The sequence below is a fragment of the Ciconia boyciana genome, chromosome 3 (genome assembly GCF_034638445.1).
Source record: "Ciconia boyciana chromosome 3, ASM3463844v1, whole genome shotgun sequence".
Taxonomy (NCBI): domain Eukaryota; kingdom Metazoa; phylum Chordata; class Aves; order Ciconiiformes; family Ciconiidae; genus Ciconia; species Ciconia boyciana.
This window is the reverse complement of record NC_132936.1, coordinates 107,910,566-108,036,678: the sequence shown is the minus strand read 5'-3', so window position 1 is coordinate 108,036,678 and position 126,113 is coordinate 107,910,566. Positions and strand designations below refer to the sequence as shown.

At 38.8% G+C, this 126,113-nt stretch overlaps 1 protein-coding gene and 1 long non-coding RNA gene across 12 annotated transcripts; both read right to left on the bottom strand.

The window, feature by feature from the left end:
* Positions 1–20,120: 20,120 nt before the first annotated feature.
* Positions 20,121–112,747, bottom strand: DISP1 (dispatched RND transporter family member 1). Of its 11 annotated transcripts, none has more exons than XM_072857007.1 (12): positions 112,609–112,747; positions 104,476–104,518; positions 101,558–101,657; positions 55,337–55,873; positions 44,918–44,983; positions 37,048–37,077; positions 32,895–33,018; positions 31,539–31,666; positions 31,002–31,099; positions 28,819–28,916; positions 27,464–27,529; positions 20,121–23,792 (listed from the first exon to the last, which is right to left on the bottom strand). In XM_072857007.1, the coding sequence occupies exons 4-12, from the start codon at positions 55,840–55,842 to the stop codon at positions 20,148–20,150; spliced, it is 4,761 nt and encodes a 1,586-aa protein (XP_072713108.1). In that variant the 5' UTR covers positions 55,843–55,873; positions 101,558–101,657; positions 104,476–104,518; positions 112,609–112,747; the 3' UTR covers positions 20,121–20,147. The 11 variants fall into 11 exon arrangements, with proteins under 11 accessions (XP_072713108.1, XP_072713102.1, XP_072713103.1 ...); XM_072857001.1 differs by lacking the exon at positions 101,558–101,657 and adding an exon at positions 80,208–80,266; XM_072857002.1 differs by lacking the exons at positions 101,558–101,657; positions 112,609–112,747 and adding exons at positions 80,208–80,266; positions 112,267–112,400.
* Positions 112,748–116,301: 3,554 nt separating this feature from the next.
* Positions 116,302–122,147, bottom strand: LOC140650281 (uncharacterized). Its single transcript, XR_012041911.1, has 3 exons — positions 121,932–122,147; positions 120,952–121,030; positions 116,302–119,009 (listed from the first exon to the last, which is right to left on the bottom strand). It is a non-coding gene; the product is annotated as an uncharacterized lncRNA (long non-coding RNA).
* Between the last annotated feature and the right edge of the window lie 3,966 nt (positions 122,148–126,113).

Here is a 126,113-nt window from a genome sequence, read left to right as displayed (position 1 = left end):
CGAAAAGGAGCGTGCAGGTACCCTTGTTAGCTCCAGAGGCATGAGACAGGAATGGCACTTTAATGACCCACTTAGAAGTAATGAAACAGCCATTTATCCTAATTGGAGGAACACTAATTATATCAGAAAGTGGCGCACTCTTAGATGGCAGAGAGCAAATGCTATCTAATCAAACTTAATGAATAGGTAAAGTATCCCAACAGAGCATCTGTGCATCACTCACCCATTCCTGCAAACAGAAAAATTAGCCTGTAGGGAGCTGATCTGAAAATGGAGGGTTTAAAATGGAAGGTTAATTATGGTGGTTGAATACATGCGCTTTATCTAAAAACAAGTTCGCATCATGAGCTTCAAGGGACATTCTCCTTTTGAAAGAAATGAGGGTGGTTGAAGGGTGGCTGGAACATGGGGAAACACCCAGTGTGGAGTGTTTGGTGGTTACCGGGAACATGTGAGGGACTCCCAGTCTTCATTCATGGGATGGAAGGAGGACGTTCAAGACAGCCTTTGAGTAAAGCCTCCCTCCACTGATGCTCACCACTGCTGCTAAGCCACAGGGGTAAACCTTATGCTGAAATGTCTTTGTTTTCACTCTAATTGTCTCCCAGTGAGCAGAAGAGAGAGGCCTTCAGCACTGCTGCTGGGAGGGAAAGGTCAATTCCAGTATCTTCCCAGCCAGACAGTCCGGAGCGCAGCAGAAGCAAAGTGTACAGCCCTGGGCTGGCACGAAGCACCTCACGGCCTTCAGCATCAGTCCTTAAGGACGACAACAGGGCCGCTGATGCCAGGCTCTGACTGAGACCCCGATTGCTCTGCATCAGCCAGGAGACCGGTGTCTGGGATGCGAGGGCTGGGAAGGGACGTGAAACAAGGATCAGTGAACAGGTCCTGGAGAGCGCATCAGAGCCCAGCACTCCTGGAAGAGCAGAATATGATTACAGCAGGAGTGTAGGGGTCTTGTCTTCAGCAATCACATGGATATACTAATGCATTTGTATGAAAGTGAGCCGGGCTTTCTGTGAGCTGTTCATTGACGGGATCCCAGCACCTATGAAAAAAGAATTAAAACTTTGCTACCTCTTTAAAAAAAAGTCTAATGAGGAATAGCAGTGAATTGACAAAATTGAAACCTCTGCCAATGAAAAAAAGCCATCAAAACTTGCTCCTGTGAGCAAGGTACAATGTTAAAGTCAGAAAACATTTACCCTCAAGCCGCATTAGTCAGTGCCTTAAAATATTAGAATTGGCTGCATGGAAGCCATGTGAACAGCAGTCGTTTTATATCCTGAAGATGCCAAGTAAACACACAAGTCTTGACCAAACAAGTACTGCACTGACAGCTCAGCTAAAAAAAAAAAAAAATGAAATGCCTTGAGGGATGTAATAAAACTCCAAGCAAAATGTGTTCCCAGCCAAAAAAACAAAACAAACCCCAACAACTCAGGATAAAAAGACATTCACAGCCTCTGAATGCTTACTGAGATTAGACATAAAAGCTTCTTCAACTTATCTTGAGTTGTACTTTCCTCTTAATGTCAAAGGGTACCCTGCCGCATAGGGAGATGTTTATACCCTCTCATGGGAAGCCAGAGGCTTCAGATAAGGGAGTGTCTTTGGAAGAAGAGAGCTTTAAAGGCTTGGGAAGATAGCCTTTATTATCAGCCAACCCTCTATTAGGTTGGTGAGATTCCTGTTTGATTTGGCTGCAGTCTCTAGCCTCAAGTTCCTGCCCTAGCTTTTAAAATAGAACAAGATCTCCCTGCAGCTGAAAAAGGGCAAAGGGTGGAACGTGTAAATAGCAATTAAAACAAAAATCTTGTTTTTAAAAAACCCTCCCCTAAAAGATACTCTGCTCTTCCCTAGTGGCCAAGGTTGGCAGGCTGACAAAGCCAAACATGCCACACAGACCAGTTCAAGTTAAATGTAACTTGCCCAGCTATTTCAAACTGTGGACAATAACACAATCCTGACATCACCCTTCCTTGCTCTCATGATTAGAGGCAATTCAGCCAAAAGGACAGACTTCTGGACTGGGGTTCATGAGTGCTGGGGGCTGTCCTGGCTCCCCCACCAACCTGCTAGGTAATTACCTTTGGACGTCTCTGTTGCTTCACCTTTCTGAAGTATTTCTAAGACCTATAAATAAGAAGTTCTGGATTAGACATTGCTATATATTCTTACTATCAGTAGTTTTTGTTCCCTATAGGTTGGTAAAACTACATAGAAAAATAAAACAGCTAAGCAAACCGAACTTGATTTGGGGAACAAGAACCCCTCATATCCTTCCTTAACATCACAGAGCAGCCTTGTCAGGCTTGTGCTTCGCAGGAGCCGAGTGTGCTCAGATCCCATTTACCATTCATGTTTTGTGACCTTACCTCATCTGTTTCTCAGTTTTTCACTGTGCTGTTATAACTCATGACTTTCTTGTCTCTCAGCGTTTCAATCAATATATAAAATGTCGGATCAGATAACTGGTACTCTCTCAATGCACACTAATGTAATTTCATAATGTGATTTCATTTTTCAGAGAAAGAATCAGAGAAGCTATTATTGGAACAGGAAGAACTGGGTAATTGATCAAGGACACTTTAAAGGCAAAATTCTTTGAGTTTTGAGTACCGTATTTGCCTTTGGATTATACAGGAGTGGCTTCTGTGACTTCCACTACATTTGCACATGCTACAAACCAAAACTATTTCCAAAAGCTAAGTACATATACAACTGACCTAGGACAAAGTGGATTCACAGGATGGTTAAGTGCCAGCACCTTGGGAGATCAGTTAAGTCATGGAAGTTTTTCAGCATCTGTAATTTCTTTTTATATAGCATTAGTATCATGTGGAAGAAGTCACACTCCAGCCCAGTGGCTTCTATGTCATTTCCAAGCAATATCTGACATATGGGATGAATCTAAGCTAACATGTATCTCCAGGTATGACAACACTGCATTGAGATCTTGAAGAGCTGCAAGGTGCAAGGTGTGAAATGGAATCAACTACAGAATTTTGGGGAATAATTAAAGAATTCATCCAGGAAAAAACCACACTCCAAAGCTCATGATATTGGTTTGAATCTGGGCTCCAACAGAAGACAAATCCAAAGATGCAGTCAAGACCAGTCTCAGTCCTGCTGGCTCTGGAACCAGAACTGTGCAATGACAAGATGAAGTCCTGCTCACATCTCTGCACATTTCCTCTCCATTTGTTCCTGGCCATATCATCCCGTCTGTGTTAGGAGAGGAAGAGATTTTTCAGTTTGGGATTTTTGGTAGGTTGCCTTCAGTAACTAGGTAGTTCCTTTCAAGAGCAGATTCAGAATGTCTGGCTGAACTGTTGATAATTTGTGCTATACAACAGCAGTCTGCAGTTTCAGAGTACTTTGTAAACTTTCCTCAGTTCTCTGAATTATCAGCATTATCCTCCCCACTGCTCAGACTTGAGAGCATAGAGAAACTAAATAGTACAAGTCATTGGAAAAGCCAGGGTGTGGGCCAGAATCACAGTCCTTATGTTTCTTGCTTTAACTACCTTTGGACCATCCAAAATCTTTTGAAAGAATAATGAAATAGTTTCATTTTTGCTCAACTTAGTCACTGAACTCAGTTTTTGCCCAAGGACTGGGTGGACACACCGAACACCTCAGTGGGGAATACAAGCAATTTTCTGTGATAGCAGTTTCACTGTACGGTCTTGATGACCTGCCTCTTTTCAACTTGTAAAAGCTTTTGCTTCATAGGGAGGGAGGTTTGGTTGAGATTAAAAAAAGTCATTGCATTGCACAGTTATTCTTATAATGCCCCTTATTTCCAAGTACCTTTGCTAAGCAAAATAGCATAAACCGTTTTTGTGTGAAACATGGAAATAAGCAAAGAAGCAGAACTAAGTATTACTGGGACAGACTAATTTGAGATTAGAAGAGAAGGAAATCGCAAACAGAAATTAAGCTGTACAGCAAGGGAAATTGGCACAACACTGTATGAACATCTTGATGAGAATTAAAACTGCCCAAATAACCTTACTGAAACCACAGAGTGATCTCTGATTTTTAAAAACACTGATAGGCTGTGGTGATGCCACTTGAAAGAAGATGTAACTTTTTAAGACAAAAGAAGGAAAGAAGGTGAAGGGTTCTGAAGATCCAGGCATGTCTACATAGAAAGTTCATCAATACGGGAGAAAGAAAGGCATTTTTCTTCAAATCCTATGGTGCTAAAATTAACAGGAATTCAGACTTCACTGGAGCTGGCTTTCAGCTGTGGTCTCTGTTTGCAGGGACTCGTGTTGCCATGCCGTAAGGCACACATGGCAGAGCTGAGAAGTCTGGGCAGATACTGATTTTAAACGAGTTAGTTACCTGAAAACGTCAGTGTAGAAGGTGACTTTACCTTGGGGTGACAGAGATAAACCAGATCCCTTGGACACTGTTACACAGAGACAACTTAATGTCAGTGTGTGCCTTAAAGCGGTGAAGGTTATGTGGGCAATTTGACACAGGCATACCTGACATTCTTCCCAAATTGGAGTGAAAAGACCAGCCTGTGATTTATACAAAGGGGAGACAAAGCTGCACAAAGGCCAGGGGCAGGAAAGAGATCAAAGTTCTTAAACAGAACAAGCTATCCTTATCAGATTGAGGCTTTTTTTTCATTTCAGGAAACATTTAAAATATTAATTTCCAGCAAAAATCCTCCTGTCAGAATCATCTTCCTAAAAAATGAAGCCCCGGAGTAAAGAAGCTTCAGGTTTCTTGTCTTCTCTGTTTGGTTGATTTCCTTTATCATTTTTCCTCTTCTTTCACTTTTTCAGTGGCAAAATAGAAAGATTCAGAGAGAGGGAGAAGAGAAAATGTCGAGCAGCCACAAAGAAACCTGGACATTTTCTGTACAAATGCTGGTGAAATATTTTGAATTAATAAGGTGCTTATGCTATATACAAAGGCCTTCAAAATTAAAACATTTTTAAAGATCATTTTTCTACCATCATTACTTCACAAGCCCTAAAACAACACTCTGAGTTTTACAAAGCATTTCTGACATGTCAAGATTTTCCAAACTGCACTTGAATAAAATTCTAGTAATAACAGTTTAAACAAACAATAATCCTGGGGTTTGAGTCTCTGGATTCAGGTATCACTCAGCATCAGTTTGAAAATGAAGTGTGTAACATGCCTGTTTATTTCTTATTCTCTCTCCAGCTTCTCTTTTTAAAGACAACGTTTACAGGAGTACAGGGCTCACTGTTTCTTATTCCTGCCTGGTGTCCTATGCTGAATGGCAAGCAGAACAAAACTAGCACGTGCTACTGCCAATCCATGGCCAGACACAGCTAAAGATGGTAATTTCCAGGGCTGATAAACAGGGTTTATTTCTTTAAATGGCTAAATTTCTTGTATTTGTGCTTTCCTTAAGAGTGTTCTAGTTCAGCCATGTTCTGAGGTTTTCACTTAAAGCTCGGGCCTTCCAAATATTGAGATTTCTGACAACTCCACGCTCATTCCAGGACTGTGATTCTGTTAATTCTCTCCAGGCTGCTGGAAAGACAAGGTAGAGCAGCAATCAGTCAGAACGACACACTTATTTTCATCTCTCATGCAGCTGATATCTGAGAAGAGCATCTCAGTGAGGCCCTAAGGGCAACAAGGACTTTGATTTACTCCAGAAACTGCTTTCTTAGACAAGTTGCTCTCTTGGCAAAATTTAGAACAAATTCTTGAACTATAGAGGCTCGGGGAAGGTTTTGACTTCCTGCCTCACTTGAACAAATATTGTTTGCGCTGTATTTTGTGTGACCCACCACCACCCACAGCAACAACACTTAAAATTTCCTGATGGCATGTCAGTATGTTGCGTGTTTAAAGCCTTCATTGTTCATATCAATAATTATTATACAAACACAATATTGAAGAATTATTTCAAATCCTCATTAACTTCAGTGCCAACAGGAAGAGGAAACTAGGGCAGGAAAAACCTGCAATTACTGTTACGCATTCCCAGTAACATCAGTCACACCGCATCAGTACACTGTCTTCCTTGTTCTTCATCTCTCTTCAGCTCGGATATCCTCTGGCAGAGCCAGCTCAGAGAACAAAAGCTGGATTAGACATTTGTACAAATAAGAATAGTATCTAATATTACCCTAGCTAATGAAAAATGTCCAAAGATATCAACTGTCATGCTTCAAGGGGATAAACTGATCACCAGCTGAGGTAAAGAAAAAATAGCTGCCCCACCCTCACCCACACAGCACTTCAATGTAATTACAATGGGAACACAATGAGCATTTAAACCTTTTTTGAAACAGCCGCAGCTGGAAGCACTGGAAAGAAAACAGAATCACAGAATCACAGAATCGTATAGGTTGGAAAAGCCCTTTAAGATCATTGAGTCTAACCGTAAACCTAGCACTGCCAAGTCCACCACTACACCATGTCCCTAAGCACCACATCTACACGTCTTTTAAATACCTCCAGGGATGGTGACTCCACCACTTCCCCGGGCAGCCTGTTCCAGTGCTGGACAACCCTTTCAGTGAAGAAATTTTTCCTAATATCCAATCTAAACGGCCTCTGCCACAACTTGAGGCCATTTCCTCTTGTCCTATCACTTGTTACCTGGGAGAAGAGACCGACCCCCACCTGGCTACAACCTCCTTCCAGGTAGTTGTAGAGAGCGATAAGGTCTCCCCTCAGCCTCCTTTTCTGCAGGCTAAACAACCCCAGTTCCCTCAGCCGCTCCTCATCAGACTTCTGCTCTAGACCCTTCACCAGCTTCGTTGCCCTTCTCTGGACACGCAACACTTGACCAGACAACTCACTTGCCTCAAAAATTCCTATAGCAGTACAAAAAACAGACAGGGTAGCAATCCAGACCAAGGTAATAAAGGAATTTTGGCTTTCCTCTTGAAATGCTGGCAGATGAGCCACATATGGCTGTTTGCTGCAATTTGTGCCAACACATTAATGAGTGTCTGTTAAGGTACTACAGTTACTTCACAGCATATTGTCTGCATATCCACCAAGGACCCATATTACAGTGCTGCACACACTGTTTAATTCTAGTTGTTCTAATCACTGGTCCTGCAAGGTCACACTGCCTTCGTTAATTCTGGCAGTTCTTCCTAACTCAACTCTAACGCACCGAAGTCCACTACTCAACAAGATAGTAATACACACTCTCAGAGGCACATGTACAACTCAGGCTCAGCTAGTCTGTCTCTACATATGTCCCTTTTATTCCTTGTTCAGTCAGTATTAAATACACCTCTGAGTAGCTAGTTCTGTCTCTGCTTTATTTACCAGGCAGAAGAAGGATTTATCTGTCTGCCAGTGCTGTAGATTTAAACTATCATCTGAGAATTAGGCTTGTCTTTTTATTTCATACATCATTTTTAATAAGAATAATCATGCAATCACAGTGGAGATGTAATTTATGAGATGGTGCCTTCTCCTGGAGCTGTGCAAATTCTGAATCAGGAGTAGGTAGTATGTATATTAATTACCTGGCTCTCCCTAGCTCTTGTATCTATTCCTCTCTGGTAATCTCCTTGCCTTCCAGAGCTGACCTTATATTTATCTGTAAATCCTGGAACACCCACAAAAGGCTGCAGAAGCAATACAGAACTAAAAATGCTGGACAACCAAACCATCTGCCCTATTTTGGCATTCTTTTCACTGTTGCCCTATCTGTAATATTGCAGAAATGAAGCTGATACCAGGTAGTGTCTGGCAGTCTTCCCTCTTGAAGGTCAACATTCATTGGGGTAAATATCTTAGTAGAAAAAGGGCAGGTGGGAGAAGATTTAGAGTTATACGAATGAAGTTCAGAATTTAAGTACCCAAGTATAAAAAGGCTTTTTAAGGAAGCTCTGAAATGTATCCTCAGGGAGTTCTGATTCTAGATTCATCTAATGGCTTCTGAGAGGTTTTTCCTTGTCAGTCGTCGAGAGAATAGGTATGTCTGGGCTGTGTGTCTGGTGTGGTCCTACAAGAATGCAGCAGCCACAGTCATACATAGCTTAATATTCAGCTTCTAATGTGGCTGAAGCTTGATCCATTTATTGATTTGAAAACTAGATCAGTGCCTTAAATTGGTTTTGGAACTAAATGGGAAGCAGCAGAGAGCAGGCTTTAGATGCCCACCATGGCCTGAAGCATGGAGAAGGCAGGCAGGCAGGCAATCACATGCTGTCCCCACTGAAATCTGGGCGTCATCTTCAAACCCAGCTTTAGATACAACAAATCACAGTAACACATCTGGAGGTGATGACTGAATTGGCATAATGTGGCCAGATGCTGTGTAAGGGAAGAAAGGCCAAACTTTCTTAGAAAGCTGGAAGTGAAAGATTACATTTTTAGAAACTAATGTAAACCTGAGCTTCCTCAAGTAAAGTATGCTGATGTGTCTCAAAGCTTCAGCTGGCCTAAATGCCATAAGTAAACACTGTAATAAGTAAACAAGATTGGTTTTTTTGGTTTTTTGGTGTTTTTTTTTTTTAACAGCGTCAGCCTTTATGACCAGATCTAACCTTTAAAGAAATCTGGGGTTATGCCTGCTTATTTATTTTATATTTTTATACACACTCTTACATATATGTATATGATGCTAGAACTTTACCAGAAAAACTGTTTCCCACTGGAAATGACTCACTTCATTTCTTCTTACAAGAAAGGATGACTGTAAATTCCAGGGTCAGAGAGGGTTTGTTCAAAACCTAAATCAAATGATGGCTCCTACGTGTAAGTACAGGGGTGGGCAAGAAAACTGCTTATCTGTAAGACCAAGAGTAGATCACCTGTATTTCCTGGCCTCTATGTTTACATACTGGAAGACTCTGAACTGGAAATCCAGTATTTTAGTTTACAAAAAGCACACAAGATTTATAACTTTTTAATTAATATGCATGTTGCACACAAAGAAGTATTACCAGGTGTCCTGGGTGAATGCTGTCTGCTGCCATAGACTAAAACCCACGCCTTTTCCTGTTAAAACCTACACAAACAAACAAATGAGGACAATAGGTTAGTCAACTGAATTAAGCTTTCCCAAGCCAGCACACAGCTGATGACTGACTGTTAGCAAGATGAACTGGATTTAAAGCATCAGCATGGGGAAGACAAGAAACAAGAGATGGGCTCGGAGCACTGGGCCCAGGGACTACTGTAACCACTGATTCTACCCTATCATGAAATAGGTAACCAGTTACCCAGAAAAGGAGGTGCTCTGTTCCTAAAGGGCAACTACTGAAGACTATTGTATAGGGGGACTTCCAACAGAAGTCAACATTGGCTTATGGCTTAATTTCCTATTGCAGACCACAGCACAGCACAGAGACACATGTGGTAGCTTGAGTACGGAAGGCAGGATAAATCAGCCAGGCCAGAGCTTGTGCTGTCCCAGCTCAATTCTTTTGGTGGCTAAGGGGAGCAGGGCAAGTATCTCAGGTAAGGCTGTCAACCCTTTCCTTTGCCTGGTCAAATAAAAAGATTCATGAAAGTGAAGTAGACCCTTTGCCAAGCTTGCTACCTCGAAGAGGAAAGAAATATTTCACCTGTTCCTGTGCTTGTCCAACTTTTCCATGTTATTCCAGTTTCAGGTTTCAGTCTGCTTCTACATTAGTTAACAGGAAAGAAAGAGACTATACTGCATTGTTAGCCAAAAAGACATTGCAACCTCTGGAAACCTTCAGAGGGCGATGTTCCAAGTTAGGTACAATTCACTGCTCCTAAATTAGGAACTCGGGCTCTCCGGACAGTTACTGGGAAGAGACACAGGTGCTTCCAGCAGGCTGCACCTGGGTTGGATGTCTGAAGAAGACAGTGGGAGTACGTCTCAGATTGCTATTACGCAGTCAGTAGCTTCCTGTCCCACATTTAATTTGGAGGTTTTCTGCAGTGAGAACAGAGGGATTTCAGGCAGGACACCCCAGCCCAGGACGCACGTGCTTTTTCTTAGCGGCAGCAGTCAGCTCTAGGTGCTGGCATACTTACTGTCTGCTGCATCCATACCCAGGCAGGCTGGAGCTCTCAGATCTCACTTTATTGAACTAATTCAGTATGTGGCAAAACTTGGTAGCTGGGAGCCAAGTTCTCAGTTCAGATCATCAGTTACAGATCAGCCACTGTCCTGAGTGTGTCCTGAGTGTCCTGAGTGTCTGGAGTATAGAGAAGGGATGGAAGAGATTGAGTCTTTTGACACAGTTCCAGTTTGTCTTCCCCATTTCCCCTCCCGCTGTAGGAGAGGTTACAAACAAGAGTTGCGTCTAGTTTGATACACTGAGGTACGACTTCAGATCCTCTGAAGTAAAAACAAACCAATCTGAGAACTGCGATAGCTTTGAGGAAATCTACATTCAGTCAGGCACACCTAAATGTAAAAACATGAAGCAGCTGTGGCTTCCTTGCTGTCTGGGTTTCCTAAGGAAGGGTGGACCCATTTCCAGATAGCATGGACTTGGATGGAGGGAAGGGGAAAGACACTAGCAGCAACAACATCTGACATGAATCTTTGCTTTCCTAATCTTAAAATACAACAACGTGAAACCAGAGCAAGTGGGAAAGCTGAAGACTCCAGCAGAGTTTCACATCAATCAGGCATTTCAGGCTAAAGTGTATCAAAAAACAGGAGTGAGACAGCAAATGTTAGATGTCAGGATGATTTCTGAGCTCTTGCATAGTCAGAAGACAAAACAGGTTTAAATCCACAGCCCTTAGATTTACAGTCCACCTCAGAAGCTCACACCGCCCCTGCCCCGTTCCCAGTCCCCAGGTGGCAGAGGAGGTTACAATACAAACAATAGCTATCTTTGGGGCAAGGCCACTTAAATAAATGAATCGCGCCAGCTCTCCTCCACTGGCAACGGGCTCCAACAGGGCTGTACACAAGCAGCAGGGGCTCCTTCCTCAGCAGGGCCTCTTGGCACGCAGCAGCGACTGCAAGGATTTGAGGCATGCAAGCACCAGGAGGGAGCCGCTCTCGGTTGCCCAAAGGAGGGGGAATAACTTGCAGAGTAGCACAATGACAATGGACAAAAGGCAAATTTAGACCTAATATCAGAAAGATAAATTGCTGAGAGTTCTTATGAGTGGAGACTAATCCTTAGGGATTGCATGGCCCAGTGCCCCCCTGCTGCATAGGCCATCACACCTGCTCTGCTGCTTGAGATCAATCACTCCCTCGTGGTCGGAGAAGTAGGCGAGATATAATAGTGGGTCTTATTCAAGCTCTGTGTCTGGGAACATACGCTTAAAAAGCAGGCGCACAATGGCATAATTGCAGCCCCTCTGAACTGGTTGGCCCCTTGAAGCATGATAACCAGCTCTCGTCCTTAGGATGCACGTTCAGACACTGCAAGGAAACCAGAGCTGAGCTGGAAGGGAGAACTTGAAGACAGAACAAAGGTGGAGGTAGTCTTGAAGGGAGGGTTGTGAAAAAGGCAAGCTGGATGTGAGGCATGTGTATACAGACTTCCTAGCAATGAAGTATATTGGGCTTCTGTTTTACTATTATAGGTCAAGCGTTTGTCTTTTTTCCCCCAGTTGTTTCAAGCAGTTTCAAAGCTAGCTGTAGGTACTTTGAATCATCTATGCATCCAGGCCTAGCATTTCAAATTCATTAATTTAGAGGCATCATGGAATACAATCATGAAGTACTAAAAATGGTAAATGAAAAGAGAGTTTATAGGTCCCTACTGTGCCGGACCATTTATAAAAATACTGAAGTAATGATAACATTAAACATCAGTTTATAATAATAGGAGTTTAAGACTGAAGCATATTATTCTAGATTTTATATATTTAAAATAATTATTAATTTAAACATAAGAGCATAGTGTTTCTTTGAGAGCACCAAAACAGAAACAGATCAGGCCACTTTTTACACTTACCCAGGGTGAAGTGAAAAATTAAACAATCAGTTTGAATGTCAGTAACTTCTGAGCTACAAAAATCCAAGTATGTATTTGGAACGCTGAAGAATCCAAGCACATACACAGTTTCAGCTACATGTACGCAGCATCACAAGGACTTCATTCGCCCTTTGAATTTTGAAACTTCTATGCTGGTCAAAGTTATCAGCCTCTGTATTCAGGGGAAAAACAGAAGTACAGACTTCAACCTCCCTCCTCCATTGCCCATAACAAACCAGTATCTGGCAAAAGCCAAACAGGCATACTCACATTCTGCTTTTACAGATGGTCTCAGTTTTGAGCTGCTCATTCAGGAGGCAGTTCATTCTCCATCCAAAGTCCTGACTGGTGACAGCCAAATTTGCTGCACTGAGGTACCTGTGAGCCTGTATAATAGATGCCAGGTAGTGTATATCAAAGTTATAGCACTAAAAACTATCTGGATGTACTAAGTTACCGGTCATGTTGAACAAGAACCAACATTTATTGCAGGTTCATGGAATGCGTCCTTTTCAAATACCACTGATTATAAATGCATAGAAGTTTACAATTCCCTAATTAAACTTCAATCACCTTTTACATGCTATTGTATGCAACTCTGTTTCATGCTTATTACTCTGAGATCATAAAAGCTATTGTAGTCTCAAATACTGTGGTTTACACACATTTTCAAGACATTTACTCCCTCTGTATCGTGTAAAAGAATATTTCAATGCAAATAAGGATTTGGGGTACGTCTCTCTCTCTCTCCTGCTCTGTCTTAATTAGGCTAATTGGAGGTTATATATCTAAGTTATCCAGTGCAGCTATTGAGCTATCTCAAATTCTTGTGTACGGGCTTGAGTATCAGTTAAGTATCAGTATATCAGTTAAGATATATTAGTTCAAGTCCCATATTGCTTCTCAGCCACGAATGATGAAAATGCCAGATTGAGCAACACTTGAATGATAGTCTTCATTATGACACTTTATTTTGGTAAGGTATTGTGCTGGTTTGGGCTGGGATAGAGTTAATTTTCTTCATAGTAGCTAGTATAGGGCTATGTTTTGGATTTGTGCTGGAAACTGTTGATAACACAGGGATGTTTTAGTTATTGCTGAGCAGTGCTTACACAGAGTCAAGGCCTTTTCTGCTTCTCACCCCACCCCACCAGCGAGTGGGCTGGGGGTGCACAAGACGCTGGGAGGGGACACGGCTGGGACAGCTGACCCCGACTGACCAAAGGGATGTCCCACACCATACGACGTCATGCTCAGCATATACAGCTGGGGGAAGAAGAAGGAAGGGGGGGACATTCAGAGTGATGGCATTTGTCTTCCCAAGTAACCGTTACGCACGATGGAGCCCTGCTTTCCTGGAGATGGCTGAACACCTGCCTGCCCATGGGAAGGAGTGAAGGAATTCCTTGCTTTGCTTTGGTTGTGCGTGGGGCTTTTGCTTTACTTATTCAACTGTCTTTATCTCAACCTACGAGTTTTCTCACTTTTAGTCTTCCGATTCTCTCCCCCATCCCGCTGCAGGGGGAGTGAGCGAGCGGCTGGGTGGGGGTTAGTTGCTGGCTGGGGTTAAACCACTACAGATATCTTTCCCCAGTGCTGTTATTTCACATATTCAAACTTCTCTGGAATGTGATACCGTCTAGAGATATCAGAGGACAGTTTCTTGAATTCTCGTTCAACAACAGCATATTGTTCACCTGGGACATATTAAGCTAGGTGGTTTAAAAAGTCCTTATAGAACTGAGAAAGTAGCAGAGCTTACCTCCTGGCAAGCCCCTGTAATCCTAGCATTTTTCAATTTTATGTTGTTTTGCTTAATACATCCTGAATTACTTCTTTTAAGTTTCTTTGTGTGAAGATAATGCTACACAAAAGAAGATAAGAGTAAGTCATTATCTGTCATTTATGTTACAAAATTCATAATGCTCGTCTTTGTGAAGATTATACTCTTTCAGTGTTATGCCAAATAAAACACCTCCAAATCATGTAACTGCTTACTGCTAGAAGTATTCAAACTAGCGTCAGTGTAACACAGTACTCTCTTTCTGCCCTATTTAGCAGTGTGATACTGCTGTGAAGTGTTAAAAAGCTGACATATAATACTCCTCAAATGTAAACAAAGCTTCTCTAATAAGAGGGGATCAAAGAGATTATGTTACACAACTACACAAGTTGTATTTCAAAAACTCAAGAAAAATGGGAATCAACAAAAGGAGAGGAAGGCCTACTACATGCAGTTTTATGAATACATGAAATACAGGGAAAATTGGTTACCTTTAGTGTATATTAATGTCAAAATGAGCTACATTTGGCACTTGACAGATTCAGTACTATGCCTGGAAAGAAATCAAGCTGTTAGGGCATCTAAGAAAAGCCCAAAATTTTAGGGTCAGATGAGACAGAACCCTAACTAAGAACACAGAATAGAAGAAAGGGTGAATAAGGGTCTTGGACAGCTTTGCTGCTATGAGAGCCACGAGTTCAAGTTCTGTGAGATTGAAAAGAGCATATATTAGGAAAAAGGTTTGATGTTCAGCCATGCCATATCAGATCACTTGGAAAATACTGGGGACAATACTATCAGATATTATAAAATAGATATTTAAAACAGAAATTTTAAAAACATAGATTAAAAAAAAATATTTAAACAGACTATTTTTGTAAGAAAAAGTGGAGGAGGGTATGTAGCCTTGTACTGCAGGATGGCACCAACAGAACTCTCCACTCAAAGCACTGCTAAACCCATCTGTCTGTGCTGTCAGTCTTTTCAGTACTGAGTTCACATGCCTTCAGTTGCCTACTTCTGTTCATTTTTACCTGGACTGCAAGGACATCCATGGGTTCTGCTTTTGCATATAAACATCTCTCTTCGAAAATGGATTTAGGGCCAAACACTAAAGTGTACCAGGAATTTTTATGAGAGCCAAGAACTCAGCAGTTGTGATACCTCTCTTTCTGACACCAACACAGCTTCAATAACTCCAATTAACTTACTTTTGGTTTATACTACTGCTGCCTTGGCAGGCTTGTGCGCACCTTGAAACACCGGCAGGACTATTAAATATGTTAATTCAGGATAGTCTGAAAGACCAGCTCTGCACGGTAGCCTGTTTTGGGAATATTTTTAACTATTTATACTAACAAAATCTAAAGAAAAGCTCTTGGAGGTCAACAGCACATGCACCGCTATTGTTGCCTATCTGTGTATATAGTGCAGTAAAACATTTTAAACTGCCCTTTCTGGCAGTTACTGTATAGACTTTGCCATTAAATAGCAGAGAATACAGGTGGAAACAATAGTAAGTGAACATTATTTACTTCTCAGTGATGACAAGAAAAGTATAATTCATGTGTATGATGTATGTATGTATATAAAATCAGGAGTTATAAAATTGGGCAGGAAGTGCCATGCAATACTGAACTTTTCCCCACCAAGTATGGAAATTAGAAGTAAATCTACTGTGGAGAAGGGCATAGTTAATGTGCATGTTCTAGACTTACTGTCAGTAGTATCAGATTAAGTAAATTCAAAAGGCTCAAATATATGAATTAAAATATTGTGCTCTGAGTTTTCTTACCCAGAGAAGTTCCAAGATGTAGTTACAAATACTGAACTAAAGCATGTAACCAAGACATTGGATTTCAGACATTATTTGTGTAAGTACAGGGCTTAGTCAAATGACAGCATGGGAATACTTGCTGGTCTCATCCTTCAGGGAGAGTGGATTTGAGAGCTGGAACTGTGTATTATGTCATAATTGCTATGCACCTTAATGACAAATCTCTCTTCATATAATCGTTTGGTTATGCTGATTATGTTGATTTACTATACACAGATAACAGAAGATAGATTTCATGGGCTGATGTGACATCATGTACTTGGTGTGTTATGAACCACTGGAGGAAAAGCCTGACTTTTTCTGTTCTAATGTTCGTGTTGAAGGGACGTAGAAGATTAGTATCGTACAACAAACCACTCTGGTTTGTCTGGGAGTAGTGATGTTAGTGCTTATATATTCCAGTGGAACAGAGTAAGAGGTTGAAATCTACAGAAAAAGCTAAAACAGTTTTGCATGATTTAAGAAGAGTAGTGTTCTTTCTTAGATATTAATTAAAACTCACTTTTAGTTCTTTTAAAACTCATAACTCAATTTAGAGCCAGATTCTTTCTAAATGTTTGTCATGAGAGCAATTTAGGGATTTTCTGTGCACCATAGAGGCCATTAATTATAAAGAGCTGAGACTTGCAGTCCTAGCAATCTAAAGAAATTAAAAGGGATAAGAAATAAACTAGGCTGTTGCTATTGTCCAACTTTCTTCCTGATCACTGCACCTGCTTGAGTGCAGTTTCTGTGAGGGGTGTATGTAACATGCTAAGCAATAAATCGTCCTGAAATAAAAACAATGTTATGATAGTTTAATTGACCTGCAGTCAGACCTTGCCAAAGCAGTGTGTAATGCTTATGTTGTGCCTGTCACATCAGCTGTCATTCACAGCTGTGCCTTTAAGACATGGGCCTTAGGGGAAGTCCCCCGCTAACAAATCTACAGAACGTAGGACATTTTGAGCTGATGAGCTCAAAAGTGAGTTTTTTTCTAAGGCAGTTTTCCCCAGCTGCATTCTGTATAAGGAAACCCCTTTCGACTGCTTATATTAATAACTGCTTTTATAATGGTGAGGTAAGCGATAGAGATTAATGTTGTATTTTCATTACGATTTACATGTTCTTAAAGGCTGATACAGTGAGAAAAATGGGACAGATAAGGAGTTGTGATGTAATGTACTCTTAGAAAAGATTAAAATGAGCTAATGTACTTGGCTAGCAAACAGTATCGCTGTTGTATTTGCCTTTTGTGAGATGGCCATTCCCTCCTTGCTAACTGCTTTATTCTTTCCAAATCACTTAGCTGGACAAGGAGCAATCATTGAAATACATAAGTTTAATATTTATGTATGTAGCACCGTGTGTCTGTGTGTGTGCCGCATCTATGTCAATTCATGTATAGACTCTAAAACCCAAGCCCATACAACTCCTGGAGAGTGGAAGAGAATAGAAATTGGTTCCAGTGATAGTTGAAGGCTGATGAGGCTTTATACATTATTACTCTATCCCCAGAAAACTCATGAGAGAAAAAAATAAATATTAAGTTTTTACAGGCTACTAGGAGCAAGTGAGGAGAGGTGGGATCCTGTTCTACTCCAGGAAATCTTGACAAGGACCATTACATCCTACTGAGACACGTCTCTCAGACTTGCCAGTGATTGCCAAGTCCTAAGGGAAGCTGATGAGCCCAGAATACTCTCATTTCCATTAACTGATTTGCTGTCACTGAGGTCCTCCCTTGCACTGGGATCGCATAGTGAATCTGGATGTGTGCACACCACGCTGGCCAAGTGTGGTGCGTCTCTTGTAGGCTGCCCACTTGGGGTAAGGGCCCTACTGCTGGCTCTGGCTAGCGCTTCCTCCGTGAAGTGACATGGTCCTGGCTTTAGAAGACGTAGAGCTTTATTTCTACGGATAATCCATGCTGGGGTATTTACCAAATTGGGCAGGGTATTTGGTAATTGTTCTGGCAGTGATGACATGTGTAGCTTGGGACATGACGGACGAGCTTTCGGCCTTTTCAAAGTCTAGGAAAGACTTTACTATAACTTGTACGTGCAGTGAGTCATTGAAGTGACATCTCTTTGATTATCCAAGGGAAGAAAGAGAGACTTTATGTAGTAAGACGGTGATCTGTTTGCGGCTCTGAAGTTGCTAGTACACTTTCTTCAGGAATAAAGATTACAAACCAGAATCTTCCTGAGAGTGGGATTTGGATCTGAGACCAACTCTCTCAAATTCACCTCACCCAGGGAAAAAAAATTGTATTTAACATATTAGATATCTTAGTTGTCCTTATTATCCTTAGGGTCTGTGTTTTTCAGATTACAATCGCGTTTATAGTGTGGGTAATACAGTGATTAGTTTAACAAAAAACGATACAATAATTTACAATAAGTCCTTTAAAATATGACACAATATATAATCACTCTGAATACAGCTACCTCATACAAAGTATTGGTAGATGGGTAGGCAGCTGGTATAGTAACGTAAAGGGTTTTTTTAAGTTACTATTTCATTGTTTGTGTTTTTAAAGAAAATTAAAATCCATCTTTTTACAATCACCTGCAATCACTTTAATTTCATCTTTTTTAACGAATGTGGGAGAATTGCTTTGAAATGCTTTGGATTAGGAACACCTCCAGTTTTGCCAGATGGAGCCCTGGCAGTCAGTCCAAGAGAGCTCTAAAAATACAGGTTGACAAATGACAAAAATTTTAGCACTGTAAGAAATGTCAAACATGATCAAAACTGAACATATTTTATTTATATAGAGATTGTTATACTACTTAATATAGGTAGCAGATGGGTGATTCAGGCCAAAATCACACTGACTTCATTGAATCAGACCTTAAATTTTTTCCACATGCTGGCAAGCTATATTAAATTTTACTTCTGCCAATAACATCTGAAGTGCCTACACATCCAGCATTTGATTTACGATGGTGAGTTGGGACACCATCCTACTAAGTATTGCGTATTCCCCCAGTGTGAAACACCACTTGCCTTTGCAAAAAAAGCTCAGTCTATGTAAGTAAGAGAGGCTAGAAGAAAGGCAATAGCTTCTGCGCATTCATAACAGATCTCTGCAGACTCCTGAATTTGGATCCAGTGTCACTATCGCAGAACTACCCTCACTTTAATGTTGTTATCCTTTGACTGTTTATTCTGTATGTAGTATGGGCCTGGCATCAGCCATTCTGCCTCTGTATATCTCACTGGTTCACTCACTTTATCCAAGTAAGGCCTCTGAGGTCTGGAGAGCCTGTAAAATAGATCACGCACAGCTTAGAGAGGCTGCAGTTTTTAGGTACTACTGTGCTACAACTTCTGCATACTAAGCAGTCTTACACACCAAGGACTCCTGACTTTGCTGTTTCCCTTTACTTGGCAGCTTGTATTCTGAGTGTTTTTCCTAAGGTCTCCACTTTAGAAAGTTGCATAGACTCAGGTGCTTCCTGGAGACTTGTAATTTTCGGTCGATTCCTGAAATGTAGTAAAGGTAGTATGTCCAACTTGGGTTTGGATTCCATTTTTTAGGTTTTGATAAACATCACTTTACCTGCAAATGGATAGACATATTCCAGAGCAGCAGCTGGTTGTTCTTTTATTTAAATTCTGTTAGTTAAAAATGTATGTTGAGTCTAGTTCCCAAACCGTTCATTAAAACTGGTGCTGATTTGTCTTCTTAAAAGCAGCAGGGATAACACTCGCTCTCTTGCTGGGGGCTGGCTACAATGATGGTAGCGTTAGAAGTTGAATTATTCTAGCAATGAGTGTTTAGACCAGATGGATGACTTTGCTTTGAGACCTAAACAAACTTTCTTAGACCCTTGTAAAGCCTTAACCAAAACTGTCTGTAGATTTATCTTAATAACAATTCTAGCACATTTCTCCGTGGCTTAAGAAAGGAGCACATTATTCATAACTGACTCTTTAGTAATGCTGGCTATATTACAGTGCCCTAATCCTTGGAAAACATTATACTAAAATATAAACTGAGTAATGTCAGACCCTTAAAAATTTGACCTAAGCCATGTCTTCTGCATACGATAATATTTTTTAAATATTATTCAATAATAGGAAATGTCATAGTTTAAATTTTAAGATGGATGATGTACTGAGATTATTACTGAGTTCACGTATATTTGAAGTCATTTTCAGGACAATGAAGGACACGCGAGGACAGCCTGCCTTGGGATGCCTGAGGAGGCGGCACCTCTGGTTGTCTGCCCTCACCCAACCCTAGCAGCAGGTCACCTGAAATCACCTTGCTGTAACAGCAGTGTTCAGAGGGGCAATAACTGCATCAGCCGCCTCTTCTCCCCTTCCCTCACCGGTGAAGTTCTTCCATCTTGTAATAAAAATAAACCTTCTGTGTGTTGTGTGCTGGGACAATAATTCAAAAACTAAATTAAGCATAATCCAGCTTATGACTTACAGCAAAAAAACAATCTGGACAACATTAGGTTTTACTACATGTAATGGCTTTATGAAATGTATAAATGTTACTGTTCTATAAAATACATTTTTCATTCCAAAATGCAAATTATAATTCATATTTATTCAGGACTTTCCTTTTTAGTGTTTTAAACTTACTTTAAAAAGAAAGACACAGGATTGCCAAATTAAAGATTTATTATAATGTTTTTATTAACAAACTTTCATTGGAAAGTTCTGGGCGCATTAACATAGGAGGCACATTGGCTTCGATGTTTGGCATTTGACAGTCAACAGAATTGCACTTCACTGTGATAGCCTTGCTACAACAGTGTGAATTTTCACGGCAACCCTCGTAGCGAGCCTCTCTCACTGACCTATTCGGCAGATGTTTTTTATCATTTTGCTCAGCCTTCAAAACCCGGTCATTCTGCAAAGAACGCTGATCTATCTTGCTCTCAGCTTTCTTTTTCTGCTTTGACAGAGAGGCTTTCTTGCTTTCAACCCCGTTCACTTCTGTACCACCCTTTTCATCACACTTGTCTGTCTGCTGACAGAATCCCTTTTGGTTATTTGATACACTGTTCTCGCATTCAGAGCAATGCACTATTAGAGGTCCTGCATTTCGGCAGAGAAACTGTGAGGAGCTCATCACCTTTGGAACAGTCCTAACGTTTTCCTCTGGGTTTTGATGAGCATGTGAATCTGTCCTATTTATTCTTTGATGTGCCTGAAACTGTTGCACAGACTGGAGGAAAAAATTTTTAGGCAGAGAGCTCTGCATCATTGTTCTTTTGAGCCTTCCTTGAAGGCAACTGCAGTGGAGGACATGCTGGACTGGATGCACGTAGCTTTCAGCAGCTTGCTGTAAAGCATTTATAGGCGCTACAGAGCTTTGGATCTGTACGGTTCCTGGCGAAGGAGAACACTGGTAACAAAAGGTGTCACTTAACTGTTGACATGAGTGTGGACTCCACTTCACTGCCACTTGCTTATATGCATCAGAACAGCTACACTGCCTGTTTTGAGAGAAAATTGGGCATATGGGGTGTTGGTCAATAGATGTCTGTAGCACAGCTGAAGTCGCAACATTTTTTATGCTTTTACTCACTTCACTATTATAGGCTGAATGCATAGGCATACATGTGTTTTGGGGCCTGCTGCTGAAGAGCTCTGAGCAGATATGAGTTTCTTCGTAAGTCACTTTCTCTGCAGGGTTACAGATACTGGTTTGTGATGCCAGAGGCTCGAGCTCATAGTGCTCATGCTCCATTTCTGGTTTTTGACTTCTGGAGTCCAGCTGATATTTGCTAACAGGATGTGATTTATTTTGACCTCTGCCTCCTTGGGCTCCTGAAAAGGTCTGAGAAAAGGCATTACACCGCAGTTTTTTTGGTAGTGGGATCTGGCCACAAGTGCCCTGGGGTCCAAGGCATCGGCACATGCACTGGAAGAAGAACGTTGCAAAAGCCCAACTAATGCACATTATAAGCATCATAAAAGTGCCGAGCTGCGTGTACGCCAACACTGTAGAGGGCATCATCATTGCTCCAGCTACAAATGTAGTCAATGCAGCCATTGCAATAGCAGATCCCATACGGCTTAAAGAAAAAATGACTTTTCCCTCTCGGTCAGGGTCAGGGGCTAAGCGATAAGCCACTCCATAATGAACAGCAAAGTCTACAGATAAGCCAACAGCCACTGAAATAGTGACAGATTCTAACACATTTAGCTCCCATCCAAGAAGAACCAGAGAACCTACAGTGACAAAAATAGTCCCAGCTATTGAAACTATTGCATAAAGGCTTATAATTATATTCCAAGTTGTAAGAAGCATTACACTAAATGCAACAGCAACTGAAAGACCCATGGCAATCAGAGTACCATCAGAAAGACTGTCCTGAAGATCATAAAATTCGAGGTTACTCACAAACCAACCATTGCTAAGACCTTCAGGAGCAGAACTAAGCTCACTTGAAATCCATGAGTCCACCTCTTTGTAGAACTGATGCATTTTCTCATAAGCCAGTGTGAAGAGGTAGGTACTTTGGAACTCCAACACCACTGCCCTGATGGTGTCATTTAGGTCAAAGCGAGGCCCTGGGGTTTTACTATCTAAATGGTACCCTGTGCTTCTTTCTAGCTCCATTATAGCTCTCTTGATACATAATTCAAAAACTTCTTGTTTGTATGGAAAGCTCCAGTGGCTGCAACAGGGGTAAAGAGATGGCTCATCGCAGTCTTGATTTTCCATCCACTGCTTAAATGTTTCAATGAAGCAGCTTGTGAAGTCTTGTTCTTCAGTCTGATAATAAAATGTTTGATTTCTCAACTTCTGACAGAAACGTAAAATCCAAACCTGTGAAGCTGGGCTAGCAATACTAAAACTGCTATCTAGCTGCAGCTTTCCTTTACTTTTCGGGTTTAAAGGGTCACCATTATCTTCAGGTGTGACACCCCAGATTACTGTAATTGGCATGTGGAGTTCTTCTCCATGGTGGACACGTTCAAACATAAAAAGCTTTTTGTATTCTGCATCATAGCGTTCAAATGGGTGAGAAGACCTAAATACCTGAAACTCAGAGAGCTCCAATGACGGCAATTTCATCTTTGGATTTACACACACGATATATGCTCCACCAATTGTTAAGGCAAGGAACCAGAAAAGCCAAATATATCGAAATTTGATAACAATGCATGGCAAAACTTTTTCAAAAAATATCCTGGATGCTTCTGAGACTGCAAAAATAATCTTGTGGAACATTTGGCACAACACTGTCCAGCAGTTTTTGTTGTTGTATACCCTCTGCTGAGGTTTCTTAAAGCAACTGAAAATATTGAGAAGATATCGTTCATGTAATACAACTACAGCAGGTAGCCATGTAACCATCAAAACATAATTCACCAAAATGGCAGTGCCAGCATAAACACCAAAACACCTGATTGCTGTGATATTGCTGACATAATTAGCATAGAAGGCAGCAGCGGTAGTAAAACTTGTGACAAACATGGAAAGAGCAGCATGCTGCAACGTGATGCTCACTGTCTCAGAGGTTCCAGCATGAGGTTTATCAAATTTTGTGTAGTTCCAAACATCACATAAGACAAAAGCATCATCTGCTCCAATCCCAACAAGAATAATCAATGCCGTGAGATTCATGAATGGAAAGAACTCAAAATTAAATACTACCCGATAGAGAAAATAAGAAATAATCAAGGAACTAATTATTGCAAACATAGTCATCAGCGTGATAAACATGGACTTCGTGTATACACACATAACTAATAAAACAATTACAATGGCTATGGCAGGATACACAGTATCCATCAACAGGTAATCTTGAAACAACCTATGTTTTATTCCAAACTCAATCCCTGTAACGGTTGTTACACCATCAGAAGCGTTCCAGTTCTCAAAGTTATCTAGGTAAATACTCATCATGCTTTCCCCTTTCTCAGTCGGAGAAAAGAGCATGCTGTATTTTAAAGCTGGTAAGACGTAGTCAGCTGTCTTTGGGCTTAGAAAATCCTTGTCCACTAGATAGTGAAGGATCTGGTAAACAGCGTTGTACTTGGTACATTTGCGAGGCACATTTGTACACTTGAGTTGGTCCTTCCTTTTGGCATTCATATCCCAGCAGTCCGGCCCCAGGGTTCCATTGTAGTAGTATTTGGCACATGTGCGAAGCAGCTTTAGGGTGTGAGAGACATCCCGTTCTACAATTTTTTGACACGATGACCTGTTGTTTAGAATAGCAATATAGTTGCCCAGTGTCCAGCTGGGACAGCACGAAGCAGCAGTGGCTCTCTGGCAAAGATCACCAAACTGGGAATGGGATCTGATCTGTATAAAGACAGGCAGGGCAAAAAAATCAAGTTTAAAGTAATAGTCTGAATTACTAGAAACATTCACCCACAAAAAAAATCCCAAAGTGATGAAAATTCAGCTTACGGTCCTTTTGTGTTAGCATTTTAAATTCTTATTTCCACACACATTGTTTTTGATCAGTATCCTCTTACATGCAGCAGACTAAACCAGCAGTAACTGCATACCAACTTGTCACAGTGGCATAAAATTGGCAGAAGCATCAAGAATATTGTAATTCTATTGTTTGAAGATGTACTGAGGTGGTTGGTTTTTTTTCCCCAGCCTGAGGACTGTTAACTCTCTTCTATTATCTCATGCTATACTCCTGAAAATAAACAATCAGCCATACATCAGTGAAGTTTAATTCTGCTTGGAATCACATACCGCAGTTCCTAGGAGAGGCAGGGACTTAACATCCAGAAAGAAAGGATATGACAGCTTTACAAAGACTTCCATCATCTGACCTCTCTTCTAGATCCCTCACTTTATGAGTCTTTTTCAGCTCTTGCAAGCTGACAGGCGTTTCCCCCAACCAGGTCAGCCTGCCACCCAGGCACTGTGTGTCCCTAAGTCATGCAGGATTTCCAAGGCACAAGCACAAGATATTTCCACTGTGGCACGAAGCACCTCAAAATAAGCCCTGCTGCACAGAAACAACAGTCATGCCTCTGAATGCTGCACCCACCGTGGGACGAAGTCCCAAGAGTTGACTCAGGAGTAGAGTGGAGGAAGGTGCAGCATCAGCAAGGCCAGAGAAGTCATGGGGACAAGCAGGCACCAGTGGCAAGTACAGACAGGGCACAGAGCTGGGTCGTGGGGGAGGACTGCTGTTGTCCGCTCAAGTGACTGTCCAAAGCCTAGGAACTCCTACCAGAGCTTTACAAAAATGATAGCAATTTTAACATTTTGGTTAGGGACCGTCTTTAGCTAAATGAGTGTTAATCCCTTATGTGGATACTCTTCTTTCACTTCAAGAATATTCCAGATTTAGTTGAAGCCAGTAAGAGCACAACTTAGCTGAATCACCATAACACACTTCTAGACAAAATTGAAAGTATCTATAAAAATTGAACTGCAACTCGTAACTAACAAGGTTAGATCAGGGAAATTTTCTCAAGCTGGGAAAACTCAATCTTGATAGGGCACAGGGAATTTAAGTCTTAAAAGCCAGAACTTCTGGCTTGTTATACATGACAAATTAGAATCAATCCTTCAAATAGTTAGATATATGTAAAATTTCAGTCTAATCAAGTTACACAAAATGAACACATACTAATACAGTCACATTAATAAAACCATGTGCTTAAGAGTTTACAGGATTGGGCACTGAAACCATTATCCATGTATGTTTTAAATTTAGGTGATCTGAAATATACCCCTTCGCTTTTTTTTTTTTAAGCAAAATTGCACAGGTTTATTATTAGCAATCCTTTATAATGCAGACAAAAAACTGCACTTGGGGATTCTCGTGGCAGTTATAAAAGCTTTAATATGGACTTAATTTTGTCAACCAGTTTCTGAACAATAACAAACTAGCATTCCAAAAAACCAGGATAATTCACATTTGATTGTTTCCAGATAAAAACACTCACACATGCAAACTCAGGAAGAACTGAACAACCTACTAAATAAAAGGAAGCACTGGAATAGCATATCTGTATTTTTCATGGCACATCTCCAGGTTAATCCTATGAGGATATAATAGGCAAATTGGGAGGAAAGGATTGTATTGTCTTCTCTATGTATTCAAGTTCAAGATGGGACAATGAGGTCTACCTGCTGTTCTTCAACACTTGCTGCAGGCCATAAACATTCACTGGTAAAGTAACTGTTGCCAAAGATAAAGTAACATGAGCTGGCAGATGGAAATTAGAAATTAAAATACAAAATTTAGCTCCGGATAGCTCATTAAAATACTATGTAAAATGTTAATATATTGTAGCATTGGGCTTTGTTGGTGATCCAAAGGAACTGAAAAAGCCATTTTGCTGTTGCCAGACTTCGTCTGCCACTGGCAATATTTTCATTTATTTTGGAAAAAGTAAGGGAACTAAGCTGTGCAACGTGCACACATGCTGTATCTGTGGGCAGATCTGCCCAAATGGATCCACACAGTGACAGAGAATCACAAATACACGGTTTTGGGGAAGCAGTCTGAGGAGATCATTTACAGTCTTTGAAGTTTATAAAATAACTGTTTACAGTTGATAGGGAAAACATTCTGCAATTAACAGGTGAAAAAAGGGCTCCTCTTATCCAAGTAGTAAAAAATTAGAACACCTCCTATAGTTATTTTGTATATAAAGTTTCCATGAAAATTATAGGACTACCATATGCTGAGCAGCTGCAGGATGGAGCCCTGAAGTGTCAGTAAAACATATAGTTAAAGTAGTTACAAGCAGATGGGAGTACAATTAACACATAGGGCATATATTGTTAGTTCATACTGAAACAATAGTAGTTGGTGCTGAAATCCTGCTTATCATCAGAAAAATACATAAATTCTAAGCTTTGCATTTCCAGAAAATAGTGTCTGATTTTCCTGTCTTTGAATACAGAAAGCTTTGCTACTTATTTCAACACAACTGTGGTCCTAAACAAGCATGAATTCAACAAAAAAAATACATCCAGAAGAGTCTGTAACCAGAAGGTCACTGAAGTCATCAGTTTCTTCTGATAGCTGCAGTGCAAGTCAGCATCCTCTCTAGGGACTAGCTGCTAGCAGAACTTAGCATTCAGAAGTGGGGCATATCGCAGCACTTCATGAGTTCTAAAAAGTGTGAGATGTGCTTAGAAATTGTTAGCAAGTGTTCACATCATTTCAACGTGTTATTTGTAAGTAACAAGCATTTTTTAAAAAAATTAATGAAAAGAGCTCAGCCCTTTCTGAGCTCCGAGTATCTAATTTTTATTATAAATTTATAGATAGACCAGCAATAATTGCAAAACCTAACCATATCCATTTGTTTTGTCTACTAACTAGCTAAAAATCAATGCTGCTACCATGATGCACTGTTGTTCTGCTCAGCTGAGATGTTCCGATTACTATAGTCTTAAGTAAATACCTAAATTACAAAAAGGATCCATAGAAACATTATCTGCAACAATATTCTCTATAAATATCTACACAACTGCGGGTGTAGCTGAAGTAGCCAACATTTAATTTTCTGAAGTGTTCTTATTTCAAAGGAAGAGCTATTTTCATGGATACAAGATGTGTGGTGCTTGTTTTTTGAAGTAGTTTCATCTTTCCCTCAGAAAGTAAAGCTGTATTTCAAATAATATATTATTATCAAAGTGTCCATATAGGGAGGAAAGAAAAATTCCTCAGGAGTAATGCAATCATTACAAGGATTATTCTTCAGAGGTAATTAACTGTCTTTATTCTGTTATATGGAATTTTTTTTTTTTTATTATTCAGACTGCATTGCTTTGCAATGATCGATACTACCTGGGATTACCTGCATCAGCTGTCTATGTGACTAAACTTCTACAGTTAAATGCACAGATTAGCATCTCCTCTCTAACTCTCAATTTTTACCCTTGTAAAAGATTATTCTCCACTGTATCTCCTGATTGAACTGGTGATATGACGTACTCCCTAGCTCAACTGAGCTGGGTTAGTTTGAATACTGTACTTTGCTCACCTGACTCATTCTGATTGAAAGAGATAAAGGGTAATCACATGAGCCATCCTGTCCGTGCAATAATCTCTGATGGGAAGATAAGGAACATTTCATGAGCATGTGAGGACAAAAACCACTTACACTAACCGAGGCCAACCAGGGCAAAATGCCTCTCAGCAGACTGCCAAGGGAGATTCATTGTACAATGTTTCACCACAGCTCAACATTTTAAGCAAGAAAATGCCAGCTGTTAGGGAAAACAGTTTGGGAATTTGCTAAATTAATACAGTTGTCTAAAAGGCAATGATAAACAAATGCAATAATGAAAATATTCCTCATGAAATAAATGTGGTACCACATGAAGGTAATTGTTTATGATTATTTTTGCTTTGGAGGAAAAAATTGGAAACGAACGGATCGTTATTAATAGAAGAAAAACATTGCTTTATTTCCATACAAAGTTACTAGTACACAAAAATTTATGGTTACTCAGCAGTTTAAAGGAGTTCACTCCAGCAATTGACAAGCTTATATTTTACAAACGTACCATCTGAATGCTTATTTTATTTTAGCCTTTGTCAGTTCACTTCCATCAGTTGAAACCAGACATCGATTTCAATCAGAGTGCTAGATTATCTTTTAGCACGCATAAAAGAAGCTATGGTAGCCTCTGAAGCTGGCTATTACAATGGTTACTTTGACTGTGCAAGGTACTGAGTACAAGGAAAGCCAAGAAAAATTACGAGGCCAGACAGACAAGGCCAAAATGTCTTCTTTCATTTTCTCAGTTTTAAAGAGAAAATTAATATTACTCTGAAAGTATCACTATCCACATCTAATTAATTGGGCTATATTTCTAGCTACTGTATCTATGTTCCTTTGATGTCCATCTGCCAACCTATTCTCTTTTAACCTAAAAAAAAAAAAAAAAAAAATCTGAGTGACCCACTGTGTGTCAGAGAAAACTGCATATGCTATGAGGACGCAGCTAGTTCAGCTGAAGGTGAAAAAGTAAGAAAAATTAATTATTTGCTGGGAAACAAGAACAAAAATCCATGGAATAATATTCTAAGAGGAGACACACAGAAAAAGTTAAGATAGTCCTTTCTGCAAAGAAACTTCTGAAGCAACCCTTCTCCACCTCGTTCTGGATGGTATTAGTAGCAAACCCAAATAAATTCCCCGATATAATCCAATTTACAAATTGAAAGTTTATTTTTAACTTTGTCTGCATGTGCTGACTGACCATTCGAAAAGGATGTGAACAATGTGAAGTCCTCTCATATGCTACTGGATGGCAATGGGCAGCAAAACAAAGTTTCAAATACATGCTTCATATCTACAAGTTAAACAAATTAAATGCCATCTTTACTTACCCTCAAGTTATCTACATTGCACATTGACTTAATTGCATTCAAATTCCATAAATTCTCTCCTTCTGTTGATGTAAACACCACTCGTGAATAGCGATCACCTGAAATTACAGGAGGGGGTTTTATAGATTGTTTGGGTATGTCTGGTATCAAAGACTGAGGCAAAATCCCACCATTCAAATGACACAGATGAAATCTTTGTCAGGTCATGGGAATCCACCTCCTTTTCAAGATGAGCTATTTATCTGTAAGACTCAGTCCACATGAAAGTTTCAGTTTTCTTAAAGTGCTTATAGTAAATATGGCATCTTCAATACTATATACCACTTAGAAGCTCTACAGACTTCTATTCAAGCAAACTATCTTCTGAAATATGACAAATAAAAAATCAAAAGATCTAATCAGCAAACTATTAAATTCTTGGCAAAGCATAATGACAGTACACAGATAATAGTAATCAAAGGCTGATTTAGTAAGTCAGTTGGGAATATAAATAATAATTATAAAGCTGTTTCTACAAGAATGTTTTTGCTTTAGAAGCAAATGACTGCAGTGGAAATTGTTGTGATATCCTTGAGGCCATTTTTAAGAATTCTACAGTTTAGACACATACAGCTTAAATTACAAATTAAATCACATTTATTAGAAGACAGCTTTTAGGAAAGGAAGTAATTACTTAGTGGCAGTAAGATCTTTATGCATAGCTAACAAGGGAAACATATACAAACACAAATATATGGTACTGCGTAACACAATATGGTACTCTGGGTTAAAAAACATTATCACGTTAATTACAATATTCCAAAGACCAAAAGGCTGAATTTTTATCACTGCTGTGAGTGTGCAGAATTTTTGCCTTTCCCAAGACTGTAATGGAAAGACTCAGGGGTAGCGCTTTATGATCTCTGACCGTGCTTTAGGATCAAGGAACCTGAAATCTCCAGATCCTGGAGCAGACAAAGAAAGATACCAGGAATGACAAAAAAGGGTCAAGAGGAAATCAACTGTTTTCTTTAAATAACAGACTGGCAAACTTTCCCACAGAAGCGCAATTCCTTCACAACTGCCACAACTGAGACTACGCAGAAACAGTAGTGGAAAGAATGAGAGTGAGACTATGCAGAAACAGCGGGCAGGATAAAAGGAGTTGTTTCTGCTTCAAGTTGCAGTTAATGCTCAGTAGAGTTTCACGTACATTTCCTCTTCCTTACACAAGATACACTCAGTCTAATTTGGTTCTGCTCAGAGAGGCAGAAATGATGACCTTGCTCACATCCTCTCACTTAGAGGTAAGACCATACTGTAATTAAAAAAAAAAAAAAAACAACCATAAATCTGTTTTTCACCCTGATTTTCACTGGTCATCGCTCTCTCAGATCAAGTAATATAAATAAATAATTTCACAATTATGTTTTTGTGGTCTGTTATCAATCCTCACATATTGAAGCAGCTGCAAAAGAGCCCAGGTCATTATATGAATAAAGGCAAGATGTACATCTGCTAATGCGTGCTCTCTGCCAAAACAGAACTTAAAGTTTTGCAGTATGCCTTGTAAAAAAGTCAATAAAGACTTCTTTGTCTTTTTTGTCCTCTAGTTTAAGTTAGACAACTTCATAAGCCTTCAGTACTCTAAGGTGGGTTGGTTTTTTTAACTTTTTTTTCTTTGAAGGGGGTGTTTTGTTTGGGGTTTTTTTGTGTGTGTGTATAGTTTTTCCTGTGTTATTTTTCCTAAACAGCCCCCTAAATTCTTACAAGGTATGACCTGTGGATGTCTTTTAGGACATATACAGGAAAAGTATTTTGATTTAGTTTTTTTAGAGTTAAGTTAATGGCACAGATAAAACACAACATCTTCCCTAGTGTGAATTAAGTGCTGTCTCTATAGTCATACACAAAACACTGCTTTTACAATGATCAGCATTACCAATAACTAATAAAAATCTTTACAGGAAATACACTTAAAGAAAGCACTTTAAGTAAATACAGTTGCTTCCTAGGAAGAACCAATAGAACACAACATTTCAGCCCAATTTCTTCAAAGACTTCTGCACACAGAAAGAAGGTGCTTATCGTGAATATACTAAGAAAAAATATTTTACTAATAAGTCATACAATATACAGAAAAGCTCAGAAATCATTCAACTGGCAGAAGTTTTTAGCCTTCCTTACATCATTTCTCCACTTACTTGGAATATCGCAGAAAAAGGTATCCTTATGGAAGTTCCAGTCTGCTTGCCTCTTCTCTCTTTCGTAGTGATCATCTGACCATCTGTCATCTTGATGACTAAAACAGAATAAATAGTTTTACCTTACCTTAGCAAAGAGATTGTTAATAAAGGAGCATCCAAACAAGTAACACATCGTAATAGCTCTTACTTATGAGAAAACATATTTTTACCAATGTGACTTTGCTATACAAAAACTGAAACATTCATTGAATTTTTTGTTCAAATTAGAGACCTCAAAGGAAATGACATTGAGCCCAGTGCTGAAAATATCCATAATTCAAAGAGAAAACTAAAGTTACACACTTTTTTAAAGAGCTTGCGATGGGAAATATCTAGTTCCACGTGAAAGGCCTTGAGAATTGTAGATGATCAGATTCAATATTTATTTAAATCAATGGCAGTATATATATATATTAACTTCAGAGGGTACTGGAGCAAGTGCTATGTACATACAAAAAACCCCCAATAAAATGCATTTTTAATACAAATTCTTACCTTTTAGCTTGCTCATCTGCATATTTGAAAGGATAGTTTGCAAGTGTTGCTTTGTACCCTGTGTTTTTCACCATATTGTTCCATGTGACCAATCTCTGTCCTATGGCCGTCCCTCTTGGTTCAAAACCCTAAGAGAAGAGCATCACAAAATTCCATTAATACTTTTCATTCTTTAGCTGAAACGGGAAAGTGGAAATATGATCAAAGTGATGGATAGTTTTCATTATGAAGCATAGTTACTCCAGGCATCTACTTTTAAAGGTAAAATGCTTTATGACAGGTGAGACAAAATAATGACCAACTGTATAGAGTGACAAGGGATTAAGATTTCTTGCATGTACTACTTCTCTCCCTGAGAAGTGATAATGATTTAGTCTATCAAACATTCAGCACTTAGTTTTCAGAGCAAGGGGGTTCTACAAAGTCCTCTTCAGTATGTCAATTATCACTCTTTATGATTAGAAACACGCAAATATATCTTCTCTATTTCTCCAAGAATAAGGCAAATCTTTAAATAATTTTGGAAGTGACTTTGAAACAATAACTTGGCTGTTTTCAAGAAACATCCATTACATATGGATATTTACAGATATATGCTACTATAATATAAATAACAATAACTTATAGGAACAGTATATTTTTACTTAAGGATAATTAAATATTTTCAATAAAAGTCCTGAAAGCTACTCATGGGTAAGATAGCTCATGAAAAGAAAGAAATGAGCGCAGTATTTAATAGAATCTGATAAAAATTACTTTCAGTCTTTCAATATGGATATCATTTCATCCCCAGAAGGCACTTAGAATTCCCTTTCCTTTAATAGATCCTGGCCCTCACTCTTTGAAACCTGATTTAGAGCGTATGGTCTGTGTTGTACTGTGCTGTACATCTAAAACTGGGATGAATTTACATTATTCAGCATACAGCAGTTCTGTTGAAGGACATATGAGCTTTCAATAGCAAAATGCAGAAGGAATTTAAACTAGTGGATAACACTCTCTGATGGCAACTGCATCTTTGTATCACCATTAGCTGCTCCAATGTCAAGATTTAATATAAATTTTTAATTAGAGGAATTAGAAGGCTCTAACGCCTCATTTCTTTTGTGGATGCATTAGACAGAACTTGCTTCTGCAAGCTTACTACCAACTGAATCTCTCTGGAAATTGATTCCCAAACAGATTCATAGTACAGGGAACCTTTTCAGGCATATGAAGAGTCGGTTGTTCCCTCTGGGCAGATCTCAATTTAAGAGGAATGTATCAATTGCTGTACTTGCATCTGCTGTTTACTGGTTTCACTGAAAAAAACAAACCAAATATACTTATTTGACAGTACAATTAATATTTACCTACCAGCAATGGATCAGAGAAATCTGGAAGATCTGGAACTAATATTCCAACCAGCGCACAGACCACTATTAACACAGTACACATGCCCAGGACCACCACGGGCCAGTCGGCTATCAAGGCAGCATAGCTACATGGAGAGGAGCAGAGAAAAAGATGTTACAAAAATAAAAGTTATACACAAAATTAATCCATACTTCTCTAAAGAACCATGTTGAAACACTGACCTGTTTTCATTGTTTTACTTACATGAAATTAAGCTAGCTATCACATGTGGATGGAAACCATTTGGAAACAGTTTTATTTCTACACTTTTTTTTTTTTAAAGTAAGAAAACAAACACACACCCCACACACACTTTCTATCAAATCCCCTTACTGAAACTTTCTATTCTTATAGAGACAAGCTTTTCATATCAGATTATCATCTTTTTCCCCCCAGGATTCTGACAAAAATGCAGGCTTTATCTCAGATTGTCTTTGTGCTGCTACAGAGGTGATTAACTATGGGCTACTGAAATAGATATTTCTGTTGTTTAGTACATGCTCACTATTTAAAACTGCCATGGCAATAATTTACATAGAATGTTTTTACATTAAAAATGGAAAAAAGCATATGTGACATGAAAACTGTTGTTTAAGACTAAACACATTTTTTAATACTTTTTCCTTAACTTTATACTTAACTTTTGGCATGGATATTATCCATGCTTGGGGACCACTAGAAAATAGATGCTTTGTTAAAAATTTAATGATAGAAAACATTGCAGTTTCTTCTTTGAAAGCGTAAGGCTTTTTAAGAAAAATATCAAAGAGAAAAAAAATCAATTTTATAGTAGAACCCAAAAGAAAACATTTCCTCTATATTAAAAAGTCATTTTAAAAAATACTCAAACCCTATATACTAATGATCCATAAAATCAATTACAAATTCAAAGGTGCAGGGGAGTTGCAACATGATACATAAACTAATCAGCATTAATTGCTTACTCTCCTACTATAACACATATCCTTGGATGTTAATTCCTAGTTCATTCTGAATTTTAAGAATGCACGAATTTTTATATGCAAATCCAGTTTTCATGGTCAAAGTATTTTTATTTTTGTTAAATTTACAGAAAAGTATCAAAAATAAAATGAAACCCAGAAATCTTAATTTCTTAATAATTTTTCTTACAGTAAAGACTTGAATTCATAGAGTTTATGTTTCAAGGGCAACATTGTCTAATCTTGGGAGGAAAGAGAATACAGAAAGACCCACAAAGTTTAAAAGGCATTAGAAAAATAATTACAGGCTATGAATCATTCTATACTGATAGTCTCCGTACACACTAAATATTGATCAAGAAGATCTATACTTTTATTTCCTCCTCAACTCACATGCAACATAACGCAAAAGTTTATAGCTGAGCACTCCTTTACTTATTTCTACTGTCTTAAAAGATTATGGTTCTTTTTCAGTTTCAGAGCAACTCATTATCTAATCACAGTTCAAGTATCGGCTCTACAGAAATTTTCTGTCCCATTGCTAAGAAGGGAGGTAATGCCCAGCTCCTCACTCCAGCAACAGCTTCCCAGTTTTCTAACTGTAAAATCAATGGCAGTGAGCAAGCTTATTGCTGACTTTCCATAGCATGTGGAAATAGGCATGGTCTAGGGTGTATCTCAATTTCCCATTAGGTAAATGTGGAATAATTCTTACATTCTCACACAAGAGGTTAATTAGCAAAAGCCTGAAAAGCAATCTGAAGTGTAAGTTTTTATTCAAGTGAATCACAAAGGGGCAGCTTGCCAAATGAGCAATTGTACAAAGCAGAAGTGAAGGGAAGTAAATGACCTAATAGAATTTTCCTATTTATAGGACTAAATGTTTTCATAAACACCAAGTGCTAGATTGACTAGCTATTATAGACATTTGCTCTGAAGTCATAAAAATTATACTCAAAAGATTTATTTTCCTATTCATCACTAGTGCCAGATTTACCACTTTGACATGTTGTCTCTACACGTCCATTCTCAGCTGAGCAGCTCTTAAATTGGTTAAATGCTTCAGCCACTAGCTGTAAAAGAAACTATGTCCTAGGTGAACTGTTTAACATGTTAATAAGCCACATACAGAAGACAGTAAGTGTTTGTTTACACCTGCAAATGTATCCTGTTTCTTGTATCACATACTGAAATTAAGATGACCTGGGCTAGAACATCAAAAAGGAATAACCACACTATATTTTAATTTTATTTGTCTGAGCATAATTTGGTGCTGCTGAAGGCTCTGGCTCCAACCAAGTTGCCTACAGCCAGCCCAGATCCCAACCCATCATAAGTGGCTAATCAGATGGCAGTAATTTTATTTTTCACCCATTAAAAAGCCATAAAATTAGTTCAGTTACTTGTTATTTTCTCTGTGAAAAGTAAGCCACTGCCCTGACTTAGATTCTGCGTAAATGACCACTTGCCTGACAATGTCCTCCGAGTCCAAGAGGAAACCACTTAAACCAGTTCCTCAGTCAAGGAGTCACTTGCATTCAGAAAGCACATCCTTAGTGCTAAGCACATACTTTAGTACTTTTCTAAATCCTAAATCCTGCTTTTTGATGCCTAATTAAAACTACAGTAGTTCAATGAGCTGGGTGCATGGCTATGCTGATACATTATCATTTCTTTTTTTTCCTCCGAACTATTCAAGCACTAAATGATGAATTCTCAATAACTATGACACTGGCTGAAATACCTTTTTTATGCCATTTTACCCCCTGCTTTCAATCTAGTTGTTAGAATGGTGACACCACTGTAAGCTGCCTTGTACCATGAAGATGCATATAATTTTCATTAATTTCTTTTCTTCTGCTGTTTTTCACACCCCTGAAAAAGGTTTGAGGTTTTTTTTTCCTTCATGTTCTAAACAAATAAAAATCCCTAGGAGATACAGTCATTAAGTCAATCTATAGTTATCTCACCCATTTAGCACCACTAAAGACTGGTTTCAAGCAATCTGCCCCAAGGTGATCTAAGACATCAGATGCTTTCTTAAAAAGCAGACAGGGGGGAGAAGAAAAAAAAAAAGATAGCGCTCCACTTTTCCTTCTCATTTTAAGATAGCTTAACACATGGATAGCATAACACATGGATAGTTTTAAACTTTTCAATTCAAGCACCTATATGCAGACATACTCAGGTTAAATCACCACCCAGTCTCATACAGAGAGACAGAAACATACCATATATAGTTTCTGTATCATAAAGAGGTCACTATGAGCAATAGTTATTTGTTTGGCTGAATCCATATTAACAAAAGATTTATGTAACTCAAGAGATATTTAGCAAACAGGCTTGTTCTTTACTAATGGCAAATTGTAACAGTTTTAGACAAGTTGCTCTGTTGTTTTCTCTGACCCTGCCATTCTTCAGAGAATATGCAGTCCAAACCTAGTGTTCCTGACTGTGTGGGGTTTCTGGTTTTAGGAAGAAAAAAAAGATCATTACGATGAAATTTCTGAACTTTTCTGTCAGGTTGTTTTATCATTATTGATGATACAACCAAGCTGCTTCTCAGAATAACCCTTAATCAAAAAGGTACTGAGTCATAGGCTTTTTATGCTTGTGCAGAAAGTATATATATACACAAAGAGAATGGCATGGACTGTAGTAAAAAATACCATAAAATATTTGCCAAGAAGGAACACTGAAATCTGCATAGATTTTAAAATTCTGGCCCAGTATACTGTCTCCAAAAGCCTCTCCAAAAGAAGCTATTTACAAAAAGACTACTTTGGGGGGAGCACAAGAGTTTGGCCACCATCTGTGGTCTATCCCCTTCCTGCTCCCCCAGGATTCACAGATGTGTGATCAGGGATGTTACAGAGCTTGTCCTCCTTTCAGTGTTTACTTCAGGACCCACTGTAGATCAGTTCTTCTAAATGTTGTTTCAACTTGCTGATGCTGTCTGGCTCCACAATTTCCTGTGGCAGTTTCAGAAATTCCCTACCCACTACATAAAGAACTACCTTTTTTTTTAAAAAAAAAATCTGTTTTAATTTGTTTGCCTACTATTTTCCTTGAACTATTTTCTTGCATTGTGTGGGGAACAACAGTTTTGCCATCACCTTGTCTACTGCCTTTATGATTCTGCAAACCTCACATGTGACAATATTAGACCTTACCTTTTTGGTAACTTGAACGGTCTGGCTGGCCTGGAAGGAGGAAAAAAAGAGAGTAATTGAAAATATGTGAAATATACATGCATGTGCCAATTTGTTTAATTCTTTCCGTACATGGATAAGCAGTTAAATTATAAAAATCAGATATTTGAGAATATGAATTATTTTCAAAGGCATACAATCATATCCAATTGAGTCTTTGCAAACAAGTAATTCAGAGAATAATTACAGCTACAGACAGCTGGGTTTTCAAAAGTGGAATTTTATGCAGCTGATTTGGGGGATTAGTATTTAAGAGTCTTTTCCAGTTTTCAACAAGAGACCAAATAAACTAACATGATAAAAATTCAGTACCGTTGAAAACCATGACAAAGTTTGCATACGATGGGAACAGACAACCAAAACACCATGTTCTGACATTGCAATTCACAAACCTTCTTAATTGTCCTTCATAATTCCACTACAAAAAATTATTTTGGAGATAAATTCTGTCTTGTCATAACGCAGCAAACAGAATGACAAGAGATACCTATATAAAATAACTTTTCTATGCAAGTTTGTATTAGATTTTTAACAAATAACAAAAACAACATTACTTTGATGAGGAGATCACAAACCCAAATGCAGATTATTTGTATCTGCTGCTGTTCAGGGAGCACTTCATTTTGTTAGCTATTGGATCAGTAAGTTTCACATAAATTTCACTTTAAAAAAAAATTCCCACTAAGAATCTGTAAGTCCTCTCAAGAATTTCCTGTCTACAAATGTGACATACAATCACTCCAGAGATGTAACCATACTATGGCTTCAGTTAAGTTATGGACTTGTTTTACCACCAAGAACATATTTAATATTACTTCTTTAAAAAGGCATAGAAAACAATGAATTAAGAAACAGCTACTTGCATAAAATAGATCACTTAGTATTTCTACATTGAGGTCTCCAAATGAGTAAAGATTTGTATTGTTTCACACCACCAGATAAACAGCTCAAACTTCAGACTCCTTGGAGATTTTCACAAAAGTTTAAAGCTTTAATTCAGTGCTCAGGAATGAGATTTGCTGTCCTTCACAGGATATGGTTCAACACACTGGGTTGAAATTCTAGTCCAGGGGAACCAAAGCGTTCTGGCATCACCATCTCAAGGTAGCTGCAACCATGCCTGTACTAGGTGCAAGTACTGCTTAGACCTTATCTATTTCTAACCCTGAGCAACTGCAAAGGTAAAGGGGAAATAATCCATATAAAACTGAGCCTCAGAAACACCATGCTCTGTTACACCAAACAAAAAGTATAATCCAATGCAAACCAGCTCTTAACACAGCAACAGGCCACTTCAGACATAGATTCAAAGCACAGCTAACTAGCATGATAGTAAAAGGGTGATGAAAATGTAATTGACAGCATAGAGTAATATAAATGTGACCATTCCTATTACCCTCTTCCTCGGCAGGGAGGATGGAATAACAAATTAAACTAGCAAAGCTAAACACTGATGCTAAGCCCTCTTTTACTCTTCATCTTCATTAATGATGTGTCTCAAGCAATATAACACATAAATATAACTATGATAGAACTTTGCATCCAGAAATATAAAGCTAATATATTTATTTCCTCAAGAAATATGAATCCATTTTAATGTAACTGTTATAAGAAATAAAAATTGTATAAAAGCCAATTTCTATCAGCTGTAATTCACTGCTGTCTGGAAATGCTCCAACCTGACAAAGCAGTAGAGCTGCTAACAAGGACATGCCCGTAGGTAGTACATAGTAGTAAAAATTGCTCCTTGAAGCTGGAGAAGCTGAAGCCGGAAGCTGGAGAAAAGGAGGAGAAAAGCAGAATAACCAATCTGCAGTTGTAGTAACTCAAGGATTAAGGAAACGTACAGACAAGGATTATCTATTAAATCCAGGCACAAAAATTAAGCTTAAATTTATGAAATGTCACCATCCTTCAGTTTGTAGGCCAAGATGCACAACTTTGACTTTCAGAGGTACTGAACATACTCAACTTCACAACTAACACCAAAAACTTCTTGTACCACCACAAGAACAACAGACTTGTCAGCAGCCAAAATGTACAGAAACCCAAATAAACTGAGTCCTGAAATGATTTTGCAACAGTAAGTTGCCTGAGGCTGAAGAGAAGTTGTAGCAGTCTCAGGGGACTTCTCGCCATCCTATCTACAGCCTTAACCACAAAACCAACTTTTCTCAACTAATGCTAGACTGGATGATAAGAAACTAGGTACTGAAGTCAGAACTCAGACTTGAATCTGAATTTAGTAGTAACAGGACTCTGTATGAAGAGAAATGCTTAAACAGACAAGCCCTTTCATGGACTAATTCAGCACCAACGCAGAGCGCAAACTGAATGTGTGCTTCCGTGCCTGTATGAAAGAGGGGACAAAGCTACCTACAGAGTCAGGTAACAGATTTTTGTAATTGCAGCATACACTCTTAGGTTTACAGATTAGAGAGAAATATATAGACATATTTACTGTTAATATGGTGATTCAAACATTAATTTCTAGCTTTTATTTGTAAAGACCTGAATTTCCCTATATGCTCAGTCACTTGTGAAAGCAAGTCCCGTTTTCATCTGTGTCATAATGGACCCTACCATGAGCAACAATACCATACAACTAGTTGGCACAACCAACAGCCATCCAAGGACAACAACTAGTACAAACTTTGTAATTACGCTGACTTGTGTACAGGTTTATATGACAATTCCAGTTTATACTGGCAGATAAAATTACCTTCCATATCCTTGGACTTTGTCAATTTTAGTACCCGTTTTTACAACAAAGTTAATCTACAAGGTTGAAAAAACAAGCAGGTGCTTTAGTTGAGAATTAACTCCCATAGAAGGCAATGTTTTCCTCTGCATGGGCTGCAGCACTGCTATCCACATCATCATACACCATGCTGTACAATTGTTACTGTGATCTCCATTATAAAGGGTTAGCTGGTTCATCCAGAGAGTCGTGTCCACATCACTACGCACTCCCCCCAAATACAAGGGTTTGCTTGGACATTGGGGTACAGAACCTCATCTGAGGTCCTCAAAAAGCTGGCAAGACAAACATTTGTTGGGAAGGACCCACATGTAATTGAGAATGCTCTGGGAACGACGCAGGCACTTTCTCAATGTATCTTCTTGTATATTCACTCTTTACACAGCTCTCCCAGCCCCTTCTGCATGCAAAATCTTAGTAGATGGGCATGTTTTAAATCTCTCTCTTCAAGCTTTACTCTGTCTTTCAATTATGTCTCTAACTATATGGCAAAACAGATTTTCTCAACAGAACGTAAAATTTGGTTTAGATAAGAACTTTCAAAAATTAACTTTGTGTAATTTGGTTTACACAAAAGGGGTAAAAATACCAACACAACCATTCCTCATCCTCCCCCTTTCCCATCAAAATCAAACTACATTTCCCTCTGTTTCCTCCACCTGCAAAATATATTCAGTGCAGAACAAATGATGATGATTAAGTTCTTCAAAGTTAGGGAGGGTTAAAGGTCACACCTGCTATCAAACTGTTTTGTTTCGAAAAGCACACATTAAAAAAACCTGTGTACGCCCGGGTGAATTCCAGCAGTGTAACCAATCCTTTGCAGCTGTTGTGATGACTCTATTATATCAGTCAAAAGTTATCCCTGAAAACTATGCCCAAAAAATTATTTAGTTATGCTCTAAAATACAGAAATGCATGGCAAAACCAGATCTTTCCCACTTAGTGCTGCTGTGTCTAATTTTTGAAGTATTATGCTTTCATTTAGCCAGTTTAAATAACACCACTGACCTCCAAATAAAGAAGTCTAGACAAAAAAAAAATCCTCATCAGTTTTCATGAGAAAGAAATGGTGAATTCCATAATTGTGCTGGGACAAAAGCCAAGTTGATCTGTGTATTAAATTACCTCTGTACTTAATTCTCACAACTCTGATAGTGGAAAGTGACAATTACAGTTGTTTGTGACAGGACTAGCACAACCAAGTTATTACATAAATTACTGTCACTGATTAAAATCTAATACATATTCTGCCAAGGGGGGAGAAGGAAAGGGGGAAAGAAAAAGGACAGGCTCTGTTCTACCACCATTTACTGCAAGTCTCAGCCCCCTATTCAACAGATGCTTTGCTTCATCCTGTCCTTTCCTAATGGTGAGTTTAGACTGAGCATCATACAATTAGGAACTACATAAAGAAAGGATAACTAGATTGGTTAAAAACCCCAGAAGTTTCTCAACATGAAATTTATTTGGTTGACTAGCATCCTTCTGTGCAACATGGTGAAAAGGAGGAGTGGTGTTTAAGAAGTGTTGCTATAATATCTGAAAGTTTACTGTAGGAAATAACAAGAGTATCAGGAGGATGGATCAGGGCACCAGTTTGGACTGGACTACTATAGCTCTAATATTCACCTCCCCAGCCTAAATAAGCACTTAACCTCAGCGTTTCTATGAATGTTTTGAACAGGGTGGGTAATAGAAAACATTTGTGCCTTTGTGTACGTACTAACTGGATAGGGGCAGTCATACACTTAAAAAATACTATTGTTTTACATATTTTTCAACCTGAGAAAGAGGACAACTGGTGCTCTAGCTTCCTGAAGGGGAACGTGCCATGCCATTCGGCCACATCCTGCCTTCACGTTCTCAGTGCAGCCAAAGTTTCCTTTCAGTTACAGCACTGAAGGAGTTTTCTCATGAAGGTTAATAGATTGGCATCGGTATAACAGAGAGGGGAGTTTGGTCCTAATTTCAAGAACCACAATGAAGAGCAAGCTTTTGGAAATCATAAATATTATTAAATCTAGTTCTGTAACCTTCATTTTACCTGGACATCACATGGCACAAAGCAATGTTTCATGAGCGTGTTCCTCAGCATGGGACCATTCCAAATGAATTTAACACTTAAAATTACAGATGGTTTACTGCTTTTGCAGTGTATTTGTTTCATTAATCTAATGCATTTCAGGGGAATACAAACCTGAACATGTCAGAGGACAATAAAAGTACCTAGATATTCCAAGACATTCTTTCGCGGTCTTTCTTCACAAACCTCAGCTGTGAGAAAGGTATCATTTTAAGTAACCCTCTTTGCCTCACACCACCAGGAATCAATACTAGCTGCTTCCTGAGTGGGTGCAAGAAACGCTGCAGAAGGTAGCCATGAAATAGAAAATTAGGAAAACAGGCTGTGTTTTGAAGCATATTTTGAAGAGAGTTTTCTACCTGTTGTGGAGCAACCAATACTTTAAAAAAGTGTTAGCAGCTATCAATAACCTAAAAGGTTGAAAGAAATACTAATATGATTTTGAACAGGAACATTCCTGCCTACACTGATAGTAACTTCTTTTTTTAAGTCAGTTAAAAAGCATCAATACATTCCAAAACATACGTTTGTATTAACTTATCCAAACAATACCTTCCTAAAACATTTAAAATTACTATTATAATTCTGGATATTGCCCTGGCTAGACATTTGATTTCCGATTTATTTCATGCCACTTAGATGCAATTAATTTCTGTGTGCAGATGTAGAGACTGGACTCAGATGTAGAAGGACTCTTCCCCTTTTTTCCTTGGAGGAACAACAAACCAGTTAGACTTTGAGCTAAAGGTAATGCCTGTGGGGCTACCACCCTGACATGGGGCAGCACAAAGGCACTGCCTGGGACTGTTGTGCCCTATTCTAAGGTGTAAGGAAACAACTAACAGCACCACAGATAAATCCAAAACTGCCAGTACAGGTGCTTCTCCTCTGTTTTGTTCCTGGGAGACAGCAGCTAAGGGATGCAGAAAGCTGCGCTCCCAGCAGCAACATCCAGCTGATTCTGGTGCTTTGCTGCAGCTGAGCCAGTCTCTAGCATTGGTTGAAAGGGACCATCTCCCAGCTGGAACCAGCACTACCTGAGGAAGCACTGCTGTTCTTCATACCATTGCCTGCCATCAAGCAGTTTATCATGAACCCCCAGCTGATTGGGCTAGAAGCATCTCAAAAAGATACACACCAGTCTTTGCAACCACTTTTCCTGCTTCATTATAGGAACAGGTCTCACATGAAAAAGTACTGACTGCTGATAAATGCCATCCCTTAGCAAATCCAGCTGAGATCCATGCTCAGTGACATTTGAATATAAACAGTGACAGCCAACCATTATTTCAGGGCTCAAACCCAGGCGCAAATGTAGCACAGAAACAGTCATAGACAGAAGCTTGACAGATTAGGAAAAGCCTAATTTTCCAAACAATTGTTCAGAGAAAACTAACTGGTCAGGTGACTGGTCTCCATTTTAGCACTGAGCTGCACAAAATTCTGAAAATAAATGTATAGCTTACAGCTATTTATCATAAAGCAGTTGTTACAGGGCTGTAAATGGTCACTAATAGTACTGCAGATAACACAGCAGCAGAAGCAATCATGACAACTGCTCCAGCAGAATGGGATCCAGAATCAATGAAAGTTGTAGACATTGCAGTAGATCTGTAACATTTTCAGCTTTTGGCAGTATGGACAAACACTGACTGTTTCACATAATCTTAATTCTACTTTCCTCATGCAGGTATTCATAAAAGGGAAGTATTATTTCTTTTGATACAAATAACATCACATACATAAAAACACATAGCATATTTGTGATATAGTGTACTCTTCAGGACACAAACTATATCTTCTTTCTGAAGCACCTTGTACACCACAAATGTCTAAACACAGCAATACAAAAAAAATAATAACTAAAAAGCCAATAGCAGAAAAACTAATTTTGCACGCTTGCCCTTCCCTTAAAGATTTGAGTCAAAAATGTGAAGTTACAATAAATAGCTGTACTTACTGAAAAAAACCCCAGAGTCAATATAAAGACTCCCCTGTCCAAGTATTATGAGGAGTTTAACCTCAATGCTTCACTTTGCCAGAGGGAAGCTATTCCCTTTGTTGGTAGATCTGGTTACAAGAAACGATAAAGCATAGCTTTTTGTCATTATTACACTCAAGGATAAGCTAAATCCCTGCAGGACAGAATGAGATATGCATCATATTGTACACCTTCCATTAGAACATACAATACAAACTAAATCCCGGCACAGGAAGAAAATCCTCGTGTTTTCAGAATGTCATTGACCCATGAGAACAATTTGAACTGCTCTTAAATATCAAGCTAGCTTTTACTGCTATATCAGGTAAACACCTACATGCTTTATCATTTTAACAATCACTACAATCACTCAGACAACAAATCCAACAGATTAAGTTGCCAAAACCTTTTTATAAGCCTCCCAATTTAATTTTTTGCTATGACGTGTAGAGTTTTCCTTGATTCTGATCATGAAGTCTCTCTAGATGTTTTTTAAACATGTAGTGTTTATTGTATTTGTCTGCATTTAGCCTTAGTTATTAACATCTATAAAGAAAGAACAGGACACCCCACAGCAAAAGGATGTTGTAAAGATCACAGTTTTCTGATAAGTTGCTTTTTTTAAAGATTTTATTGAAAGCAAGAAAACTGCAAAGAATTTTCTTGTTCCCTCCCACATAAAATGTCATGAAACAATCCAAAAGGATTTTATTTTTTTATCTCTAGATTATCAGGGTGAGATTATCTGAAACTAACTGCTATTTCATCCTATTAAAAAGTGTGAAATCTCAATGCCGCAGCTTTGCTAAACCTTATACTTATGAATTATTTCCGCTAAGACTATTCTTATGCATAAAATTAAGCAAAATGAAACCCTTGGTAGTAGAAAGAGCAAAAATCAATATGCTATTTGGCAACTGTATTAGAGATGTCAATTCACATTTTTATAGTTGAGATACCAAGCTTTATAAAGGTTCTTGTCTGCTTTTGTATTCTTACCTACCTCTTCAGTTCCAGCTGAGGATCTGCTCTATGATCACAGCATGTATGAGCAAGTAACATTGCCCTTCTGCAAGGAAAGCAATTGTAAGGAAGGTGTTAACAATAAAATCATTGTCCAAGTGACTCTTGCTCTATCTGATTTAGATTTAGCATAAAAGTGTATGCTTTACTTGACCTACAGCATGCACACTGGGTAAAACCAGGTTCCTTGAACATCAGTGGCAATCCCTACATACTTAATTATGCTAAGCTTTTCCTCACTTTCTTTCTGCTATGAAATCAGTATTAAACTTTATTAACCTACTTTGAAAAAGTGACAGGTAGTTGACATCCCCCAACCACAAACTTCCAGCTCATGCCAAGATACCACAGGAAAATGTTTCCATCAAGTCAACAGAGACGGGAAAAGGTCATACAATCATATTGACATCCTATACATACGTATTTTCATTTAGAAGTTATTTTGGTAAGTTTAGTATCAGAGCTGGAAGGAATGTCCTATGAGAAGCGGCTAAGGATTTGGGCTTGTCTAGTTTGGAGAAAAGGAGGCTGAAGGGCAACCTCATTGCTCTCTACAGCTTCCTGAGGGGGGGGAAGTGGAGAGGGAGGTACTGATCTCTTCCCCCTGGTATCCAGTGACAGGATGCATGGGAATGGTTCAAAGCTGCACCAGGGGAGGTTCAGACTGGACATTAGGAAGCATTTCTTTACTGAGAGGGTGATCAAACACTGGAACAGGCTTCCTAGAGAGGTGGTCGATGCCCCAAACGTGTCAGTGTTTAAGAGGCATTTGGACAATGCCTTTAATAACATGCTTTAACTTTGTCAGACCTGAATTGGTCAGGCAGTTGGACTAGATGATCGTTGTAGGTCCCTTCCAACTGAAATAGTCTATTCTATCCCAATATGATTCATTATATGCTAAAATTAAAACTTCTATAAGTTTATAACATACAGATGACTTGAAATTGAAATGCTCCTATAAACGTCTCCAAGTTTTGGGGTTTGTTTTTTTTTCCCCACTCCTTTTCCTTGCTGCTCCATATAGATGGTATACATGCAGGAGCCCAGGATTTACTTACTAAGTCTTCAGTCTAAGGTTCCTTAGAAACTCATTTTTGCAATACTGACTTCTAATGCCTTCCCTCTTTCATCTTCAAGAACTGACTAAATATTATCAACTACTAGGAAAGCTGGCTCTTTTCCTTAATAGTATCTACTTGGTTCATTGTCTTGATCAGGAAGTAAATCATCAACTCTGTAGGAAAATCTGATAGTGTATGAAGGAGACAAGTAATAGACACCCTAAAAATAATTTTCTTATATTCTTCTTTCCTTAAACTTTTCTCTAATGATTGTAGCCACTTTTAAAGACAGTTCTCAATCTGTCAATAAGAAAATTGCCAAACATACTTAAACCGGATTGTCCCAGCTTTAAATGGCAAAGTTTAACACATAATTTAAAGTACATTCTTCTTCAAAAGGTTTAATTGAAACTATATATGTGTGCGTATATATATTACTTTAACTTCTGAAGCACTAAGGGCAGGACCACATATAGTACTGCTTGGCAAGTTAAACAAAAGTTCTGAACTATTCAAGACAATAAAAAAGGCTTACTAAAATACCACCATGAATCATTATTTGAAAACAAGCCAGCAGCTAATTTGGAGCAGACTAATATTATTTCAAGATCCTTCACAAGTCTAAAACCATTAGTTTTTTTTCTTTTCTTGGTAATTACAGTGAAATTAATAGATATGTTCTATATGTTCTGGGATTTAAATGATGACTAGAGTAGTTTTCAGCATTTTTACTGGCAAAAAGTTCCTTCCTTAGAAATATTTTATTTCAAAGCTGTTTTTATTACACTTCCCAGTTGAATGGAGCAACGGTCATGGTCACATCTTGTATTTCTCTGACAGACAGGAAATTAACATGACCCAAGAAATCACAACATACACACAAGGAAAACTCCATCCCATGATACCAAAGAGAATGAGAGAGATGTACGAGAGCACCTATTTTTATCAAGGTATTTCTCCACAAAGGCTGAAATCGATGTTCTTATAGGCATTAATGATTGATACTAAGCACATGTAAGTTTGACTCTGGAGTAAGGAGACTTCAGACTGTCATATATCACGCTTCAACTGGTACATGCTTCAGTCTTCCTTCCTGTGCAGATGTAAGAATTTGTGAATGTAAGTCACCAGGGGCGTCATTTTTGCTCTCAGAAAGCCTCCTCTGAGAGCAACCTCCTCCTCCTTTTTTGAAGCTAGACTACAATCCCTTACAATTTCTCCAAAAATCTTACATGGACTATAGGGACAAAGGCTAGTTTTTAATCTTTCTACATATTTAATCTCTTGCAGAAAATGAAAACACTGTTACTTAAGCAATTTTGCTCCAAATTTAGCAAAGTATTTCACTTTGAACATACATTTCAGTGTTGAGCTGCTGTTACAATGTCTGTGAATGTAGTCACTTAGAATGTCATAATTTAAGTGATATAACAAGTGTATATTCAACACAATTAAAAGATTTAAAAGGATTTAGCAAGTAATTACACAAAGAAGGCTCTTTAGCTCATGCTGACATCGATAAAAAACTGTAGATATATAATGCAACATCACCTTCTGTACCTCCTGAGATTAGATGTTGTTTGCTCAGTAAGAAGCAAGCAAAAAAAAAGAATATTTACTGAACATTTAAAGGTTTTCAGTATTGTAGCTAAGACGCAAAAAAGCACTACAAGATTAAATACACTATAAACCAGATTTAATATAATCAAAACTGTTCAGCAAAAAGTTAGCAAAAGTTCATCCACTTGACTGAATTAACTGAACATCCTACAAACTGGAAATGTAATGCAAGAATTTTGCAGAAAGGTATCCCATTAACATCACAGAAGACACTAGAAAAATGAGAGAAGTGATGCATTTAAGCTTTTCTAGTCCAGTACACATTTCTATTTGTGATTTTATTAAAAAAAAGTAATTTCCAAGTAGAGGGGCCAGGCTTTCTGAAATATGATCTGGATTTCTAGCTGTAACTTCCCTTACCTGTACTGGTCTGTTAGTGGTACCATCTCATTTCTATTTTGCATTGATAGTCAAGGCTTTAAGAGATTTTTTTTATTCAGCAGATATCCTGGACAGAAGTCTCATAGCAATCTTAGTGTAGCAAAATTAATGCCAAATTGCTCAGGCACCCTTTGTATTTCCCTCTTGCCTTGTGTGTGGTTTTTTTGTTTGTTTAGTTTTACTATTCAAGCACCACTGACTACTTAAAAAGCATGCACATCAATTAGTACTTCCTAGGAGATGAAGACAACATTGAAATATCATCAGAAGAAGGACAAGTGATTTTGGAAGGAGCTAGAGACAGAGACAATTATGACAACTTACAAAGAGCTTTCCAAAGTTTATGTTCCTCATTCTGCACTCTCCCCAATCATAAGGAAGACTGAAAACTTTTAAGAAGTAGGAATACCCAAATCTTTCAAATGCCATCTCTTAAAGAGTGCTGAAAATCAGGTCACTGGCCGCGTTTAGTTTAGACTTATGCTCTTTGTTGTCTAGTGTTGTCTTGTTTCATATTTGAACCTTATCACAACCTACTATTAAATTAAAAGTGCATGAGAACAACTATGTACGGTCAAAGCATTCCAACAAACTGCCATCGTTTTGGCTGTTCTGTCACGTGTTTTTTTTCTAAATACATGCACATGAATGCCCAGTTTTAAAAGTCATCTCAAAACCCACACTGATTAGTCCTTTTCAAGAAGGAAAACAGCTTATGCTGCTTTTCCAGTCAATTTAGTACAAAAGAAAGGACCCATGTTTTTTTATCATTTCCCTCACATTATCAGCTTTATGTCTTCTGAAGACTACAGTTCAAAGGCCCAGCAGATTGCTAGTTAAGTACTAGTTCTTCTGTTATTCAAGGAAGGGCAAGGAATACAGAGCACGGGAAATTCATCTTCAAGCACACAGGGAACCTGGAGTTTGTAAGTAGCAGATACTAAAGGTCAAAATACAGCCACGCTGGTACTCAGCTGCACTCAGAACAGAGCAGGAACCTTCAAAATCCTTTTTTGCTACTGCAGAAGGGCTTGCTTCAAAGCAATCTGAAGTCTAGACAAATACTAATGGTTAATTAGTACAATTAAAAGCAAGCCCTTGGACTGCCTAACGAATGAGATTTTAAGTGCACTTGATTTTTTTTTTCCATGCATGTTATTTTTAATTTGGCCAGCCACTGAATTATAAATGGCATTTTTTATTTGTATTCTGGTCTCTGCGTGTCAGTCCTTAGTCTTGCACAGAGCTGAAAGCAAACAGAAAGTGCAGCATGTTGTTCACATAGCTGACAATGCACAGTAATAGTCATGGGAAGAGTAAATGAATTAATAAAACCAGAATAAACCTTTTAAGGTATCACACTCAGGGATAATGTAAGACTAAAAGTAAAAATTAGTAAAGTGAGTAAAAATGAGAAAGCACAGCTCAAATTATTGACTGCCATGAAAAATTATTTCAGAGAAAGAAAAAGAACCAGTTCATTTGTTTGGTCACAGGGAGAGCTCTTCCTCCACACGTGCACAACAGAGAATCCCACACATGTGGACTCAGATTCAGAAGGGTGCACGAGACTGCTACACATTCCCTATCCTTTCCTCACCTATATCAAAATCCCCAAGTATGTCATCAGGCTGTTAATGCTGCGGCACAAAAGGGAGCATCTAGCTTGTGGTTCCCATGTGCCTCCCGCCTATTCATTCTGGAAAACCACTGGATAAAGAATTCCTATTTTAGCATGGAATAAATGGCTTAAATAAGAATAGACCCAGAATTCGTATTGTTTCCATACAAATTACCAACATGCAGGAACTTCTGATCCACAGCATGAATCAATATATTTGCAACATCCTGAACACTGAATGAAATGATGGTAACAGCTTTTGCCTTTTATTTGCTAAAGGTTGATAAAAAGTTTCAGAAACATCCTTCAAAAATCTGACCTAAAGGATTTTTTTTAAAAGATATCTATTTTTAATCTTCCTAGGGGAAGGGAGTAAGTCTCTTTTATTAATCTGTAACACAGTATATGCATATGTATTTTGTACAAAAGACATTAGTACACATTTCATATAAAAAGCAAAACCAAAAGTCTCTTTTAATGCATCAAATATAGCAGAAGCTAACAATATTAAAAACTGAAAATATTTAGATAGGTGGAAAATACTTTGTTTAAAAAACTCCATGTAGGAGTTCTTGTGAACAGTTAATGTTGCTGAAATGAGAATACTTGAAAATATTGTATACACATAGTATATGTATAATCAGCTCTGCAAGCTACGCAGAATGTACTAGATAACAATTATCCTTTTCCTGGAATCAAGCAGGGAGCTGTTTTGTAACAAAGTCTTGTTATTAAGATTGGTATTTGGCAAACATTCCCTTGCTTTTTGAAAAAACAAGAGCTTTTTATTTCTTTCTGGTTCTAATCTTTATGCCAAGCAACTAGAAGGAAAATATAAAATGGGTAAGAGGCAGCTATAACGTTCTATCCTCACTTCACAGCTTTTTCATTTTTATAGACCTCCTTTTTAAAGTATTAATTAAAGTGTAAGTATTGAAGTATATCTGCAATACTGTTTAAACAGTGTGTGGCACAGAACACTCTGAGATACAGCAGAACTCAGAATCCCAGAACTGTCACATAAATCTGCAATGCCAAAACAGTTCAAAAGAAGGCTTAACTCTAACTGAAAGGAAGATGTACAATAAGTTTGAACATATTAATGCTTTACCAGTTTCCTGACACTGAAGTACAATGTTTTTTTGCCTTGCTTAGAATTTAAATAGGTCTAAGCAAGCAAAAACTTTGAATCCAGCAATTCAAACAAACTAAGCTTTGGGAGCTAAAACCTCCAAAGCAGGCTGGTGGGGGATGAGGAGCGATTTATATATATCCCCAAGTCTTAAATCTTAGCCAAACTAATGATTCTGTGAGGCTTTAAACTGGTTTTATTTTCATGTTCTAGCTTGAGATGACTGCATGATCATGGAGAGATCATCCCACATGTCCTTTTATCCTGTCTTTTTACCAGAGAGAATTCAGATGCTTTTCAGAACACTTGTCTCTACTCATCTGCTTTAGCCAAAAGCATTAACAGTATAGCCTTGAAATGTAAATAATGGTAGGTGATATAGAGCAGGTCTACACTGAGCGAAGAGTACTTGTATGAATTTATTGGTTCAATATTGCAGAAGTGCAAGCACTACATGCACTGGCAGTTTGGAGCAGTTTCGCAGCTCCCTGACCTCTTCTCCCCTACCTTTTGTCTCCAAGTCCATAGACCTAAGTTTTCTAAACTGTATCACCAAAGAGATTCAAAAAGAGTTGGCATCAAGATTAGCAAGGATACAGGTAGCTTTTAACTGGTGTTTTCCCATTAAAAAGTTCATACACAAGTCTGAGAGAAGCAATTCAAGTTGGTACCAGATAACACAGCCATGCACAGCACCGTTACCCCATGCTTTCCACAACCCTGAGACGAATTACTGAACAATCTCTGCACGTTCTTCCTCTTCTGCTCCTGATTTTGAAAAATAGCAGGAACGATTTTAAGAGTTTTCCAGTTTTACATTTCTTTACTGTAGTGTTTAGTTTTGCTAGAATATGCAACCCTTCATTATTTATTTTAGCCTTCTTTCATCCCACTAAACATGCTGCTGGACTGCATAGTTTTACTCTTCCCTAGTGACTCCTAACTCTGCTTCCAGTTGTCAAGCATCAGTCTTCATGCTTCTTCCACTTCTTCAAATTAACAGCCTTTCTTGGTTCCTCTTCTTCATTTCTACTGTCTACTCACTGAAGGTTGCTGATGATTACAGAAGCAGATGGTAGCAAAGGAGGGGCAATAACTACCCACCTTCCCAGTGGCTCTAAGCCCCATGGGTTTCTTGAGATATGTAAGTGCATTCAGTCTAAAAGGGCTACTTCAACATGAGCCCTCCAAAGGGGCAAGGTGGAAAAAAAATCTTCCAATAGTACCTGAAAAGAAGAACTAATCATATCATGCTCCAAAGAGGTAAGTTTAGAAACCATTTTTCAGAAAGCAAATCAAGTCCCTGGACAATTGCATTCTGATATGGAGACATGGCTGGAATTTCCCAGGGAGTGTTTATGCTGTCAAGATATTATGCCCACTAAAAAAAAGAGATATGAACATGTCTGAATGAATTACACCTTAAATATGTGCACAAAATAACACAAAAAACGTTGCTCAAGATCTTTTAGCCTCAGAAAAATATCTAAAAATCACCAGAATCATTATGACCAACAGTTGACCTATTTTACCTACTTTTACAATAGAATTCTTTGCCACAATAACCAACCACTAAAAATATTTTCTTTTATGCTACAAGCCTTTTTCACCAATCTAAAAAAATTACCAGTTGCTCAGACATTCAAGTTATGGTGTATAGATGACACTTCCATGTAATTTAGTTTAAACTTCAAAGCTGAACACACTACAGAATTCCAGATCCAGCCAGCTTTAAGAGGATAGGACAAGTGTGGTATTATTTCAATCTGTCTTCTTTATACAATCCAATCTGCAATGATATACCAGAGCCACATTCCTTTAATGTTAGGTCACTGACAAACATTAAGCCTTGGGCTTCAAAACCTGAGAAAACCTGCTGTGCTGAAACAATTGGTTACCTGCCTAGAGCTGTAAGCTCTGTAAGGGATACAGTTTGCAAATAGCGTTCGCCCCCTCTATCTGATCACATCTTTTTCCCCCCTCTTAAACTTAAACTAATAACAATATTTGCATGCATTTTTTAGAAATACAAAGAACCAAAATGAAAGCTAGTTTGACTACACACTGAATTTAATTAATGTATCATATGAGAACATGCATTTTAAATAACCCTGTTAAAACATGCACATTTTATAAAGCTGGATGATTTCCAATTAGCCTTGTAAGAAAAATACCTGGAGAAGCAGCTGTTGAAGAAGTTGTGCAGATTATAGGCTCAAAATGTAATAAAATTAGAGTGTGGAACAAAGATCACGTAAAAGTATCACGCACCTAAGTGTTACTCTTCTGTGTACAGAAAGTTATCTGAGCACGTTAAAATGAATACACAGTTACCACCTATTCTCTTTAGCACTGCAAAGTAACTACCAGTGAGACAGTTTGCAGCTGGATGGATATATGCTCAGGAAGAAGCAAGGTTGCATCCAGTTGCTCCCTGTTCTTACCATCTACCAACATCTTCATTGATAATGGCCTCTCAGTATGATAAACTAGATTCATGATGCAACGGGAGATTATTACATTTAGACACACCTTGTAGACTATTCAGAAAGAAGTCTTTAGTTCTATGCTAAAATAAACACAATGATACAGACACTTGCATTGTCCATTAATGCAGCCACGGCCAGTTTAAGAAGTTAAAATGCATACAAGAAGTCCAGCTTCCCCAACATGGCATGGGACCCGAGTCCTATTTGCCACATATTTAGAGCTAAAAGAACAGGTAATAGCAACCAGAAGCTAGGCGGCTTTTAGAAGATGGACTCATTTGATTTGCTGACCTATGAGGCACATTGCAAGTATCTTCTCACTGAGAAAATTCAGTTGCCTTAGCTAGAAGGAAGTCCAGAAATGAAAGAGTAACCACTTGATAGGGATATGTAGAGTATGCTAATGCATATAGCTGAGTTAATAAGTACAGGTGCTTTTAAGGGCAGATTGTATCCTTATTTTGACTAACAGTAAGATGAACATTTATAATAAATCATTATTTATCATTTATGTACATTTATGTACACATGTACACCATGGTGAGGAAGTACAAGACAAAAAAGCATCTTGGCTCAAGATCCTAATCAGAGCAGTTCAAACAAAGTCTTCTTACTTGTGAAGTGCTATGGAAAACATTATTTTACCATATCTGGAAGAACTTTTCACTGTTCTTTTCTCTGGACTAAGAACAGAAAAACAGATTATGGATCACACTTGTTTCCTTCCTCAAGACTATGGAATACACATGAAGTTTAACAGTCCTGATGCACAGGGAGAAAAACAGTGAAATTACTGCACCCATTTTGACACAGTTTGAAAAGTATGACTGACTGATTCTGTAATGACTCAACTTCCTGCATACCTTTGCATACAAAATTTTATAAAAGTTTTCATCTTTACTTAACATTTAAACAAGTATGGGGTAGAAAAAACACATCTGATTGTAAGCAGTTCCAACAACTAAGATTTTTTTCCATTTGTAAGAGGAATAACTGTCAGGGGAAAGCTGATTTGCACTTTGTATCATTATCCTTATTTTCATCTGCTTTCACCTTAAGGAAAAAAGCTTTATTCACTTTTACTTTTTCCACATTACATATTTGTCCCTGTCTGATATTTTCAGAAGTTTAAAGTCAGTTTGTCATATATTTCATCAAGACGAAATCATTATAACTGGAATACTTGTAGCTCCAAGTTTTGGAGGAAAAATGCCGATGTTGGATGACAGGGAGAAGGGTAGCTTTTATTACCCCAGTGAAAATTCATCCAGTTTGGTTCAATTGCAACCCAGAAAAAAAGAACCTTGCATAAAAGCTTCAAAGTGTCTTAGTGCAACGGGGAATTTGATTTTTAGAAATTGCCTCTTTGACTGACTGATTTTGCCCAGGACCAGCAGGCTCTAGAAGATTTTCCTTGTGATTGTTGCTCCTTGCAGCTGGGACTACTGTCACTGGAACTCCAAAGCCAGCAGATATAAAGAGGCAAGTTCATATGATGTGAAGGACAGAAAGGATTAAAACCTGGAACAATCCAAAATTTCTCAATCCTAGCACAACTCTGAAGTTTAGCAGATACATACACTGAAAGACATGGGGACAACTCACTGAACCAGCTGGTCTGACAAAGAAAAAAAACAGCCAGTACATTCATGAACAGAATTGTTGAAAGTATTTTTCAATGCATCTTTTTGAGGAAATATGAGTTTTGATTAGACTATCAGACATACCAGTTCTTTCAGTGCCATCTTAACTATCTCTGTATTGGTTTGCTTCACACAACGTAGATGTACACCTTGTCTTGTAAAAGAGTTAGTGAGCTTCTAAACAATCCCCAATAAGAAAAAACAGCCTTTTTTCACCCAGAAAGAACTAATTCACTTCAGGAATATTCACGTAGCACAGCAAAACTAGTTTCCTGACTTGGTTTCTTCTAAAAAAAAAGTTGGTAATGCATCAAAGATTAACATGTAAAAATATTGGTGAAGAAATTTGGTTCATCTTCCTTTTTGATCTTCTGCTTTGGTAAGAAAATGAATTAGTTATGGAAAAGGTTACCCATACTGAGAACTAACAAATAACGCAATCTGCTTACCTTATCCTGGCTATATGTTGCTGCACAGGCTGATGCTGAAAATGGTCAGGCCACTGATGGTGAAGGCAGAAGGATGGGGAGGGCTGAAGACAGCAGGCAGGCTGATATATGGGTGTGTGTTTTTGGCAAACAGATGCTGAATACTCAGTATGTGGCTGCACGCAGCATGAAGTCATAGGAGATGGTGCTGAGTTGCCAACCACTGAATGACATTCTTGCTTGTTATTATGGCTACTTAAAGAATGATGGTACGGACAAGGGTGGCAGCATTGCGACAACATCTGCTGAGTTCTTTGGTTGTCTAAAGGCAGAAAGGATGGTTTGATTGTACCATTAAGTTGCAGGCAGCCATTCGGACTCACTTTTGTTCTTGATGTTTCCTTGGATGGGAGTTGTTGGACCGCAACATCTCCATCATTAGCTGCAACGATACCTGGGCCAGTAGTGTTTGACAAGATGCTGCCATTGCTCAGAACCACAGAGTCACTAACATTACTCATAGCCATGCTCCAAGTTCTTGATGGATATGTGATGTTCCTGAAGAAACAAATAAAGCAAAGTTTACAGTGCTGCAGTGTTTTCAGATGCTCGGAAATAACTTTAGATTGAAATGAGTAAAGCTCCTCTCTCATCTTCAACTTTCACAACACAGGAAAATGGAAAGGAGTCACACACAGAGTCAGGAATGTTTTGAAGGACTTTCACTTGTTCAACAAAAAGTTAAGAGTGAAGTTACATAAATGCTCAGTAATTAAACCAAAATGTAAGTCAATGAATAGACAGTTGACAGTCTCTGGGTCACAGCTAACAAGTAATGGTTGAGATGCACAGGAACAAGATCATTTTGCACAAGACTAAGTAATAGCCACTGTTTATAAAAACAGATTTTGGTATTAACTGTCTAACCATCCACACTTTGCACTGCAATTTGCTTGTGTGCTTTGAAAGCCAGCAGGAGACAGGACCACACAGCAGAGATTGTTTAATAATCATTTATGTGCTGGTTTCTGTAACCTCCTTTCCTATCTCCAATTTCTATTGAAAGTGAGGCATATTTGTATTTTTGAATAAATTATTTTAAAATGCCTTATTTAAATAAATCAAGCCACTTCAGCAGACATCTGTCAAAATTTCTGGATGGTAGACTAGGTCTTTAGCAGAAGCTCAAAATGAACTGTTATGAATACTAAAAAGATATCCTGGAGGTATTTAAAAGACATGTAGATGTGTCGCTTCGGGACATGGTTTAGTAGTGGACTTGGCAGTGCTAGGTTAACGGTTGGACTCAATGATCTTAGGGGTCTTTCCCAACCTAAATGATTCTATGATTCTAAGATAGAATACAACCACATGTTTTCCCCAAGCTTAAAAAAAAAGATAAACCCAGGATTCAATTACTGCTAGTTGAGAAGCTCATGCTTCTGAGTGACATGTATTCCAAAGGCAGTTAAGAAATGCACTGTACTGTAAATAAAGGATATTAAAGATTTTCTTCTAAAGTTTTATCTTTTTCAAGCAAAATGTAAATACTGTGTTAACTATAATCGTGTTTTAATAAGCTTTGAAAATAAGTTGGAGATTATTATTTTGATAAGTAACACAAAAGGTCAAACATCACACTTAGATAAGAATTTGTTTTCCTAGTTACATAGGGAGGAGGAGAAAAGAGAATGAGGAAGAACGAACACTGATTATGTACTATTTAGAAGAATAAATCAACACTTGCTTAAAAAACAGAATCAGTTAATTACAACTGCTTTGGCTAACTTAACGTTACCTTTTTGATACTGAATTTAATCAACAACATTCCAAGTCCAAATTGCAAGGCTTGTATTACAGACACTAAACTGTGCAGAAAGACACAACATACAAAGAAAGACAGATAAGTGAGGAAGTTTCTAACTCATTTTCTTCCCTGGTACCTTTCCTGAGTGCTCAGAGAGCTAAGCCTGCCCAGCCAGCTGAACTATTTAATTGCCTGAATGCTAATTCTGAGCAGAAAGTGCTTTGCAGAGTGGAATGCTACCCCTGGCAGCCCCCCTGTGCAGCACCTCCCCTAGACATAGCTAAATCCTTCACTTCTGAAACGAAAATTAATCCTCTGCTATTTGTTCTAGATCATGTGCAGAGCCCGATGCCCTGGGAAATCACTTTCATTTAGATAACCACTCAGAACAGGAGAATATGCTGCTTGACGAGCATATTTTTTCCAGCCTCCAATTCCACACATTCCTGCCGGGTACCCTCTCCCCTGGCCCAGGCAAGTCAAGCCCATGGAGGACTTTCCACTGAGCACAGAGAGTAAATTCAAGCGGCTGGCTAAACTTTGTTTCAGTCTGAAAAGACATATTAGTTATGTGAAATACTGCTGTGTTTGAACAGTCTGTTTTTTTCTTGCACTGTAGGCAGCTTCAAAGCCTGCTGAAGTGGACAGAGAGAGCTGGTCATCAAGGCAGAGAAAGCTCCTCTCAAGTTGTCTGGCAGCATTTTAGGAATTTCTGGCTGCTTATTTTCACGTTCACTCATATCAGAGACAGGCTGCATGGTGACGATGTTACCTTGCTCTTTCTAAGTTAGACATACCCATATCATCGCTTGAAACTGCTGTACACTGATCAAGTTACTGTTCCGCAGACTACTATTATAACTGAAAATAAACTATGGAGATACTGCAAATATCTAGCCCTTCAAGCAGACAGATGCACCATCCTTTTTGCTCTAAACCCACGACATCTGCACTGCGCGGCAACTGAGATAGCTACTAAAAATTATGTTGTGTTGTTTCAAATCACCTTATAAAGGAAACCAAGCATTTTCGCACAAGGCACACATGTGCCAGAGAGATGCAAGCTAACTTGCACCCATGGAAGCTGGGCAATCCCAGCACAGACATACAGGCTTGGGACTGTCAGTGTGTCTGTGCCCCTCATGAACACTGATTGACACAGGAATTATAACTTTTGCTCCAGATAGCCCAGCAGCCTCTATTTAATATGACCAAAGATAAAATGCTTTATTTTCAACAGATGTAATATTTACCTGTATGCCTTTCAGTTTAAACACAAACTACAGAAAGACTCTTTAGAAACTAGTAAATTCAAAGAAAAGCCAAATATCATCATCATCAGTATGACAACACATAATTCCACCTTTGTTCTCCTTTTGAACAGGCTATTCATGAACTATCTCAAGCTATAAAAATTTTACCAGATCAAGCTGATTCTTTCTTTTTCCTAAGCCTTGAGAAACTATTGAGTTCTGTCCATTTCCATGGAGTCTTTGAGCAAGGCAATGGAAGCACCTGCTTACCTTGAAGCTCTTTCAATGCCATATTATAGTAAGCAATACTACTTTGCATGCTTAAGGTAGCCATCTGATTAAGTATTTTATTGAATCACAGTTAAGAAGAGCTGGAACTCAAACCAATTCTCTAGAATACGAATTGGGCTGTATTTTTTCATTTGGTTTGGTAGCTTTTCTTACATCAAATGTAAAGATGTTTGATGTCACCTGACAAGTCTAATGTTATCCAAGTTTTGTTTCACTCATGTTTGAGGGTACGAAAAGTGATGTACTGTGGTACTTCATTTGTGTTACGCTCTATACAAGCGACTGCAACTCCACTGTCAGCAAAACTTCACTTGCAGCTATTGCACCAAAATATATTCTTAGAATGTATTCTTATCTCTCTGTATTTTGTCTCCCCTACCACAACTGCAGTGACTGGGAACTTACTGTGAGATGTAATGGCCCAAGGAAACGGTTAACTGAGAATCCCTCCTTTAGAGGATGCACAAACAGACAAGTTAAATGCAACAAGTAAAAAGCACAATAAGATTTTAACAACATATGGACCTGGGAAAACAAAAAACCTGTTCATCATGAAAAAAAACCTAAACCCCAAAATTTTTCAAAATGCAGTCTTTGAGATTTCTGAATTTTTTCAATGATGAAAGTTTGTTTTTGCTACATTCCTCTGAATGCTTTAGGATTTCATATTCTCCAACAGAGTGGGGTTTTTCAGACTTATTCCAATTTACATCTGAAGGTTCTGAAGCAATGGACAGGTATTCTGAATAATGAGGTTGTAAATAATACAGGTTTTAATATAGACAGTGCTACTTAACAGAACATTAAACACAATTAGAAAAAGTGTTAACCTACATGTTTAATACATCACATGTAGGTATCCACCTCTCTAGCTGGACACACAGTATTTTAAACATTAACATCTATTTAGAAATTATGCCAGCTGGACTGCTAAGGAAAGAAAACTCAAATTATCTTTAATTACTGCACGCTTGATAACAGTAACTGCTAAGAAAGCACTTTAGCCATGCAGTTCAAAACAACAGCTTGGAAGAACATCATATCTGGAAAGCACCACGGTCTGTAGAGGCAATGTTACTTAGTGACAGTTTTATGGAGTAATCCCTCTATTATTTGTGGAGCTAACAATGAACACAGCTTACCCAGCAGACATCTGCCATCTGCATTGCAAGCCCTTCAGGAAATCAAGTAATGCTGTACCACACTGAAACTATGTAGGATTTGGTGTTCCCTAACTAGCATGTTCTTTTTAGACTTGGATTAAGTTCACCTGTTCCTTTGGCTGCAACCAAAAGAATTTTTCTTTGCTTTCTTTGCTTAAAAAAAAAAAAACACACACAGACTTAAAAAAAACATTGGTTCAACAAATCCCATCTGGGCTCATAATGCCTGCAATTGAGAATGACAGAAGTGCAAATTCAAGAGGGACTGATGTAGTGGAAATTTAGTATAACCTAGTATATTAGTATAGATAATTTATAGATCTTTAGAAGATGACAGAAAACAGCTAAGTGTCAAGGGTTATTTTAACCACGTAAGAAAAAAAAAATCCCGAAAATCTGTACCTTGCACTAAAATAAGCTGGTTATAAGACTTCACATTTTTCATTTAGGGTAGGACAAAACTCAAATTTCATTTGAAAGTTATCTAAAGCCTGTCAGCTGTAGTCAGCATTGCACCACTCAGCCAGCTGAACCAGTCCAGGTTTCCTGGACCTTGCAGACCTGTCAGCTACAAAGCACCATGGTTCTGAGATGAATATGATGTCTGAAGTAACAAAAATCTCTTTTCATGTCAAAAGTTCATCTAAAACAGCTGGATTCTAAAAGTAGTGCATTCTTGAAATAAGCAAGATTTAACAATCCCAGTGCTACCTATTAAGTCTCCTTCTAAATGAAATATTATAATGGACTTATAGTCCCTTAAGACACTAAAGTTTTTTAATGTGGCAAATGGGTTACACGGTCTCAATCTGTAAGCTCAGTTAAATCCTCTCCAGACTTTGTTTGCTGTGCCAGCCAGTGCACAGCCACTCTTAGGAAGGTTTTCTCCTCCCTTCACATCACCAAAATTCTTTGCATCTTTGCTTTTTCTCAGTGCTCACAGGAGTAACAGGTGGTGCCTGGTGTTTGATACTGGGTTTTATGGGAGACATCTAGTTATCTATCATTGCAATGGTCTTTAGCAAGTCAAGCAGCTTTTTAATGTTTTATGGCTGTTGATCTCCATTTTGGCTCTCAGCTAGACATTTTTCAAATTCTCTAGCTCTTACCCCATGCGTTCATATGTGGTGCTTGGTTTCTCTCAATACCCTGATTCTTGCTTTTCCATTTCAGCTGTTAACCACTAGGTCTTCCCTGAAAATCTTTCACTATACAAAATATAGACACTTCCTAGAACAAGCCTTCCCTGTCCTTTCCAATTCTCTTTCAAGTATTTAAAGTATATTTTAAAAGTATGTATTTCATCTTCAAGAAGATTCTCAATTCTTACTTTATCAGCACACAAGTTTAGGTGATATTAATGAAACTGCTTCACTTTGAGGATTGATACAACGTAGCTCTTATTTTTGAGAAATGCCATTACAGTCAGTTTATTTTCTGCACAGTCTATAAACACCCATTTTCTTAACCAATGTCTCCCTGTTAACGAGCACATTTTCAGCAACCTAAGTACTTTTACCACTCAGTAGTAGTTAGAAGACAATTACGAAGCAGAAGAGATTTTCAGAAGGGAAATTTCCCCTCCTCCATTTTGTAGCAAGTGTTTCAAAAGCCATCTATAGCCTTTCCATCCCTCTCTGCAGCCTGAGAGGTTGAGAAGCTGTCCCATCTTGAACCTGAGACACCATGAGTTCATTTCCTGCGTCGCAGGCTGGCTCGGGAATTGCAATTCCTGTGACGGTTTCCAGATGTCACCGTGCCAGGACCACAGCTCATGCTACAGATGGGCACTAGCGAACCAGGGTTGCCAAGCTGGCACACGAACTGACCCAGCAGCAACAGCTGTAGGGTGATGGAGCTGGGAAAGACTGCAAAGGGTGGGAAAAAAGAATATTCTCCAAAACTTCAGAAATAGATTTTGCTTTGCTTTTAAGCTAAAGTTACTTCTCCTGGCACGAACAGTAAACCAACAGCAGACCATTTAGAGAAATCATTTGCAGGGCTTTGACTAAAGAAATCAATTGCAGTGCTTTAACTACAAAGTCTTTTTTAAAGTCAGAATTCATAATAAATATAATTAAACTATAGAAACAACAACAAGAAGCCCTGAAAATTCTCTTCCAGAAGTTTTGTATAATCCTAAAATTTTATTTAAAAATAACTTAAGCATAACACAGGGGAAATAGGAAAAACAAATGTATTAAGAAAATCCGAAAAAGCTTCAGATACTCTGAGTTTTGGAAAGATATACAGCTACAAGCAGAAATGACTGGAACAAAACATGCTACTTCAAGAAAAAATGTGCATAGTTCTGGAAAGCAGGTATACCTCAGCACAGTTTAAGAGCATGGAAAGCTGTTAAAAATAAACCCAAACATTGCTTACCACTGCAACACTGTCATCACACTAAATCTTATTTGCACAACTTACTGACTTTCTATTACCATACGAAAGACATTTAAGTTTTGTAATTGCAAATATTCTGATCCAAAATAGCTCTAATCCTGCTTACACTGGGGGAACCCAAATATGTTTCTTTCTGGATGTAAAAGGAGTTACTCACACTGAAAGTTCCACAGGATTTTACTTCATCATGCTGTGGGATTAACATTTAAATTATTACAGCTGTAGAGGGACACAAAAGCAATACTCTCTAGGATACAGCTCTGGCTATGCCTACCATCATCCTGACTATATTAGTGTTACATAAGAGGTTAAGAAGCCTCTCAACCATCTGTTTAGAAGCAGGTTTTTTGTTTTCTGTCCAAATTTAAAAGCTATGTTTGAATATCTTTAAATAATCTGTTACTAACAGCAGCATTTTTTTCTCCATATTTTAATAGAAGCACTAACATAATTTTACAGCTACCATATATTAAACAAGCAAAACACTTGGTGAGAATGCCAGGACACATTAAGCAGGTATACACCCGCAGTCACACCTATTTGACAAATGCAGAGCATTCTTTGCATTTAGCTACAGAAAATATAGCAAACCAGTTTTACACTAACAGTCCAACAATCATTTTCTTCGAAAGCTAAGCATGCGAGAACTGATTTTTTTTCCCCCCGCTTCCTTTCCCAAGCGTACATTGGTTTTAAGTCTCCCATTTGCTGAGCTGCGCTCCGAAGGGCAAATGATAAACCCCATGTACCACTTCTATCATTGCGCATCTGTTGAGATAGCTGGATCTCGAGTCGGGGGGAAGGGTGGTTTTCTTTCTCACCAGCTCTTCAGCGCTAGCGGGGTCCTGTTCTAAGCTCCCCGGCATTTCTACCCAGCCGTAGTCTTTTACAAGTCCAGGAGTCTACTTGCATTACAAAGTAGCATTTTAGTGTAAGTAAACTGAAGGTACACAATAGCCTTAGTTAAACCTACATCCTAACGCCTTCTGAAAGCCCGAGTTGTTTCAGCTGTAACCTAAGATACGCTACGGGAACGCACGGCCAGACTTGAAGCAATCCAACGTAAGACACTTCTTAACACTTACCAGACCCAAGCCGGAGTAGGCTGGCAGTAAGGAGAAAGCAGTCCCCTCTCGATCCAGGTATCCCCCCCGCCTACACGCCCGCTCTTCCCGCAGCCACCCGAGAGCCGGGTCCGCTTCGCCGCTCGCCCCAACAATGGCCCCGAGCGGGGAGCGCCGAGCCGAGCCGCTGCTGCTGCGGGGCCGCGGGGAGACGGGGCCGGGGCCGCCCCTCCCCGCGGCAGGTCAGGGAGCTGGCAGCGGTCCGCCGGCTCCTCCCTGCTGCTGCGGGAGCCCCGGGGCCGCTCCCCGCCCTCGGTTCCAGCCCTCTTTGATCTGGCTTGGTTAAGGCTGATTTGGAGATTCGAGCCGCGCTCTGCAGCTTCGTCTGCCTGCGCCCACTGGAGCTGTGGGACCTGCGAGCGCGGGGCGCCTTGCTCTGGTTCCAGCTTCAAACACACGTGCTCACCCGGAAAGTACAAGTGGCATCACCTTGCCACCAGCGTTTTTGAAATGGGAAGAGCTGAGCAAGGCGGGACACTGAGAAGAGCAGCGAGTATCATTTGGAGTGTTTTTCAAACTCACTGCGGTCCCCATTAGTTCCTAGCAAACATGTCGCATCCCCCAGCCCCATGCTCTTGACTTCATCCTTTGGTTGTCGGGCACTTCTTACAAAATACCTCTGTGCAGCTACAAATCGCTGACACTTCTCCAACAACAAATAAAACCGACTTGGAAAAACAGGGCTTTTACCCCACCAGATTTTAAGATATTTGTACCTAAAAGGCCTTGTCTTGATCTTCCTTCACACCTGAGCACTTGAGGACCTGGTAGTCCAAAAGTGAACATCTCCACATACTCCTCAGATACGTTTGTTTAAAAGGCTTTATAAATAGAAGCTGAATTATTACAGACTATTAATGCAAAAAGCTGAAAATTCCACAAGCAGAGAAGATAGCCTGGTCACAAGTCAAAATGAAAAAACAGAGATTGCTAAATTCTGGGGATATTTAAACCCTCAGTCCGAGGACCTCAAGAATAAAGCAGCAGGTCATGTTTTCAAAGAGCTCAGTATTAAGGTGCGGAACACTGTACTCGCTCAATTTGCAGAGCTGTATTACGAGGAACTTTTTAAAATACTGCTATGGGAAATGCCACAAGCTGGTCTTAACCTGCTCTACCAGGGTATGCTCAACTAACTACTGAACCTCACGTGCGAATAAGCCTTATGTTTTGGGAGGTGACTCTTGGTTTTTCCTCAGCTCTAGGTATCTCAGATACAAACTTCAGATGCAAACCAGTCCTCTGTCAATCCAAAGCAGGTCACAGTCCACCTGGGACTGGCTTTTTAGAAGAACTCTTTCCCCTCTGCTGAAAGGAGCTCTGATTTCAGGGTCAAGTTTGAGCTGGTTGTAGCAAAAGGAATTTCTCATCCACAAGCATCTTTACTCTTCATAAAGTAAAAAAGTCTTACCAAAGGAAACACTGGGGCTCAGTTTCCCTCAGTGTGACCTTAGAATTATGCATCCTAACTCTGGTCCAAGTTTTTACACAAAGCAACTCTTCCTGCTCATTGGATCTGGTCTTTAACAGGTGGCGAGGGACTGTGCTGCTTCCCTACTTCTAAGGGGAAACTTTGTTTTTTTTTTTTAAACCAGTGTTCCTTGCCTTTCCCACTTAGCTTCAACCAGAAAATTTCACTGGCATCAGCTGCTCTGTCTCCACATCCCACACACCATCAGCATCTTATCTAGAACATCATTTTTCTAACATTAATGGATTCTCTAACAGAAAACTTGCTTTCCATCCAAGGTAGAGCCATTCAGCGCTAATCATCCAGGACAGTTCTTACACAAGAAACTCAGATAGATTTATTGAACAAAATAGCAATACTACAAAGCAGATAACTTTAAACCATAATTCAAAGTGGAAGTAGGACTACAATATGGTATTCACTTTCTGAATATCTGAAACGCATAATATATACCCAGAAGCACCACAAGAATAATCTCAAAGCTACTTTTCCAAAGTCACAAAACTAGGTATTTTTTAAAAACCTATCTACTAATAAAACTATTTCTTAAATATGTAAATATTACTGTATATCAGTTCACTGCAGATACTGTATCACTTATATTTACTAACCACCTCAAAGAAGTGACCAAAAGGCACATGATATTTGCTCACTGCTTTGATATCTAGGAGGAAAAGTACTATAAAAATCTAAAGGATTACAATCTATTAAAGCTCTTCAATTATATGTACTGCACAAAATAGTGTTACTATATCTTAGCACATCAACTTACTGCAGCTATTTTGTTCCCAAGGACGACAGTAAAATGAATGTATGTTCATGGGTTATGCTTAATAAAATGATTCCTGTGCAAATTGAATTTAAATACTGTATCATATATTTGAAATACAAACTTGTAGTCAATTATTGTCTTTACAGTACCTAAAAAGCAAACTCAGTGCTGCGAGTGCTGAGAAACCTTTCCCCCATGCTATGCTCTATCCCCGCAGAGCCTTAATTGTCCAATGTCCCCCCGGCACACTCCTGGTTTTGACATCTCCATCATACACCCTGTAACATCCCCTTCTGCACTACATTCAACTTTTAATGTTGCTGCTTATCCCACTGTTCATCTCCAGTGATATCAGACAAATGATGACTTCTTCATTTGTAAGCGATTAGGAAAGACAACTGAGCTCTGCAGCATATGGAGTGCAGGTACAGGAGAATTGGGGGAAGGTGGAAAAGGATGGAAGAATTTAGACCGATTCAGGGCAGATCAGGGATGTCAGATTTGGTCTGTGGAGGCCTCAAGAAGATAAGTGAATAACACTCTGCTCTATCCACTGCCTGGAAATGCATATATGTAGAGAATCTGCAGGACATCTGCACTACTAATTCAGCCTTTAAGTCAATACGATTCTCGATCCACCAGGAAGTTCCATCTACCTATGGATCTATCAATACATTTTTACAAGCCACAGAATTTTATCATAAATAAAATGAACTCTCAAAGCTGCACTATGCATTAAAGAGAAAATGAGCAGAATAAAATTTGACTATTATACCATCTTGAAGATTAATTATTATTTTTAGATTTCACAGATTACTTAAAAATTTGTGACTGGAACTTCAAGCCCTTGGAGACAGACATGCTGCTCCAGGCAAACAAAAATACTTCGCATATTCTGACCAAAGAAAAATCCTTTAAACATAGAAAAAACAGGCAAACCATCTCTTATTATAACTTATCATAAGTGGCTTTCTTTAGTGAGATTTTAAAATAACATTTTTCATAGTATGCTTAACTAATAAAATCAAGTAATAGTAAAAACACTACTATAGTTCCCAGAATTCTACATACAATCTTTAGGAAAAAATAAATACTGTTATGATTATAACCATATTAGAGATCCAAAGGAATTCTAGTTTGTATAATATATAAGAAGATAAGCCTAAAAAATTGAAGCTTATATTTTTATTTACAAGGTACAGCTGACATACTGTGTTGTAACATATGAAGTTTGACTATTCTCTCTATTCAAACAAGATACAAAGCCTCTCCTGAGGCTAAACTGAAGACACCAGGCAATGCCATCATGCACCAGCCACTTCTGCTAGCTTTGGCTGCCCATGATCAAGAGGTGCTACCGAGTTACCACCCTTCCAACACTGCAGCTGCAGCTATTCTCTGTACCTTTTCTTGGCTGGATGCCTTCACATGCCTCTGAGCTTAATAAGACATTAATCACAGATTCTTCTTGTCAGAGCAGTGTCTTTTAACGAGAGAGAGATTCAGAAGAAACTGGAGGACTGTGACAGTGTTAGACATTAATAGGAGAGCTGGTGGCCTTTTTGGGTGCTCTGGGGACAAACAGATGCTGAAGGACTATGCGAGCAGTCAGGGAAAAAGCGCAGAGGCTTTTGAAATCCTTGAAGGCCAGACAGAGGGCACCAGAGGTGCTGTAGAAATTCTGCTGAATTGCTAATGAACTGGGGAGAATAAGGGAATACAGAATAGAAGTAAAGAGCTAATTAAAGGTTAAAATGACAGAATGAGTTCTGCACGTGGCACATGTACTCTGCAAGTATTTTATTATAGCTACATTGAATTTTTACTACAATTCCTATCCACCTACAGAATTTCCTGACTGGTGTTTTTTACTGGGACACAATATTCTCTGTTGCATCCTAGATGCTATAGCACAGTACTTGCAGTAGGCAATTTATCAAATGCCATTTAAAACAAACAACGTAGTAGGAGAAATATGGTAGGGAACTAACCATATATTTACTACTTTTCATACTAAAGTATGTTTTCATGCAACACTTGAGGTAATACCGAGATAGTGGCAGCTACTTTAATTACTCAGAGGCACAGAGGGTACATACTGGGATCTTCCAGATTATAGCAGTACATGGGACATGCCAGGAGAAACATTGAGAAAGTTAATCAGACTGAGTCAGCTTGATATATCGGAAGTTACTAGATCTAGACAGCTGCTGATTGTGCCACACCTGACAATTTTACAGAGATCCAAGTGCCTGCATGGTGCTCCCAAGTGCTCTTGGGTTCAGAAATACAAGGCAAAGACATAAACTGATTTATCTGAGACTGCAGCCACACAAACATGAGTCATCTGCTCCTAGACCTAAGCTGAGCCTGAAAACAGAACAGCTGTGTTCATCAGGCATCACCCCTGAGATGAAAACTCAATATTGGCATTCTGGAGCCTCTGAACAGAGTGGACTTAATTCACAACCTGTGTTACCCTTCCAGAGATGAAAGAGAATACTGTAAGACAGAACAACAAAAGCACCCAGCAATGAAAAAAACCCTGTACTTAGATGTGTGGGTTTATTTCTTTGAGACACAGGATGAAGAAAAGGAAGTGAATTAAATACAAGGTATTAAACAAAGACTCACATCCTCTTACACTGGCATTCTTCTATACGCTCTTTTTCCCCCCCCAGGGTGTGGAGGAGTCAAACCTTCATATAAATATAGGTCGTAATATAAGCAAAACTGATTCAGTATCATCATATACCTATGGCTGAAGCCTTAAGTATTGAACCTTCCATTTTCAGACTGCTAGCTCCATGAGGATGAAACATTGTCTAATCAATAGATGTTGTGAAGTAAATTGACTGTCCTTATCCAGTTTCCACTCATCCAGACTTCATCACAAAATCTTTCATAATTGATATCCTCAAAAAAGGCTGAGAATTAGGTGAGTATAGAGGCTGAAAAATCTTTAAGCCTTGCAAAGCAGTATTCTGCAGCACTAGTGACAGGGGAAATGTTAGATACGATTGCTGATCATGCTCTATTTGATTTTTTTTAGATAAACAAAAGACTTCTGGCTTGTAATTGGGAAATTTAAACTCTACACACTACATTCAATAAAACAGATACCAACACATTCTTTTAATATTCTGGAAACTGGACATTTAAGGTCACAGTCTTAAATAACACTGAAAGTCAAAGCGCAGAAATAAGTTTTTGGGGGCAAAGAGGGTCTTTCATTGCCCGTGAAGTGCCTAGAACAATGTGCTCTCAGTCCCTAGTGTAATTAAAGAGTCAGTTCAGTATGATATTGCAAACAAATATAGCAGGATTCTAAACTATTTCCTTTATAGATTTTTTTAAAAAGCTCTCGAAGTATGATAGTGACATTTTCCAGTCTTCCCTGCAACTGAAACAAGACACTCTAGCAGTATTTCTCTTTTTTCATTGAGATCTTGAGGTTTTAAACCAGGTCATATGAAGGTTGAGTTTTATGAAATATAAGACTGTCTTGTGTACTTACAGAACAACATCAATGTAATGATTTTTCAGTGAAGATCTAATAGAGATAAATCTTTTATTTTGCATGTTTCCAAATCACATGTACTCCAAATTGAAATACATATCCGAGGCTCCACAGTAACTCAAGTCCCACATCACAAAAGTCTTGAAAAGCTATTAAGTTTAAAATATTCCCCACAGTGGAAGCAATTATTTACATTACTAAAATAAAGTTGTATATTTATCATGAAAAACAAAACAAAAAATCAGATCTAATACTCTGCAAAAATGCTTTAATATGGAAAGTTTGTAAGACAGTTTTATTAGCATCTCAAATAGTTTTCAGATACTAAGATGAAGAAAACTTGTTAAAAGTACAAATAAATCTGGAAGCAGAATTGAAGATCTATACTTTTGATTTATCTACAGCTCACAATGTTTTAAAAATTCCTTCAATATCTTGTCTTCAGTTGTAACAGTTTTATTCTCTAAACAGAGTGCTCCAATAATAAGTTACATTAAAATGCAGCTGCATAAACATGTTTACACACAGTTACATTTTCTTGTTCACATTCCTTTCTCACAGGTGTACCTTTTCCACTATGAACTAACTACACTTAAGTGTATCTTATGTAAGTGCACACATGTATGTCACTTGTAAAATAGTCCAAACTGACCAGAGGGAAAAAGCTAACAGAATGCTTTATCTGAACATAAAATAAACAAGTGACATAAAAAGCAGTAATTCCATCACTTGTATGACAACAGTATTTAAATTACAACTACTAATCCTGATGTTACAGTGAAAGCAACTATTGCAGTATAATTTTTTTTCCAAGTGACAGGAGAAATGCACTTTACCAGTATTGTTACAGTAATTACCATGTTAAGATTAACTTGTGTATAATCAAAGAAATAACAAAGAACTGCATTTCTCCCTTCATTTGGAGGCATTCATACACCAACAGTCCAGAAAACAAAAACTACCACTATTTCTATTTCAGCTAGAAAAGCAAAGGAAAAGTCACTTTTTCAGATTCATATTCTCAGTTCAGGAAAACAGCAAAGTCTTGAAATGTAAGGGATTCTTTTAACACACTAAAGTATCAATTACTTTTAAGACAGGGGCTATTGTTTCGCACTTAATTTCAGGGAAACTAAAAATGTAACATCAATATTTATTGCAACTGCGTAAGTACTGCCATATAATATGTGTGTAATATAAACACATATGTGCAAAATAAACATTTATGTTGCAGATATCAGAAAATTGTTGTTCATTTCATTCACTTCCACAGCTAAAGGAAGTAGAAGGTTCTCACTACTCATTTAAGAGCAAATTAGGTGATGACTGTAGTTGTAAAACATTTCTTCTACCTATTTCAAGTTCAACCTTCAACCTAGCATGCTGTTCCCTTGGCTTAGTAAAAGTAACAGGAGAGAAAACCCCTACCAGCTTCTTAATTATTCATTTTTCTAGAGGATTTTCAAAATTAACTGCCTCAACTTTCAAATAATGTTTTTTGGGGAGCCAACGAAAGGGCTCCCCCCTTTTGTGAACAACCCACATCATGCCTTCACCTTTCCTCATTAGGAAAGTGAAATAAGCACCAAAGTTGATTGTTTTATCTTCAGGGGAAAAAAAAAAAATCTAAGTGTTTGGAGTAAACAGCCATTGCTAGAGCCCATAGAGGAAGTTTTATTTGATGTGAGCTTTACTGACACACTAACGAAGGCCTGACAGACAAGGCAAGAGAAAATGCTATTTGAGCACAAACTCAGTGTTTGCTCACTAGGCTGCTTGCCTGCCAGAGGGTTACCCAAACACAGCTCCTGCAATGGGAAGTCAATCTTTTCAAAGTCAATCTCTTAGCAAACAGATGTGAGCCTGAGAATTTCTCATATGTTCAGATAAATCAAGAACCAGACCTTTCAGAGCACCAACCTCCACAGCTTTAGAAGGAGATGTCAGATTTCTCTGGGACCCTCTGATTTCACACTGTTTAGACTAAACCACAGTTACTGCCCATCATACACAAGTCACAGTTTCCAAAGCTTTTCACTTAAGTTAGTTTGATACGTGTCTGTTTTACCTGCTGCTCTAAGTCAAAAACCTTGAGACAAGTCTAAACTATGAAACATCTATGTAACCTTCCCCTACTTTTTTTTAATGCTATCTCTATTCCTTTTGTATTATGCCTAGGGATATTGAGGTGTATCTTCTCAAAAACCTGATTTGGCGTTTTCTGCAGTGCACACAGGTACCCTGGAGCTACACAGTTCTGAGCTGTATTCTTGTCAGTACAAAGCTGCAACTGTATACTTTTCTGATCAATTCTCAAACAAAAACACCCTTCGGAAAAGCACAGGGTATACAGAGATTGCATTATGGTTGTATTACAAACCCAGATATATTATTTCTCTGCATGAAGTCCATTTAACAAACCAAATTTTTATATTGGATATGCCCAGTATTGACCAAATGTCTAAGATGTACTCGAAGGCTTTTCAAACCCGATGGTACCTCTTGAGATTTACATTCAATAAGTACAGTTGGATAGCTATTTAAAGATCAAATTCAAGATCAGACTTCAATTAGACTACTCCTGCTACAGTCTCTGATGTATGTGCCAATTAAGTTAGACAATATTGCTTTTTCCAACTACTACAGGCTACCCATTTTATATGTACTATACATGCTCTGTTTCTAGGAGATTCATTGGAATAGGATTTGGTTCTGTACTGGTTACATGAATTGTAGTATCAGATTAACTCTCTTCACATAAGAATTAAGGAATCTGAAGAGGATCAGGTGCTGAAATGTATTTAGGAGTACAGTTTCTTTCCGCACCCAGGAATTGAGGGTCATGAAGCACTCCAGGACTCTGAAGGAGCAGGACTGATAGCAGTCTTCTGCACAGGAAACCAGGGTATGGGAATTGAGAGAACACTAGTCACTTTTGGTCATTACAGAGTACAACCGCAGAGATATTTTTTTATATCCTGGCAAAGAAGAGCTACTGAGTGTATACCAGCAGTACCACATCTGTACAAAGTCAGCAGCAGTAAACCACCTCTGTATCAGACATGGAGACAGGCATACAGCAGCCGCCGAAGACTTCTGGCAGCCCTGCGGCGGCAGCAGCAGCTACACAGCCGTTCCATGGCTAGGAGAAAAGTTTGGTCCCTTTGCAGGTCCCTCCCTTTCAGCTCACTTAACTGGGCCATGTACCTGTTCCAGGGCATGGGCACAGCTAATTTTAATAAAGCTAAGAAATGGTTTACTACCAAGCCATTGAACCCTTATAGCAGTGTTCAGATTTTAAAACCTGAATATTCTTTTTACAATTTTAAATCTTAAACAGAAAAGCCTTGTTTAGTCTACAGAATTTAACAGTCATCAGCCAGATAATATTTTAATATGAGCAATCCATGCATAAGATACTGACCTTCCCCAGCAAGAACTCATGGCCCAATCAGCTATTGAAAGCAAAAAAGCAGCCACAGAAAGATTAATACATTCTGACAAATGGAGCAATCTGTACCTTTTCCAAATCATGTACTATTAATCTGTACCAATCCAAAATTATGTACCTTTTCCAAAACAACTTATGTATAACTCTACCAGCAAATAAGTCTTTCCCAGAGAGTTTGCTTTAGAGACAGAGATAAGAAAAAAAATAATCTAACCTTGAGGAAAGCATCCCAGTCAATTTTGGATGACTTGTTCTTCATGCGTGCATGACATATCACTACATTTCTTTTCTTCAGAGTGAAAAAAAGGTATCACATTGATCTGGTCATAGTACTCAAAGCCAAATGCAAACAAAGTTATTGCTAGGCATTAGAAAAGACTGTAATATCCACCAGCATTCTTCCCACCTTTGCAGTACAAGCAAGTGTGAGATGTCAGGCAGGACCCGCAGTATTTGTGCACGGCGAGTAGAAACAGGTGACCCTGAGCTCCTTGGTTACTGGCATATTATAAGCCAGGGGTGAGAGCAAGCTGTGCCTTTCAAAGGGAAGGGGGCAGGGAAGAAGGGATAAAAAGGAACCTGGAATGCTTGGCCCAAGGTCAGAGGACAAGGAATTTCAAAGCTAGGTGATAATTTTAAGAGGCAAGTAAGTACCTATCACACAAACATGTGCCAAGATGCTCACCCACACACTTCCTCTTCATAGATTAGTTTTAATCCCAATAAATGTTCTAAATTCAACTCACCATATACCTGCACAAACTTGTTTGCTGGTGTAAGGATGGCAACCATAACAGGCAAGAATAACCAGCAGGAGTGGGGAGATGTGCTTCGGTCAGTGACATTGATGATTTAGGTCCACTTAGGAGAATGTATGCATATAATGTGTATATTGTAGTGCACACTGTAAAAGCAATAGGCTTTGGAGTTGATACTTAGCACTAAATAGAAACTTTAAAATTTTTTGCTTAAGAAAAAGCATGTAGTACACAGAATATAACTAAACTCCAAATCGAAGGGATAAGCATGACAATTTCTGGTTCTAAGTTTTCTATAAAACAAGTCATTGCTGAACTAGTTTCAAATTCTCACAAAGTAACAAAGCAGAAACAAAGGGCTGTGTTTGAAATGCTTACAAACTGAAATTCCAGTCCCTACATGCAGGAATTTCTTTCATTAGGACAAGATGGAGAAGAAGTCAGTGATTAGCATTCTAATTCAATACTAAAACATAGTTGGGTACAATTGGTAAAGCCATTGAAAGCATTTTCCCAGGTTTCTTGCTTTCATGTTGAACGACTGCACTTTTTCTTTCAGAGCTAAACAAGTCAACAGTTCAACGTCATTATCTTCTATGACTTCCTTCGTAAGTGCTGCATTACTAATCTACTTGCATGGCTACTGTAAACACTGAGCAGAAGCATCGATACTCTTCAGATTATCAGTCAGAGCATGACTGAAATGGTCAGGCTTCTTGTGTACAGAACACATCTAAAAGATACCAGCCATCATGAGCTAGTTTGCAAGGCTGCAGGTAAACACATGAGTGACAGCAAACAAAGCTGTATTCCATTAAAATGGCACGGGTGAAGCATGTGTCTGCCTTCAGATGGAGGTAATTCAAGAAAAGTTGTGCTGTGTATTACTGAATTCTATATAGTACTTAGCAAAAGCCTCATAGACTTCAAAAATAAAAGAACAGCCAAGTCCTATTAAATTTACTACGTTCACCCCCCTTACATTTAAAGATGGAAAGAAATACTTCCCTCAGGGGAGGGGGGCCCAGCTCATAATTTCTGGATTAAACCCATTACTATTAGCTGCAGAATGAAATTATTAGTGACAGGTTCACTGAATTACCTCTTACAGAGGTCACTAGAGCTTCCTAGAAACCTAAAACTGCCATTGTAAATTTCGCTAATAGCAAGTGAGTTTTTTAAACCGTCAAAGTTAGAGGTAAACATAAGAAAGAACCTGTTTTAATACCCTAATTTAGTCATGCACTGAAGTACAATACATTTGCATTTTCTTCACTTTGAAGTTATAAACTGAGAAATACACAAGTGCTGGCATGCATCACTATTACATCAACATTTTATATCCACAGATGGGGATGTAGAATTTCTATTGACTTTCAACATGCTCATTTCTCTTAAAACTATAACACAAATCAAGAATAATTTCTCTGGCAAGTACACAAACCATAGCTTGATCAGCACATTTAAAATAAGATTAAACAGACACTTAAAATAGGATTAAACAGAAGCTTTCACCATGCAAAATTCTGTTATGAAATGAATCAATTTTGCAAATATCAAGAATCTGGAAAAAACAAGAAACCACATGCACAAAAATCTTACTTTCATTCTGTGTTTACAGCTGCCATTTTAAAGCTTTGCTCAATTATTTACAAAGAACCTTAGACAGAAATTGTTCAATCCACCACTTTATAGGCTATGCTTAGTTCTGTTCAAGCTTCCAAGACTGCTAATAAACTCTGTGTACTGCTTCATGTAAAATACATATACAGTCCTCAAAGTACAGCCTGTTTTCCCCCCTCCCAGGTAAGTGACCTCATCATCGGATTAACAAAATCCTGTTTCTCTTGCTTGTGCTCTCCCTCACTCCAGTCCTGTAAATTTTGTGTTCCTAGTTGTACAAAGGATGCCCTTGATCCCAATACAGTAAACAGCTGAGTAGTTAAGTACTTAAGACTCCACTACTTGGTGAGAAACCTGAGCTTGAAATCCTTCAGATGGAGTTTGGCATAAAATCCACATCTTTTTCTTGGAGTTGTCATACAGTTGCCCAGCAATTATATCCAAGTATTGCAAGGCATTCAGAGACACTTTATTGCTGTCAGAGTGGAACTTAGACACTGGAGCATCAATAGAAAGAGCACCGGGCACACCTTCTGCTCTACAACACATCAGTATACCTTGATGCTTGGGACTGCAAGGGGTCCGAGTGTTGTATTCGTCAATACCAAGCTCTCCACTCCAACCCATACAATGAGGGCCTTCATCCCTGTCGTCCCTCCTAATTTCTGATATACTTTGTCAGAAGAACTTCTAGAAGTAATGACACTATCCTAGCTAAAAGCATTTTGGAATCCCCATGTTTAAACAGAGTAAAATAAAACATCTTTAATTCTGCTTGTTCAGAAGGAACTGACAGGTAAAATGGTGCTATAGCTGAACTACTGGGGAAGAAATGCAACACTCCACAAAATGGTCATAGTAATTCTCACACTAAAATGAGCGTCCCCTTTCTGTCACAACTAAACCACATACATTAGGATTGAACAGAAACTTACTAAAGTTCTCATAGTTCCACAAGCCTTAAGTAGATAAAAACATACTCTGCTGTGATTTATTCTACCAGTAGAAAGCTATTATACAAAGACACTTGAATCCCATTGACCCTTGTCACGAGTTCTGTGGAGCTATGACCAAAATTCAACAGTTGTCATATAGACTCTGAATCTGAAGTAGACTGATATTAACTTGCCGTTAAGAGACTAAACTACCATAGATTGCAGATTTCACGGCCTAAGTTTAGTTTACTATAAGTACAGTTCCTTTCGTAATTTCTTTTTTACGCTTAATATTTTAAGGGGTTTTGTTTTAACAACTAACACAACTCATGCAATAACTAGAGATACCCAGTAACAGACAATGATGCAAAAGGCTGGAAAAGTACTTGATTAGCCAACTGTGAGATTCAACACCACCTTTTGTGCAAGGCACATCTGCTTCTGAACAAAGCCGGCAAACAACCTCTTCTCTGCTGTACCAGTTTCTCTACCATTGTGGAACAGAGGAAGATCACATTGTTCAGTTGCCTCCTGGGCACTGAGTTTAGCTCTTCAGATATCTAGGTTGAACAAATGACCTTGCTGAAATAAGAATTTCTTTGAATTGCTCCACTTTGCAGAATTTGCAGAGCCCTCTCAGTAAGATTCAGCCAAGAGGGGACAGGCACTTAAATACTGAAGTATTTTGTCATCCCACAAATGAAACTTCAAGATAATAAATATCTATATAAGTAGATAACCAAAATGCTGAGAAATTTGTAAGAAAACTCAGGCATTGAAGTCCTGGAGTGGTCTAAATTACTCTATCTCCAAATACTATTGCACTATATTTCACTAGTACTAATATATTTCATTATATTTCACTATAGTGCCAAAGTTCTGTGGGTCTAGTTCCCCTTGCAGCAACTGGCACTTAAATCTGAAGAGCAACTTCTGCTAGCCTTCAAGGCACTAGGTGATCTGAAATTCAACAAACTGTCAGGGGCTGCACTGAATTATCTACCATCTGGAAACAGTAAAAATGAAAATTATATGAAAGGTAATGAAAAAATACTATAAAAACATGATGGTGATGGTAAAGTTTGACAACCTTCCAACAGAACTAACTGGAAACCTGCCTTTTCTGATGACCCACACAACTTAGAGCAAGCTGAGTGAGAGCTAAGAGCCCTGAGGCACCAGATGAGGCTACCCAGCAGGGTCTCCTACCTGTGGAGATAAACACCCTGGAGATAAACTCTATTTCCTTCTACAAAGAAATACAGAATTTTGTTTTAACTTCTAAATTGGATCACAAAAAAAAAATCAAATTTCAAAACACTGAAATTCTTTGCAAACGTACTCTTTCTCCAGCCAACTCTATATAGTCTCTTTCTGAAAAACGTGGCACTGTTCAAAATTAAGTTAAAGGATTATTTGGAGTTGTCTTGCATAAACACAAGCCAAGTATCAGCTTAAGTTACTATAATGGTCTTTATATAGGCTCATAAGTCACACAGCAAATTTTGGCAGAAACAGACTTCAGTCTTTAGAACATACACATTTAGGTATTTGAACACCGTGCCAAATATCTCCCAAAGATAAGTGAAATATACCAGGAAAACTGGTTTTAATATCCAAAGAATTACTCAACCTGAACTGAATTTATCAAGATAAAGAATACATTTTTTTTTTTGCTATTCTGAGGACAGACAAATCTTTCTACTCAATATCTAACAGCTGTTGCAAACAACAGATGCTGGAAATTCTCAAAGAGATTCTCCAGAAAATCTTTTATAGAGCAAAATACTTTGCAACCTAAACACTAGGGTTTCTATAATGAAATCGATTTCTATGCCATGGTCTTAATTTCAGTCTACTTCATATATTCATTCAACCTACAGTCTCTAAGCTTTACATTCAAGAAGTTCTCAGACCAGCAGTAGTCTTCCATAAAAAGACTTGTTCACTTAACAGTGCTAGTCTTTGCTCAGTGAAATATTAGTTCCTGCGACCTGTCAGAAAGTAACTGAACACCACCACACTCCTGTCTGAAAAAGCAGAAAAAGCAAAAAACCTAAACAAGAACTAAAAAGAGGCTACCGTTTCAAAACTGAGACTTCTTGTCTGTGAAACTGGGTAGCTTCTTCTACATAGAAGATTTCTGCTTATTCCTTATTCTAAAGATGAAAATCAACCTTCGACCAATTTACTAAAAAACTTTTCTTTTTTCCACCTACAGTTTAAGCCAAATGTGTCTCAGCACTGGATCCCAAACTTTAATTTCCTTCTACTTCTGCTATTGTTATGCCAGCACTTCTAAATATTTACCCTTCCCAGATTCCTAAAATGGAAGGAGCCGGGGTTCTTTTGTAGTGCAGATGATTTGCACAGACCCCAAGTAGTGGAGAAATTCTCACGCTTTCATGGGAGGGAACTGGATTTAAGGGACACTTTGTTCATGACAGGGTAAAGTAATCTTTAATAAATTTAAATTGAAGGGTCTTTCTAACACAGAGGAATTATATATACTTTCCTCATGTACAATGATAAACATTAAAGGTTTTAATAAACATTCCTTAGAGAACTGCAGATTTACATTTTTCATAAAGTATAGATGCAATTAAATTGCATCTATATCTGGAAACATTTAGCACTAAGCTGTTGAAAAGTTATTTTACTGTATATGCCACTTCAATTTATCTTCCAAAAAATTAAACTGTCATAGATAAGGATTCAGTAAAAGTAAAAGCCTAATCAAAAAAAAATCTTAGGAAAGAAAAACAAAATACCAGCATTAAATAACATGAAAAAGGAAAACAAGTGCCAGTTTTATGGCTAGTGAATGTTTTGGAGTCTCTGCAGGCACAGCTTAGCCACTGCTACCAAAGCGGGAAGCCAGCTTGGTGTTCACTGGCACTACTCACATTCAGCAAAGTGATTTACAAGAGAAATGCTCTGTATCCTATTTATTAAATCAAACCCATAGTCTAACAAGTTAAGCTACAGTAAATCTAAAGGAGAGGTAAACATAGAATATACTATGGCGTAATCTGAGACAAAACCAGTTTCCCCTTTCTTCTTTTTGTAAGCACACACTGAGATAAATTCTCCTACTTAATAGAAATCTGTTGCTAAGGCATTTATTCCTCATGTTGCAACCGAATAGACAGAAGGCTAATTAAAACCTGCTAAAGCCATTGATCATGCCATCTTAGCTGAAGCTGTGAATAAAAGCATCAATATATTATAGTATTCTTTATTTTAAAGTTGACAAATTATGCACTCTAACTAGAAGGAATTCCTTCCAGAAAATCTTTGAGCACTGAGCCTCTTTTGTTATCAAAGCAAACATTTCTTTGTGTGTATATTCCATCTGATAAAGTTGGATTTCCCCCCCTTATGGCTGCTGAAAACTTGGGGGATAAGAATCTAAATGAGATCATTGACCCATATATTCTAGAATTCCTTAAGAATCTGTACAAGTGTATGTAGTAATTGACAGAAGAATATAATGAAACTTAAAATAAACAGTTTTCTGCACAGTGGAGAGCTACAGTTCCTCAATATCCAACTCAGAACACTACACAGGCAAATCAGAAGAGAGGAAAGAAAGCAGAGGCTGTCAAAATCTGCTTTTCACTCTGAGGCAGCAAAATAATTATGAACAAGTCATAATCTCTATAAAACCAGAAAAAAACAACTTTAAAGTTATAGATGTTACTACCAAAGCCCCTATCTTTCTAAAAGAAAATACTGAAAACCAGTGCTAGAACTTTAAACCCTTGAAAACAGAACTTTAAAAATAACAGTGGATACTGGCAAATTGTAGGTATTTTTCTTAAACTTTGTTTTATACTTACAAAAAGCTGCTTTAGAAGTCATAAGAAAAAAAGTACAATTCTTTACCTCTACCATTTAAAACTCATAGCTGAACAGCTAGAAGCCTGCCCTATATGCTTGCTGAAGGGATAAAGGCACTTTACCCAACCCCATCTGCAACGGGATCTATGATCAGTCAAGAGTATCAGAATTCAAAATGACTGATAATCATGAAATACTAAATGCTGTATCTCCTCTGATTATCTAAACCCTGCAAGTATCACGTGCCTGGTTTACAAAGCAGATAAGCCAAGGTGTGTTGTATGTCACTAACTATAATTTGGAAATATTTCTCACATACTTTAATGTATTTCTAACAGTATTTAAGAAACTACTTTATAAGATTGACCTTATATTCTTTTAACTAGAAAAAGTGAGAAGCAGAAAGGAGAACAAGCCTAAACACCATCAATGGCCATACTATATATTTTATATATAATAGAATGAGTGATGTTACCTATGGCTTGGTCCTGGGATGTAAATACAACACATTGGTTAACTTGTATTTGCCTTTGCCTGAAATCAGAAATGAAGACGTTATTGTTATCTTTCAGTCTCTGAAGAACAATGACAGTTAAGTGAAAGAAAACTAGTAGGAAAAAAAATCAAATATGAACTCTCAATTTATCTAGTTCATGAGCAAGCTACAGAAGTTAGCTTTTCTTATCAAAACTATCTGGAGAAAAATACATGTTTCCTAGTAGCATTACTGGATTTTGTGATTTTTTCCAAGCTGATAACAAAAATAATACCAACCAGCTATAATGAATATTATGACTTTTCAGGGTTATAATGCCAGTTTGGTATTATTAGGCTTAACGATCAAACAATGGAAAAGATTTCCAAAGATAAGTTTAATCACAATAATATGATCTACTTGTTTGAGGCATCAAGTAACACAGCTGCTGGCTTCAAAACTAGTAATTACCAGAAAATTTTAAAAAGCAGAAAAAAAATCTGAACCTTTCATAATCTCCTAACTGCAGTAACCAAAGGTTAAATACTACTGAAGACTGGATCAAACTTTTTAAAACTCTTCATTGTATCCAATTATGTGCTTTCCCATTTATCTGGTATAAAAGGGAATACTTTAACCAAATCTGACTTAAAAGCAGAGAGATAAGGCAGCTAGCTAAACTGGAAAACTGTAATAGTGTCAAAGTTACATGGATGTGTGTCAAAGAAATATGTTGCTAACACTGAATAGCAAGGTAAGCATGCCTACCTTAAGCTGAAAAGCAGTTTTAAGGAGCAGCAGTTTTAAAGAACAGCCGAGGTTAATTTGCATATATATATATATATATGTAGTTAACAGTCCTGTATATAATATAAGTAACATCCAGACACCAGACCACAGATACAAGCCTTTCAAAACAGTTAGTGTCTGATTCTCAGGAATCTTGCCCTCTCCAATGCAGACTGTATGATGTCAACTCTGGAGAACGGAGGCAAAATGGAACAGGAGGAGAAAAGGCACCTGGAAAGAGGTAGCCCAGTGCTAGGCAGGATGATGCCACTCTGAAAGGTGCTGCATTAAGGAGAAAAACAATTTGAAATAGTTCTTTGTGTTCCTCTTCAAAATAAGATTTTAATGATACTGAAAATAGTTCTCAAAGGGAAAGTGAAGAAAAAATAAACTTCAAGCTAGATAAACACACATGTTCACAAGAAAATATGTAAATACTTATTGCACTTTTCCATCCATCACCACAAAACATAACACTTTATGTCCAGATTTCCTTACAGTCTAAATTTTAATCAATGCCTTAATTGCCACTAACAGCTAGAAAATATATCACTTTCTGGTCCTGGATTAGTTACCTTGAACACAAACGAGCTGACAACTGTAACAGAAGCCTTCCCAATACAGAAGAATCAAAATCATGAACTTCCCAGAGCCTGCACAAAGCAACCCTTTCCTTCCTTACCCAGCCAACTGTGTGACTCATGAGAAACAGCTGACTGCACCCAGAATGAAGTCTCCACTGGAAATCAGGCTCATGTGTTACATTTGATGTACTTCAGGCAAGTGAACAACTTCATTATAACATTCCAAACAGGTTTCCAGGAACAGCGGCACCGTGAATTAGGGGCTAAAGGAAGAGGAGTTGTCAGTTGTAACTGCATCAGAAAGAAAAACAGGAACACATTTCCTGGGGTTTTTTCAATTACACTTCAAGAGCTATTGTTACTAATAGCTGCTCCAAGCTGTAAAAACTGCAACCTCAGAGGGCAAAAGTCAAAGAAACCCTACCAATTTTCCCCAGATTACTCACAGAATTAATAAGATCATTTGGGAGACAGCCTTGAGGTTATCAGAAATCTCTCATCACATGCCCACAGTACACTTTTGCAGCATTTCTGTTTACAACTGTTTAATGAACTGCAGCACTGAAGCGGAAATCCTCTCGCCTGCTAGTAGGTCGTGCTGGAATGCAATTTGGGTATCTACATATTTTGCGTTTCCAATAGCAAAGTTAGGAAAAAACGAAGCAGATAAGTCTTTAGCAGTTTTTCAGTACATGGTTCTAAAATATCTTTATAAAAGTGTATTCACCACTGAAGAAATAAGTATCAAAACGTATACACCACTATTATTACCAATAGCATAAGCAAATTATCTTAATTATTCATGATACAATCAAACAAAACATTGCCTTACAGTGCCATAGAAAGTGTTCCTTTTTAAAATATTTTTTAAAGCAATAGTCTCAGGCAGGTAGAATCAATCCAAACAATTACAGTTCCATAGTTGAATTGCACACTGCTGTTTTGACACACAAAAAATTCCTAAATATAAGTGGAACTTCATGGAGGCTATGCTGCAAACTGATTCTTGTCAAGGAAGGAATCACAGGGTTTTAGCTACAGGTATGTCTTCACTACACTATGTTTAGGCACTTAGAGGGTTTTAGCCCAACCACTGCCACTATTTGTGCACAAGTATCTCATATTCTGAGCACTTGCTTCAATGAAGTTCCACACATTACTACCTATGCAGAACAAAACAGGCAACAAGTTGGGTATCACTTTCAGCATCCAAAACATGGCTTGCCAGCCACAAGCTCAGACATCTTTTGTGAATTTGTGATGGGAGGTCAGCAGGAGACAAAACAGAACTGGTATGCCAACTACAGGATAGCCTCCCAATAAGGCCACAAGAGTAAGTCAGAACCAAGTAGAGATCAGACAAAGACAAATGAAAATAAAAATGAAAAACAGACAAAGCAGGACCTCAACTTGCCCTTAATGTGAAGGGCTCAGTCAAACACCCAACATTGCTGGAAGTGTTGTGCATTTGAAAGTAAATCCTTTCTTTTGGTTTTTTGGACAAATGTTATGAGAAGAAAGTGAAAGGACTTGAAGACGATGAATAGACCTAGGAACCAGAGCAACATTATAGGAGGGCAGAGAGACTGAATGTCATCATCAGGTTGGAACCCACAGATCTGGCCAACATATGGCCTGGGAATAATAATGATAAAAACCCCAAAACTTACTTCCCTCCTTAAAAGGAAAAGCCAAAAAGAATCCCCAGAGCAGTCTGTCACAGGTAAGAAGTTGATTTAACTTTGTTATCAATTTGAGAGAAATCACAGTATTTGTGGAAGGATTTTGCTGGTTCAATCAGTACAATCATTGGAGATTTAAGATTATCAGGCACTCATTGTCACAGCTTAGAAGAATGTTTTACAATATTTGACTTCCCTTCCTACATCCCAGGCAATCCAAAATGGATTCCAAGCAAGCAGAAAAATTAAGGGTCTTTAGCCAGTTATGTCTGTTTTACTTGAAAAGTTATAAGCAGAACAAATCCAGCACATCAAGAGACAGAGGTAGCACAGAGGTACATGCTAATACACATACACTTAGTTTCCAAAATGGAAAGTTAAATCTGAATATGGAGCAACATTGTGTCTCAACTGCTGTACATGGAAGTTCACTGTCCTGAGAAGGGTTAACATAGCAAACATTGACCATTTCAACGTGCAAACCTGTGCATGTTTTTTGCACATTAGAAATAGCCTTAAAACAGAGACATTCCAAGTCAAATCTATTGTATGACGTGCAGTTTTAAGAAATCCCATGACACCACTGTTGTCTGCTATTTAGGCACTGCCGATTCACTGTTTACATGCATGTGTTGAAGAGACTCCTGTCACATGCAACATTCTGCATCCAAGTTCAGCATTTTGTTTGTGTTAGCATGAACTTTTGCCCACTCTTGAGTGATTATGCTTTTTGCACCGGAAAAGCTTAAGATGAGTTTTAGAAATTCCTTTGTCAGGGCAGATTCTCTCTCCTCCCCTTCCCTTCATACAAGCCATTGTACTTGGGGGGGGGAGAAGAGAAACAAAGTTTTTAATAAACTCTCAGAACAAACAAACATGGGCACATACAATTTTGATAAGCTAAATTACCAGTTATCTACACATTTTGTCCCAAAAAAATGTAAGAACAAAGGGTATCTGTTTCTTCCCCTGTACTGCTACACCACCTGGCTAGCAGAGCTGTGTGTCCTGCCCTGGAATCAACTCATACATTTCAGTCCTCTCCTAACAGCAGCTCTTGGCTCCATTCTTCTATTCGTAACATGTTTTCTTTATCACCGGTAACATGTACTGCATTTGCCATCTGAACAGGCTGGCAACAGCAGTTTGCCTGCCTGCAGAACATTGCTGCCTTCAGCTACCTTCAACTTTTGACAACTGTTCAGTACAGACATTTCTGTATCTGGATATTGCTTTATGAGTTTGAGCAGCAAAGCGGTAGCTGGATCACCTAACTAATGAGACAGATGTACACTGGCTGGTGATACTGATTGCAGCAGGGATGAAGCAGACATCCCTACTGCCATAGCAATTGGTTATATGTCGTGTAGGTTATGAAAGAAAACCACTGTCTTGGAGAAGTCACCTGAAGTGATAAGATGCAAGGATAATTCCAATTACCTGGAAGTGACAATCACATCAGTTTCCTCCTCTGTCAATCTTGACGAGCAGACAAGAAGTTCTTTGACTATGAAAAGTGAATGTCTGTCCTGGATCTACTGGGACTAGCATCACAGAAATGCAAGGTAGAAATGGACATTTTCCCTTCCTGAAAGCCTTACGGCTGGTAGCATCTGGAGGCATCTATTAGCTTTCTTACAGAATTTTTGTAGACTTGAATTGGTTTTGAGCAGTGACTACCTGAGGCCTTAGAAATGGCATAGCTTTTCTCTGAACAGAGGAGAACTTAGGCTTGTAGTCATTCTCTTCACATACTCACTGATCATTCACCCAAACTGGTCATATCAATGGTGTTTCAACGGAAAAGTCCCATACTCTTTTGCTATTTCTGAGGCAACCATAGAGCTACAAGTAACTTCACTCTACTGTTATCCAGGGAGTCCAACTACCACTAGCCCAACATCTTTGAGTTCTTAAAATTTTCCTGCAAAACCCTCTATCAAACAGGTAACACTGATTTTTCTCCTTTTGTGTTGCTTCACCAGTAACCCTGTGTTTTAGTTTGTCCAATACAATTTAAAAAAAATCTAACTTCTACTTTCCTTGGATGGTGACTTCTTGTCAGAACTATGTTTAACTTGGGACTTTTAGACCAAGGTGCAATCTTTACATAAGAAGATTAGTAGGCATATCATATCCCCCTTCTCCCTAAAAGGTAACTGGTATGGATTTATTATTTCATCTACAGTATCTTCAAGCAAAAATTTTCAAGTCTCTTATATAAAAAAGAAAGTGAAAGACGACAGCATCTACCCTCTATCTTTAACTTTAGATATTACCAACAAAACAGAGCTATTATCAACAAATAGCTATTTAAATATTTATAATTCTGAGTATTAAAAATAAGGAAATTTTTAAATGTCTTTTTAACATGAAAGCAAGGATTGAGAAATTATGAAGTACCAAAACACTAAATATACTGCACGTGGAATGGCTCAGAAAGATAACGATGCATCTTAGAGATTAGGAGTGAGAAATTAAGTTCTCAACATGCTAGTTGATAGCCAGCTTCAGGCAGTATCCTCTTAAAGTTAGACAACTTCACTGCTCATGTAAATTGAATGGATGGCTTAATTTCAGAACTGACAGTCTCAGAGAGTCAAGAATTTCTAGGCACACAGGAGCCTGTTTCCATTGCAGTTAACCATCAAGTTTGGTTTGTTTTGTTGTTTTTTTTTTTAAATAGAAATCTCATTTCTCCACAGTAAAAAGCTTTTACTCAGTAGAAGCCTCAGGAGTGATGGGAAGGGGGCAGACTTGCTCTCAAGAATGCCCTGAAGTTATTTCAACATACCCTGACAATTACCACCGCGTCAGAAGACTCCCAAGCATACTCCAGTCAAGGCCTCTGCTATGCATTTTGCACTGGGTGCAGAAAGCTACATGAATTAGCAGTCTGAGGAACTGTAAGCATCATGCTGTTCTTGCCTACTACATGAATATAAAGTACCTTACTCAGTACCCAAATGTAATAACATCTGTATAATTTAAATAATCAAAAGGTAAATATTTGTGTGCAAGCTGATGGCAGATTTCTAATACTCTTAAACCCTGATTTATGTCAGGAATATGATCTCATGGTTATCTGTTCTTTACTTGAGGTGGAAAATTAACTAGTACAAACTATTTGCGCTCATTTGCCAAGATCACATCTCTGCAAAGGGTATTTAAGAGAGAGAGAGATCAGAACAAAGTTTCTCATTATCAGTATCAATGTCATGCCACTTAACACTTTCTAAATTATTTTTTTTCTATGAAATCAAATTTTTCTTAAAGTTTGGAAGAGTTAAAAAGCAGTAGTTGTACCTGGATTGAAAATAAACACGGTCTGAACCGATTAGCCTCACAAGGGCAGGAAGGAATCTCAGGGTAAATTTCTAAGTGGAGCTCTGCTTGGAATTTCAACAAGGTAATTAAGCATAGACCACTTCAAAGTGGGACGTGTCTATACTGATTACTGGAACATACAGTATTGCAGAAGGGGAAAGTCAGTACTTCAAACAGCATTTGGATAAAATATAGATTTTTTTTTAAATCTGTACTCTACAAGAAACATAACAACAACAGACTGACAGAATACTTGAGCAGGTCTGCTTCTCATTTTTTTCAGCTAACATTATTTATGCCCATATACAAATATTTCTTTGCAAGCAGTAGAACTTAGCTGTTGGCTCCAAATACCTTAACATAATTAGAATGGTTTTAAACAGTAGTTATGCCATGGTTCCTAATCTTTCCATGCAGACTGCATGGTACTGCAAATCCAGTTTGTCTTCTCTCTAGCTGACCTTAGGTAGTACTGCACCTGAACTAGTCCTGGTCGAATTCAGAAGCGTCTGTCTGATGTCCCTCCTCCAGCTCATGTCATACATGATACTAGCTTTGTTGATGATCATGTGTGCCAACATGTTGGCTTCTTTCTTCTGTCTGCTAATTTTCTACTTTCAACTCCAAGCTTTTGCAGACAATCAAGAGAACACACTGCTCTGTGCCATACACATATTACATTGCCTGGATTGCCCTGAACATTGATTATTCATAATAAACTCTTCCTTCATGCTCACTGACTCCCTCAAAAGATTTCCAAGTCAACACTCCTCTCCACAAAAGCTAAGCTGTAAATATATTAGTTTTATCTGGTTTGTCTGGTACAGAAGTGGGGCTTACACCACTCCTTCCCTTCAATTTGCAAGCACAAGTGAAACAAGTGTTTAAATGACAGTATCAGAGAAAAGAATTGGCTGCTGGGCTTCAAGTTAGCTCATGTTGCAAAACAGCAGCTAACACAAGCAGTATGGCAACTGACCACTATTTTGGCAAAAACGAATTGCAGCTATTATATAAGATCCAGATTTTTTTTTTTTTTTTAGGAGGAAAAGGGGAAATTCACTTGTCTTTATCCTAAAATAGAATTCCTGCTTTTCAGTTTGTTGGTTTGGGGTTTTTCTTATAAAAAAAATCTGCAATTCTGAATTTATGATGACTATATCCCAATGCCCAAACAGATAGATTTGCATTGAAAATATATTTTGTGGACTGAGGTGCATGGGCTCAGTGATTCGAAGCTTTGCCTGAGATGACGTCAGCCAGTTACAAATAGATTCTAGGTGCGCTGTGAGAACTGGGAGTACAAGCCAAAATCCCTGTCTCCTTCTCTGGAGACCTAGACAGAAGGCAATATTTCACTAGTAGGATGGAATACACAAGAAAGGAAAAATAATATACCTGCCTTTTACAACAGAAAGCAATTTTGATAGATGACCAAATAGGTCATGTCTTCAAATTACCGCAACAAGATTCAGGGTCTTTTTTTTTGTTTTGTTCGTTTTAAAAATACAAATATATACACTTTCAGTCATATTTAGTTCAATGCGCTTCAGAAAAAATGTCATATTCTGCAGATTTGCAAACTGAGAACATATGGTAGCATTAGGCACACCACAATAAAAAGAGAATGCCGCCTGTTCAGCTGAACATCTCTTCCTGCACATGTACACAGATGGAAGCAGCTGTTGCCACTAAATATCTCAGAGCTGAAATGCATTTGAGAAACTCTTCTCCCTTCCCCAGGCAGGACATGGTCTTATGGACTGCAGCAAAGCTGGATGGGGTAGAAAGTAAATGCAAGTAGTGAGGTGGTTTGTCATTCTCCCATGCCCTGTAACAAGCTATGAAGAGATACTCATATAGCTTTGAGAAATTAAAAGACTAATACAAATATAACTTTATCCTGTAATTGTTAAGCTAAGCAGCAACACTGTAAGTGCACACTTTCATTTTATAGCATAGCACAAGTGAAAACTAGGCTTCTTGCACTAAACCATCAAAACACACAGTTTGCCCATCAGGTCAGTACCAGAGTAGGCAAAAAAAGTAGTGTCTGCAACACTGGCTTATACTGAAAAAACAAGGAGGTGGAAGGATGAGGTAATGGAAAGAGGGAAAGCAGTTTATTACTCCACTCACTCTCCCCTTGTAGAGGACTTTGAGCACTCAGGAACAGCAGAGGACTATGTTCCTACTCATGACCTTTCTTCAAAAAAGCGCAGTACAGAGTCTCAAAAAGTAACAGAAAAGTCGGGGTGGAGGCAGAAATCTGCCATTCCAGCACTCCCACTCCTAGCTTAAAACTTTGAGGCAGACCAATTGCTATTTCACAGTCTGCTGATTTGCTCTACTTTCCATGAACCAAGAATGGTTAAGACATTTTAACTTAATCTCTGCTTAATGTCTCAGGTTAATCACATTAAAATTCTGTTGCTGGAATCTTTAACATCATCAATGGCAGTAGTGGACCACTGAATGTAAATGTTCAATAAAGAAAACGAAAACTAAGAGTCTCCTTGCTACAGAAGATGAGCCAGAAGTCCTTTTTCTTGAGGATTTTAGAGACAGGTTAGTTTGGTTTGCATGTTTTTAGACAGGTGTACACCTATAGTAAGAGAAATTACATGTAAATTGGTACAGAAATTACACGCTTTTCTCCAACATTTATCAAGTTATGAGAAACCATTAGCAATGGTATTGAAGCATACTTATTTATAGATTAGAAAAGGCATTACTGCCTTCTGTAGCTCATGAAGTCATTTCTCTTGTAGAAACTAACTACAATATTATACACTGCTGTATATGCAACTGTAGGTATTTCAATTCTGTGATTGAAATATACGAATGATTATGCTGAATCAACCCACAAGATAATGGATTTCTCAATCTTCAAAAAAACCCCAAAATATCTGATTCTTCAGAGAAAAGTATGATTGCCACAAGATGGACAACTCTATGGGGAACGTTTTCCCTAGAAGTTATTTGAGCTGTAAGTTCATAACTATGAAAGTTTGTTTTTACTGATTAAGGTTTCACATTTGGAGTCCATGATATAATTTTCAGATAAGTTTCAGATATGGCAGAGGCCCTATCTCTACGACATCAATTCTGCAACCATATAGACAAATTTTCTGATTTCCAAACAAATTATGCCTCTTATAATCCATCTCATACTTCCAAGAACTGCAATTTTTGCATTACTATAAAGAGAGTAAATCTGTAGAAGTGGTTAGTGTTGGACACTGTTTTCCCTATCATAGTACAGCTTTGCAATTAAATGATTAAAACTGCCATGGCATACACAAAGAACACACAGTATATCAACACAGATAGGTACAGACAGTCAGGCTCTCTGGGTAACCCATTCCAGTGTTTGATCATCCTCACAGTAAAATAAGTGTTTTTTCTTATGTTTAAATGGAGTTTCTTGTATTTTAATTGGTGCCTGTTGCCTCTTGTCCTTTCACTAGACTGGGATGCAAAGAACAAGAGAGCTGCAAATGAAAACTGCTACTCACAAAGAGCTGTCAAGCACAAAAAGCTGTCAGACAAGTGAGAGAGATTTCTAATCTGTAGGTACTATTGTATTGTTTTGCTTGGAAATGCAGAAGGTAAAGATTTCTAGCCTGCTATTCAGTCCCTTTAAAGATGTTAACTGGGTAATGTGAACATGGGAAGCAGGAACACACATACATGCAAGTTTTATTTGCAAGTTCTTCTCCATGTTCTGTCACCTAAAACACCCACACATTTTCCATTTCTATAGAGAAACTGTGCCAGTATCTTCACACACAGCTGTATTTTTCCTTTCGTCAAATGAAAAAAGGTTTAATTCTAGATTTCAAGTAAATGTTCCTACATTCACCTCCAGACTTCAGTCCATCACTTATCCAAGCAAAGAAGCGAACAGAAGAAGGAAAAAACCCAACTTGACAAATCCATGAATCACACAAATATTTTGCTTCCAAGGACATGGTCAATGTTTAAGTTATGCATTGATACAATCTTAAAGGCACACCCTCTGCTACTTCAGGACCTCATCCTCCAAAGCTTCTACCCAACTTCCATCCCACCCACCAAGGTACAAGGACATTCATTAATTTTTCACCTCTGCAATAGGATGCACTTACGTTTGTACTATATTTTAACTCATTTAATTGTTCTACCTGCTTTGTAACAGAGTCATTACCTGATCAGATATGACGACCATTAAAAGAAAAATAATGAAAATAATGAAAAGATTCAGTAAAGAAAATCCTAATTTACTTAATTGCCTTGTAAATCTAATTCATTCAACTTCTCTGCTTCCAGTTCTTTAGAGATATGAATGGCTCATTTGATCAGCTCTTATTTAGAGAGTCAATTACTGTACTGGCAAAATGCATCTTTAATGCAACTGCCACCTGAGACCGCTTCATTGTTGTTCTCAATTGATTCCTCAGGTCCTTCTCCCAAAGGAAAGTTCTTGTCAGTGTTGCAGCATCTTTCTCTAAGCCTCTGCTTTTATTCTTCTCTGCCAGCATCAAGAAACTGATTCCCAATCATAGAATTTCCATCTAAACTCCATCCTAACTCTACTTCGTAAAGCAACACTGTTGCCATTCTGACTACAATACTCTCCCAGAAGGCAAAGGAAAAAAACCCCATCAATATCAAAAGACACTGAAGTTACAGAAATTATTTACCTTGCAAAGAAAAGGAGTGCACCATACTAAAAACTATATGGAGAATAGCTGCACAGAGGAGTTAGCCAGAATTGAGAATTTCTGTCCTTGTTGTCTCAGAACGTTAAGTGGTTTCTCACATTCATGAGACTTGCATGTTATATTCCCACCTTTTATTGTTTCCCTATCAGCTGCCTGCATTTCCTGTATTTGCATACAGCACCTTCATTTTCTTCCCCATACCTCACGTCCTCTGAGCAAGATGCAGCTGGATGAAGCCACCAAGCATTTGGCATGTGGAAATCAAGGCTGGGGAAAGAGAGCAAAGCCTTATTACAGCCAGATGTTATTGCTCTTACTGGAGCTCCACACTCAGGAGTCTCATTAGAAAAAATATTGTTCCCAGTTGCAGCCTAACAGTGGAGAGAAATACAACAGAAGTAAAGCAAGTTGTCTGCTCATGACAAGAGAACATTCAATAAAAATCTAAAGTTGGCACCTTGATATCTTTGAAATCAATCAGCCTTTAGAATTCACTGCCATGTGATGCTAAACATGGAATACAGCAAGATTTAGTGCACTGCAAATTTTTATGGTTGACAAGAACATTTAGCTGCTCATACTATTAATGCTAACAGAAAGACTATTGGAAGAGAGATAAAAATCTGATGTTTAAAGTGTTAAGCTTTTCATGTCTCTTGCTCAAACTATAACAAATAACTTCACCCTCTCTAAGGTGATAAGATTCCTTATGATAAGATTCCAGCCCCATCCCTGCCCCACCAGCCCCAATGTTCTTCAGCCCCTGAACTGAGCTGCTTCTCTTGGCAAAGATCACAGAAAACCATTCTCCCCCAGACCCCCCCCTCATACTAGGTTATATTTCAGCTCGGTTGGCAAGCCGAGCTGACTCAAAGGTGGACCTGACACTTGCCAGAGCTGGTGCAGAGACAAGGCTATCGCACTGGCTTAGCTGCCGTATGCAACTTCACCCTCAGAACAGGAAGCATTTAACTGCTTGCTGTAACATTTGTCTTAATGCTGTCTTTGAAAACGACTTTTAAAGGTGCAAGTCTCTCTCCATTTATTCTAAAGGGAGCCCGGATGACTAGCACTGACTAGGTCCTTAACCATTTAAACAGCTCAACTTATCTATTATGAGCTCTCTCCTAAACTATTAAGCCGAGGCTGCCCCGGCAAACAGATTCTCCCAACTACCTACCCCAGTACTTTCCACCAACCCTGAAGCTTCTGGCAGTAGCTGACAGAGATGACACAGTAAACAGCCAGATCACAAGTCAAATTCAACACAGCCACTTCTACATTCTTTAAATGCCTCTCTATCGAGGACAGATCTTATTTTCTGTCACTACTTCTCCCCAGACATCCCATTACTTTCTTCATTCTTCCTAAACTTGCTTTTTCTCCAGCTTTTTAATGGTGCACTCTTCTTCCTGTTTATTCTGTTCCTCTATGCTTGCAAGAGCATCATTCCTCCTATACATACGCGGCATTCTGACAGGCCTTGTTCATCAGGACTTAACTTCTTCCAGCCTGCTCACTACTATTAATACTCACTCCTCTGCCATCTCTATCTCATCTCTACCCAAACTACCAGAAAATTAAAGCAAAGTAGTGACTAAAATGGTATTGCAAAGGGGTAGTCAACAGCTCTCTCATTAATAAGCCTTTTCATACCCTAGGGTAAATCTGATGTTTCTTTTCATGTTAGTACCAGCACCAAGTTAATATTTACTTTCAGTATCAAGATTATGGTGCTACCAAACAGTAATAAGTCTCAACTAAATAGTCTCAAGAAATTAAGTTCTAAAATTAATCTTTTAAAAATACTTTTTTTTTTTAAAACCTCTAATGACTATTAGAATGGGAGAAGATATTTAAAAAAGGACATCTGTCTGAAGCAGTTTCAAAGCACAGTATCAATTATATATGAGTTTCTAGCATTTCATGATCACAAAATGAAGTTATCTTCCTTACACTGAATTATGACAAACTATGCAGTTCTTCAGTATTCAAATTCTTCTCATGTGTTGAACAACACAGAACTAGCACTACCAAAAATCTTCAGCTCAGGCAAGGTATCTTCAGTTTAATCACAGGAGATAGTTATCTGACCACAAGATCATAATAGAGATAAAGATTTTTACTATTACATGGCCTAGCAAAACCAACTTAAATAAATACGAATATGGTATTGGATTTCTAACCTGTAGCTAAAGGTACCAAAGTAAACATGAGTTTGCATCTGTTCCCTTATTTCCATTCGCAGAACATGAAGGTGTAAGTACACAATGTTTTCAGCACTGCACACACATGAGAAATGGGCCATTCCTTTAATTCAGTCTCAGAATTACAGCTACTCCCTATAAGCTTTAATAGACAGGACAATTCAGCCAGAACATCCCAAAAGGGAAACCACAGAAGAAGCTTCCCAGAGACAGAATATGGGAGAAAAGGAAAGGCATACTGTCTTTTACACTCTTCCCAGAAGAGCAGCAACTTTGTGGTATTTCACATTTGTAGAAACCTTTAATTCAGGCATTCAAATAAAACTTCCATGACATGCACAGAACAGTCTCCTAAAAAGACAGAGGACCACTTTACTACTTTGGGTAAAGTTTATGCTGTAAAATGCTATATTTCTGTTCAAAACTTAAAGGAAGTTACAGAATCCTTAGAAAGCCAGTGAAAAAAGTATGTATTGTACACGAGATACTCGAAATAATAGAACAGTCATGCAACAACATAACAGTTGCAAAAGATACAGCCATAATTTACTTAAGTTCAGCTTGGCTATACACATTCTACATAAGAATATTATTCCTAAAAGGTCAATATATAAAATCAAGTATAAACAGATCAATTGCAAAATCAGGATGAAACTCTCAGAAGCTACCCAGAGTTTCAGCCACTCTCAGATCACTGCTTCTTGCTTATGACAGGTGGATTTCTGTAGGAACACTTTGTTTTCATCAATTACAGCTAAATCACTGTATAACTAAGGTTATACTGTGCAGATGTACCCATTAAAATCCACGCCTGTTCAGACAGACAATTTAGTAATTCCACCTGAGCAGTATTTTTTTTGCTAGAAGTGCTAGTTTGCCCTAGGTCAAATCACTATCAATTTCTAATAGCCTAAATGAAGTAATCTGGTCTTTTTCCAATTGCCACTTAACCCCAAATCACCTACAAGAAAAAAAAATAAGAACACAATCACCAAAACCTAAGATTATTCTGGTGAACACCGCTACTGGCACTACCCAGGCCAAGCAGCAGGTACAAGAATCCAGTCTGGACATGATGAAGCCCTGGATATCCAGTCCCTGGATCCCCTCTGACCCCTGATCACTCAGAACATTTCAACAACTTCAGTAGGTTTTCCATGAGACATTATTGTGACTACAGCATGATACAGAATAAGCAATCTTCATCTTACAGCACTGTCTCCAGCTTCTCCCATGAATGTAAAGCTATGGATTAATATTTTATTTGTCAAAGACGAAGTCCACACACTAATTTTTATCAGATTTTATTGCCATTCTCTCCCAAGACCAACTCAAATATTTTTCCCCAAAAGTATTTTTAAAATTACATCTTGTAAGCAACATATAAGTTCTTTCCCTTAGAAGCAGGATCCCATTTAGTGCAAGTTCAAGATACTAAGAACACATCTAAAAAGCACACTGATTCCTTGGGCAGTTGATTCTTTATTAATACAAGTATTAAAGCTCAAAATTGTATCTCTTCTCAAATAACGGAAACAGCTCTGTAACAAAGCAACAAACTGTAGTACAGCATGAATATGTCATTGTCTCCCTTTAGCAGATAATTTCATTTCACCAGTGCAAATTTTACTATAACTACCTTCCACTGCTTCTCCCCTCTCAAGGTTTTTTCTGTTTCGTAACACTCTGGAAACCCAACGTCTTGCTTTGAAACAGCTTCGAAAAACTGGCCTATGGCCAACCTGCAACTGATACTACAGTTTAAATACCTTCCCAGCAAAGTTGCACAAACTTCAAAATACTCTGGGATCAGTCATTAAAATGTTTTTGTTTCAGTTACAACACTAATGAAAACCAAATGTCTAAATTTATTTTAGCTAGCTTAATGGTCTAGGGACTTTGCTTAAGAGAAAGGTCTGAATCAACCCTCATTTACCCAACTGAATAGGTTAGTCAGTACAACATTGTGCAGAGATATGGATAATACTTTAAAAAGATTTAATTATAAGAGTGTTTCAGCCCCAGATTTAATTAAGGAGGCCCAATTAATTGCCTCAATTTGATTCTTCTTCTCTGAAGTCTTAGAGTACAGTGCACCCGAAACTATGCACTTTTAGCTGCAAGTTTACAAGGTTCAATTTGCAAACAGATTTAAGACCCAAAACTAATGCTACACTACAGGATAAGTTATTGCAAACTGGATGTTTTTACTATCCAAATAAGGTACACAATAACAGACCCTGCCTGAAGTTTAAGCCTTCCCAAAGTATCTGCTTGTAAAAGATTTCACTGTGTTATGCAAGTCTATCTCGAAGTTAATATACATGCCACATTCAGCGAACATAGGAATATTCTGGGTGGGAATCATAGAATACGAAATGAAATGCTTCATACAAAGCTGTCTTTCAGCTAAGAGTCATGACATTCTGCTGCCGGTTTAATCCATACCCTCTACAATTAAGCCAGCAAATCCAATGCTGGTTTTGTAAGGCTTAGCAATCTATAATGAACATTTACCCCTAAATTCATTTTAGAATGCTTTGCACATACTTCTCCACAGCAAAGAATATCAAAGTTCTGCTAAAACAAAATCAACAGAGCCTGACACAAATATCTACATTTTCAATGACAACACTGTTGACCATCATCTGTATCTCAAGATATTTAGAGCATGCACCACCTGTTTCCAACTAGCATTCAAACTGTTCAACCACACAATTAATGACAGCTGCTAAAAAATCTAAAATATCAGGGAAAAGAAATAAAAGTTTAACAACAGCTATGTAGGACTGAGGCAAGCCAGAGTCTTTTGCTAAGTATGAGTCATTATAATACATACAACACTCTAGTAACGTATATTCGCATTTCACAGCATTCTCTTCAAGACCATTATAACTCAAAAGTTAACAGTTTCTTTGTCTGCATGAATGCCAGAGTCTGCCTGCGCATAACAAGTGTTCCTAGGACAGGAGAGCGAGCAAGCCATCTGCACACTTCCAGAGTCATAGACATACTTAAGAAATCCCTAGCACAGACTTTCCAGTACCCATCCCTAACATGTTAATCCATGCTATTTAGCCGGGAATGTATAAAACAGAGCAAAAAACCTGCTCGAGAGGCGATACCAAGCGCACAAATTCGAACCCAAAAAGAGAAGTTGAGATTCAGTCATTTAGAAATCATTTATTCCCTAAAACATGTAAAAACTGATATACAGCAAGAAATTAAAGGTTATAGATCATTGATCACCCAGGAAGTAGGCTTTATAACATCAATTCTAAACACATTGCAACTTTATTTGAAAGTGCAAAGTTTACTTATGAGCACTGACATTCTTGCCATGCTTTCAAAGGTATGTAGAATTCTCCCTGTGTAGACATCCTTCTTTCTAGCATGTCAAGACATTGAAAAGAGTAATTTTTTATATGCTTATTTCAGAGTTGCACAAAAACATCACATGCTTACAGTAATTAATTTCACATATTTAAGAGGTTCCTTTTACAGAAATTAGAAGATAGAATTCTAGTGCCAAATAGCTGATGTTTTTCAGTTAATCCCAAAAGGAAGAGAAAGGAATAATACAGGAAAAAGGGGTACTTTAGACTACTACACTTAGGTTTCACAAAAACACCCCAACATAAAAGGCATCCAAGGCCTTAGCTCTCTGCCTTCGTCACGACTTTGACGTTTATAGGTGGTAGACATCACATCAAGAGCACTAGAAGCAATGTTTCAGCTACACTACCTCTAAAAGCAGCAGCCAACATGATTAAATAGTTCAGCTATTTAAACGTAAATGAAAAAGTATGTTAAGAATAATTTCTTATTCCTCCTTCTTTTGTAAGTCCTCCCACCTGCTCTTCACCACTTTAAGAGAGAATCAAGATGTAACATTTCTCCACCGAAGAGAAATAACTATGTAAGAAAGACTGAGCAGTATGAATTCAACCACACCCTTCAAGAAACTAACTATAAAAATACCATTTCTCAGTATGAATTTTCTCAAAACCTGGCAGACTTACAGAACACTCACATACATAGCTCTATCCAGTAAAGAGGTCCTCTTTTGAAATTTCAAATAGATACAAGAATGCCTTCATTTATTAAACTGAGCATACCTACATATCTTAATTTCTCAGGCATTCACCACAGAAGATTAATAAAGAGCATGTGGATCAAACAAGCAATACCCGTAGAGATCAAGAATCACAAATCTCTGCAACAACATAGTGGAAGAGAAGTTCCCGCTATCAAGTACTGTTTGCACAAAGAACTATAGTGGTACAAATCATGAGCTCTCAGGAGGCTCCCACATCCCATCTGCACACAAGGGGAACTTTAAGTTTTAAACCTAACTTACGGTTTGGGACAAATTTCTCAAAAATTAATCTACTAATACTAATGTCTAGTAATACACATTCATTCCTCTCTCATAAGAAAATAGTCACATCAAAAGCAGATTATGGAGAAACAACAATACTGAAGAATTAAGTCTCAAATTCAGAATATTAAGACTGATTTTTATGGCTCATAGAACAAGCTTCCCTATCTCATGCAAGAGATTTAATGTTTTATGTGAACACGCTGTAAGGAAAAAGCAGATAAATATTAAGTCTTCTCCAGTGAAGCAGAACCTAACACTTTCCATAGATTGAGCATTCTCACTTTAATGCCTCATCTACTTGGTTGTTTAGTTCAAAAGATACCTCATATCACATGAGCTGTTCCAGAACAGCAATATAGAGGCAAGTACAGCTTAAGAGCAAGGTGGCTGCTCAGCTTCCTTCATATCAACACACTCACAGGAACAGTCACCCCTTTTGGAATAAGAGAACAACATCCTGAATTAGTGTCTTCCCCCCCCCCCCCCCCTCTGCATCTGAGGCATTTTCTCTGCCTCAGAGAAATCTGAAAACATTTAATAGAGATTACTCTGTGAATATTTAGGATCTTGATGGCTGGTAGCGTCAGCTTTGGAAGCTAGCTGTAGGGTTGGGCCAAGAGGACTGATGGAAGATGAGGTAATCCAGCAGATGTATATAGCACTTTGGGTTTTCTTCCCCTGTCACTAGCCCAAGTGGCTTTTCTGTCTCCAGCACAATTTCCAAGAATGGAAAATAGACATACGGGATGATTAGAAAAAAATACAAGGTGACTTTTACCTAGAAATCTACTTGGAAAGTAGGCTTGAACTGCCATAAAAGCAGACTAACCCAAGAGCATTTGGTCACTGGTGATTACCAGCGGAGAGACAGTTTGGTATTGTTAAGACAACACCTAATACAATGAAATAAGCATAGACTGTAAAAGGCATTCATCCCCAAGCACTGTCATTTTATAACATCCTGCTGAATTTGCACATTTGTGGTATATGGGCTATAACAGAGCCGGCAAGGGGAGCCATACCATATCAGGCCTCAAATCCCGAAGCTAGAAGTCTGTTTCCCAGCTATTCCAGTGACTATTCTTGCAACTTCATTTAATCATAGACATGTGATACTAGCCTCTTCAAATCCATGCCCACCTTCTTCCCAAAGAAGCTGAATTCGAGTCAAAGAAAACAAGACTACAGCTTGCCTCCCTGTTCTGTGAGATAAAGGTTCCCTGCCTTTGATTATGAAATGGAAGGGGACAGAGCCATTGTGGCTGTGGAGTTCCAGAATTAAGTTGATCTCAGGATGCACACAAGGCTCAATTTTACAAAGAAAACTGCTAATTGTTTCTTTTGCCCCATTAAAAGTGATCATCTATCTTTTAGAGAGCTGTTTCTTTAATAGGTGTTTTTCTTCCTTACTCATCTTTCACTTTCCACGTGAGGACATTCACCTTTTCACTCTTTTCCACTATGCTGCCTCTTGAATTTTGGCTTCTCTTTTGACTTATTTGACCAAAAAACTAACCATTTGTCCTGCAACAGTTGTTTGCCTTGTCCTTAAGGACTGCACAGCTTAGAATGAGACATCAGCAGTATTTAATATACTTGTATCTTCACTATAACAAAGACAGAGTTCACTTTCTTCAGCTTTCAAACATGCCTGCCCATGCCTCTTCCAGTGTGACCTGGGAAAGCAGCAAGTTAATGTTTGATTTCTGTTTTAACCGTATACTTTTTCTAGTGGTTACTTAACAGCAGAGTCTGGTGTGCTGTGCAGGTAGTTTCCATGTGCTTAAAAGTCAGCAGTCAGTACTTCTGAATCAAGATTTGAGGGGTTACATAAACACATTCATCTTTGTGATCCTTATTTTGGAAGAGGAGAAAAGTAAATGAGTACTTAGGAAGGAGCAAAGCAGATGGTTTAGAAGGCAGAGAACTGACTAGAAACATACTTCAAGTGTCATATTATGTAAGTAGTCTCTCCTGGACATTTGATCTATACATGCAGGAGTTTTACTGTTTAATTTCCTTGTTGTGCCAGCTCTTAGCCAGACAGAATTCACCATCCCCTTTTCCCAGATCACAGGAAGTCTAGGACCTTTCCTTACTTCATGAAGGTACACAAAATACAGCAGGTTTTGCAGTGGCAATGCTGCACTCCTCAGTTCCTGGGCACTGCAATAATGCATATATGTTGTCTACCTATTTAAATGCCGATTGACAGGACTCCAAAGTACTGCAGGGCACACAAAATCAGCAGGCTCATTTTACTGCAGAGGGAAAAACGCAAACTGAACAACCGACAAGCTAGTGCAACGTAAAAATATACACATGAACATCTCTGCATTAAGTCATTCCAAAGTGAACTTAATCCATTTTCAAAGCAGACAGTAAAATTTACATTCACTGGCCAGTTAACTCCCAATGACAACAGCATCATTTGGATGCAGTACATTCATTTGAAAATAGCTAGCATGAACCTTCTCCACCTCATTCCTCTGTAAACAAACATTAAGAACCTGACATATCCATGGCAACTTGTGCTGTGGAAACCAGAATTCAACATAACCTTTTAAAAAATTATGCCAGTTCTTTCACAAAGAATTCACTGAAGGAACTATAAACCCTGTAGGGTGACACTGTAATAATAAATTTAAATGTAAACCTCAGTGAAGGCCTAGCTTAAAACCTGCACCTGCAGAAAGAAGCCCGCAGGGATTTCAGTCTGATGCGACCTGTTTTAAAGAAGGTATTTCATTACCCTAAAGACCGCACACGCCCTCTCACTCTTCAACACTGCTGGTTTGTCAAACCAGAATGAAGTCATACTAGCATGGCCCCCAGCCTCTTAAAGAACTTAAATTAAAAAAAGAAATCCATAGGCTAGTGGTATTGCTCTAACAATGCTAAAAGTCAAATCAGTTTATACTGATGCAGCCTCCTCACTTAGAAAAGGTAGGTAGTAAACAGAACTGGGATTCCAATAAAATTTATATTCTGCAAGCTTTCTGTACCCTTATAAATCATGAACAGAGCCAAACAACTATACCATACGTCTGAAGTCTTTGAGAAAGGAGCTATCTTCAACAGTAGTGAGGAAGGGGAAAAAAAAAAGCAAAGGAAGAAAACAAGAGGCTGCATTTTCCATATACAAAGACTAGGGAAAATACAACAGTAAATTCTACTGTGATAGGTATTTTTAACCTACAAAAATTATAAACAGTTGTTCTTTAACCTGAAGATACTGTAGCAGAAGTTGTCAAGCAAAACCTAAAGATCCATGAATGAAAGCCTTGGACTTTCATACTAATTTTTAATGCAGAAAGAGATACATGTCAGAGTTGTCTGTAGCTACAGAGACAAAAAAAATTAATCCTTACAGCATAACATTCTGTGTGTGGAAAACGGGGCCAGGAATTAAGCACGCCCTTCAGCAAATCATAATTCAACATCATATCTAAGATTAAGATGCTGACAGTTCTGTCTCTTAGGCCCAAGTTCCTGCTACCAGACTACACTGCCTCTTATTCATGCATCTTAATTGCTAGTTTTAGGAAAAAGGGCATGCAAGATAAAGGCTGGTATCTGCTAATGAGGGAATATTTTCTTTTATATCTTAACTCTAACTCAGAGTAATGAGCAAAGCAGTCTGAAATCTCAGAATCTGATGTCAAACTTACCATGGGGGTTGAAGAGTCTAATTTCCCCCTTGTCCCCAAAGCTTGTGAAGAAAGATGATTCTGGAAGTTTGTAGGCGACAGTAGACACTTAGCGTATCAACTGGAAGATATTTACAGTCATGAAATGGAAGTGTGCCAGAAGATTTATAAAAGTATTTCTCCCCTCTCCCCCAATGCAATGTTACTTTTCTTTGAAGAGCAGGGAGTGGAAATGAGAGAGTACAGATGTGCAATTTTGATAGCAAGACCCATTAGCACGAAATAAGAAAGTGATTAACATGGGCCCAGTGCTATTAACCACTTTGATACCTTTTTAATGTTTATGCCCCTGCTTTCTAGAAACCCTTCTAGGATTTTCTAATACTATAAAATAATGGTTGGAAAGAAGCTCAATAAATCAGCTAATATACCCTCTCAGGACTGGAGGAGAAAAGCACAGTTGAGACACAGTTAATCTGTGCCTTACAAGGCATTCTAAAAATGGAAATACCACAAGCAACCTGTTCAGTGGTTCATAATTTTTCTAGTGTCCATTTAAACCATCTTTGTTGCAGTTTAAGCACATCTTTCTGTGAAAAAAATAATTACATTTTCAAGACTTTGTTCTCTTTGCTTTCCTCTATACTCTCTTGAAGTACTGTTCCTGAGGTGAAATGCCTAAGCCTAGAATGAAGGACTGTCATTTGATTTATGGAAAGGTATCCTGCTTATGTATCACAGTACATCTGACTTGTTTGCAACATCTGTGTTAACAGAATCACATCCAGTTTAACTGCAACATCTCCAGATCCTTTGCACAAAACTCATTCTACTCCCCCACTGTCTACTTATACAGAGATGATCAATAAATGGAGGATCGAGTCTCGTCCTTATCCAAAAGGCATATTCTTCCCCAGACTACTTCTCCACTTTCTTCAAATCATTCTGAACCCTAACCATATTTTCCAATGCACTTGCAGCAATTCCTAGCTTGGTACCATCTGCTGCTAATATTGCATAGCCTTAATGTTTCACTTAAGTCGAAATTAGTGACAGAACCCTGCAGAGACCATTCAGTCTAGACATCCTCTGGTCTGACAGTGATCCACAAAACTATTCAAGGTTTTTCATCAACTTTACAGTATTTAGAGAAACATTTCCTTGCTTTTCATATGGACAAAATAATTAGAATAGCTCATTAAACTAAGAATGTATTTGTTCCTTCCAAATAAGACTGGATACCATATCATGAAAGGAGATTTGACTGCTTGTGAATTTTGAGAAAAATCCACATTTATGTTTAACACCTTTATACTTTTTCCCTGAAGAGCTTACTAAGTAGTTCATGTTTGTTGCAACGTTTTTGCAAGTGGTCTCCAGCTCTCTAGTGGTTCTTTTCCACCTTCCCTTCTTAGATACAGGTACTACTGGCTTGGCTTCTCCCCTTCTTTAAAGAACTTTATCTGTCAACATGGAAACTGATAATGGTTCTGAGACCAGGAACCAGGTGAAGCAAAATAACCTTGTTTGAATTTCACCTGCTTTTCAAATTAGCACTTTTATAAGTGTTCTTCATTATTCTCCTTACCTAAGGAAAGTTCCTACACTTCTGTTTCTGGGGTCAGGTATAATTGCAGTTTATCCTGCGATAAAGATAAATCTGAAGCAACAAGTGCACTAAACATACAGTTTTCTCAGCATCACATTACATTTCTTTACTCAGTTGCAGGCCAACCCCTTATTCTTCTTATCACCACATAAGCTATTCTAGAAGTACACTATCTTAACTGCAGTAAGCATAAGAGGATGCCCTTAGCATCAAACATGCCTGAAGAGATACAGAGGAAGAGCTGGTCCTGTAGGAAAACCTTTCTAGAGACAGAAACACACTAATGTAAACAGCTTACTTATATATGTTGTACAGTATAACACCTTTGTATCATGCATTTTATTATTTAACCATATTTACCTTTTAATCTTTATTCTAAAATTATTTAACATAACTTTGTCTCAGTGTCAGAACTCTCAGCCAATATGTGCTTTTAACCAAATTTATAGAAAGAAATCCATACTTTCATTAAAGTATGAAACCATAAATTTTACATATGTTTCTGAAAAAAGATTCATCCAAACCTTTTCCAAAAAGGTTGCAACCAATTGATTTCTTAGAATATTTTCACCACTCAGCTCTTTTATTAGTTGTCTGCACCCTAATTTAGTAAACACCCAGCAGCATCTCACATTCAAGTTATCAATAGTCCAGTTTAGTACACTGGGAAAACAAAGTCTTATGTTACAGACGGAAACGATCTAACTGATCACCAAATACCTTATTAGCACTAAATGAGGTCTCTTGCCTCTTGTTCTGGTTGAGCTGTACCAATCATGCTGCTGTACATCTGACCATATGTTGAGCTCATTCAACTTGCTAACCAGAAAGCTAACCTAGGCCAGTAGTTTTCTGCTGGCTTAGCAAATTGTATAGTCTTGTGCCATGAACACATAAAGAGAAAGCAAGACCACGTAGAAAGTTCTGATTCATATTTCCCAACAAGTGCTGTCATCCCAACCATAGAACATTACCCACAGTAACAGCACAGCTGCTGCACATGGCAGCCACATCTATAACTAAAACTACTTGATATTGTTAATTATAGACAGACTCTCAGGAAGATAGTCTAGACAAGTCTAAATTCACTGAAAGAAGGTAACTGTAAGAAAGAAAAATTCAAGCAGTGGAACAAAATTGCTGCATCAGTTCCTACCACCCCCACCTGACCTTTTCCATGCAATAGCCACAACTGCTTGTTTGTGCCCATGTTTTGTTGCACTAAATAGTAAATCATGGAAGACTACCCAGAAGCAGCTCACACATAAGATTTAACTACATCATATTAAGAACTACCAAAATATTGACTTTGTTCAATCTTTTCACTTACTGTATTTCTGTTTTCTACTTTGCCCCAGTCATTCTGCTTAGACCTGTAATACAATGGAGAAAATTAATAACAAAAATATGAATACAAGTTTCCAGTAAAAGCAAACAAGATACCACAAAACATCCTCTTAACAGGGTTGACAAGAGAGCTGGCATTAAGCCTTGAAGAGCAAAAGAGTATAATCATTTTGGGATATCATTCAGACCTACTATTACCGGTTTACTAAATTTTAACTTGGAACCTCTGACACTAAAGCAGCAGCCACCAGACCCTTCCCTGAAAAGGAGAGGACAATACTGAAAGGCAGGGTAGGCAAGAAGGAGCTCTGTTAATTACTGTCGGACCTCAAAAGCAGGAAGAAGGCTCGGTGTCTCATAACCCCATTATTACAGCTTCAGTCTGTGGGTTTTACAGATTTAGCAGCCTAAGTTCTAAATGCAGCAAGGAACTCTGAACAGTATATTCAAGTCACCTTTGGGGTTAGAGGAAAAGATGCCAATTCAAGAAAAAACAAAAACATGTTTGGCACAAGCAAACAGATGCCAGTCTGTCCTGCCTAGATAGTAAAAAAGATTACAAATTCATATATTTCTGAAAGTCAATAACCTCTTTATTGTATATGTTATTGGTAAAGCTGTGACAAAGAGAAGTTAGAGCTTTGCAAAGGAACAGATTTTGAAAAGCTAAGAGAGGGACAAGCCCCCCCCCAGTCCATCCACCATCACACAGAGATAAAAATCTATTTGCCAAAAAAAAAAAAATCATTTAAAACCTCTCCGTTTCCCCAGAAAGCAGTTTGGTTTGTAGAACTCAACCATATCCAAGGCAGTAACAGCCATGTGACCCACTCATGGAAAGGCCATTAAAAAAAAATATGTCTGGAGTTTGTGTTGGCCACGCAAATCAATATACTTAGTCATAACTCAACAGCACTACTTACAAAGCAAGTAATTGTTTTCCCACTAATGCCATCTCTACCATTTTTTAACAGAGAACAAGTTGCCAAAGTACTGAGTTTGCAGCAGATATTAAACTGGCTTTGCTTGACAGCAGATTAAGCACAGAAAAACAATTTACTGATACAACAGTTAAGCAGTTACACATAAAAAAAGCCAAGTTACAGTTCACAGTCAACCATAACACTACTTTCTTCAGCTGTCTTAATGTATAAACATTATTACACAATGATACATTTATAAATACCATACTCCAAAAACCTTGATACAAACCCTGCTTTTTCATTTCATAAAGTTTCACCATCAAAGAAAATACATGACAACTAATTCAGGCTCACAGAATTTCTAGGACTATTCAGGATCTTAGACTTTACTGTCACAGAAGGGAGTTCTAAACTATATTAATAATCTTGTTTTCAGTTTTAATGATTTTGGTTTTAATTCTATTATGTTTTTATAAAGGTATCAGCATGACATACATTTCACATGATTTAACTTCAAAGGATTAAGATTAAGTTACTGAATTCTTGCAATACCTGCTGCAGTTTTTTTATGGTATTAAAGAAGCTATCAACAATAAGTGAGAACATATGTTTAAGACTAGGGTAAAGTTTATTCCAAGAGGCAAAAATCCCCTTCAGCTTTATATAATTATTTTGAACAGCATATGTATTAGAGAAAATATTTTAACTTACTTACATATTCAAACTATGTGGCATAGTACTCTGTAATTTTCTAAGCCCAAAACATCATTAACTGCAGCAATCTAATTACTGAGTTCTCAAAATCCCCCTCTTCCTTCCTCCCACCCAAAGATATCTCCACATCACTCAGTTTTTAATGCAACTTCAAGAACTGCTTCCCAACAAGGGTGTTTCAATATTAAATATTTTTACCTTTAGAAATGGATCGTATCAGCTGTATTGCTGAGCATAGCAACTACTTTCAGCAAACAGAAAGAGGAGAAAATTCCTAAGTCTTTTAAGTTCACATCAAGTCTAGAAGCATCTTCAGCCCAGGTCTATAGGTATCAAGCACCCACCATGTCTTAAAGTTACCAGGAAAGTGCAAAACTCAAAAGACCCCAGGTGAAGCCTCATAAAGAAAAAAAACCACAAACCCTGAAAACCCCAGCTTTAATTCCAGCGCTACCCCGAAGCACAAGTGTAATCTGAGCTGTATCATTCCACTCACATTCCAGGTAAAATAAATTTTGTGTTTACAAAATGTGTCTTCTCAAGTCTCACTACTGATGCTTCATCCTGTGTATAAATATTTAATCACAGACAAGCACTTTACGAAAGGCAGCTTGAACACCTATCAGTGGTAAATGCATCTTCCCCAAGCTAAAACATAGAAAAATTCTTATGTTACACATACAATTAAATATGACATTGGTAAAGGAACCTTAGAGAGATGCACATTGAAAGAACCAATTTCTTCAGTAATTTTATGTCTAAAATATTTTTAAAGCATACTCATTGACCAGACAGGTACAAGTCACAGGAAAATGATGCTGCTGTACTTAAATATTCAAGCCTGAAACAGTGCTCATCAATACTCTCTTCAAACACTTGGGAAAAAAGCAAATGCAATACTTTTCAAAAGCAAGCCACAAGCACAGTATTAGCTGTGGCAATAAAACCTACTGGTTTTGAGATTTACTCCTTGGTGCAGCTCCAACATGCAAGGATGACAATGGCACAGAGAAATACCAGGAAGTCTAAGACAAGGCTGTTCACAGCCCTTGACCAACCTTGGTTATGTAAATACAGAAGATAAAGAAGTAGAGCTTGGGGGTGGGGGGGCTGAGATGACAATCCAGGAATAACAATAGTTTAATTCCTAAATGCTATGGTTCTGCACAAGGAAGCACTATTGCTGAGCATGCACGCTTCACCCAGGAAGGTAAGTGTTTTCAGATGACAAGGGAAACATTTCCTCCTATTAAAGCCAGACCTATCTCTTTCCCATTTTATCTGCATGTCAAGTTCACTAACAAGAAGAGGCTATACAAGTCTAAAACACAGTACCCATCTGCTAATAGTTGTGGCTTAATTTAGTCTTTTTTATTACTTTGTGCTACATAACACAAGAGATGTTTTACCATAGACAGCCCAAGAATGGTTTTATCATGCTGTGTTTTTCTGTTTCTACAAAAACAGCAATGCTATAGATTAAGATACACAGCAAGACCTTTCTTCAGAGACTTGAATTCAGAAAGCTAACATTATTTCCAGTCATAGGTTGACTATACCAATCCACCAGAAAGCAAGTTTTTCACCTCTACCATAGGGGATAAAGATGTGGGGAAGAACAGGGAGGGCAGAAAGTGTTTCATTCACAGCTGCTGTAAGCTGAGCACACTGTGACCACCACTCCGGGCTCTGCGCTGCTGAGGACACCCAGCGTGGCACCCTACCATGTCCCTCTTGAGGGTACCTGTACAGCTCCCCTCATTTTGGGCCGCATGCCTTAAGCTGTCTCCATACGACAAGTCCCTCAGTTCCCCACCTCAGGACGCAGGTCTCCCCTCGCAGGGACGGGCTCCACATGCCCCTATTCTCATCTCCATCCACAAACCCCGAGACCATGCACCTTACAGTTACCAGTTGTTCTTCTGGTACCTGTCACTCCTTTCAGATGTATTTCTATGTAATTTCAAGTGGCACCTTCCCATCTGTATACCAACCAGCTCCTCCCTCTGTCTCTCCTCAATGCCACCTTCCTTGCCCAGAAAACTTTATTCTTGCAAGGTCTATGCTACCCTACATCACCACTAGCATCCTTTAGTCTCCCATGACCCTGGCTTTGCCTCACTCCATTTCCCAACACCTCTTTCCTTGCTTTTCTTTGCCCCACTCATATGGCCTGATTGCTTCCACTTTCAGATCTTTTCCTTCCCAGTTCACCATCTGACACCAGTTCTCCTTCCCCACAACTCTCCCAGCCAGATTTATTTCTGTTAATATTGCATGCTGGAGAATCTCCCGCAGAGCAATTTAAACTGCTATTAATAAGCAGAGAGTAAAGGTCAGCTTAAAAAAAAAAAAACACCTTTCACCTTTATAAAATTGCTTCACACACAGCTCAGGGCTTCCCAACCAAGGAATCCTCTCTGTTATTCTAGCTTTCACCAATTCAGTTGGACTGTGCTCCTTGATACCCAGAACATTTCTCAATAGCTCTTGACTTGTTGGATTTGGTGTTCCAAAAATTATGTGACAGATAAAATTCACACTTTGACTACTGCAAGCCTCAAAAATCAGAACTCAGATGGAAATTTCATGTGGCTGTTCTATGAATGTCAAGACACATCCAACATCATTAGCATATCACACCTCAAGAAGAGATCCCCTTAAAAGGGTAAGTTACTGTAACAGGAGTCTCATTTTTACAGTAAAGCTAGGAAGTATTTTGTTTACAAGAAAACATTGATCTGTTAGTAGTTATTTGTATTAAAAACTTCAGTGTCAAACAAGCAGTAGTTACAAATTTTGACTATTTTAGCATTACAGTCTCACTGAAAGTATGATTTAGAGGCTACAATCCACTCTTACACCAAAGTGAAAGCAACCTGCTTTCTTAGGGCAGAAAAGCAACCTTTCTTTTTTTTTTAATATAAGAACATTTTCACACCTTCCCATAGTGTTTAATTTTTGCTGCACTTCACACCAAAGCCCAGCTGACTTTGTAAAAACTGCTCACAGGAAGTCACACTAAACTCAGAAATACCATATGGTCACTCAACAAGAAAATAGCCATGGTTACCAAACCAAATTAATGCCATTGATCACTTTAAAGAGAGATAGTTGTAAGCTTCCTAATTATCTGAGGTGCCTATTATGTATTTCAAAGTTTGAAAGTAATTCTATACTTCTATCAAAGCTAATAAATCAATCATCTCTGTTAAAGGCTTAGAGGGAAAGTAAAGCTTACTGCTCAAATCTATGGTCAACATATGAGAAACATTACTATGAAAGCCATTCAAAAAGCCTCCTCATGGGAAAGGGTAACATTATGAGAACTAAGTGTTTTCACATGTTCTTTCTACCTTTGTTCTTTTATAGTCTTATTTTTCACCTCTTCTACGGCAAGTTTTTTTTGAGGCTACTAATCTGAATTCCATCTCTTTCTTCTCAAGGCCCCTTGGGACCATTCTCCCCCATCAATGTCTTTTGTTCCTGATACAGTAATTCTCTGATCAGTCAAAAATAGCTTCACATGGCATTCTTCAACAGAGTTGGGAATCTGCAATAGTAGCAGATCTGGAAAGAGGGAGCGGGGGAAAAAAAAAACCAAACACATTTGAAGGGAAAAACCCTACTTTCTCAGCAATGTTGTAAGCTTGTCTGCTAAAAATTTAGAGAACAAGCTTCGTCCTGAAGTCATGCCTCTCATGCATTACTGAGCAAGAGAAGGCAATCAAATTGAAGCAAAGGTACTGCTCTATACACAGGAAAGCCCAGCCACCGACCTTGCTCTCTCCCAGGTTCCATAAAGGCAAACAGTCACTGCTGCAGCCTTATTCATTGCATTATACAACCCACAAAAAACCTTCACTCTGCTACAATGAGTTCAAAAGCAGGTTAAAAAAATGGAAAACCTAATCTTTGTGGTTTATTCCCTATGTCCCCAAAAGGGGAAAAAAAACCCTCCTGAGTTATGCTACAAAGTCTCAAATCCTAATGCAGTCTTCCATATTTTGCACCACTGTAGTATCAGGTCCCAATTTCAACATCCATCTGCTTTTAACTGACGTACGCTTTTAAGCTTCTAATCTCAAAATAACTGTGTTCTCAAACTAGCCTATTATATTACTACAGGATATTACTCACTTTGCTGTAAAGGAGGAAATAAATCTTTCTGCAGAATTTGATTTTCCTTTCTATTTAATGACTTCCAAAATATTTTATACTACAATCATAGTGTAGTTCAACCATTCTATTCCTAAGTAGAATACTAGTGTCAAAGGCTGTGTTTTGTTACTTTAAGCTTAACGTTTAAAGACAATTACTTAAGCAAAAAAAGCTCCTGGATGTTTGTTTGCCTCTTTAATTTGTATCTCAGTTCACTTGTACATTCAGCAATGAGCACAGCAGCATCCCAATACTAGTTGCAGTTTCTGGGAGCTACTGAAAAACTAAAGCAGCACAAGTCATATCTATTTTACATTCAGAGTAAAATGTAAATATATGTAAAATAAATACAACTTGTGAATGTCATAAACATTATAACATACTGTGAATGTTTATAAGCATTATTTGTTAGAGTCAACAACTTAGTGATTACAAATTTAAGTATTTGCCACAAGAGCCTATAAATGCTGGTGTTTTAAGTATTTATATTTTCCTAATACACATTTCCCCACTCCAAAGATTGGTACCCCCCTTGGCTGTTTCACACTAGATCTCTTCCACCTCCATCACTGCAGGCTATTTGCTTCAGACTCTTATTCCTTTGCCCAGTTAAGAAATCCCATCTTTCTCCCAGTCCCTATCTGTCCCAACTGCTTTCTTGCACCTTTATTCCCCTGCAATTCCACCAGTCAACACTTTTAAAGCTGAGCACATTTATAAGCCCATTGACAATTTGGATGCCTTATCCTATATGTTTGTTACTATTTTACAGGCTGGTCTAAACCAGATATGCTATAACAAGCTACTTGCAATTCTGATCAGAGTTTTTGTTCATTTAAAATACACACACACTACACACACACTTGGAATAACTACAGCTCTTCATCCCTCTCCTGAAAAGAGGTGGCTCTCATTTGCTGACATACAGCATAAATCATGAACTATTCTACAAAATCATATTTTTCAATCTTATCCAGAGGCTGAGAAAACAGAGTGTCCAATTGCCTTCCTCACAGAAATGTTTTCAATTAAACTTCTACTATCCTCTCCTCCTCTACTAGGAGAAAGATAGGAAGAAACCACCAGGTGAGCTGTCCTTCACGTGAGAGCTAATCCATTCTGTAAGCAGAAAACAGTGATAACTAGTTGCAATGGCTGCAGGTGCCATTAGTGACAACACGATAACTGGTTACTTGCACTGGATCCAGAAACTGAAGAGGCTTGGGTACTACTCATAATGTACACATCTCTGGACAGACCTCTGCCTTAATGGTCTCTCCAATACATCTCCGGTGTTTGCCACCACCACTAGAAGCAACGCTTAAGCAACTTATCAGAATACTGGTTGTGCAGACAGAAGTCAGAAGTTACCGTATCTTAACTTCCCAAGACAAAGGGTGCCATGAGTACCCTTTAGAAACCACTGCCTGTAGACCTTATGTTCTCAAAACCTTTGCTCCTAACAAATAAACCAGGCAACTTACAAGCAGCATATGTCTGAAAAAAGACCAAAAGCACAAGGGAGGCTGATGATATTTCAGTCCATAACGCATGAAAAAAGTTAGGTGCCTGAACACCTTTTAAACGAAAATAAAAAGGCCCCAGCTCCCACTAAAATAACACAAAAACTCAGAAGTGAACATGAAATAATTCACTTTTACATAATGTTTTAAAATAAGGCTCAGAAGACACAAGGGCATCGCTGGCTGCCCAGCGGCTGAGAGGGCAACCACGACCGCCTGCACACCTCCGCCCCAACGAGGGTTCTCCCTCCCCCGCTGAGGGGACACCGGTATCCCGCGGGTACGGGGCCCCGGGGCGCGCCCCACCGGCGGCGGGCCCGCCCCCAGGAGCGCTACCCCTAGGCGAGGGGGTTACTCTCCGCTACAGCCACCGGCGGAGCACGGGGCCATCGCCGCCTCCCCCAAGCCACCGCCCCGACCCACTCGAAAGCGCAGGCGGGGGGAGCCGCCTACCCGCACGGAGACGGAGCGGGGGGCCCGGGGCGCGCCCGCCAGCCCTGAGGGGCAGGAGGCGGGGGGAGCCGTCCCGGCGACGAGCCCGGGGGACGAGAGGCGGGAGGGCTGCCTGCCGCCCCGCGGGGCCCCGCCGCCGCCCGCGCCAGGCTGCAGGGTGCCCGCCGGAGCCGGCTGCGGCTGACGCGCCCAGTACCGCCCTCCCGCCGCGGGGGCCGCACACCTCAGCGGCGGCGCGGAGAGACCGCCCCGCGGGGCCCGCCCGCCCCAGCGGGCTCCTCTCACCTCACGACCGGAGGCGAGCGGGCGGGGAAAGCAGCTGGCCCGCCCGACGGCACGTACCTGGCGGCTGCCGACGGCGGGACCCCAGAGGCGGCTGCCCGTTGTTGTGGCCCAGGTGGCGGCAAGAAGCGAGCAGCCCCCGCGGCGGCGGCAGCGTCTCCACCGTGGCGCAGTTACCATGGGACGGACGCCCTCTCCCTCCGGAAGTCACCGCCGGGAGGGCGGGGAAGGGGGCGGGGGCAGGTGCCATCTTGAGCGCGGCGCCCAGCCCGGCGCCTACGTTCCGCCATCTTGAGCGTGGCGCGACTGCAGGACGGTGCGAGCGAAGAGCTTGCCGAGGGCCTGTCCCAGTCGCCGGCCTCCCCCTGAGGTGGGTCCCTGGGCCCAAGCCCCGTGAGCCGGCGGGGGTTATGCCGGGAGGTGCTACAAATGGAGGTTTTCTAAAACTGTCCAAAGAATGACAGCTTAACACACACAGTTTTTAAAAGAGATCTAAGCAGACAGAAAGTCGTATCTAGGGTTGAAAGGATTCTCTTCAGTGAAGGAAACTTACAAGGAGAAAAAAAAAAAAGAGCATAATGCTACCCACAGAATTATTTTTTTTTCTGGAGGAATTAAGTAAGGAAACTAAACCTGTCTCTCTCAGCAGCCACCCTATAACTCGAGGTGGTCACAGAGGGTGTCTGGCCCCACAGCAAGACAGGGAACATGGCGGAAAGGCTAGGACCAGCAGCGAGGAGAGGAGTGGGATGAGGGGCCCAGGCTAGCTCCTCAGCCTCACCCGCGGCTCCAGCACAGGCCTACCCAGGGCACAGCGTGGGCCACAGTGGCCCCGGCACAGTTTCATCCCGGGCTATAATGCAGATCCCTTCTCAGGCCCCTGCAGTGGGGCCCACAGCATCCCCATGAACGCAATGGACCATCCTTGAACTTTTAAAAATATATTAATATTGAATATAAAATTACATATAGAAAAGAATTTAATCTAGATGGGTAAATCCAGTGCTGAAATGCTAGGAAAAGCTTGCTACAGCCACAATTGTGCCATCTTGTGCATACGCTGTAGTTTTTAATTACATGATTGCATACCATTTTGTCCCAAAGGACCTCTGCCACATTTAGTGCACAGAACGGGCTGAAATACAGTTGCATTGCTGCTCAGAGATGCAGAGTTTCCTAACCTTTAAGTGCTTGCTTTTGCAGTTGGAATAAAAGCACATCTTCATCATTAAGACCAGAATAAAACATTGTATAACCTGCAGTGATCCCTTGCACATGACAGGTTGTTACACTGTCATCCCATCGCAAGGGTAATTGGTTCTCTAAAAGTTGCTCTGAAACATGTGAAACACCCTGAGTCAGGCAGTCAATGGTTTGAGAGTCAGAGTTTGCAGCCTGAGTCAGAGACACCAACTCCCTCCCTCCGTCCCTCTTAGTTCTTTCTCTGGAGTTCACTCGACATGTTTTTTATTAAAGGCTCATTATAATCTTGACTTCTGACTCAGACCTCATCCTAAATGCCAGTGGCGTGTCTGCTGTATCAGCCCAAGAGTTTGTGTTTGGAGCAGAGCATAAAATGCTGTGGAAGTTGATGTTTTTAACTAAGTCTGGCACTAGAGCTGCACTCAAGGAGCACAACTGTGAATGGGAGACAGCATATGAATTTGAGAGATTTCTTTTCTGTGAAGCAGCATGACCAAGTGGAAGAGGAAAACCTCCAGCCCCTCCAGCTGCAGAGGGACTTTGTCACCAGGCTTGGTCACTTAATATCATATTCTGCCACTTAATCTCTAATTGTGCTGATTTCTTCTGTCAGCTCAAGCGACTATTGAGTCATGTAATATAGTTTCTGTAATTCCTGTGACACCTTCCCTTTTTTCACAAAATATGCCTACAGGATATCATTTGTGCTTCAGTGATCCTTCACTGAAGTACACTAACCTCGAGAAATTTAAATACCTGTTTTTCCGTGCCACAGCTCCTGTCTTTCAGTGCCATCTAGTGTTCAGGCATGGAAGACATGCTGTAACTAATGGAATTTCTCGTCAGATCGATTTGCCGTAATTAACACATTTTGGAAACTGATAGATAGCACTGATAGAACGTATCTTGTAAATTAATAAAATATTTCTATATATAAAATCTAGACATTATTCATATTTTTATTTTACGGCATTAAATTCTGACACAGATCTCTTACATTATTTAAAATCAATAGCACTCACAAATCAGACATACATACATACATATATATATATATCAGTTCTTTACTTCTGGCTACGCAGTTCTCCGTAACTAATTAGATCACTTCAGAAAATAGTGGACACCAAAAAAAAAAAAGTACTGAAATAATCTATCACCCTGCTTCATTTTCAGCTCTCCTGAAAAGGAGTAGCCATCCAGATCAGAGCCCAACCAAAATTTTACCTGCAAAGTAAAATTGCAAAGCTAGGAGTGACAGATCTTTCAATCCATCTACAAAAAGGAGCAAGGTGGTTTTTGAAACAAGGAGACAAAAAATGAGGGATTATCCAGAGATCATCTGTCTTCAGTTTCTTATCATTTCTCCCTTGATGTCTTTCTTTACAGTGACTTCTTATTCTCATCCCCAGTCCATGATCAGCAGTTAAATAGTTCATAACCATTGAAACACCCTTGTCTGTCTTCTACTATTAAGGCATAAACTTACTTAAGAGACAAACATGAGGGACTTATAAAATCTTCCATATTTCTATGAAGAAAGTGTTTAGCAGCCAGTACAGATAATTCCCCCTTGAAGATCTCAGATTCTAAATTAACATACAAATCCTGAGTAGCAAATACAATAAAAGGAATATTAATACAGAATTTCATACAACAGTTTTGTGCATACTCAGATCCTTATATATATTTAACAAACCTTACCCTCCCTACCTGGTCATGAAAGAATTGGAAAGTTATTATTCTCTGAATTAGTCCAGCTAAAAAGGAAACAAAGCAAGGTGCTCAGCTGCTTTCATTCCAGTGAAAATTTAATTTAATTAGAGCAATTTCAGATCACACTTCTGGCAGCTGTGTTTATCACGCTTTCTTCAAAGGATAGAAATTAGCATTGACTGACATTAGCATCAAAGCTCATTTATTCACCCGCCCACATCCTACCAGCCCTTCTGAGTTTGTCTGTTTATTTAGCACTTCAATAACACCACAGTAAATAAGATTTCATTTCGGAGCGTGCACGGTTTTTGTCAAAGCATTTAGTGCAGAGTTCTTATAATGTCATGGTAGAACCCCTCTTTGCAGGTTTGATGAAAGAGCAGCTGACTGTTCTCCAGAAGAGATATTTTAAATGCTTAACAAGGACATAGATTGGGATCCAGAACTTCTTTTTCTTTTTTGTCAACAACTAGAAAATATTTGTCTTTCAGCAGGGGAGAAAAGTGTCAGAAGTGACCTGTCATGCCTTAAGCTGCAGAAGACTGCCTGAGTCCAAAGCCAGTTACGTCACAAGGGGTTTGAACTTTGGGGTTTGGGGAGGCCGTGCTGTACCAAAGACTCAACTCTCTGTTTCACAGCAGCTTTGTCCTTGCCAGCTCATAGGGAGGTGTGAGTGCTGCCCTTTCACTCGCACCACACAACCTGCTTTCATCTCTTGTGAACGAGAAGTAGGTTCTTGCTGGTAAAGACCATCTTTTATTTCATATTTGTGCAGCACCTGGCAAAACAGGACTTGATCCCCAATTAGAGCTGCTGGAGCACAGGAATCAGGTGGACAGATCATAGCTCAGCTGCCTCTTTTGGAGGCACATATAGAACTGCTGCCACATCAGGCCAGACACCAGAGACGTCGGCAACAGGAATCTGCTGCCTACATTGTAACCTCAAGCCCTGGGGTGACAGAGAGAAGCAGTTAGGCTGGGGCCCCATGGGCTTAATCTTCAATTATCAGTGGCAGTTTGCATGTAGTCATGATGGCTCTGGGATGACAAAATATGAGAAAACGATGCCACAGAAAGAGAAAAAGCTCCTTTCAGTTGCTTTCCAAAAAGAGGTAGAGCAAACAACTCCGTTTGATTTTTAAATAAGTGAAACCCAACTGAGCTGACAAAGCAGGTTCACAGCAAGTGCCCTTCACCAAAAGGTTCCCTCCAGATCTCACCTTTACCCCCACCTCGCCAACACAGATATCATCAGGTACAAACTAGAAGCAGCGAAGAGAGGCAACCTGCCAAAACCTGTGCAGGGTGGAAATGGAGCCTCCTGTGTATATTACCAGCCAGAAATGGCTGATCGCAAGCATCCTCTGTTGTGCTTCGCTTACTTATGAAATCAGGAGAAAGCCAGTAAGAGCAGCTCTGCAAGCAAAGGGGCGGTGTGGGCATTTTCTGCCTTGCAGTGAAACATCAAAACTGATGATGGAAATGGTTGTTCCTTCCTAAAGGTTTATCGTGCTACATGCAGAACAGTAGCCTTCCCCAGACAGTGTTATTGGCAGTGGCACTAGCTGAAAGAAGAAAATCAGAGCCCTCACTTAAAGACATAATTCAGAATGTGAAAAAGGAGCAGCACAGCTATAAGTTGTCTCTCCAGTGGGCATACGATTCTGAAGAGAAGTCAAATTTAAAAAAAAAAAACACCAAACAGAAAACAGAGGAGAGAGTGACTAATGGGAATATATTCCACTGCTTTGACCACAGCATTACATTATCAAATCCCAGGACTTAATATGCAGCAGAATTATCATAAGACAACAGTTCTGTGTAATGGAAATAATTTAAGTTTCAATATTTCACCCAGCAGTGCAGACAGGCCTGTGGAGTGTGCCATCTTAGCTGGAAGATTTATTGATGCTGACCACTGGTTTATACAGCAGGAGTTGAAAGGTGAAGAATTCAACTCTCCAATTCTTAAATTGGGAAGAAACAGAAATGCCAAGGAAACAAGACACTCGACAGCCGGTGAGAAAGTGATGGAAAATTCATGGCTTTCAATCACTTACAGCACTTGTTATGCAGAAATAGGCTTAGCTCCCAGTTTTGCTTGGAGGTTGTGTCACTTCCAATCTTCCCTGCGAGAATCAAGCATGGTTTATAGTGGCAATTTGCATGTAGATGGATGAAACGTCTGCTTTCAGTGACTGTATTTCTGAAACTTGGGTTTCACTAGTTGAGAAAGAAAACAGCTTTTTGAGGGGAATATTACTCTTGTAAAAATCCTCATGCTCTAAGCCATTGCAATCAGTCTAACCTTTTTTTTTAAAAGGAAAAAAGGTTAGCACACGCAACAGAGCAGCAGTGATTTGCATTTTCAACTGACAACCCAGCGACTGGAGAATTTTGTTTATTCCATTTAGCCAGCCAGAAACCACACAGGCCCATGCAAAACCAAATTTTGGACATGCTTTTTCTCAACTACCATGACACTGTCAGGAAAAGCATAATTTAGACATCTCTTCAAAAATATTGTCCAGAAAACTTGTCTTGCATAGTACTTTCCGTAATCCAGTCTTCCAGATGTTCTTCTCACTTTCTTCATGCATACAAGTAATCAAAAAAGTGCAATGAAGAGTAGCTTAGGACAATATTCAGTATCTCATAAGGAGCTTACTGAAGCAGCACATCAACTAGGATAAGTATATTCTTCTTTTATTAGCTTGGCTGATCTGTAAAGCCAATTTACCTTCTTATGAATACTGACCGACATTTTAGGTTGCAAAAAAAATAGGGAATCTGGAGAGCAAGAATTAATAAAATCATGATTATTAGTGTTCAGCCACTTGCTTTGCTGAATATTTTGAAAGGTAAACTTTACATATTTTCAGTCAGCTAAAGTTATTATTTTTTTTTTCATTCTGCTACTCTGATGAATAAGAAAAAAATCTGCAGCTGCCCAGAAAAAAAGAGGGGTTTGCAGGCTGATTTAGGTGTACCAGGATATTGAAATGCACTGTACTGCCCCAAGCAGTCAGCTTTCCATATTCAGAAGTGATCAGCTAACAATAGATCCAAGATCCATGCATCAGAAAATAAGAGTTTCAGTTAAATGGGAACCAGATGACAGAAGCTCCAACTATCTCCTTAGCTTAAATAAAGCAGTAGATGCCACAGAGGCCATGTTCATCCTCACAAAACTCCTTTTTCTCTTCGATTATTGTGTTGCTTTTTTTCTCTACTGAACATTAAAATCGTGCTGCACTGGGCAAAGGGAGGAGATGTTTAATGCCATGACCTGATAATGATTAATTCATAGCCTATAAATTACTTTAATCAGAGATATATTGGAATGGCAACATTCAGTATTTAGTAGTTGAGACACTTTTTGGGTCACGTTCTGAAACTTCAATAATATTTGCTAAAGCAGTTTGGGAGAAACCCACTGTATCCTTAACTGATCCATCTTCAACACCCTGTACCCCAAGGTGGCTTTTTTCACTCAAAGAGTCCTTGTCATTTCTCTCAGAGCTCTCCACCGTCTCCATGTTCCTGAAGACAAAACAATAAAACATTCATTAGATAAAAGGTAACTAATTTTGGTATCTTCTGCTAGGAGCACTTAAAAACGATAGTTGTCTCAGTGCTTCTAGTTATCTTGAGCATAGAGGCTCCATCACATACGGCTGATTTATGGCTGTAGCTTATGTGGTGAAGTAATAACAAGACTTTTACAATACCAGAAGCCAAAAAAAATATTTAAAATAAATCTTGAAAAACAACAATGTGGAAACACCAGCCACAAATCTGCTGTTGTGTTTTAGAAATGGACCAGTTTTGCTTTAGCAGCAAAAAGCTGCAAGAAGTCAGTGTCAGTGCAGGATAGATGAGCTGCATTTGCCTCTGGCTCATGTTTCAAGCAGGGTCCCAACTGCAAAGCCTCCTCTGCTACCCTTTTACTTGCAAGTTACTTCCTCCCCTAGTCAAGCCTGATAAAATGCAATTAAATAAGTTTGCGTATCAAAGGTTCAAATTTAAGACAGTTACAGAGAAATAATAACATTTGATGAATGAGAATTAAAGTCAAGTGGAAGAGCACAGAATATGCTACCAGGCCTGAGGTCCCCTTTTAAAATTCAGTTATAACACACGTAAAATTTGGAACCCCACACTACCATTTTTACAGATCCCTTTTTTCAAAGTAGACATTCACTTTAAAGAACAAACTGGCACAAGCTGGCACTTCAGGCCTTCGGGGAAGTTGTGTCGCACCTACATAGCAAGAGCTCATGCCTGATTCATCTCTAAAATTAAAATTCTGTGTAAAACTATCAAACTAGAACTTGAAATATAGACTGAGACAGTTTCAACAACTTTTGGGGCCCCTTCATTTATAGGCAGTCCTCAGCAATGCAAAGTGAGCTTAAAATGACAAAGTTCATAAGCTTCTATTCCCCCATGTTTAAAAAAATCTTGTCTTTTCTGTAGAATTTTATTGCTATAAAAACTTGACTTCACCACAATTTTCATCCATCCTTAGTTAAAAGAATTCAAGTAATTGATCATCTCTACAGTGTTTCCTGAAGAAACACTGGGATGTGTCTTTGATTGGCTAAACATCCCGTACAATAACCATTGTCGCAGCCATCAATAAGCAGCCTCTCAGCCTAACAAAGCAGGGCAGGTTATTTTCTTCCTGGCAGGAATTTGTGAAGGATAACTGGAGCTACATTACATTATTCAGCTGGATTACCCAACAGCCAACAACACTAATAAAAACAGGAGTGTTGCAACAGAGCTATGTACTTCTAGAGACTTTCAGTGAGCTGGTGACAGAAAAACATTGTAGAATTTGGATTTTGGGAGGGGGTTTGTATCACCCACATTCTCAAAAGTCCTTTGTGGTTAGACAAAGTTTTCTAAGGTGCTCCTCTATTTCTTGAGGTTTTTCCTCAGAAGGTACTGCTAACACAATACCCTGACTTTGGCCCCAAAACTGGGGCCAATATTTGTCCCTAAAGCCTAGACCAACATTGATGTCTGATTCTGCTACCAGAAGTGATACTGAAGTGAACAATCTGGCCACACATCTACATCACCTTTGCCATGCATCTCCACCTCATCAGTTTGAGGAATAAAACTTCTAAGGTTGTCTTGACTTCCTGTTTGTTCACTTTCAAATATCATGTACAATCAAAACCCAACTTAAATGCAGTAGCTTCAGAACGTACAGTACAGGAGGACTGGTGTATGCAAATAGGACACATAAATTAATAATCACACTCAAAGCTCTACTAAAGCTTTCGAATAGCTTTAAGTAAAACAGACAGTGAAAAAAGTACTACAGAGCCAAATTTGGTCCAACAGTAGATTGTTCAGGGCTGAAATCAACTTTTAACATCTTTTGTGGCATAAAGCATGATAGCAGAGTTAAATAAAGCCTAATAAAGTACATCCTCTCCATTCTCCTAAGCAGGATACAGATCTTACTTGCCTGGTTCTGTGTCCTGTAGTATTCCCCTACTGCGTATTTTTATCTGAGCTTGTTGAGTCCAAACAGCACGGCAAGTTTCCTTCCAAGGGATTCACAAGCAAAAACACACAAAAGACAAATAATAACTGGAACATCCTCCTTCTACTAATGTGCCTTTTGCAATAGGCATTTTACATGATGGTAGAAAATTATATGGAGTGATCATACATGTGAACATAAAGGATGAGCAGACGAGATGACACAGGGCAGAATTCATTTACTTAGTGAAAATCTTCTCCTTGCTTGAGAAATCTCCTTCATAACCCAGCCTTTAAAACTTTTTTCTGAAGGTCTGGCCAGCATTTCTGGGATAGCCATATCTCACTTACTCCATTCCCTGTCTAAAAAATTTCTTCCACGTTATGCTTCAATTAAACAAATTCACCTTGGCTTAATTCATTACACAACCTCATTACTCCTTCAGAACAATTACCACTTCTAGCTCCTTACGTACATCTGCCTTGCTCTGTATAGGGGATAAGAAATGGAACGGACATCTTTTGTATTTTAGGCAGTTGCTGAAGAAAATTAACTAATTGAAACTACGTTCAGGACCCACCTTTTCAGACGCAGCACTGCCTGCCTATGGCAAACTGACACACATCGCCTGGCATAAACCTTGGCCAACCCAGTCCTACTGTCAGCTTTCTGAGGCAATGTTCTTGGCAGCAGTTATTGCTACGACCCTCTTTCTTTTTCTTTATGGCCTCGGTTCCTGCCTCTGGGCCAGTTTCTCCTGCTTCACCCATCCTTACACCCTCTCTACATCTGCACCATGCTCTCCCTTTAGTTATGCCGGTCCAATCTCAGATGCTCAACTGCTTTTCATAAAACTGTAACAGATTTAGCTCAAAACCAACTTACTTGCTGCCTACCAATTAATATGCCGTTTTGTAGGTCGCACTGGTTGCAACACAGTAATAAAGGTCACTGACACTTACCAGAAACTTTGTTTTCAGTGGCTGATGATCTGTTTTTAGCACTAAAGTATTTTGTCCCATGTGGGGAAGAAAAGGACTTCCGAATGTTTCAAAACACGGGCAGGAGTAAAATAATGTTTTTTCTCTAGTGCATGTTAAAACAATTCTTTGTTTGCTTCACTGCTGTAAATCACAGAGGAAGTAGAGCGTTTCAGAGTCTTGAGATTTGACAGAGACGGTCACTGGTTCAGCTGTTGCTATCCCTCTGAACATTTGCCCAGGATCCAAATACACAAGCTGGAGAGAAGATTCGTGTGTGGAAGGGACATAGGGCAAGCCACAGAATTACTTTATTTTCCAGCATGCTTAGACTTTTTGAAAAGACTACTTTAAAATGAGCTTAGTTAAAAGAAGGCCGAGTGGCAGAGCCAGGAGTTCAAAGTTAGGACACATGCTTTGGAGGTTTCTTCATTACATTTTTTCATTAAATCCCCTACTTATGTTGAGTAATGGAAAAGGGATGGTATATACTGTGATCATATATCATTTTCCCCTTATGAGTCATGCCTTGTTATCAGCTGGAGAGAGGAGGCTTTGGAGCATTGCCTTTGGAGTGGCTCAAGATTGCAGGGCGAGGAAAGCTGTTGTCTGCAGGACCCCACCCTCTCTCACGGAGAGCTTGGAAGATGTGAATGAAACAGAAGAGTGAGGAGTGAGAAGGAAGAAACGATGGTTTTATAACAAGGGCAGCTGAAAGGTGACACAGAGTTAGACACCGTGGCAGCCTCTGCCCTACAGCTCCCATACGATCCCTGTGTGAATTTTGGCAGTTCATAGCTGCGTGATGTGTGCTTGCTAGGCTCCGGTTCGAAAGACTTGCCATCCTTTGGCAGGAGTGTTGACCATTCATAGTCGCTACAGATGCACACAATAGGAACACTATCCACAGCGTAAAATGCTAAACGTCCCATGACATTTCTAGCTGGATACTCCAAGTTAGCTGGCTGCTGACAGTCTTGACTCTTGTCTTTGTATTGTAAAAATTTGTATTTGCAGAGCATTCAGATACTTATCTGACACCACTGCTCAAGAACCCAGGAGAAGATGAACAAGTCCCCATTGTGTACTATATTTTGGTGTTGCACAGCAAATAGAAGAGGACAGACTGCACCGATATATGGGCACTGCATGACCTCATGTCAGGACACGGTTTAGTTTCGGGACATGGCTTAGCAGGCATGGAGGTGTTGGGTTGACGGTTGGACTAGATGATCTTCGAGATCTTTTCCAACCTTAATGATTCTATGATTCTGTGATTCTATGATAAAATACACTGAAAATAGACCATGCTCTCTTGAATGAGTAACTATTCCATGCATAAAGTCCTCTGTAAAAAGTGGTGCATGACCCTGTAAATAAAGCCTATCATGCTGCATAAGGACAGAGGACTGAATTGAGATTTCATATAGCTATTCATACTTTTTTGCCTAACAAATTTTGCCATCTTAAGTTGCTTTTTGATGTTTAACTGCAATGTAATATTTTTTATTTATGATTAATACATCACACTGTAACAAACAAAAATTAATCTGAGCATCTGCCATAATGCTATATATGGAGATGTGATTTTTATTTTTAAAGTCACTGGCAGCAAAAAGCACATTTAGTGTGAGAGGATGGAATGGTAGCAAGTAGCTTCATGTTGCTTCAAATAAAAAAGGTCAGCCATGGGTCTGATTTTTCTTAGAAAAGTTACCAATATTTCACTGTCAGCATAGAGGGATATACAGAGCAGGGCTCTGCCTTGGACATTGATACTTAGTATTTTCATTAGTGAATGGGTTGATGCAATAGATGTATCTATAAATATATTTTTGCAAACAACAGAGTGACATAGAAAATAAGAATACAATTCAAAAGAATGTCTCTAAAAGAAGTATTCTGAAAAAAACAGGATGTAAGAAAATAATTTGGGGGTTCTGCACTTAGACAAGATGGGAAACAGCTGCTTAGGTAGCAGATATGCACTACTCTGTCTTGGTGAGCCCCAGCTGGAGGCTTCTGTTCTGTTTTGGACATGACAACATTTGAAAAGCATGTGGACAAATTAGATAAAGTCCAGAGGACAGCAATAAGAATGACTAAATATCTCGGGAACTAAGACTAAGGCAGAAAGATGCAAAGGGATAGTGGTGTTTAGTCTACAGATGGAAAAGCTAAGGGGAGGCACGGTAACAGTCAAATACAGGAAAAGATCATGAAAGACAAAAGGTTAGTTTGTTGATAGGACAAGAGAGGAACTTGAAATGCAGACAGTATGATCTATGTGAAAGAAAGAAAACTCTCTTAGTGAAAGGATTCAAAAACACTGCAATTGACTACCTGGCAAGCTGATACAGTAACCATTACTAGAAGTCTTTAAGAATAAATGACAAGTCTGTCAAGAATTACTCGATCTCTCTTGTGGCAAGAAGCCAGACAAAATGGTCCATCCTTAATTAGAATCATCCTATTCTGATTCTTCTGCAAGTGCTTTCTGCCACGCTGGTCTAACTGTGTAGGCAACACAAAATTCATAACATACCTAACATACTGCACCCTGGTTGTTACCTACCTGCGTGATAATCAGGTTTTTCTATTATTTTCAAATTCCTCTTTTGCTCGCACTAAGGCTGCTTCTAGATATCCAAAAGCAAAGACAGCTCCTTTCTGGGTATTGTAAAATGTGTCCTTTGGAAAAGATCAATAGGCTGATACCAAGCAATCTATTCTGAATTATTTCATTGTTGATAGTGTTTATATCATCTGACCAAAAAACCCCCCCCCAATTTTAAAAATTATCAAGTGTTTTAAATCTTGGTGATAATCCCTTGAGACAATGCCAGCAAGTATTAAAAGAAGGAGAAAAAACAGCACAGTACCAGCTTTGTTGCTTCAATAGTGATTGCATTCCAGTTAATCCACCCTTAAAGTAAGCTAATCAATCATAAAAAAAAAAAGAAGAAACCTTAAGTTACTAGGAAATGAAGTGGTTGCAATTCAAACTGCCCAAAACCAGAGATACAGCCTCTGGGAGAGTGTGGACTACAGAGCAGAAACAAGAGGAAAGCTTTAATTTGGAACATAAAGACAAGCGTATCCATGAAGTTGTACTAAACATAGTCCTGTACCACTCAGCTTGCAATATGAAGCGATCTGCCAGTTTGCAAAGAAGAAAGCCTGTAGCCTGTTTTAATTGATCTCCTCACATTGGCCAGATTCAGCTAATATATTATTTGCTTTAAATAATCCCACCATGACCAGCAGATTTTGCTAGGATAGTTAACATATGCAACAGCTATACAGGGATCTGAATTTGGAAAGATAACAAGTCTTGGAGATACATCACCTGTATCCTGTTGGCCAGTTTGTCTAACCAAACAAGACAAAAAGGGCAAACTTGCACATATTCTCCTGAGAATTCATAACTCCATGCCTGAGGACTCTGGATGGAGAGTTCACATTAACCTCAGTTGCGTCATATTTAAAGTGGCTATTGGAAGACTCACTTGGCTGTCTTTGTAAATACCACACCTTTTATATTTCTGACTTTCTCCATTTTTAATACTGATGTTTTGCTGTGTGGAAATTCCTTGTCATACTCGTGATTTCTTCTAAACATCCATGGCTAATCCTCCTGTATGCTGCTGCACTCCTAATCTGCAGGTGCTCAGTGGATAATGATTGCGTCCATCATTCAGATGTTGCGTGCATGAGGCATTACTGTTATGATTTACAGAGGACTGTTGTGGTTTAACCCTGGTTGGCAGCTAAGCACCACACAGCTGCCTGCTCACTCCCCAGCCCTGTGGGATGGGGGAGAGAATCAGAAGGGTAAAAGTGCAAAAACTTGTGGGTTGAGATAAAGACAGTTTAATTAAAAAAAAAAAAGATAAAAAGAAAACAATAAAGAGGAAAAAAAACCCCAAAACCAAGAAAAACAAGTGATGCAAAAAAACCCCAGTTGCCCACCACCAAGCGACTGATACCCGGCCAGTCCCCGAGCAAGGGCAGCCCCGCCAACCTCCGCCCCCCAGTTTTAGTGCTGAGCACGGCCTCGTATGGTGTGGGACATCCCTTTGGTCAGCTGGGGTCAGATGTCCCCGCTGCGTCCCCTCCCAGCGTCTTGTGCACCCCCCGCCTGCCCGCCGGCGGGGCAGCCTG

Bases quoted from the DNA above. Each gene is read 5' to 3' on its own strand.
- DISP1 (XM_072857001.1), bottom strand. From the start codon at position 80,242: ATGTGTTGTATTTACATCCCAGGACCAAGCCATAG. The intron at 55,874-80,207 runs GTAACATCACTC...TTGTTTCTTCAG, and splicing joins ATCCCAGGACCAAGCCATAG to GAACATCACATATCCATCAA. The intron at 28,917-31,001 runs GTAAGTGGAGAA...CTGTAATTTCAG, and splicing joins CTTTTTCTGCGATATTCCAA to GTGATCGCTATTCACGAGTG.